At 40.2% G+C, this 116,232-nt stretch overlaps 3 protein-coding genes across 5 annotated transcripts; 1 reads left to right on the forward strand and 2 right to left on the reverse strand.

The window, feature by feature from the left end:
• Positions 1-11,472: 11,472 nt before the first annotated feature.
• On the reverse strand, positions 11,473-26,628 carry DYRK3 (dual specificity tyrosine phosphorylation regulated kinase 3). The gene is made up of 3 exons (XM_053454420.1): positions 26,413-26,628; positions 21,073-21,188; positions 11,473-13,053 (listed from the first exon to the last, which is right to left on the reverse strand). The coding sequence occupies exons 1-3, from the start codon at positions 26,453-26,455 to the stop codon at positions 11,506-11,508; spliced, it is 1,707 nt and encodes a 568-aa protein (XP_053310395.1). The 5' UTR covers positions 26,456-26,628; the 3' UTR covers positions 11,473-11,505.
• Positions 26,629-38,340: 11,712 nt separating this feature from the next.
• Positions 38,341-58,921, forward strand: EIF2D (eukaryotic translation initiation factor 2D). The gene is made up of 15 exons (XM_053454421.1): positions 38,341-38,603; positions 47,273-47,463; positions 48,955-49,038; positions 50,259-50,349; positions 50,644-50,751; positions 50,897-51,141; positions 51,722-51,839; positions 52,446-52,491; positions 53,738-53,841; positions 54,519-54,677; positions 55,392-55,481; positions 56,213-56,308; positions 56,639-56,759; positions 57,024-57,198; positions 57,649-58,921. Exons 1-15 carry the CDS (start codon positions 38,548-38,550, stop codon positions 57,717-57,719), a joined length of 1,755 nt encoding a protein of 584 aa, XP_053310396.1. The 5' UTR covers positions 38,341-38,547; the 3' UTR covers positions 57,720-58,921.
• Positions 58,922-62,944: 4,023 nt separating this feature from the next.
• On the reverse strand, positions 62,945-110,859 carry RASSF5 (Ras association domain family member 5). Of its 3 annotated transcripts, XM_053454423.1 has the most exons (7): positions 110,349-110,859; positions 109,957-110,124; positions 106,840-106,961; positions 75,412-75,510; positions 73,037-73,334; positions 65,786-65,901; positions 62,945-63,622 (listed from the first exon to the last, which is right to left on the reverse strand). In XM_053454423.1, the coding sequence occupies exons 2-7, from the start codon at positions 110,108-110,110 to the stop codon at positions 63,470-63,472; spliced, it is 942 nt and encodes a 313-aa protein (XP_053310398.1). In that variant the 5' UTR covers positions 110,111-110,124; positions 110,349-110,859; the 3' UTR covers positions 62,945-63,469. The 3 variants fall into 3 exon arrangements, with proteins under 3 accessions (XP_053310398.1, XP_053310399.1, XP_053310400.1); XM_053454425.1 differs by having other exon boundaries at positions 63,491-63,622; positions 65,786-65,890; positions 109,957-110,859; XM_053454424.1 differs by lacking the exons at positions 106,840-106,961; positions 109,957-110,124; positions 110,349-110,859 and adding an exon at positions 90,955-91,326.
• Between the last annotated feature and the right edge of the window lie 5,373 nt (positions 110,860-116,232).

Below are 116,232 nucleotides of genomic sequence, written 5' to 3' on the forward strand. Positions count from 1 at the left end.
TGTACGGCTAGGTGCTGGAACAAGACTTTTTAATGTGATTTCAGGACCAATTAATAGTTACTTGTAGATTAACTCGATAGAGGAAGAATGAAGCATTTTATTTATTCAACTAAATTTGAATTTGTGGCCGTAGATGTGATTTATCTGGACTTTGCTAAGGCGTTTGATACGGTTCCACATAAAAGGCTACTCTACAAATTAACAGAAATAGGCTTAGGGGCAAATGTCTGTATGTGGATCAGAAATTGGCTAAAAGATAGAATGCAGAGGATTGTTGTGAATGGATGTTTCTCAGCTTGTACGCAGGTATTAAGTGGAGTGCCTCAGGGGTCTCTTCTTTTTACTTTATTTATAAATGATCTCCCAAGCTGCATTGAGAGCCATGTCACAGTTTTTGCTGATGACACAAAATTAGGCCGGATAATTCAGACCAATCTTGATGTTTCTTCTTTACCGGAGGATCTAGACAGAGCTGAGGGCTGGGTGTGCAAGTGGCAGATGAGGTTGAACATAGATAAATGCAAAGTTATGCATTATGGTAAAAATAATAAAAATGCAACCTATACTATGAATGGAATATCCTTGGGGGAAAGGAAGGGAAGGATTTAGGAATAATGGTAGACAACAGACTTGACAACAGTGTGCAATGCCAGCAAGCAGCTGCAAGGGCCAATAAGGTTTTGGCATGCATAAAAAGAGGTATTGATTCATGGGAGGAGCATATCATCTTGCCTCTTTACAGGTCAATGGTAAGATATCACCTTGAATATGCAGTACAATTCTGGGTACCAGTCCTTAAAAAGGACATTATGGAACTAGAAACAGTGCAAAGGAGGGCTTTTTTTGGCTTTTTTGGATCAAGAGTCGGAAGGTTATCTAGAAGGGTTGAACTTGATGGACTTAGGTCTTTTTTCATTTAGGGATGTGCAACACTGTCAAGTGCTAATAGCCAGCAAACACTTCTAGCTCTTTAAATAAAGGGACATCAGGGGAAGAAAGATGAAAAGAAAGTCCAAGACTAAATAGCCCACTTTAAGGGGAACATATATAGTTACATAGGCTAAAAAAAAGACATGCGTCCATCAAGTTCAGCCTTTCCTATATCTGTTAATTTATTGCTGTTGATCCAAAAGATGGCAAAAAAACCTGCCAGTTTGGCTCTTTCCAATTTTGCACTAACCAGTCAGATTTCTCCTTGGATCAATAAGCTCTTTCCCCATAATTAAAGATTATATCCCTGAATATTATGTTTTTCCAAGTATCCATCCAGTTGACTCCGATAAAACTACCTCTTCAGGCAGAGAATTCCAATCCTTATTGTCCTTACTGTAAAAAACTCTTTACTCTGCCTTAGACTAAATCTCCTTTCTTCCAGTCTAAACGCGTGACCATGTGTCCTATGCATAGTCCTGTTTATGAACAGGTTTCCACACAATGGTTTGTATTGGCCCCGAATATATTTATATATTGCTATCATATCCCCTCTGAGGTGTCGTTTTTCTAAACTAAACAGATTTAAATTGTTAACCTTTTTTCATAACTAAAGTGCTCCATTCCTTTTGTTAATTTTGTAGCCCGCCTCTGTACCCTTTCTAGTGCTCTGATATCCTTCTTTAGAATAGGTGCCCAAAATTGCACAGCATATTCAAGGTGTGGCCTGTTGATTTATACAGAGGCAAAATTATATTTTTATCCCATAAATTGATGCCCCTTTTTATACACGAGAATACCTTACTGGCCTTAGCAACTGCTGACTGATATTGCACATTGTTGCCTAGTTTGTGGTCTATAACAATTTCCAAATCTTTCTCATTTGTTGTTATCCTTAATTCACTACTGTTTAGGGTGTAGATTGCTTGTGCATTCCCTACCCCGAAGTGCATAACTTTACATTTATCTACATTAAATTTCATCTGTATGTATACTAGATATATTCATTATTGTCTTAAATAATATATTAGTTTTTATAAAAGAATATTAGTTGTGAACTAAGTTATATACCTCCCAATAGTGCTTATTTCCAAGCACTATATCATTGTCTCAGGAAGGTGTCCAACTTTCCTGTTTTTCATGGGTTGGTTGGGTCATCTGACCAACCATGACCAGGCCAGGGAGCTGTAAACTCAGACCTCCATCGCAGTTTCTATGCGGCCACTTAGTCAAGTAAAGTGGGTGGGTTAATATGCCTCTAAGCCCACCCACAGCCACACCCCACCAAGCATCCCGATTTGGACACCATAAATTACTATTAATGCGGACATTCTTAAAAAAAAACTATTGCATGTTTATAAGGGCAGTGTTCTTAAGACGTTTCCCCGCCACTTCGTTATGTTACATACATTAATTTGTCTACAAGGGAAGGCTGGCAACCTTTGACCAACGCAGTAAACCCAGCCATGTGACACAGTAATAAATTTGTCACCCTGTCCATAGTTTGATTTCATCAATACTGTCAGAAATGTATTAAGACTCCATTTTCTCCCTGGACAAAAATTGCTATATCCATATACCTTTTTCAGAAAAACAATCTGATCATATTTATTCTCTTTTAATACTGAAGCTTGGTTTAATTAGAATTGATATACACTAAGGGGCTTTTTTTTTTTAACCATAATACTGGAAACCACAGAGCCCCAGGTAACTTCAGAAGTGGCGTGTAAAATATGGTTACACACATTTGAATTAACACTTTGTTACCTGCTGAAGTGTGAGATGACCAGAAATGTGTATCACCGTTGAGACATTAATACTCAATGTTTCAAATAGATACAAAGACATATTTTATACACAGACCAAGGAGGAGCGGCCGGGAACGCTCAGTTTCCAGATTCATGACACATTAATGACCTGTCTGTAAATGTTACCATAATATAACATAATAACAATGTTTTGGTATGCTTATAAAAAGATTAAAACCAAAAGAAAGTGTCCTTTCCATGACAGCAGAGTAGGTCAGTCTCAAACCCAGGTCCAGCTCAGCTTTACATTTTTTCCTTTAACAAATTTAAGCAGCTTGGTTTTTCTCACTCTTTTGAATATTGATGGCTAAAGTGAAATCATTATCCTATTTGTAGCACATTTAAAGGCAACAGTCATTGATAATTTACAGCTTGTTGTTTGTCAATAAGTTTTGGACATATTAAACGTAACAGAAGTCCACTGTTTGGTCATCTGAACAATAATGGAAAACTCAAAACAGATAACGAATAGGGATAATTTTATTTTAAGCCGTGAATAGCACTTTATAGGTTTAGTTGTTGTAATGAAGCGCAAAATGGGACATATTTGCTCATGAGTCATAACAACTATTATAGATGAGAGGGTAAAAGAAGTTTGAAATTGAAGCCTCTCCCGTTTCTGTTAAATCATCCTGATAATGAATTCCTCATACCTTCATTCTTTATGGATCATCTCATTACATATTAGTTAGTTTCCAATGAATTAGTTTATATCCAATGTTGGGTTGGCTGGGTGCAGGGCGACTTAATCTACAATCAAATGTCAAGCAATTAGGTACGATATAGATCATTATTAAACTTTTCACAAACCTAGCATTCCTTCCCAGAATTGCACAGCACTTGTAGCCAGGATTGCAAAGTCTCCCCCTGACTAGGTATTTTACCCTATGACTTTTTAAAAAAGTAGAAAAAAACTACTAACAATCTCTTCAAAGGACATTAGAACCCATTAATACTTGAATGACCAAACCTTTCGTCAAATTTTGTCATGTTGAGATTTACATAGAGAATACCTAATTGTCACATGACACAACAAGAAGCCATCGGTGGGTTGAAGACAGAAAACATGGAAAAGCTCAACAATGAAAGACAAATTAACAGCTTGGAAGATTTAAATGTAAGATGCTGTTCTGAAACCGGAGTACACTAGTTATACATTGTTTTTACTTAAAAGAGGTGGCTGTCACATGTACACTACAAATTGAAAACCTACAGCTTGATTTCTACACAGGGCTAGTCCCTTTGTAGGCAAAAGGTGTATTTGTAACATTGTCCATTATATGCCAGCCACTATCGAGTTAGTATAGATTTTTGGAGTCATGTAAATAGCTGATGTTCACATGCAGAAAGCAGAAGCCAGACACAAAGAGAGCACACTGACATGACCTTAGCACAGCTTCCTGCGGCGTTACACAGGCAGACTGCCCATGTGCGTTTCCCAGCCAGTGCCTTCTTTGCAGCATCAGCTGTTCTATAGTAAGAGTGGATTAGAAGACCTCTGCTGACCTAATCGGAATTCTGAGGTCTGGCCAAACGCTGGCTTATCAAATACAGTAACATACAGTAATAAAAATAAACCAAAGTAATGGCTCAGATCAAATATTTTATATTGTTATTAGAAATATTAACTGTATTTCTTTTATGTCTACAGGTCAGAAATATATAAAAGTACATCTATATCCCTATCGCCTTTGACGTAGACATAGTTTGTCACATTTGCAAGGTAGAGAGGTCATTGGATTCTTTTTTTTTTTTTTTTTAACTATTTAAGAATTTAGTATTATCCAGAACCAGCTTTTATGTTAATGCTTACATGTTATCAAATTCCATAGCGCTGTACAATGGGTGGACAGGATATAACAAGTAGTATGTAACAATTTGATTTACAGAGACAACAGGTGAGGAGGGCCTTGCACAACGAGTTTACAATCTAGAGGGATTTAGGGTGTATTATACAATAGGTAAAAGCGCCGTTGTTAGGGATGGACCAGCCACACTAGTAAAAGTATTGCAGGAGAGGGACTAGGAAAGGTGAGCTAAAGGAATACGGGAGGGCAATGTTTTAGGCGTCATTAAAGAAGTGGGCCTTGAGGGATTAAGGCACAGAGAAAGACGGATAGACCGGGGGAGGGCATTCAAGAGGATAGGGGCAGCCCTGGCGAAATCTTGTAAGCGAGCATGAGAGCTAAAAATCAGAGGAGAGGATAGAAGGAGATCATTGGATGAGCAGAGAGACTGGTTAGGAGTGAGGAGATGTAGGTAGGGGAACCACTGTGGAGGGTTTTGAAAGTAAGAGTCAGGATCTTGAAATGAATACTGAAGCGCACAGACAGCCAGTGAAGAGACTGACAGAGGGGAGAGGTGTTAGTGAAGCGATGGGAGAGGAAGAGAAGTCTGGCAGCAGCATTCATGGTGGATTTTAGAGAAGCGAGACGGTTAAGAGGGAGACCAGCTAAGAGAGTTACATTAATCAAGGCGGGAGATAATAAGGGCATGGACGAGAGCCTTAGTGGCATTCTGTGTTAGGAAGGGACGGATGCGGGCACTGTTTTTAAGATGGAGACGGCAGTTTTTAGAGACAGACTGAATGTGGGGGGTGAACGAAAAGGTCAGAGTCAAGGGTGACACCAAGGCAGTGGGCATGAGGATGAAACACAGTGGTTCTTTAGCTTCTGTTGCATCAAGCCCCTGCAAATGTTATTTCTTACTTTACATTAAAAAAAAAATACAAGTTAGGCACATTTTATGGTTCAACAGCCATTCATTGCTAAATTGATGTAATAAATAAACTCAGTGTTATCAAGACATTCATTAAACCTGAATGTAGAAGGTTTGTCAACATACAAATGCACCCAGCAAGGCTGATGAGACGTTCTAAATTTTTATTAGGATAAATTAAATGTTTTCCTAATGATGGCTGGTTTCCTAACACCTTATTATTAAAGAGCAGTAATGTATTTAGACTGTTTAATTAGGAAGATTTAAATGTACATTTTTTTCATAATTACAGATGCTATAGTTTACCAGATAAAATATCTTCTCTCTCCTTCCTGTATCACAGACAAATGTTTTGTATAATAGCTCAAACCATGGATAAATCATAAAGATACACTGTAAGATAAAGTAAGGCTATAATGAACTCTGATTTGCTGTGGCAAGACATCCAGCTGGCCTTTGTTGGAAGATATCAAGTAGTGCAGAACAGAATTCCGGTTTGATAGAACAAAGACTCATGTACTGCGAGAGAGTACACATTTTATTTAAAAGAAGAACAATACACCCACTTGTCCTTTAATTGTAATTGGACAGGAGGAAGTCTTCTTTGGGTGCCCATCCCTATACATGAATATCCAAAAAAAGACTCCTCTTTCTCTCCCATGTTCACAGGTGGAAATGATCAAACAGCCCTTGAGTAAACAAAGGGAGCCAGGGCTGACCTTAGGGCATCTAGGAACCAAGCAGTAGGGATCATCACCACTAGGTCAATTAGGGAGATCATAGAGCCAACACCTAGCAGTGCCCCTCCCTCCCCCCCAATGTTATATTATAGCCTTACCAGATGCCTGGTTTCCCTGATTCAGATTCAAAATAAACAACCAACAATTACTTTGCAAAAGAACCTTGTTTTATTTCAACATGGACAGATAATACAATTGGACCCTACTTTACAAATGTTGTAACAAATATTTGCATATGTCATTGTACATCTTATTTGGTAGAAAATACAATGCTGGATCCAAAAACAATTGCAAATCCCAAAATGACACATTTTAAAAGAAGAAATTAGTAAAATTCAAGATCGAAAACCACACTTAATTCAAAATGCCACATCTGTACAACACAAACAACTCACAGTAGGTATAAGGAAATTACATTTACAAGTTGGGCATTTGAAAAAGCTCAGTCAGCCAGATTAAAATAAATGTGACAATGTTATGGGCTTGTTCTTTGGAGACACAAGAACATTTATGTTTACAGTGTCTACAGGTAAAGTATTTTAGTATCAGGTAATACAAACCATTACATATTGAGGGCAAATAGTATAATTTACTGGAGTTCAGTCATGTAATAGAAAACCTCTAGCAAAAGTGTCCAACTTCAGAGAAGTTAAACAATCATTTTTCCAATAGTCCTCAGACATGCCACTTCCTGGAAGACAATTGGAGTTATAATCCAACAGGCAAGTTTACCACTAGTCTACTGTATGTCATCAGTTAACCAGAAAGGTAAATCGTGAGATTTATAATGTTCAATGACACCTTTCAACAGGAGTGGAACATCCATAGACAATGCAAGCATCTATATAAAAACTTTGTCTAAGGCATAGGTTCTTAACCTAAAAAAGTTAAACGTCATTAGGACCTGCAACAGTGGAAGGAGTTTTGTTATCTCCTCGCACCAGTGACTATGGTTGATCTGGACTATTGAGTGGTGGTCCAAATCATCTGTAGCGATCAAGACAGCCAACGTGCAGAGCCTGTTCGAGTCTTAGTGGGCGTATTCACTAAAGGGTCAGTTAACGGACGAGCTGCAGTTCCAGCTCACTGAGTTCAGTATGCATTATGGAGGGGGCAAATCGGTTTGCATTTAACCTGCAAAAAAGGCTGCACTGGCCCTGCCCAATTCATAGTGCAATGCCTGATGAAGACTTACAGATTTCATTATGCATTATACTAGCCATCCTGCCTATTCTTGCAGGATATACCTTGCAGGGGTTGGCCCTTCATAAAACACCAGGGGATTCAAATATTTACTTCTCCTGCAAACCCCTTAGAGACAGGCAGAGTCACTGCTGCATGATGTAGACAGAGAAAAACACATTGTCAGTACTGAGGTAGTGGACAGATTTAGAACTATAGAACTTCCTTCTAAAACAACGAAAGATTTACATGCGGCGGGATAGTGAATAAAATCCTGTGGAACATATTCATGTATAATTTAATAATAATAATAATAAAAACCACGCACTTAATTTGGCCAATAACCCTCAATATGTAAAATGTATTTTATACATTACACTTTAGGCCATTGTGACTCTGGTTACTATGGGCAAAACTCAGTAAAAGAGCATTATTTTAACATTAAAAATGCTCTCATTCATAAAGATAGGAAAACATTTGAAACAGTAGTGCGGTTTAGAAGAAAGCTGGGGAATAAATTATCCAATGCGCCTAAAACTTCCTGTTGTGTTTTATAACACAATGTTTCAAACGTGCATAATATGGGTAAGGGTGAAAGAAAATGCCTTCTCTCGAATGGAAAACATTGTGTATTTTTAACCCCTTAAGGACAATGGGCGGTCCCTAAACCCATTGAAAACAATGCATTTTGAGCACGTACATGTACAGGCTTTGTCATCAAGGGGTTAAAAATACCTTAAACTAAAACATAAAAACCCTTCAATATGTTCTTTGCCAATTTTGTATAAACCCATTTTTTCTTTTTAAAAAGATTTGTTTCCCTCTGGCTTGACTTCCACCAAAAATTGTCTCTTTATGAATCCCTGATTAAAGACACACTTTCAATAAAACTACAAGCTATGTTTCTATTAAAATTCTTCTCATTCATTGACTATAACTTCCTGGGGTAGAAACAATATACTATTTGACCCAGATACTTAAAATTGTAGAAGTCAACAACCATTTAATTTCACAACTTTCTTTTCCTTGTTTATCCATTTATGTTCCTATTGCAATTTCTGATATTAACTGGATTGAAGCTCCAAAGAACAAGAATCTGTTCAGAACGCATTCTCTGTGAAACTGTGACTCACAATACAATAGACACATACCGGAGGAACTACGAGTGCTGAATACTAGGTCTAGCAGAAAGGCTTATAGGGCATTAGAACACTTCTAGCCCAAGAGAGGGGAAATGTCCCTAACTTCTTAAAGAAACACAGGATATGAGCCTTCCTAAAAGCATCAATACTGTAGTCCTTAAATCATCATCATCAAAAAGGACATGTTGATGTTGTGCTTCTTTGATGTCCCCGTCATTGTGGGTTTCAGGAGCACACACCCTTGCACAGTGGCCCTCAGTATCTGTTCAGAAGAAGAGGGTAAGGTGTGGCTCTTTCATTGTTGTTTACCCTGCTCTCTGTCACTGTTCTCTATGATCTGGGATGATCTCACTTGCATTCTTCCCAGGGACACCTGTGAGCTTTAAACATGTGACAAAAACCAATTCATCCTAGACAAAAAGAAAACCTTACACACTGCAGATCTCAAGACTGTACAGCTCTACCTACCATTACAAAACTAATATTTGTTAATTAACCCTAGTGCTTTTAGAGTTTCCCTATATTATATAGTAGACCCTCTCACAGTGGAAGGGTTAATTCCCTCTATCTACAACCAATACAGATCAAGCCAACATTCCACTTCCTTCTAACACTTTCACCGGCAGCCATGTATAACAACAAGAACCACAACATGAACCCCCATTCCTAAATCTCTGCTTCCTGCAATGCAAGCATTGTTCCCAGTAACGGAAGAGACTGTGCAAACGGATCATCCTAAAAAGAGACAGAGTGACTGTGGCACGTAAAGGGGAATTATTCAGAGTGAATGACCATGAAAGGTCTGCCTTTACCCTATTTTTTTTAATTTTTACCAAAGACAATTTGCATTAAACACTTCTCATTTGCCATTAAAATTGTGCTTCAACAATAAAATACTTAGGCCTCAAATTATCCACCATTAAATCACCTTTTGTGCTAAAAGACAAATCCCATTACAAAGAACCAACCAGTCGCCATTTTAAATAAAATTCATTTTGAAGCATAAAAAAGCAATGACACACTCTTAATGAGATGTACAGCAAACAGTGCAACACGACACATTTAACATTAGGCCGCAAGCACAATGGGTTAAAAGGCAGAGTAGAGTGCTGCAAACCGAATGAGAAACTGCAGGGTTAATTGTTCATTACAAATGCATCTAAGTCACGTTCAAGTGCTTCACATTCAACAAAATTACTGATCTGACAGAAGAGAGAACTTTCAACTTTCTAAGGTTGGTTTTATCTGGCAATAGGGACTGTATATTAAAAAAGGGGACTATAATTATCATATTAATCAAAAATGTCAATTGGCCTCAGTTGGTCAATTAGGCGTGGTGACATCATTGGCTATGAGTCAGTCTAAAAAACGCATCTATCATAAGCCCACTTGATAATCCAAGGGAAATCACGGTGCCACGAGAAGAAATTTTAAAACCATGAGATAAAAAAACCTAAATTAGAAACAAATCACCCATGTGCATTACCAGCGCACTAACATTATCCAGGACGAAAAAAAAATACTAAAAAGTTTAAAATTGCATATTCTCTCTAAATAAAAGACCTGGCACATTCTAACAGGCCAATCAATTCATACATTAGGCCAATCATTACATCAAATTCAACAGGGGTACCCAATAAACACAAACATGCATATAGCTGGTAGCTCGTTTGATCCCTAAACAGAAAATCCCCATTGGCAACTAAACCACTCATTAATCTTGACACAGCACCAAAGTATGCACACTTCACTAACACTCTTAGTAAATAGAACTAGGCTTATATAATTGATTGACACACACACACACACACACACAAGAAGAGAACTGTGCTGCAAGCAGACAAGGACTTCATCATAACTACAAAAACAGGAATGAAGGTTTTTGGCCAAAATGTCAGCTTTTTCTACATTAACCCTTTCAGGTGTAGGAAGACTCTAAAAGTGAAAGGGTTAATTATTGTATTTTCCCACTAAAAACATACTCATCTTATGTCTATTAAAAGATTTTGTACTCTTTAAAACTTCAGGTTTTTTTTTTGTTTTGTTTTTTAAACAAAAGGGATTTTGAAGGTAATCTTAAACACGCAGGACCTTTTCAACCTAAGTGGCATCAGGATTGGTTTAACATAATTCTTAATTGTTGAAGAAGCTATTGTCTAATTATACAAAAAAAAAAAAAAAGTAAAAGCACAAAAGCAAAGATCTGTTTAGGTGGGAGGAACGAAATGTAAGCTGAAAAAACAATATCTTGGCCAGGAGAGATCTGTCCCTGTGAGAACTGCCTTCTGCATCATCTAGCTTCTGTTCCAGCCTCAAGAGCGACAAACACACCTACAGTTCTGTTGACTTTGAAGATGCACTTGGAGTTCCCAGGAACAATGCGTCCTGGGGCGGATTTCAGGTCATCTGGTTAAAACAGACATCTACGATAAGACATCGGCTGCCAAGATGACAAGCAGTGTCTCGAAGCCGTGAGAAATAATATAATAGATGTTATTTGGTGGAAAGGTGCTTTAGTCTCTGCAAATAACGAGAGCAGTATCCAGCCTTTTATTCTTCTAACTCCTCTATGAAATTGACAGCTGGATCCAATCTTCAGAGGTCGGTCACATTTGGCAAAGACACATTGGTGGGACTGGTACCTTATGTACTCCAAATATTGTAGTAATGCAATTAAACAAAAGGTTAGCACTTAGCGAACATGTACACCTTCATTAGACCTCTATATTATTGCTTTACTTCATTAGAAGACAAAGAACATACTGACCGATAACATAATCAAGTTTGTACCAGATGACAAATGAAATGCTTAGCCCTTGAAACAGAATTATGCTCACTGGGTCACACACACAGCCAAATTCTGTTAGTATTTTCCCTTCTCTTTTACTTAATAAAACAATTAAAATGATAAAACTTAGATGGGTTGTTGTAGTTTAATTACAGGTATCAAAATTTTTCTTGACTGTGCTCGGTACAAGCCTGGGATTAGCTGACCAGCTTGGGCAAGACTGTCCGTAGTGGTATGCTCCCATTTGAATCGTTCATTAAATTGGTTCGCAACTTGTTTGCTACACCTGTAACAGGTGGCAGCTTGGAGCCGATTCCTGGGAAGGAGCTGGTATGGCTGGCAACTCTTTTTCCTGAAGCCCTATCTGTTACTGGGGGTTTAGGTATCCGCTTGCAGATCCACTGATGTCGCAAGGCCTGGCTGGGTGTCATTCGTGCAGTCGGGTCCCAGTTTAGGCAACCCTTTAAGAAGTCAATGAAAAGAGCATCTTCACAGCCCTTCAAGGCTGTCACCCAGTCTTTGCTGCCAGGAGCACCACGCATCTTGCCCCTGCGTGACCTGCTCCCATTAAGCACTGTTGTTCCGTTGGGAAGCGTGGTAACTGTACAATAACGGGGATAGCCCTTGGAATTAACAAAGTTCTTGGCTCGCTTGGCTTGCTCTAGAAGCTTTGGTGGAGGAGCTCCAAGGAGTTCCATCATGCATGCCAACTGGTCTCCCTCATCCTCTCCTGGGAACAGTGGGTAGCCAGTTAAAAGCTCAGCTAGAATGCAGCCAAAACTCCACATGTCTATAGGCATCCCATAACGACTTCCGAGAATTACTTCAGGTGCCCGATAGAAGCGAGACTGTATATATGTGTAGACTCTCTGGTGTTCAAAGCAACTAGACCCAAAGTCTATAACCTTAATTCCACTCCGGCCTTGTTGTTTGAGAAGAATATTTTCAGGCTTAAGGTCACAGTGGATGATCCTGTTTCTGTGCAATGAGTCTAAGCACTGTAAGATGGAATGGGCAAACTTTCGAACCAATTGGAGACTGAAGCCTTGGAATTTGTTCCTCTTAATTAGCTCATACAAATTCATGCTCAGCAGCTCAAAAGTCATACAGATGTGGTTACGGAAGGTAAAACTTTCCAGCATGTGTATCACATTCATGCTCCCTGTTTTGTCCTGCTTCTTCAGGTGATCCAAGATGCGGATCTCTTCTGCTGCCTGCCGATGGAACCTCTTTTCGTTGCGGACCATCTTAAGAGCCACATGTTGGTGGAGTTTATGGTCATAAACTTTTGCCACTTGCCCAAAGCTGCCCTTCCCAATGACTTTAAGCACCTCATATCTGTAAGCTAGCTGGTCATGGGGCACCAGGATATATCCCCCTTGGTCATCATCATATCCTCCATTATTAGGGCCCCCAACAACTCCTTGTCTCTTTTTTGCATTTGGACCCACAAAATAGATCTCAGGGAAACTGGTGATTTCCTGCAGCTCATATCCTGACAGCTGGTGCTTGTATTGCTTCACTGCTTGTTCAGGACCCAGATAAGTGGACTTTGATGACTTTGTGGAACTGTCGCTGGATTTCGAGGTCCCTGAGCTGTCCGAGCTCTTCTCTTTTGTCAGTACAGGAAATGTACTGTCTGATCCTGGGATTCCTACACCCAACCTGCGGTTGCCAGTATCCTCAAACAACTGTTGGACTTTGACTTGCTGGGGATCTTTCATTGCAAATTTAGTTCCACTTATCTGACAGGAAGAAAAAGAAAAAGAAATCAATTTCAACTGCACTAGGCAGAAAATACTGCTTTGATAATTCATCACATATCCACACAGAAAATATAGTTTATGCTTCTTGAAAATGAGGAAAATGATTAACACACTAGCATGTGTACTTCTGAAAATGTACTTGTCTGATAATATAGGAATATGCTTACCTAACGCACACAAAGTATGCCTTGCATTGCACTTTACACTTTGTTTGGGTGGTGTGTTTCCTTGTGTGGGTTGAGGACACAAGAGTTGGTCCTCAATGTGACCTTGATATTGGATTAAAATAGGGAGAGAAAACTGCATGTCACATAATTCTAATTGCTTCTTAGATGGATCTATGCTTATCCATTGTTTGCAGGGTAATGGAGGAGAAATGAGTATTAAGTGGTACATTGAACAGATAATCCACTTTAAAGGGTAACTAATTCTAAAATATCGCAGTCCTAGTATTAAAACTATACATTGTATTTGTTATTTAAGCAATCTGCGGCAAAAGGCAGCAAGACTAGCATATTAATTGGTTTTACGTCTTAAAAACAGCCTGTTTCAACTCATTTAACAAAATGACTGCAGCAACAAAAAGGGGAGTTATAATTTTGCAACTCTGAAACAAGTTAGGATAACCGTTCGCATGATACACATATAACATGGGTTTGTAACAAGTTTTAAACTTAGCGACAGGTCTACTTTAGAAGAATACAAAAATTCACGTGCACATTGATCACCAATGTGCTGAGTGAAGGATATTTCAGGCAGCAAATGCCTTACATGTTGACAAGTAGATCGTGTGTGTGTGTGTGTGTGGGGGTAACGGGGCAATGCATCTGCTATATGTTGCGCTTTTCCCTATAATACCTTACAGGATGTCTCACACGTTTGTTCTGCCTACCTACTGGTAAAACATGATTTTACCTATGCATCAGCTGGATTGCTGAAACCTGCTTTGTGATCGGGGTCATCAGAGTTCTATGACCACTAAAAGCTATGGCTACCTCCAGTGTGGGCTTTCTCCAAACATGATATTGAGTTTCATGACGTGACTCCCCATTAAGAGTGCACCTATCACACAAATATTTTTGTTTCAATCAGCTCTGCAAAAACCTATCTAGCATATGTATAGAAACCATTTCTAACTCCTTAAATATTTAGCTAAAAAGTATAAATATGGCTTGACGGCAGGCACTGGGTGACTACAATGGTCTGGGTAGCGTTAAACAAGTTACTGTGGCATTGTGTCACACAATTAACTATTCATCAGAAAAACACTGTGGGTGTGTGCGCGCATGTAAACAATCTCGCCAACAAAATTTATAGGTCATTTATACACAACTTGAGGTGGACCTAGTTGACCATGTACAAAAGGCTGTTGAACAAAATGTCCTTCACAGAAAGCAGACTGCCCTATGCATAAGTCTTGTTATTGGAATATAGATCATACACAAATGGTGAAACAGGTTTCCAAACCATACATAGCTTAACAATGGCATGCAAAGGATTAATAATATGTGCTCATTTGAGGAAGCCATGAATATGCTATGCTTCATGCTCTCTCCTAGAATACCTTCCAGGATGGCTCACACATTCACGCTGCCTACCCACTGGTGAAATAAAATGTTATCTATGCATCGGCTGGCTAGCAGAAATCTGATTTGCGATCATGATCATCAAAGCTCTATGAACTCTAAAAGTTGAAAAGCAATGGCTACCTGCAGCCTGGGTTTTCTCCAAACATGACGTTTAGTTACGACATAAGAAAGGCTGTAAAACAAAATGGCCTCCTTTACAAAAAGCAGGCTACCCTCTGCTTAAAAAGGCGATGCACAAGTCTAGTTATCGGAATATAGATTATACAAAAGGTGAAACAGATTTCCAAATCATACATAGCCTAACGATGGCATGCAAATGATTACGAATATGTTATTTTAACAGAAGATAGCACTACTGATGTGTTCTATACAAAAGCTATAAGATAAAAAGCAATTCTACAATATATGTGGGCTTTTCGAAAACATCATAGATTGCGGTCATCCAACGCTTTATGTATGGCGAGAGCTCTCTCTTATATTTATCTTGAGCGGCTGAACGCAATGTTGACCGGAGACATACAGGGTTATAAATGCAAGCTTGCAAATACAGCCATGGTTATATTTATACTGATAGACAGTAATAAAAATCCCATCATAAAAAACGGCTATATTTAACTCGATCTAAGATTGCATGCTATAAGCTCATAGAGCTATACACTTTCAAGGGAGAATCTGTTCAGTTAAGTTCTAGATGTAAACACGTGCACTGAAAATACTTAAGCTATGACATCTGCTTCCCATTATAGTCACTGGTGGCAAAAGTTTAAATGCTGACTATGTAGGAAATATCAACAGGAAGAAGAAATAGCAGCTTGCTAAAGGAGCCCGTGTATAAATAAACCAGGCTGGGGTGGAACATGACAGGACATTGCTAATTTATCAACGTTCCCTGCCTGGATACAGTGCTCTGCTGTGCATGAACAGACGGCATGTGGGGAGGGGATGATTCACGAATGGATGTGTGCCAGATTTTGACTCTGTGTAAGCCGCATGCATCATCCCTTTTAAGTCAATGTGAGGGTGAGATCTGAAAGAATCTCAAAGACGGGAAAATGTGGCTCCAGCAACGTGCCTTGTTAAGAGAGACATCAGGAACGTTTGCTGGCAATTGACCAAGCAACCTCTTCATGCAATTAAAGATGTCAGATTAGCGTCTGTTCGTATTATAACGGCAATGTCACTCCGGATAAACCCATGTTTAATTCAAGGTGGCAACCTATTGAATCAAATGCAAAAAAACTTGTTGACTGGCCTTGTGTAATACAAGTTTTTATTTTGTGAAAGTGCCAGTTTTTTCTATTCACTTTTATTTTTATTATTATTTAAGTTTAGACGAAGGGCCTCCTTTGCTTGAACATAATTTTTAAGTTCGAAGGGGCCTTAAGCTAATAATTTTGGAAGTCAATGTGATGAATTTAAAGGGACACTCCAGCCATCATATGCACCCTAATGCACAAAACAGCCAAAACATCCATTGAAAGGCAGTGACCCCCCCTCCATGCAAATGAATGGGGGGAATTCTGCAGAATACCCTCATATGAATTTGCCCCTTTGTCCACCTCAGTTTTTTGCCAAACACATCTCCTTGCATGTGATATACTTAGCGTTTGCCAAGCCGAAGCCGACTCCAAGCCCTCCGTGCGCATGCACGGAAAGAGTTCCCATTGATTTCCTGCCGCTGATCCGCTGCTTCCAGCAGAGTTGTAAAGCAGCTTCTACTTAAGTTGGTTCTACGTAAGTGATTTTATTTTATTTATTTTTAAAGAACACATATTAATATGCAATTGTGGGTCCCTTTAAAAGGGGGGTTAATGCAAGCACCCTTGTTATTGGATTAAAGAAAAAAAATTGCCTTCATTAAAGTATCTACCCATCATTGTGCCGTTTCGTTTGGGCAATATAATGACATTCTCGAAAAATAAACTGACCAACCAATCAGAGGTTAGATGCATGTTGGGAAAGTTTACATTTTAAGCAAGTAAAAAACCATAGAAAAATAGCATGTAGATACTCTTTTCCCCCTTTCCAACAGACAACTTTAAATTCAATTTAAAAAAAAACGTACAATTAGAATCCCTGAAAAAGGCAATTGCAAAAAAGGGGTTTCAATATCACCATAGCAACATTCTAAATAGCTTTTAGTATAGGAGACTCAAACCTCACGTCATATGGGAGAAGGATCAATTCACGCCTGTTCACCATGGCTGAATTTCCGGCAATGAAAGCATGCTTTGCAATGTACTATTTTACAACCCTCGAGGGGAGAACAAATCCTGTTGCATCACTGCTCTGGGAAAAGGGACTATGTAGGCTGCAACAACTGGCTTTAAGGAGAGAAGTTGTTTAGGGTCATGGCAGGGACTACTTTCCAGAACGGTACGCCTGCAAAAAGACTGTGCAGTTCACTTTGACTGGGAAGGTCCTTTTCTCGGCCAACACTTACGATTGACAGGCCGAGTGCGGTGATGAAAAAGGTTTCCTGGAAGGGTAAGACGGTTATAGCTGGCTGTCAAGACAAGTAACTCAAGCCCAGCGTGAGAAAATAGGTTCTAAAGCCATGGGGCTATACAGGGGTCACAAAACAAGATATAATATGTGCAAGCATGCAGTCTGCCTGTGCTTATTTTATCTTTCTTCCACAACAACACAGCCAGTTCTTACAGTAACATTATAAAGAATACATTTATATTAGGAGATGTTTTACTTCTGTATGTGAGGCGTCACCGACACATATGGTGTAACTTGCCTTTTTTATAGAACATAAAAAAAATAAGCTTTTCAATAGAGCAATACAAAATGAGCCCTGTGTTGACGATTAACATTTTTAATACACCATACAGCAGCTTTAAGATATTGAAGTCCAATTTTCTTTGAGAAGACTTGGTCATTCTACATTCTACCCTTCTGGACATGTATGTTCTTCTTCTTAAACACCAAAAATGCTAAGCCCTCTTCACCTGACACAGTGTACTTTCTTGGATAATACATGTAACGTTATTGTTGATTGCCTCTGGTGTAGAACACTTGTGTTTCAGCCTTGGAATTGTCTTATATAAGCGTTACACATAGGTTTAACCCAAACAAAGCTCAAGGGCTAAAAAGTCAATGAAAACAGGTGAACAACCAACGCCGGAGGCATTTTTTTAAATATATGAATACATGTATTCATAATAAGCGAGACACAATAGGCGTTTAGAACCACTTTGGTACAATCCGTTGAGGCTTTAGATAAACTCAAGACAGTATACCAAAGAGACTACAGGGACGTAATGTATACAAACATGTCAAATAACACTCAGAAGGGCGGAGGAAAAAAGGGGAAAAAAATAAAGTTTTATGGCCAATGTAGCAAGTACAATGAGGAAATTTCCTTGTGAATGGGGTATTTCCACAAACTGTCAAAGCAGATATATTCCAACTGAGCTCAATGCTTAAAATGTGTGGCCTACCAGCTATAATTTGAGTGGTCTTGGGCTTTCATAAAAGACCCAGAAGCATTAGAGCCACAAAATAACCAGTGAGTATAAAACTTTAATCAACACTGACGAGAGGAGGCAGTTCCAGTCAAATCTGCCAGTTCACGTAAAGACTACAGATCAGCAAAAAAACATTGCATACATACTTGATCAACCATAAAGCACTCAGAAAATACTTGAGCAGGTGCCATCCAACTAGGTCCAGAGCATCTAACAAATCCCTGCTGCTAAGCACACGGCCAGTTAAAGGCCTCGGGTACACACGGCCTCTCTTTGCCTTCCTACTGTGGTACTGAAGAAGTCTATAAGTAGAGAATCAGAGTTCCAATATCACTTATATTTAAGAATGCAAAATCCTTCCTGGAAACCCACAAGTGAGGATTTTTATTCCTCGAGTACAATTTCAGAAATCTGGAGAACTTATGATTCAAATCAGATTTTCAAAAGCTGTGCATGAGGAGGTACAGTTATGCACCAACAATGCATTTTAATAACTGCTTTACTTGTTAAACTTCCCTATTCATCATACAGTAGCCAATTGGGTCAGGGTAGTAATACAGCACATGCCGCATTAAAATACATTTTAAAAAGGCTATTATTAAAATGCTTATGCGGAAACATTCACATTCCAACTATGTTTTTTTGAGGCATCCAAGGGGGAACTTGGACATTCCAAAATCCTTCATGAGCCTAAGAATCGTGAAACAACTCGTCCACGGGACCCAATTAACTGTAATAAACTGTGCTTTTACTTAGGTCATACGAGCAGAGTTTCCATTCTTAGCATAGCTTCAAAAATAAAGTGAAAAGTTAATGGAATTGATGGCCTGCCGAAGATATATATCTTGTGTGTTCAACGCAACTGGTCTGTTCCTTGGGGGTCACTTAAGGACATTTTGCCAAAGGCAAAAACCAATCTGTAGAACAGAATGATTTTCAGGTGATTAATACACTCCAAAGGCTTACGAGGAAGTGAGACCAGGCAAGAGTCAGGACAGTGCTGAATTATGCTTATTATTTAGGGGTCTCGTGAGAATGATTCTTTGCAGAAAACAGGAAAATAAAGACTTCACATTACTGCTACACATTATTATAAAGAAAAGAAGAAGAAAAAAAGTCTTAGAAAGTCTTATTTTTTTTTTATTAAAGTAAGTTTGTTGCCTCAAAGAAGGGTAGACAGATATTGTTTAAGCAATCATTTCTTCATAGGTCTATGAATAAAGAAGTGTGCAACTAGGGTCCTTAAAAATTATCTTGTAAACACCCTTTGTCAAACCCTTAGCACTAAGAAGAACGCTGTCATTTGACCCACCCTCAAGACAGGAAGATCTTGAAATCCTTGTAAAGATTGAAGACAAGGAATTACCCTGCCTAGATCTCCCTCTACAACAAAAACAAATGAAGGTGAATAAATAAATGCACACCTATGTTCATAGTGGACAGGAGCAGCACTCAAACACAGTCCCTCTGGCATCAGGGGAATTAAAAACACTTTCGCATGGATTTGCACCAATGCTGGTGCCAAGAGATGCCAGTCAGCATGAAAGCTGGGAAAGTGATGGATTATGACAACAGAGATTCCGCTGGACTTGTTTTAAGATCTGAAAAGCTTGATTCTAAATGTCAGTAATGCTTAGTAGCTATCACCACTGTCCCATTTGTTTGCTGAAGATGGACATCCAGCAACGTACAATTTGTTATTATGTTATGAAAAAGAATTAAACAAAATCCCCACACACACACTCACTGACTTGTGACTTCCAGAAACAAATGTTTAGGCTAGCGGGCATACAGCACAGTGATATTTATGTTTTTTCCAACAATATTGTTAAAAATCTTACAAAAATTTATGTCTTAAACACAGCTTTTAAAACAGACATTAAGAGTGTTTGTGTGAAACCGAACAATTTTGGTGGACAAACTGCTTACGGTGAAAGATATTTGTCTATTCGCGGGCCGGCGAGGTAATAAACAGTTTGCGACCTTTTGCATAACAAGGGCCTGCACCTACACACTGATTGTGTTTTGTAATTTAACAATTTGGCTGAAGGGCAAAAAACCAGAAAATGTTGCCTTGGCACGTGCAATGAACACAATAGAGCAGCCTCTGGCACAAGCTACACAGCTAGGACAAAGTCTCCATGGCAACAGAAACACACATTGTGGTATCTGTCACGGCCTCGTAGCGTGCCTGTTGCTAATGACCTATGAAATAGCCCACAATGTTGTTTTTTTCATTAGTGACAAACGTAAAAGGGAATAAAACCCATAGTGCACATATTGTGATATATATATATATATATATATATATATATACACACACACACACACACACACACACACACATACGCACACACACGTGCTAGAAATCATACACATTCAGTCATGCATACCCCTCGAAAGAGTCTGCTTGTATTATGTAGCATTTCAAGCAATGTGTTGGAAACAAATTTCTTACTTAAAAAAAAAAAACAAAAAAAAACCAGATGGCCTAGTTTGGTTATGAATATAAAACCAGAGGAAGTAACTAAACCTACTTACAAAAAGGGGAAAAGGAAAGACAAGTGTGAGAATATTTTGCGCTCCAAGTTTATGTTGTCATGGCAATAACAAAATTAGTTAGAAACCTATAAAGAGAGGAGACGGTGGAGCGAAGCAAAGCTGCCTGGAATTTGAAATGGCGACCATCCAACAAAGCTAAAACTCACTCCATCTGCGTGAATGAGGACTGAAGAAGAAAAAAAAAATAAACAGCATTTGCTTTTAGGCAATTTCCAGTTAAGTTTAAAAGGTTTTAGAGCATTATGATTGCCAGCCTTAAAACTGGAGTCCTGTCACTTTAAACTGTGTAGTGTTACGCCCATTGCTATCAAGGGAGCAAGAAGAGATAAAAACAGGACAGCAGGGGTATATCTAACTGGCACATTACTTACAGTAAGTCTCCCGATGGATGGCAGTGAGGAGGGACTCTCTTTTTCCACTGCAGCATCCTGTGCTGCCGCCTGATCGAGCCTCATGTAGGAATCATACAAGCCATCACCGTATCGCACTGAAACAGACACAAACAGAGAAGTTAGAAGAGCACAGGCAGCCGCGCTGGATTTCAACTTTGTACGGACCAAATGCTAGAACAAGATGATTTGAGGTCCCCGCTAGTTACAGAGGTTTCACCGTCACAAATATTCATATAGAGTACTTTTAACAGTGAGGCTGGAACCAGGCATGCAACTTGTCACCGATACATTTTCTACCAAAACAAACAAAAAAAAAAACATAAAAATTAAAGTGATAAGGGTCTGAGAAATAAGTGTACAAACCAACATGTGATTCACTACTGTCTGAAAGCTATCAGGGATGGACAATGGAATGTGAGCTACGGCCATTTCGCTAGATGCGTCAAGTGATAAAGGGACTCTATCAAGTTGTTCTGGTCATTGTAAGAGAACTGGAAAATCCTGCAATACATAACTGGATATTGGGACGCAACAGAGAAACAATGTGTCGTTAAATTACAAAAAGAACTCAATTATATATTTCAGAAACAAAAGAGTAAAATAAAGATGTGTTTGCAGGTTGTACTTAGTGTAAGTACACTGTCCATAGCAGTTATGCAACGAGATCCTGCTGTTCAGAACATGGTGACCTCTATTCTAAGAGTAAAAAAAACAGGGAGGGAACCTCTTTTGGGGATTTCGCATATTTTCTTTCAAAACAAAAACTCACAGAACATTTACATGCCAATCCACTACAAGGACATTAATATGTTGGGCTGTAGCGAGAGCATCAATGGCGCAAGCTGTAGAATAGTCAAAGCACTGCCAGTCAGAAAGCAACTAAAAATAAATCTACTCCAAAATGAAGGTAGAACATACTTAAAAGCCGGAAGAAGAAACTTCCAAAAAGAAGTAGAAAAAAAACTGAATACAAAAAGGCAGTAATATTCTAAAACGCTATGGACTACCTGGATCTTGGGTATTGACCATTCTTGACCTAGATAATATTGTCCTTTACTGCCAACCTATTATCATTGTACCATTCACGGTTAATTTCTGGATACCTCCCACTGTGGTTCTTTGTGTACAGTAGACCTTCCTGTACTTTGACAATGACGCCAATCATTTCTTAATCAATAGACTGACAACTACTTATGAAATACACTGATTAAACACTAAGGTTACTTAACAACAGTGGTTCACCGCATGTGTCCTCATCAATCCTCACAGGTTTTAAAAATATCCCAAGATCTCAAGTAGGTCAGTCAAAAGACCCAAGCCCTCTATTTGACCCACTTATGGAGATACATGTAAAAGGACCACTTGCTTATAGCACAAATGTGCGGACGCATGTTCAGTTATTTTAAATCTTCATCTGCCAGTTAATGTCCCTACATAAAGATTTGGTTGTCACTGACCTAGACATACCAGCACTTTTATTGACTTAATGACCTTGGACCGATGAAGGTCAGAGTTGGCTATAACCATGTTTACTGCAAAATGTCTACAATACAATGTACTCATACTTCATGTACAATTGGGCAGATTCTTACTGCTGCACAAATGCACAAGCGTTTCATGCCCCAGAGCATAGCATAGCATAGGAGTACTCATGATGTGAGAAAGATGCTCAAGGTAGGTCCTGGAATGGATGAGGTCAGGGCTAGGGCAGCAACCACATAAATACCACCTGTCAAAGGGACACAGGCATGTTTGTCACCAATGGAAGCAGCCTGAATTCACAAATATCTCCAAGCTTCGTAATGTTGCACCACACTGACCCTCGGTTAAGAAACATTTTTACACTGTTTTAACCTACGACACTTGCTGTAATCCGGAAACCTCCTGCTAAAATTAACCCTGGAAGAATGTCTAAGCGGTCTTCTAAAAAAAAATTAAAATAAATGGTTTTACTCCAAGGCAGAATTGGGTACAAAATCAAATAAAATGTTCTGCTAAAGCTATAGCCATATGCCTAACCACACATTGAAACAAAATCTCTCCTCCCAGTCTGTTGGAACGTATATAATCAGCAAGAATTTGTGTTGCCTTGTGAACAATTGATTACTGTGAAACCTGCCTGTTTTGAACTACATGGAGAATACACGTGACCAAGCCAAGGAAGCCAGGCAATAGATTGCTTTATCGATTCAAATACCTGCTAACTTTAGACATACTCTCAGATGACCCTTCAGTATATGCGTTCGTGTGTGGGGGTGTGTGGGGGTGTTAATATTTGTATGCTGTAGATTTTCTGATCTACCCTAAAGATGAACAAACACACACATACACACTCCCACTATATATAAGTGAGAACAGATCTGGAAGCTATTATACTAACCGATGACAACTTCTGGGTCTGTGAAAGATTCTCAGAACATATTTACATTGGAGACCACAAACCATGACTGACTGAAACTTAGTAAGATTCCTGCCAGCAGAGTCACAACACATTAAGGCACTAGTGAGACACAAGCAGAACAGAGGGAAGGCCAAAATGAAGACATGTTTACACTACATTGATACACAAAATAAATAGAAAACCTATATAATGAGTCCGAACTGTATTTTCCTTCAAACTGACATTACAAACTGCAAAACCCTAGCATACAAGTTACTACAGACCTTGTGGCGGGACATTAAAAATAAATAATGTAGTACTGACCAGCCTTGAAAGCCGACCGTTGCGGATGTTCCGTTTCTTATTTTTATAAGAAAGCATGTACTTAAAATAGGGAAGTGTCACTATTAACAGTAAGTATGCAAACCTTATATTGCACAGCAATAAAACAATAAGGAACCAAAAACAATATAGAACAGCCTATATAAACAATAAGGAAACTAATTTAACTTGAGAAACTTTGCCTCCTGGGATAATATGTACATGAAAACCCTTATTCAGGAACATTTCATAGATCTATTCTGGGGGTTGAAATAAAATATACCAGGGCTTGACAAATCCCAGCAGCCAGGTAGCCGTGGCTCCCAGCTTTTTGTATCATCTTTCCGGCTCCTAAAAATATCAAGCCGTGCATCTGGTTCTAACTTCTACACAAGTTTGGCCTGCCCTGATCTATACTGACAAGCTAATACGGACAATAGTTGAACTGGGAGAATTTGGGACATGCTGGAAATGGCATGTAAAACAGAACTTATACAAATGCCTTTTATACATGGCCTCCATTCTCACACATACACAAACATGCACGAGAGAATTGTACGCGCGCAGAATTGTAGAAAAGGCGGTGGAATGAAAGATCCCTAAAAAAGGAGAAGCATTTTAACAATTCTTACGTACAAGACGAAAGTATTTTCCGTACTAAGAAATGTCAACAGAGAGAGACTATGGAATAGAAGAGGTACGGGGAATAGAAGAGGTACGGGGAATAGAAGAGGTACGGGGAATAGAAGAGGTACGGGGAATAGAAGAGGTACGGGGAATAAAGGAGATTTTTATAAAATTAAAATCAGAGAATGGTTAGGATAGATGAACAGAGGCAAACAACAAAGGGAAAATGTTGGAAGCACTGGATCTCTCTACATACACTGTTGGTTTGTTTAAAGCCGTTTCCAGCAGTGCTTATTTAATTAGAAAATAACAAAAAGATATGTCTAGATCCACAACCTGAAAGAAAAAACAACTCTCAGCAAATCATTCAAATAGGCAACAATATGTAACCGCAACCACTTAGGTGTTGGCTTTTCATGGATGAATAAGGGGGAGAGGGGTTGGATCGCCATGTACACAATTAAAACTGAACTACATACACACATATATATATATATAATGCATGGTCGTAACAGATCCTTGTCCACTGGTGATGAAATGTTATCAAACAAGTGTTAGCTCACATACCTCTCCAAGTAATATATATATATATATATATATATATATATATATATATATATATATATATATATATATATATGAGTAGAAATAATGTTTTCATCCGTCCCCGTATCTCGAACGTATTGGGTGCCGTAAGTGCATTCATTTAGAAGCAATCAATTGTAATTAACATGTTCCCTGTCCCCATTATAAATCAACATATTAACCCTTTTAGCGCCATGGATTTTGTAGATTAAGCAACAAAAAGAAACATACTAGCTATCACTTGCCACATACCATTAGCTAAACTGTAAATATTTGCGTTTCTAACTGTAACACTCCGCTGTGCTCTCTAATTAAACCCCAGTAATCTAAAAGACCAAATAACTCTTAAATGACTGTAAAGTGGCCAAGCTAATACAAGCCACTTTGTGTATGTGTCTGTGTCATTTATATATATATATATATATATATATATATATATACACACACATATACACACATATACACACATATACACACATATACACACATATACACACACACACACACACAGGCTGGTGTTACATTGTCATGACTAACACTCAAGTTACTTGTTGAAAGGCAGTAATACCAGTGTTATAAAGACTGATGACACTCAGGTTTAGCCTCAAGTGTTGTGCTACATGTATGACACAAAATGTACTGTAATCTTCTAGATTGTAAGCATGGCCCTCTACCTAATGTATGGGTTAGTCAGCCTGTCAATACACATTTTGTTATGTACCGGAAGAGGGGCTGCATACATTGTTCACACTATAAAAATGAAACATTATAATTTATATATTAATCAGAATGTTTCATATATATATACATACACACACACACACACACACACTTGTATTCAATTTAGACAATAGTATTTCACTATACTAGCTAATCCCTTAATAAATAATTCCATAACCATGGCTTAAAAATAATTTCTGTTTTATATTTAGCGCTATGGGAACCACCCTTTCTGGCTGCAGAATGAAAGACACTGGCTCCCAAATCTGTTGAAATTCGGGGTATGAAATTACATATTTTTATGATCAAATCTGTATGTAAATCCAAAATCACCTGATGATAAACATTATATCCTCACCTCTTGTTGGTATAGGTTATGTTATGTGCTACTTGTTCTTTCCGGTTAACCCGTTGTACAGCGCTGCGGAATATGACGGCGCTATAACAAACAATAATTTGCCGCAATATATTATTACACGTTAAAGTGGGCTAATGGGGGGCACATAAGGCTGTGCATCGTGTATATCAGCATGGTACAGAGTAAGATCGGATAGGCAAAGGAGGATCCCCTAACGTGAATAATCATCCATACTGCTGCACGTAGACACACATACATACATACATACTTACATCCATACATACACAAGGCCACCAAGCCACAGCGAGCTCCACACAATGTACCATACCTGCTGTTATGGGGCCCTCAGGCTTCCTGGTCAGGAGCATCATAACTGCTCGCGGGAGAAAGCGGTTGACAAGGGTCCGGCATAATCCATACCTGGGCGACGCTCGGATTCATGTAAACGGGGCTCAACGGGACCCCACCCGGCCTCGTCTGTATCCGGACACACTAGAGACACAGGGAATTGCCAGGGACTGAGGCCAGTGCGGAGGTGGAGCTACGGAAGTGCCCTGGCAACTGTATAGGTGGGGCCAGTGTGCATACGATAGCGAAGGGAACGAGTCAGCAAGCTAGGAAAGAGGTGATTGGCTAAACTATCAATTTGAAGGCGGAGTTAGGCTGGTTTCCGTGCCGGGGAACCATGACAACAGAGGGCGGGGCTAAATCGATTGGGTGGATTAGGGTATCGTAGGCGTGGTTTTAGAGGAGGCGGAACCATACGAGTTGTTTTGTCGCAGGGAGGAGGTTATTTACGGTAGAGGAGGCGGAGTCTGTGATTTCAGAGACACACGGGAATAAAATGGCAAACACGCGGAAGTGGGCGGCAGAGGAGTGGCTATATGGGAACGGATGTGTGGGGGCTGCGAAATGGGGGTGTAATGAAATGGAAATCCCAGCACAGCGCCCCCTAAGTGACGAAAGGTAGTTTTAGTCACATGTAAGAGCAGGTGTCTCGCGTGGCATAAATAACGAGACTCTTCGCGAGTTCAGGCCTTTTTTACGTATGTTGTGGTTGCTAGGCAACGTGATGCTTGTCGGTTTATGCATAAGCTTCGGAGGGAGGGGGAAAGCCTGTTATTAGGTGGGGTAGTCCACATACATCGTGCTCATGGGAAGCCTGACATAATTATATAGCATCATGTTATGTGTCTTGTAACCTATGCCATTTATATATATGCCGACGCGCCTTAAATATAATTATACACTGATTAAAAATGCGCACTTAATATATTTATGTACACATGTAATTATGCGTAAACTGTTTGCAGATTAAATACATGTTTGCTATAGATCTGCGCTAATCGTTTTTTTTTCTTTCTTGTGTACTGTATATATACATATACGCACACACACACACACACACACATATATTTATATATTTATATATATATATATATATATATATATATATATATATATATATATATACACACACGCACCGACCTCCTGACTGGAGGGTCAGTGTCCAATCGACCTATGGGTAAGTGATGCGTACATGCGGCTCCTAGGGTGATCACATTCAGTCATTTTTCCAGGATACTATACATTTCACATTACCGACTAGGGCATATAGAGGGCTTCCTAGCAGTATGTTGAATGTATTATAGTAATTGATGCTGCTCCTGACTTTATACATACATACCACACACTGCCAGGCAGCACTTTATATGTGCAATGTATGGGTCTAAGAAAAATGGCTGCATGTATGCGGATTATTAGTCATACCTCCCAACTTTTATCCCTGGCTAACTTGAGCCCAATGTTTAGGCCAGCCAAGAGATTATATGTGCAGCCGCAACCGTAAAAAAATGCACTGCACGTCTGCCAGTCAGCACCGCACCTCATATGAAATCACGTCTGCCGCAGCGCGGATGGGCAGACGCTCAGAGCAAGATCACACTGCAGGCAGCCTGAGGTCCATGTGGTTCTCATTTGATCTATACCTACAATGCAGGGTTTGCATGTGATATTCAGTTGATCTACATGTTTCCATGTGGTCGGCTGGGGACCGGGAGGTGAGGTGATTAACGCACATACACAAAAATAAGAATCAGGTCATGCTGAGGAAGGGTATGAAGGGGAAATAATGGGTACAGAGATGGAGGGGGATGATCTTGGTGCAATAAGAAGTGATGATATGAGACAACAATGATGGTGAGGAGGAAAGTGGTGATGGTGAGAGGTGTGAATATGCTGGTTGGGGGGGATATGACTTATATGAATTGTGATGTGGGTGGGTGTGATGGTCAGGGGCAGCTCTAAACTTACACATACTTAAACACACACACACATAGAACTTACATACACACACACACATATATATATATATATATATATATATATATATATTACACACACAGCCACTCCAACACCATACACTTTTACACAAGTTTGGTGTCGTAAACTTGGATTAGCTAACATAATGTGTCATTGGAACACAGGAGTGATGGTTGCTGATAAAGGGCCTCTGTACGCCTATGAAGCTATTCCATTAAAAAAGTCAATCGTTTCCAGCTACAATAGTCATTTACAACAATGCCTACACTTTTCTCCTGATCAATTTCATGTTATTTTCCTTTTCTTTCAAACACAAAGACATTTCTCTCCAAACACTATAAAATGACACATACTGTACATACAATTTGTTTATTATTAAAATTGTAGATCAAGTTAGGATATTTATTAATAATATAGACTTAGCATTTCTCAGTTGATCTGCAATGCGAGGTTTGTGATATTCAGTTAACCTATGTTTCCATGTGGTTCTCATTTTGTCTATACACACAATGCAGGGTTTGCATGTGCAACTCAGTTGACCTCTGTTTCCATGTGGTTCTCATTTGATCTATACCCACGATGCAGGGTTTGCATGTTATATTCAGTTGATCTCTATGTTTCTATGTGGTTCTCATTTGATCTATACCTACAATACAGGGGTTGCATGTGATATTCAGTTGATCTCTATCTTTCCATATGGTTCTCATTTGATCTATAGAGTGGCAAAATCGGTACTTGTCCCACGCAAAAGCGGGACAGTTGAGAGGCATGCCAGTACCATCCCCTTGGCAGGGTTTAGGATTGAAATGTCTGATGCACCATGAAATTAAAGTTTAACAGTACTGTCCTGGAACAATATTGAGTAGTAAGATAATGCATAGTGATGCTGGTGAGGTGAAATGTACACCTCACTTAACATACTTAACATGCTTAGCAACTGAAAGAGCTAAACTAGGGGTATGAGTTATCTACATAAAGCTATTCTAGTGCATTTTGTATACATTTCCATTGGTTGCTATAGTGACAACACCACATTTCCAATTTCACACCACAAGATTGTTTTGTAAATAACCTCCATTGTGTATAAATTATTGTCATAGAACACAGTTATTTTGTATTAAGCATTCATCTCTTCTTCTACACTTTTATTTCTCTGAAAAGCTGGTGGTTGCTAAAATACCAAGCTAGAAATACCACTAAAATTGATTGTAGCCCAGCATTCCCAAACATCGTGTTCAAGGTCACTGAAGACCCAGTCACATGACTTTCCAGTTTTGTAACTAGGAAGTTTATGCTTGCTCTTTGCCAATTATGTTTCAACTTGTCTTTTATTTTCAGCAACTATGAAGGTGACAGATACATCAGACACATACTCTTAAAGGGACACTTAAGCCATTATATGCACTTTAATGCACATAAAACCCTCTTATTGATTTAAGTGGGCGTGCTTTCCTGCCACTGATTGCCTGCTTCACACAACCAGTCAGTTGAGCAAAATGTGAAACCATGGACAAGTTCGGCTGCAGATTTTTTGGCAGGTTTAATGAAAGTACTTTACTGTGCGTTCATTGTCCAGGAGGATGTCAGGGATGCTGAAATGATTTTTGGAGCAACACCAAGATGTGTTAGTCCAGATATATTGTAAAATAATAATTTTAGATACAGGTGATATAGTAATATCTAAACTTCGTTATTATGAGGTTATGGGGAACATCGGAGTCATGGTTTCCTGCATCGAATACAATAAAAATGACATTACTGCCTGCAGTATTTAAATAGCTTTCGTCGACATCTTTTCCAACCTCAAAAGAGCTATATAAAAATACTCAATTATATTTCCATAATTTGATTCTTCTAAGAGTACAATTTTCATTATATGCTTCCTCTCTTCTGTTTTTCTTATAAGACTTGTTCAAAGTATCTAATCACTTCCTATGATAGGAGTTTACTTCTAAATAACTTAGACACCCAAAACTTAAGGTGACTAACAGGGTGGCTGTTTACTGAAAATAAAGTAGGCGTAGCTAGACTTGATTATAGTATATTAAATGAGACGTGTGCCTTTATTATCATGGGATCAGGGAGTAAATACTTATATATATATATATATATATATATATATATATATACACACACACACAGTTGTATTAAAACAGAAAGAACACTCTTTGGTTTTATATATCAGGCCATAATAACAATAAGCTGTTCCTTAGCAGGTCTAAGAAGGAAATACAACCTCAGATGAACAACACATGACATATTATACTGTGTCATTATTTATTCAACAAAAATAAAGCCAAAATGGGGAAGCCATGTGTGAAAAACTAAGTACACCCTTACTGCTTCCATAGAAGTTAAGATGATAAGTAGCAGACAGGTGCTGCTATCAGGAAGTGTGACCACCTCTATAAAAGCCAAAGTTTTAGCAGTTTGCTGGCCCAGAGCATTCAATTGTTTGTTAACCCCTTAAGGACAATGGGCGGTCCCTAAACCCATTGAAAACAATGCATTTTGAGCCCGTACATGTACGGGCTTTGTCATTAAGGGGTTAACACAATGCCAAGGAGGAAAGAAATCAGCAATGATCATAGAGATGCAATTGAGCTGTAAATCTGGGAATGGTTAGAAGGCCATTTCCAAACAATTTAAAGTCTAAAGTCCATCATTCTACAGCGAAGAAGATTATTCAAAAGTCGAAAACATCGAGACAGTTGCAGATTATTGTTATTATGTCCTGATATGTAAAACCATAGAATTCAAAGAGGATGTACTTTTTTTCACACAACTGTGTTAGATCTGTGGCAGAGTCAGTTTTATCTTAATTTCTTTACTGGAATTCTCTAATTTTTCCTTTCACCCCCTTACAAAGACTGGATGGATAGCCATAAAAAAAAGTTAAGCTGTTCCTTTATTAATTAATATGTAAACACCATTATGTTTTCTTTTTAGATTTGAGAAAAATGACAAATCCACAGTAAAAGAACAGCGTTTTGATATAAAGTTAAGTCGATTTGTTAACAGTGGTATAACTGGGCTTATCGAAGTGCCCCTGAAAGCTCTTGACAAGTAGAATGCATAATTTAAACAGCTGTGTGATACACATCTCCTGCACAAAAAATGGAGGCACTTCAAATAATACTTAGTCTTGGGGCCATATAAACAAAATATAATAATGTGATGGTTGGATGGTTCTTATAAAGACAGTTTGAGATTTGCAATATCTATAGGGATGAAAGATCTGGAAATACACATATTAGACTTTTCTGGTAGACAACTAGGCCTGTAGTAACAAAATTCTGGAGGAATCTAATGCTATTATAACAATGTAATATTTTGAAATAACAGTAACAAAATAGGCTACTTATTAATGTTACTACTCATATACCACTTTACTCCTTGATTGTAACAGAGCAGGGCCCTCTGGAACCTTTGTTATGTAATACAATACTTGTTCTATCATGTTTGCCCACTATACAGTATATAAACCAATAAATAATATAATCATTGAGGTACTATTGGAACACAAATGTTCAGCTACCCTAAGCTCTGTGACAGTTGGCGTCCACACAGGCTGATATCAACGACAAAGGCAACAAATATTTTTAATGTTATATTAAAGCTGCCTAATTGGACACTAGAGATAAAGTGTTTTGAAACCTAAGTGAAAAATAGAATATGAAGTCACCTTAAGGATGGAACAAAATTGTGTGAAAAAACATAACTATTTTCCTAAACCAATATGAATTCTATTATAATAAGATATAATGTACAGTATATCCTCCTCTTCTACCATAAAAAGGTATACATTCACCTGAATGATTATTGTTTAGGCTTATATGATTGCTGTTGCCCCTTGAGCCCTAAGGTTTGCTGCTATGGAACACATCTCTTTAGCTAGTGGAGAAAGTAGCTGATGTCATTTAACTGCAACGTTTGCCAGGCTGTCCCAAAAGGGAACTGTGTTATTTAGATACCATGAACCATACACAAGGTCAGATTAACAAGCTTTGGACCCAGGAAGGGCACCATCTCTGGATTTCCTGCCTTTAGCAAGCTCTTTTTTCCCCTTATTCTCTCTTCTTTCTGCCTCTTGCAGTCTTTTTCCTTCTCTTCTATTCTTTCCTCCTTTTCTATGCCTTATTTTGACCTGTGTCTTTTTTTGCACCTCAATTCATGCTAACATATTTTCCACACCTTTTCTATATTCTTTCTCTTTTTTTGTTCTTTTATCTTGCTTTTCTGCACACACATACATATACAGGTACACAGACAGGTTTATATACACATAGATCAATACATACATATATACATGAAAAAGTATTTGCCCTCTTCCCAACTTCTTTCTGTGCATATTTGTCACAATTAAATGTTTCAGATCATCCTTTTATTATTAGAGAAAGATAACCAGAGCAAATGCTAAATGCAGTTTTTAAGTGATTTTATGCATGGAAGGAAAAAACTATCCACTCCTACCTGGCCCTATGTAATTGCCCCCTTACTTACTAAATAAACCAATTAACCAAACGTAATTGACAATTGGGTTCAATTTCACTAGACACACCCAGGCATGATTACTGCTAGCACTGTTGAATCTAAACATCAATTAAATAGAACCTGTCTTTCAAAGTAAGGTAGGCTAAAAAGCAGCACAAGAGCAGATGACAAAAAAAGTCATTAACCTCTATCAGTCTGGAAAGGGTTACAAAGCCATTTGTATGGTTCTGGGACTCCATCGAACTACTAGGAGTGGCCGGTCTACCAAAATTGGGTGGCACAACCAGTTGTTAGGGGGTAATAACACGTAGATTTTTATTAACTCTTTACCTTCAATAAATTAAATGATCAATTAAAAGCTGCATTTTATGTTTACTCAAGTTATCTTTGTCTAATTTTTAAAAGGGGCAAATACATTAGCATACATATCGGGGAGGGCGCTCATCAGGGGGGTGCCACCACAAGAGCACCCCTCCAGAGACAGAAAGTAATGTCCGCCGCTAGAGGAGCAGGCTCGGTTGAGGAGATCAAGGATCTCCCTCCAACAGACTTAAAATTAATCAAGGGAGCAGGAGGTCTGTTAATGCAGACCTCCAATCCTGCTCCCTTGCGATGTGTGGCTTTTTTGTTTTAAAGGTGGGGGGTCATGCTGCATTATTGTCAATGTCTGACTCAATGTATAGTGATAGGGATTAAGCTGTACCACCATCAATGTGTGCCTCAGTATACAGTGATAGGTGTAATGCTTGACCATCGTCAATGTTTGCCTCAGTATATAATAACAGTTATGCTGTACCACCGTCAATGTCTGCACCAGTATATAATGATAGAAGCAGTATGCAGTTTTAAAGTGGGGGGCACATACAGGATCTGCCCCAGGTGCCAAATACTCTAGGTACGCCCCTGGGCAAATACTTTTTCACAACACTGTTTAGGTGTTGCATACTTATTGCTTCCCCCACTTCCCTCCTGTAAGCACCTTGTGGCCTGTAGGGAAGATGTGGTGGGACCCAATCGCCCCATTTTGTGGGACAGATAGCAGTATGGATCCATCAGAACACCGGGCCCTGGGACAATTGCTTTGTGTACTCTGCCATTAATCCAGCCCTGACAATACCTGGGAGCATCCCAGGGTAGGAGGTCTCCCTTCTATGCTTTACAAGGGTTGGGGATAGCCAAACACGAGGGTAAGGCTAGCTGCAGATAGCATTAAAATGGTTGGAGGGGAATAAGGCATCCAGAGGGCATTGCTTAACAATACTCCCCTGCCCCAGAAAAAGACTAGAGTGACCTGGGGAGGCAGTCCAACTGTGAGCGTCCCCAGATATGAGCATGATCCTGATCCTGATCCTTATTTTTGTAAGCAGTCATATATGTGGTTATATCATGGGATAAATAAAGCCAATGTACATAAGATGGTAGCATGTCATTGGTGATACAAAAGAACTTGCCTCCCTTGCACCATATAGGTATAGATTTTGGGAATTTCATGATTGTGAATAAATCACAATTCTACAGCTTGCAAAGCAAAAACCTAGTGTGAAAAGCAGGACTTGCAGGTTATCTGACCTGCTGTTTTCCAACACATCCTCTGGAATATAGCTCTTGTTGTAGAATTGTATGCAGGGAATCTTATAGAAAAAACAAATATCTATCATATGTATAGCAAGGGACTAGAGGTTGCAGTCAACTTATCAACATATGGTGAATAAGATGAAGGGTATACATAACTGTCTTTAGTTTTTCTAGCAATATCACTAGACCAATGGGATAGTTACACTCAATCAGAAGTCATGTGATTTATATCTCATCATCCACAAGTTCTTTAAACTTGGTATATTGCATGATGTAAAAAAAGGTGTGGGGACACAATAATGTAATAGCACTGCCGGGAGATCTAGGTGGGGCATGATGGCACAATAGCACCTACGTGCTCTGACATCACACACCACAAGTGTGCATACACATTATGCTCTCCAAGCCAGTAACCCATATACTGTATATTGAGTCAGATATAATATTATCTAAATTTTTCTTCCAATCCAGAAGGAAAATGAGAAAAAAACATTTCATCAATACACTATATGCTATTTGGCTGTACTGTGTAACCATTTAATGGTTCAGGACTTATGATTCAATGAAAGTTTGAGACACCTTCATTTAATCAGTAATAAACTAAACTGAGCTATTTTGCTCTCACCGGAGTCCATGATGAGCTACCAATTTGCGATTTCTCCTCCTAATCCAGCTGTAGGCCAACATTAAATAGGTCTCAGGGTCTTGGGTGATCTTGTGCAGAAGATAGGTTGGTTCTTGTCTGATGACACCCTGAACAGTGAAAGATTTCATGTTGGTTGAAATGATGTACAAGATCTCCCTCATCTTGTGTAATAAGTCACCAGATTCTAAGCAATAGTAAGAAATACTTTTAAAGTTTTAATAATACTTATATAAAAAAATACTGTCACCACAATGATCCCCACCAGCTAATTTGTTTTATAATAGACATCCATTTTCTATGAGACATGCCAAAACTATTTCGATATTATATTACTTAAGGTATGTTTTTTATATTAAAAAATATGATCAGGTTATATTAAAACTCATATTGACTTTGTGTTTAAACTGGGCCTGCTATCAGAAAACATGTAGACATATACCGGTATATGAATTACAAGAGCACAAAACAATATCTGTATTTAGTATCAACAACTTTTAAAACAGTCCCATAGTTTCTGAGCTATTTTAAAGCAGATTTTTCCCAAATTTTACATTGTTTCGGAGATATTACTGTATATGTATTAGAAACCATATGCAGGAGCAGTTACTTTAACATCCTGTTCTCTTGGATTGCATAATTATTATACCCCATTAAATTATTCCTCCACCTTTGGTAAATTACTGTCCCCTTTTTTGGCAGAGGGTGATTTGTTCGGGCTGACTGTAAAAGGCAGGGGCGTAACTAGAAACCTCAGGGCCCCGGTGCGAGAATCTGTTAAGGGCCCCCCACCCCCAACCCATCTATCCCTTTCTCACGATCTACCCTCTCCCTCCCTACCCCCCCTTCTCACGATCTACCCTCTCCCTCCCTACCCCACCTTCTCACGATCTACCCACTCCCTCCCTACCTCCCCTTCTCACGATCTACCCACTCCCTCCCTACCCCCCCTTTGTAGGTCAGTTACCGTCAACTCCTGTGTTGGGAGCGTGAGGCGTTTGTCTCGGGTGCCGGCGCTTCACTGCTGAGCGCCGGCATATGACGTCATATGCCGGCGCTCAGCGTGACGCGCCGGCACCCGAGACAAACGCCTCACGCTCCCAACACTGCACTCTGGGCAGCGCCGAGGGCGGCAGCAGCGGCAGCGGCGACGGCGGCAGCAGTGGCAGCGGCGACGGCGGCAGCAGCGGCGGGGAGCGGAGGCATCCTGGATTTCTGTCAGTCAGGGGGGCCCAAGAGTTGCCGAGCGGTCGTTTTCAGCAACCGCTCGGCACCCCTTGGGCCCCCCTGACTGGCAGAACTCCAGGGCCCGGTCGCAGTGGCGACCCCTGCGACCCCGGTAGTTCCGCCACTGGTAAAAGGAAAACCAGCACAATGGAACATTAACATGCAACTTTGGTGCCACAGATCACAGCTTATGGAAAGTAATATGGTCAAACAAGTCAGCATTCTTCAAACTTTTTTCCTGTGGCCCAGTGTAGCAACATCATGTATGCTCATGACCCCATCTGTGTCCTTACAGAGGACAGCTGTTCATTTTTGGCCCACAACAATTAGTGTTAAATCCTATTGTACGGTTATTGGTAATGCTCATTACAGTGAGTGAGAGGCCTGGCATGACCCAATACCGGCTCCTGACCTCAGGTTAGAAGAACAAATTATACTGACTGAAGTACAAAAAAAGTATGGTCTCTAGTTAGCTTGAGTGATCCATTTTACAGCGCGGAGGAATACGATGGAGCTATATAATTCAAGTTGGCGAGAGGTGGTGAAGACGTCTGAGGTGACTGCATTACCAGTCACCTCAGACTTCTTCACAACCTCTCGCCAACTGTCTCTATATTTTTTTTTATTAATATTTGTACATTTTGTTTTTACCTGATACAGAAGTCATGAGGTGCAGGTGAAATACCTGTTGGGCAGTCCCACCGTCTCCATATCTTGCTGCTTGGACATCCCTTCGGTTGCCAAGATGTTCCACCTTGCTGCTAAAAACAAGTTCTCATCAGGGTAACTGATAGGTACTATTACAGCAAATATTACCTATGTATATGGAAACATACTTTATTGTTGATATAACCCTTGTCACTCTAGCTACCATTCTATATATAATTTTATTTATCATCACAGTATTCCCGTCTGACTTAATTTCGCTTGTCTAACACTCTAATGAACCTATTCCATCTGGTTTCTACTGATAACATTCCACCAAGGGAACTCCCACATACCTAATTACTTGTTTGTAGCAATCGACTGCATTTTTATTCCAACTAGTACTGCAGGATTTTACTGCGTTTAATACAAATGAATACCTACATTTCTTAAAGAACATCTTTTTTTTAGGAAAACACAGTACAGCATTTTCAGGGGTTAATTTATAAACATATAAAATAAAAAGAGATAATGTAACATCTGAGAATCAAAGGAGGTATGTGTTGCAACAGCACAGACCTTCGTCATTATGTAGCCTCCTTGTGGCACTCTTTGAGGGCTCTTTGGCCGTGGTGGACAGATGGCCATACATCTGGCTATACCTACTACTCCCTCTGGCCACATTTTCAAAACCTGAAGTGTTGGGGGTGCGTTAAAGGGTTAGGGTGGAGTGGGCAGAAGGTGATGGTGCTAAAATCATAGTACTCTGGGCATCCACCTAACCTGCCACACCTTGTCTATAATACATATTTCCAACGCATGATGACATAAGTGCAGCTGATGGCTAGATGTGCACGCGCCATGTTGTTTGCTTAGTCGAGGCCTGCTAGTTGTTGCATCCGTAGACATAAAACATTAAAAAAAAGCTGTGGATTTCATTTTTTTAAAAAAAATGGCCAGTTTAGCAATGATATTTTGATTGACGTGACACACATCACTGTCCCTTTCAGCAAATTCTGTTTATTTACTCTGCAGGCCAAACAGCAAAGTTCAATTTTTTTCACTTCCTGTTCAGTGAATGAAGATAAGATTTACCCAGGAAGGAAAGTGAAGCTTCTACACTGATTTAACCTTATAAAATATACTATATGAGTGGCTTTTATTTATGTGAACGTACACGAGTCCTCATCCACAGCATCACAGCCTTTAATAGTCCCCCCCTTTAAAAGTTCTAAGAGGAACTGTCTGTATGTGAAATCCATTCAGTGTGAGAAAAGCTCTAGTATATTAATCATTTTCAGATACTATTCTTTTTATTATTGTTATTATTGTAATTATTATTGCTATTTTACATTACAGCAGTTTAAAATACACAGGAGAGCGTATGCAGCTCAACACGCCCGCATCAGCCGAATGTGCTTTTGCTTCCAGGGGGACGCTATTGGAGAACGGACAAAAAACATGGCGGCCTCCAGGGAGTGATTCGTGCTGTGTGCCGATACCGGTCTCCTTTCTCTTTTGTAGATCGCTGCCGCATCCTTAGCGCTGGTTTCAGCCATGTTTGCCAAGGTCTTCAGAGTCAAATCCAACACTGTCATCAAAGGCTCGGACAGGTGATGAAAACGATACTCGGCACCAGTATATAAACAGATTTCCTGATGATCATGGGTTATCTGTTTGATTTGCTGTGCTTGCTTATATTTTTTATTATAGGATCCTAGTTACAGTACAAGAGAATTTCATAAGAACCGTAGAAGAGATATTTAACGTTACACACGTATATATATATATATATATATATATATATATATATATATATATATATATATATATATATATATATATACACACACACACACACACACACACGCCTATATCTTTTTTTCTGCTATTGTATTTGTATTTTCTTGTGGTGGGATCTCATATTCTATCCATATTTTTGTGACTTTATAGAAACGCTATTGAGTATACATGGGGGTTGTTTTATTTTCTGTTATTAACAATATTATGAGTCTATAATGATTGGAATTGGCATTTCTTTATAAAACTGCAGAGGACTGATAAAGCAAAGGAGTCCCAACGCTTGCCAGCAGCTTATGGTTGTCATCAAGTGCATTGGCATGTAAAAATAAAAGTTAAATTAAAGGTAACGCTCAACTACAATATGCATATGACAGGGTATTGAACTGCCTATCTCTCACTCTCATCAAATGATGTGCGTGCTGCGTACTGCTTCTGTTTACTCACTATGCAGATGTTTTTATTTTGTATAAAGATTAAGATGATAAAAAAATGACGTTCCAAACTTCATTGGCGTGACACTCCATCCACCATATGCACTTTAATGTGAGTGTCCCCTTTAAGTTATCGGTTTTTTTTCTTTTTGTAAATGCATGGTGGGGTTCCACATAATTCCGTGCTCTCCATTCCCTTGGCTTTCAGGAGATATGTTCGGCTGAACACATGTCCTGGTTGCCACTGCGCACGCACAACACACTCGCCTCCAGACAGCTCCAGCACTGGCTCACATGATAGTTCCAGGGAGATCGAACGAGACCCTACATCAGGGGCATCCAACCTGTGGCCCTCCAGCTGCTGCAGGACTACATCTCCCATCCTCCTCAGCCAGCCCCTTAGCTGAAAGAGCATTATGGGAGATGTAGTCCTGCAGCAGCTGGACAGCTGTCCTCTGTAAGGACACAGATGGGGTCATGAGCATACATGATGTTGCTGCACTGGGCCACAGGAGAAAAGTTTGAAGAATGCTGACTTGTTTGACCGTATTACTTTACATGAGCTGTGATCTGTGGCACAAGGTGGTAGAAGTTGCATGTTAATGTTCCATTATGCTGGTTTTCCTTCAGCTTTCACAGTCAGGACAGTAATTTACCAAAGGTGGAGGAATAATTTAATGGGTATAATAATTATGCAATCCAAGAGAACAGGATGTTAAAGTAACTGCTCCTGCAGCATGCATTTGGTTTCTCATTCATATACAGTAATATCTGCCACATTGGCTGAAAGCATGCTTCAAGCAGCCGAAAGTAGAGCGGAAAAACCAGACCAGTTAGGGGGTGGTGCAATCCAAACGTAAATGCTTTTAATCCTTTTTTTTTTATTTTCTCCATACAGGTTAAACAATGCATATAGCAGTACTTACCATGTTCTTTGATATACATTCTTCATTGGCAAGGCTACATGGGACATACTGTCCCTTTGGTCATTTACAAACAGGAGTTGCCTCAACCTCTGCCTGCAGAGTCTTAATTCATGGCTGCTAAGCCCCTTACCGGCGATCACACCGGAACTCAACCAGATTTCCATCCTGTTCACATAGATGAGGCTTGGCTTATTGAAAAACGACTAGATTTGTCAGGGCCATTTTTTCACCCATACATTGTGCTACCTGATTGGCTAGGAAATGCAGCACAACACTACTTCAGCTGTCTGCGCTCCATGCTATTTTTGGAAGCTTTAAGCTGACAATCGTGAGCATGAAGGGGCTTTCGTGGAGGTCAGCATCCCATCCCAATGCTGAGCAGAGAGAATGGTGGCTGCCTAGATAGGGGCAACGTTTAGACAAAGTACACCACTGAGCGCTCCAGTAACTTTTGTAATGTGACCTACCCTATTCTGTGACCATGACTGTGTTCCTTATGCCTAACCGGCAATCTGTTAATTCATATGGATATCTATGACAATTACTGAAGTCACTAGAGTATTACAACACTGCATTAGAAAACATGATGAATTGTATGAACCAACAGGAAAGTGACACAGGTACAAAAAAGTAAAAATGATAATTGCACCTGCTGTTGCTGCCTGAAGCAGATCGCTCAGTGTGCCTCAGTGTCAGGTCACTCCTAAATCAAACAATGGATGAAGTGTGAAACGCACACATTAGCTAATACTGATGTATCCATGACATGTAGTGACATATCAAACATTGACGTTTCATCTACTTGACTTGTATAAACTCTGTGAACAGATCTCAGGTTGGCTAACAATTGTACTGAATCACACGCTGGCTTTAAAACTTGTTTTTTTTCCCTTCCCAAAAACAAGGTATCAAAGCTCGAGGAGTGACTAATGCAAAGCTTTACTCGTTTCTTGTAGGAGCCAGCCACAAAAGACAGGAACTAGCAGCTGCTGTGCTACTACAGGATGGTCACGTGATGTCGATTCATTTGACCCTGTTGAGCACCAGATGGCACATCAGATGGGAAAACTGGCTCTTTGTAGACCACTGGACACACAAACTAATTATGGTTTCCCTTGCCATTCCAGGTGGCACATGAGAAGAGAAGGCTCCGCCTACCAGGTAGGGCAGGAAATACTATAAAAAAAGGAGACCTCCCCCTTCCTCCCCAGTGTTGTTTCCTGCCCTACTCAGGTAGCGGTTAGGCTGAAGCTTACCTTTCCTTCCTTTTTTTGTTTTCTCGGAGCCCCGGGGGGGCGTCCTTTTCTGATACCCGGCAGCGGTCCCGTGTGGATCCAGGGTTCGTGCGGCAGCCTCGGAGGCTGCAACTCCGCGTGTATCGCGGCAACGCACACGAGGCTCAGTCCTCGTTTTGCTCTGCCCACAGCCCAGGGGGCTCACTGGGATGTATATCCCCGGGCTCCGGTTCACTCCGTCCCGGGGAATCCTCAGAGTGTGGCACGGCAGGAGGAGATCTCTAACCGGCTGTGCCGGTTTTCTCGGCACATGTTCAGATCCCCAATCGGCTTCACTTCCGGTGCAGCGACCCGGGGTCACGAGAGGTCAATTGGCTGGGAATTTCCGGATGTGAGGTTTCCGGCCCTGGGCACCTAAATGCCTCTGTATACAACGCCAGAATGGGTAAGATCTTTCCTTGCTGTTGGTTTCTGCACTGTAGTTTTGCATATACCTCTCTGCTATTGTGCCTGCCCGTGCCTGAGGATTGTCTACTGCCATTTCAAGTAGGTGTTGCCCTCTTTGCTTGGAAGAAGTTTTACGTTGCCTATGCCATTGTTTTCTACAGTTACAGCTTGTGTTTCTTCTCCTCAGTCATGTCTGATAAAAATCAGGATATCCCTCCTGAAGCCTCCCCACATAGGAAATCTGTGGGATAGTCAAAACACAAGCCTGTTCATCCTGCAAAAAGACCCTGCATGACCCTTCGGTCAAAACGTGCAACCCCTGCTCTCGGCCTAAAGAAGTTTCCACAACGGAATTTACCTCCTGGTTGAAGGGGGAACTTCAGTCTACCTTTAACTGTTTTCGAGCCATGGCAAGCCCCTCTCAGGCACCCCTGCAACAACCTTACCAGCAGGGTCCACCAAATTACCTCCCGGTTAACCCGGAAGATTATTCGGCTCCCTTTTGAATATGACTACAGAAACAGGGAAACTCTACTCTGAATCTACAGGAGGACATACCAGTTGCAAAACCAGATCCTTTTCAGGGTCACTCTAGGAAACCGCAGACCTTTCCAGTCCAGGATTCTCTTTCTGCCATTATCACAGAGCAGTGGAAATTTCCTGACAGGAGATTCTTCACATCCTTGAGAACCAAGAAGCTTTTTCCTTTCGATAATTAGAATTCTGAGGCCTGGGAAGTCCCGAAACTCGACACCGCAGTAACCAAGGCCACAAAAAAAAAAAAAAAAAAAAAAAAAAATAGCCATTCCGTTGGTAGACGCGGCCCATTTCAAAGACCCCATGGACCAGAGGGCTGAGGTCTGCCAAAAGGTCTTCTGAAGCAGCAGCGGCGAATTTCGTCCAGCGATTGCTATGGCGTCAACTTCTAGAGCCATTAAAATCTGGCTCCAACAGGCGGTGGAAGACTTTGCAGCTATTCGAGAGACTGAGCAGGTCGCTAGCAACCTGTCCGACACCTGCTTAGCAGTTGATTTAATCTCCGATGCCTCCATTGAATCAATCCGTACGTCTGCTAAAGCCACTGCGCTTTCAGCGGTTTCTAGGCGAGCACTCTGGCTTAAGTCATGGTCTGCTGATAATGCCTCTAAACACAAGCTGTGCAGCATTCCGTCCCAGGGGAGCCTCTTCGGCAGCGATCTCGACACGATCCTAGAATCCACCACGGGGGACAAGCACTGTTTACCTCAGATGAAAGGACCACCTCGTTTCAGATCGAGTTATTACAGAGCTCCAAGAGAGAGAGAGTCCTACAGGCCCTGAACCTCCAATCAGGACTACCAGTCCTTTTCGGGGTAAACCCTATGCAAGAGGGAGATTCCAGAGAGGAAGAGGAAGAGGCAGGGACAGTAAAGCAGGAAGGTCCTGACGCCAGCAGGCTTCAGGTAGAGGGCAGGTTGACCGGTTTCATTCATGCCTGGGAAGAGATCACCTCAGACCCCTGGGTCCTTCGCATCATAGAACAAGGCTATGCTCTGGAGCTTACTCACCTACCTGCCCGGAAATTCCTGCTGTCCATGCCCCCTGCAGATCCTTGGAAAAGATCGGGTTTCTTCTCCACGCTCAACAACTTAATTCTCGAAAGAGCTCTGGTCCCGGTTCCTCATCAAGAGATAGGAGAGGGAACCTACTCCCAAGTCTTTGTCCAAAGCCATCCGGGAAATTCAGGCTAATAATCAACCTACAGGTGGTGAACACCTGTATCAGTTACCACAGGTTCCGGATGGAATCCCTGAAGTCCGCCACAGAGATCAATTCTTCAGGGGACTTCATGGTCACCATAGATCTGCGGGATGCCTATTTACATGTTCCCATCAGAAGAGACCACCAAGATTCCTCCGTCTGGCGGTTCCATTACCTCAAGCGATTCGACATTTTCAGTTTCGGGCTCTTCCGTTTGGAATTGCTTCAGCACCTCGGATCTTCACGAAGCTCATGTCGGTGGTCGTGGCCTTCCTGAGGCAAAAAGGCGTAAAGGTGGTCCCATATCTGGACGATTGGCTCCTCGTAGCGGTCTCAGCAACTTTGCTCCAGTCGCATCTGGAGTTTTTTCCCAGGACCCTCCACGACCTAGGATGGCTAGTACACAGACTCAAGTCACAGTTACTTCCAAACAGACGTCGTACCTTTCTGGGAATTATCCTCGATTCACACGTACAGGGGACGTTTCTCCCTCGGGACAAGATCCCAAGATTGAGGGAATTCACACAAGCGGTTCTCACGAACAAGTCAGTGTCCATTAGAGCCATCATGTCTTGGCTCGGCCTGATGACCTCCTCCATCTCAGCGGTTCCCTGGGCACTTGCTCATGCAAGACCTCCTCAACAGTTCCTGCTGGATCACTGGGATCGCTCCAGGATGTCCTTTCGCAAGAACGTCCAACTTTCCCCCTTCGTTCGGGAGTCACTCGGATGGTGGCTGACAGCCAGAATCTCTCACAGGGGCTCTCTTGGCAGACGAGAGTCTGGGTGGTAATTTCCACCGACGCCAGTTTGAGAGGCTGGGGTGCTGTTATGGGAAGCAATATTACCCAGGGAACTTGGTCTCCTCGGGAATCAGACCTGCACATCAAATTTCTGTTAGCGGTCTGGAGGGCTCTAAGGTTCTGGTCTACAATCCTGCGACACAGGTCCATCAGGATCCTTTCAGACAACGTCACCGTTGTAGCCTATCTGTCCAAACAAGATGGCACCAGAAACAGGCGCCTGCAGACCCTGACCGCTCAGATCTGCCGATGGGCGGAGTTCAGTCTCTGCATTCTCTCCGCGGTTCATCTCAAGGGTTCACTGAATCAGGAGGCGGATTACCTCAGCAGGAACTCAGTACTTCCGGGAGATTGGTCCTTACACAAAAGGGTCTTCACTTTCATCACGGAGAAATGGGGTACTCCTCAGATAGACCTGATGGCCACGCACCTAACCGAACAGGTACAGGAGTTTTTTTTCTCTCTCTCCAGTCGGCCGTCCCCGAGCCCTGGAAGCACTCTCGCAGACCTGGGATTTCGATCTCGCGTATGTTTTTCCTCGGCTTCCCCTTATTTCCAGAGTGCTCCGGATGATTCGAGAAAACCCTCAGTGTCATCCTGGTTGTTCCTTTCTGGCCTCGAAGAATCTGGTTTTCGGACCTTATCAACCTGGCCATAGACGAGCACATGCTTCTTCCTCAGGTGAGGGATATTCTCGTTCAAGGCCCTGTTCTCCACCCAGATCCCTCCCGGCTCAACCTCGCAGCATGGCTTCTGAAGGGAGATCCTGACCTCAAGGGGATTAACTTCATCGGTAGTGGAAACGATTCTCTCCAGCCGCAAGAAAACTACGGCTGCTAAATACCAGAAGGTTTGGGAAACGTTTCATCACCTGGTGCTATGGGCACGAAGTATCCTCTCCACCCATCCATGAGGTGCTACGCTTTTTACAAGACGGCTTTGATAACGGGTTACAACCTGCTACTATCAAGGTCCAGATCTCAGCTCTCAGCAACTGCTTGGACTCCAATCTGGCTTCCCATCCCTGGATCTCCAGATTTTCTAAGGGGATGTGCAGACTTCGCCCTAGGCTCCGTCCGTCGGTTCCACCTTGGGACCTTAACCTCGTGTTGCACCAACTCACCACATCTCCTTTTGAGCCTCTAGAGGATACCTCTCTAAAGCTGCTCACCTACAAGGTTGTCCTTCTAGTAGCACTCGCTTCTGCTAGGAGGGTGAGTGAGCTCCAGGTTCTCTCCAGAGTGGAACCTTTTCTCAAGGTTCTGCCGGACTGCGTTATCCTCCGTTTACCACCGGAGTTTTCTCCCTAAAGTTGTCTCACCTTTCCTTTCGGATCAGGAGATCGTCTTACCTACGTTATGTCCGGATCCCAAGAATCCCATGGATTGGAGTGGAGTCCATGGAACTCCACTCGCTAAACCTGCGGAGATGTATCCTGTCTTATCTCTTGCGTACATCCGCCTGGAAGAAATCCAACGCACTCTTCCTGTCCTTTGCGGGGACCCGCACGGGCAGAGCAGTGTCCAGGGCTTCCATAAGCCGCTGGCTTAAGGACGCAATCACCTTATGTTGCATCTCCGCGGGAAGAGTGCCTCCCTCCGGCCTGAAGGCACACTCGACCAGATCCGTCTCGACATCCTGGGCTGAACTCTCCGGGGTGAATCCGTCTCTCATTTGCAAGGCAGCGACCTGGAGGTCGATTCATACGTTCGTAAGGCACTACAGGCTGAACCTTCATCTCTCTGACGAGTCTCAATTTGGTCGTCGTGTCCTGCAGACTGGAATCCTTCCCTCCCTATCTCGCTAAATCTTCTCATGTGCCACCTGGAATGGCAAGGGAAAGAAAGAATTCTTACCTGGGAATTCCTTTTCCTTGTCCATTTCCAGGTGGCACACTTTTACTCCCACCCATTAAATTTACTTTTGCTTGTCTATTATTTGCCTGAGTCTTTCTTTTTAACCACACTGGGGAGGAAGGGGGAGGTCTCCTTTTTTTATAGTATTTCCTGCCCTACCTGGTAGGCGGAGCCTTCTCTTCTCATGTGCCACCTGGAAATGGACAAGGAAAAGGAATTCCCAGGTAAGAATTCTTTCTTTCTATATGCAGCTAGTTCGTGTGTCCAGCAGGTGGCGATAGCTTCATGGCACATGGGTTTTTTTCTAGTCTAATATCTTGCACAGGAAGCAATTAGTCCTCCACCCTGCCCCCCAGTGCTAGGGCGTCAAAGATGCCGGAATTGGCCATTATTCCCAAGCACCTCTGGCAGTATAGTCTTTTGGCTCTGTAGTATGAAACAACACACTGCTATAGGTGTAGAATCTGCTAAGCAGATATATTGTGAAATTGTGGACCTTTTGTACTGCCAACTTGTGTTGGATTCAAGGAATTTACTTGAACTCAAAGGGTCTTTTAATCTCAGAAAGGAACATGATATTTAATTAATGTGTAAAGTGTTTGTGTCCTGCCACCACTCTTGATATGCTGGTTTTTGAAAAGCATGTATAAAGCCAGTTTGAAAAGGATCCTATGGCAGCAATCTTGCCTTCTGTGGCAAACTACGTAAGATTACAGTATGGCCTTATTCATGAATGTTATAAATCAAGCCAACCATTCTTGTGTTTGATAACATTGCCAAGGTTATTACTTAAATCTAAGTTTTAAAAAACACAATCATCTAGAACCAATAGAATATATATATATATATATATATCTATATATATATATCTATATATATATATCTATATATATATAAATACATTATGGAAGCACCGTCATGCTTGCTAAAAGTGTTTTTTTTTTGTATTTTTTTTGTTTTTTTATTTTGGTAACAAGCTTGTGCATAAGTACTGTAAGAAATAAAAGACAATATTTCAGCATTATTTTTATATTTTATACAGGCGGAAGCTACGCAGCGATGCCAGCTCAGCCTTTCCTACACTTACTCCTCAAAACCTTGCTGAGCTGATGCCTCCGAAAGAAGAGCTAAATATTGTCAAAGTCTATGCTCACAAAGGAGATGCTGTAACCGTATATGTCCACAACCGCAACCCCATCATGTTTGAGCTGGAGAAGAACCTGTATCCATCAGGTCAGATAAGTGTCGGAGATGACAGTAACGTTGGCAATTTTATATTGTACTTTTGTCTGCAATTCTCACAGTGAAAAAATGCGTATCTGGTTGTCTGTGTGGTCCTGCAGTGTGTTGCAACTCTACACAGTTTAGAACTTCAGCGTATTACAGAACATATTACATATAGCAGACCTTCCTGCTTACTTATTGGATGATTTGTGAAACTGTATGTGTAAATAAAAAATGCCATATCAGGACTTAACATTCATCTGTTGCTGCAGGTCTTAAAATCAGATAAATACAACCTCAGACGGGCATTTGTTTATGCAGAGCTCTGTTAAGATCCCGCCACAGCATTTCAATCGGATTGAGGTCTGGACATTGACTGTGTCATTGCAACACCTTGATTCTTTTCTTTTTCAGCCATTCTGTTGTAGAATCATACTTGTTCAGTCTTTTTCTAATTGTACTGTCATGAACTTTAACATTTAACATGCTAACTGAGGCCTGTAGAGTCTGAGGTAAAACTTTTGGATTTTTGGCATTTTCTTAAGGCATTGTGTGGTCTGATCTTGGGGTGAATTTGCTGCGACGTCCACTCCTGGGAAGATTGGCAACTGTCTTGAACGTTTCCACTTTTGAATAATCTTTCTCACTGTAGAATAGTGGACTTTAAATTGTTTGGCAATTATAACCCTTTCGCAGATTGATGGGCAGCAACAATTACTATCAATGCTGATATATTTCTTCCTTGGCATTGTGTTAACACACACCTAAACGCTCCAGACCAGCTAACTGCTAAAACTTTGATCATTAGGAAGTGTGACCACCTCTATGAAAGCCAATTAATCAAGAGCATTTGATTAGCAGCGCCTGTCTTTAATTCCTATGGAAGCAGTGAGGTTGTACTTTGTTTTTTCACACATGGCTTCTCCTTTTTGGCTTTATTTTTGTTGAATAAATCATGACACGGTGTAATATGTCATGTGTTATTTATCTGAGGTTGTATTTACCTAGTTTTTAGACCTGCTGAGAAACAGATGATTGTTGTTATGTCCTGATATGTAAAACCACATTCAAAGAGGTTCTTTCTTTTTCGCACAACTGTATGTATCTAAAACATCCTGAATGTTTATTTAAATATGTCTGCTAATTTAATTATACTATAAGCTCTGTCATTATAAACAGGAAGGAATCAGACAAAAAAGCAAGCTCGTAACTACGTTGTACTCCTCAATGCTACAGAACATTTGCATGTTTCCGTGATGTTCTGTGCAGACTTTCCAGTACATAGTAATTATATTTCTTGACGCACTGTGCATTTGTATAGATCTCTACATGTTGAAAATGGGAAAGGCAGTTGTGAAGCAAAAGCATGGTAGTTGGTAAAAATGCAGAAATCTTGTTAGAAGCTTTGATGTGATTGTCCAACTGCTGTCTTGGTTAATGGTATTTAAGGTTTATGTTATATAGAAACGTGTCTGTAACAACCTCTTACTGTCCACACAGTATACACTTTATGGCGGTATCCAGATCTTCTCCCAGCATTCACCACCTGGCTGCCTGTTCTGGAAAAGTTGATTGGAGGAGCAGGTAAGAAGACACCTTGCAGCCCTTAGGTTCAGTAGGCGAAAAAGAAACCACCATGAATCCGATTATATACTAACTATTAAAAAACAAGACTTCCAGACGACTCAAATCAAGTCGCAAGGTTATTTCATTTATATTCTCGTACTGCAAATAGAATATCGAAGAGGAGATTTCTTGAAAGTCAGCTATTTGAAGGGCTTGGCCTTTCGTAACATATGTATGTTTTTATTTAATTAGCACAAACATGCGTACTTAACATTTTACTTTTTACAGTATAACAAGAGGAGGAGGTACAATAAAGACTCTTTAAGCTCTATGGGACAGGGACCTCCTTCCCTAGTGTATTCATACCTGTTATACCCAGATCAAAATGTAGGTAGACTTACATCATAATGCAATAATTAAACATTGCATTAAACAAGAGAGGGCACCTTTGAATTCTAGATACTGTATGATGGTCTTTGGTAAGTACTGACTAATAAAGTGTTTCTCTATGGAAACAATAACTAATACAAACCGTAAGCAGCCATTGCATCTTAAGTCAACTGGTGTTTGAAGAACACCGTAGGTTCACTTACAAACCAGAGTGTAATACTTCCGTGTAGGGAGACTTAGGTGTAGAGGTAAAGCTTATTTATCAGGTTTTCGTAGATGCTTTCTTACTAGCAGTGCCGGCAATATCGTTTTTTTTTATTATTGGTTATTGAGTATATCAACAGCTATCGCTAGCGCTGATTTATTTTGGAAGCTAGGGCTTCCTTCTTTGAACCATTTTTATTTTTAATTGGTTTATTAGTTTTTCAAAATATAGCAATAAACAGTGCTCAATCTCTTTAACGTTTCCGTACCCCTGTAAATGTGCTTGACGATGCAGCTGATTGTTTTGGTGACTCAGATGGATAATACCAGTCAGTGAAAAATGGTATTGGCTCAACAACTGGCTGGCATTATGTGACGTATCTACTTGTCCAGTTAATATGACATAAGGTGGGGCTTGCATCTCTTTCTCAAATATACTGATCTGTTAACAAAAGAGTGCCTGGCACAAAAGTTGCATGTTGGCATTTTTTGGGCATTTAAAAGGGAGTACTCCTATATTGGAGTATTAAACAAGTGATGAACAATCATGTTATCACACTTCCTTACACTTCTATGGGAGGAGAATATTCCTTAAGAATAGAAACCCAGTCATTTCCTGCCATGCGACATTTTGTCTTTTTCAGATCTGATGCTCCCCGGAGTTGTTGTGCCCTCTTCTGGTCTGCCTGAGGTACAACGGGGCACTCTGTGTGCAATTACAGTAGTGGGAAACAGGTAGTTCATTTTACAATGTATTAATAGTGAATCACACGTCAGTTACCAAAACCTTATCTCTCCCTCAATTCACTTTATAATAGAACAAAAAAAGTAGTTCAAATTTCAGAGGGATAGGAGGCCTGTAGTTTCAAATCAGTGGAATTTAAAGGGAAAAACATAGGTTGTAAGATTACACTGGCCAGGAACGGATTTATTTTGTATGCGTTTTTCACGCCAGATATTTTTACTAATGCCTATACCAAATATAGCAGGCAGAAATAGTGTATTAATGTACATTTTTTTTATGTTAAGGGCACCCGTTGCAGTAGGTATTGCTACTATGTCTACAAAGGAAATGCTAGCATCAGGAATGAAAGGCAAAGGAATCAACGTACTGCACACTTACAGAGATCAGCTATGGTGAGTGGCACCATCTGTGGCACCAATTGTTATCGTCAGACTTTTGTGGTTCTTTTTGAGGTTCAAACTGTGTGCGTGTATATACCTAAGATGGGAAGTGTACTTACTTATTAAATCCTTTAACACGCAAATGTCATCGTAACAGGGCATTTGGTGACAAGTCTAATATTCCGACAATTGGTCCATTGGAGACACCTCTTGCTCTAACGAAAGATGAGCAGAACTATGACACTTCCCAGGTGTCCTTGTCTGAAACCCAGGTTCCAGAAACAGTTTTAGAGAATCTTAACTTGAGGGAGGAAGAGACTGATGTTCCTCAGATGACCCCTGAGGAGATAGAAGATGAACAAGACTTACAGGAATCGGCACCAATTCAGCTATCACCACAAGGTTTGTTCTTCAGAGAATTTAGAAAGACTGTTTCAAATGCATCTGAGCCAGAAGTAAAAAGTGTCAAAAAAGGCTTAAACTTAATTTTGCTAAAATTCAGCCTTATTTGGGAAGTTCAGTGACCTACAGGTTTCCCTGATTTCCTCTCAGGGAAGAACGCAATGAACAGCACAAGGGTTGGAAGATTGTAGGGGAATACCAAATATTTGGCATTCGTTCGCTAAGGTGGGACTTATTAAAGCAAGCTCGGCCCTTGTAGGACAAACCTACACGGGCTGGAAAATTTATTGTGCGTTTTCAAGTCAGTTATTTAAAATATATTATCCTACCTGCTAATCTAAGCCTTTGTGATTGCTTTTATTAACGGCAACTAGGATTCCCCACATGGCTGGAGATTATCTATCTGTCAGGTCTATATACCTACAATAAAACCATTGCTTATATATGCTTAGCTACATATAATGTGTGTGTCTATCTAAATATAGATGTGCCTAGTTCAAGAAATTATTTTGCCACCCTGCTTGACTCCTTCAGACTTAGGCTTTTAACTCATTAAGAGCTCCCTCTGTTTATACTACAGAGACCATGGACAATTTGCTGAACCAGTGCTTCTTTCACGCTTTAAAATACAAGGTGAAGAAATCCGATCTTCCTCTTCTCACAAGCACATTTCTCCGGAATTATCTGTTCTCCTGCTGGTGAGTCCTAACATTTTGCGAGGTTTCCACCTACCACCAGAGCAGTGGTATTTTTAATTTTTTTTCTTACCTGGTTTTGTGTAATAATTTGACATTGTGACAGGTCACATCACTGTTGCACATGGTAGAAGCAAAACTACAAACAATTGAATAGTACATTAGCTGTTAAAATGAACTAATTTCTTATGTTAACAGCAATAGTCCTAAATCTTATGAATCCTATCATTTTTAAGGGGACTTTTGTCATATCATTATGACGTAATCAGTGGTTACAAGATATATTTTTAGGGTCTACAAAGACTCCAAGTAATCTCTAGTCATGATGGACTGCTGTCTAATAGAGGTAAAACTGAAAAATGCATACATGCATACATAATTTCAGAAGAAAGACCTGCTTACCTTAAAAACAACCATTTATGTGGGTAACCTAAATGGAAAGGCAAGGCTAAAAATGCCTCTGTGCTTAACAAAAATATATAGCACAGCCTGCTTGCTTAAAGGATCCATGTGCATATATTTTGGTAATTTGGATATTCCTATACAGCAGCACAAAGATCGGTTACAATGAATTGTGAATTAATGATTTATTATGTTCAATTACTTTAGCCCCGAAGGACAGCAAGTCGATATTAAGAAGTCCAGTTATAAAAAGGTAAACTATCCTCAATCCTCAATCCGCAAGTGTTCTTTTAATAGATGTGTGTAGATACAGTAGATGTTTTTCTTTTTTTAATTGTGTGAAGTTAAACATCACTTCCATAGAAGAATGCACATGAAATATTTTTTTAATATGTAACCTTCTAAAACTGAAAAAAATTAAAAACTTACCATTCTACAAAGTCTTCTTTCACCATCTAAAATGTCATGCCACTGATTGGCTGCTTAAGCAGTCAGTCAATGGCAGAACTATACTTTCAATTAAAACGGTGTGAGTATTTATAATGTAATAATAAATAATGTAACAGCAAAACACACTCTTTAAAGAACAGGAAAGGTTTATTGCATCAAAGACAAAAGAGCTGTGAATTAATAGCTGCACAACAGGTCTTTTTATTACTCCCCGGACAGGGCAGTGACTTCCAGTGCTTATTTGAATGGACAGTGGTCCAGGATCCAGCAAGTGCTGCTTGTAGACACTATATAAATACTATGCCCGTCACACTATGACCATGTGCCAAGAAACCAGTAAAGCAAGCAGAAAGAACGGCTGCATGAGCCATAGAAAAACAGCTCCCCTCACAGTTTATATAAACTCACAAAAGTATCTGGACACCTGACCATCATATGTATATGAGCTTGTTGGACATCCCGTTCCAAAAGTATGGGCATTAATATGGAGTTGCCCCCACTTTGCTCTATAACAACCTCCACTCTCCTGGAAGAAGACTTTCCACAAGATTTTGGACTGTGTACATGTTTAACTAATGTGAGGTTGGGCACTGATGTTGAATGAGAAGGCCCGGTTTACATTCCAAAAGGGGATCAGGTCAGGGCTATGTGCAGGCCACTTGAGTTCCTCCACAACTAACCCATCAAACAAGGACTTTATGGATCTTTCTTTGTGCACAGGGACACAGTCCTGTTAGATCAGGAAAGGGCCTTACCTACAATGTTGCCAGTTCCAGAATGTTTAATGCTACAACATACTGTATATAGACATTTTAGATGTATTTTGTATGCTTCCAACTTTGGCAAATGCCCTTTCCAGTTCAAACATAACTGCGCAGACCTCTCTAGTATTTTCTCTATGCTAGGGTGGAACAGCATTAATAAGCAGTGCAGGTAAAGGGGAAAGACCTCATTAGCTTTCCAGGACTGGGTCGGTGCGCCCATTAGAACACATGTATGTATTCTAATTGTATGTGTAAACCTCACTAAAATTAACTGTCCTCTTCTAGCTTTCAAAATTTTTGCTGACAATGCAGCAGCGCAAGATCCTACAAGTGAAGGAACTCAGTAAAGGTGTGGAGAGCATTGTGGAAGTAGACTGGAAACATCCAGAGTAAGCGCTAAAAGGAATGTAATGTTCAGTCATTGAATTCTATGAATGTGGAAATGGTAGACAAAAGGCATGATGATGATAAACATTCAGCTACATTCCAACAGTATAGTACTGTAAAGAATGAAAGTTGTTCTGTCCCTTTTCAAGATACAGGAACTGAAAACACAAGGGTTCACTTCCTGTATCACCGTTGGATTACCTATTAAACACTTCAGGATTTGGTTGCCACTTTTGATTTAGCTATTTGATTATATATTTTATTGATCTTAGGGATTGTATGAGTGACATCTCACCCGAGAGGATGCAGTCATGTTAAAACAGTTAGAGAATCTTGTGAATCAATACAATATAAAATGAGCAGATGGACATCTTTTCTTCCTGTTACATCAAACATGGTAATTTATGAAGATACCATGAGCGTATCATACACGCAATAAGAGAAACATAGGAAAAGTTACTAACCTTTTATACATTTCTGGTGTGTATTACCATCATTATCTGTCACAGTCCTACTTTCACCCCCCATAGTGCCCAACACAGTGCACATTTTTGTCAGATTGTTTTTTGCTTTACCTACACTAGCACTTAATGCCGGTGAAATTCCATTGATTTGTATGATTAAGTAGCATAAAGGGTTATTAAAATCATTTGTACTCCAAAACTGTTGTTTTTGACAGCATCCGAGCATTTGTTCCACCAGCTTCTGCTCCAGAAGCTCAGATTGCAACGGAAGGCATGGCTGAGGCTGGGGAGAAACAATATCAGCCTCCTGAAATTACTTCCTTGTATGGAATCTCTGCAAAGATGATGCCTCTGTTTCAGGATACAGGGCACAGGTGAGAAGCATATTTTGTAATCTGGACTAGAGCCCTGCGCGGGACTGCTTTTTTAATCCCGCTCCCGCAATGTGAGTGTACCGCTCCCGCCACATTTGTGGCCAATCCCGCCCGTTCCCGCCACATTTGTGGCCAATCACGCCCGCCTCCTTACCTGATTTCCTGCGCAGTCCCGCAAGTTGTTCCCTCACAGCGTCTCTTCTCTTGCTCCGCCCAGGAACAAGGCAGAGTCACAGGAAGTGACGTCACATCACGTGACTCCGCCTTGTTCCTGGGCGGAGCAAGATAGGAGACACTGTTATGGAGCAGCGAGAAGATAGCCTTGCGGGACTGCGCGGGATTACCGGGACCCGCAGGTACAGTGCCTGACCGCCCGCTCCCGCCCGCAGCCCCAGCAAGACCGCCCGCAAGTTTTTTGGCGGGTCCCGCGGGACCCGCCTCCCAATGCAGTCCTCTAATCTGGACCCTTGTTCTAAGTCGAAGTAGGATACCTTTCAGTATAATCTATTGTGAGAAATGAATTATAACATGAATGCTGGTTATTTGAGCGCTAACTAGCTGATCTCAGTAGTCCTCTTCTAATTGTAAGTCCTCTTCATCATTAGCAAAGCGCAAACTCAGGAAAAATTGGATAGGTTGCAGCAGCCAACTCACTTGGAAGTTTAAAGCCTATATTAATGAATATATTTTCTTATAATATACTTTACTTCACAGAAAGGGAGACCTCCTCACGCAGAGTGATGTCAGAAGCATAATCATTACATATGTCAAAACCAATGAGCTGGTGGACCCTGATAATAAGAAGTAAGTGATGTTTTCAGTGTTGCCTCTAGACCTAAGCCTTGAAGCTACAAAATAAAGAAAAAAAGGACAGGAAACATTTTCTTTTGGGGTCTCCCTTGACCTTCTCACACAGTTATGTGAGGGACAGTGAGGTCTGTAATATAGCTTCATCACAGGCCTGATGTCATACCTTGGTTCTCAGAGTCACAAATTATTTTGGCTCTCGCTCTTGTCCATATTCACCTGTTGGCTCATCCAAAGGCAAGGAAACAGTGTGGGAGGAAGCATAAAGTAAAAGGGGGGAATTGTAAGGACAAGAGAAACAGAGTTCTACAGGGGACTGTGTATGATTGATTATTTGTATGTGCACGAGAGTCTGTGCCCCAGAATGTATGAAAAGTCTGAATGTATGAAGTAATCATACAATGTGTTGGATCAATGATGTTTAATCATGTCTTTAAGGAGGTGTAGATGTATTTGAAAAATTGAAAAGTATTATAACCTTGTAGTATAACCTTGTTACAATATAACCTTGTATGCTTGCACACAGAAATAGAGATGCTATTAAGAGAGAGCACTGAAGGATGGCTTGAATGTACTTTTTCAAAGAAAGGTAGTCGAGTGTCGGCAGAATTTCAGTACATTGACTCAGAATCAAAACGGCATGTGAAAAGAATGTTGGCGTAAATTACTGTGTTGTGTAATTGCTGTACCCGATACCCATAGTAAATTTGTTTTTTATTTTCCTTCAGTTTTGTTAAGATTAACCCTGTGCTGTGTGACTGCCTTCTGGACAAATCTGAGTATAATGACATTTCATTTCTCAAATGGGATGACCTTCTCACAAGGTAGAGTGCATAGCGAGCTAGCTGAATCGTCAGATGCTTTTAAAGGGTGCTACTCATTGTAATTACTAGACCTTTTAAACACAATTTATTTTCAGGCCTTTTGATATCATACATATTCCTTGATTATGTATTCATTACAGAAATCCTAGAGGGTTGCAGCTCCTGAGATCAGTCGTTCTCGCTTTTATAGAGTAGTTTGCAACCTTTTGAATTACATTTGTTATAATTATAAAAAGACTTGGCCTTTTTCATTGTGGTAAGCAGTTGCCATGCAGACCTGATTATATCTACATTTCTATGATCCTTTTTTTTAACCCCTTCTGACTAAAGGTGCTTAGACAGGATGCAACATTCACAACAGATCACCTTCCCTGGGCGCTCTCCTATTGTTCGGAAGGGAAACATTGAACCCATTGACATCAGCGTGGCACAGAGGGGGTCAAACAAAAAGGTTAGTTTCACAAGATATATCACAACATAAGGAGCAATAATAATAGACTTTGCTAATGCCATCTTTTTGTGACCTGCTATGTACACTCTTCTTATGATTAACCTATAAGAACAAATTACAATGATGTAAAATATTGCTGTAATTCTGAATGCATGGCTATTTATGCAGAGGTAAACTCACAGCAATGCTCAGTATTTTTCCCCCAGCTTATTGTGTTTGTTAGCAGAATGACTTCACATTTGTAATGTCCCTCACCCCATACAGGTCACAATATTAAAGAATCTGGAGCTGTATGAAATTGACCCTTCTTCAGTTGCCAACATTCTGCAGCAGCGAGTCCAGGCCAGTGCCACTTGCTCCCTTCTTCCAGGGTCAAAGGACAGGCTCCAAGTGCAAATCCAGGGTAGCCAAGTGTCTCATGTCGGCAAGCTTCTCATAGGTGAGTGCAGGCGTTGTGTGAATGGACGGAGGGCCTATTTAAATTTCTACATCAGCAATGAAAGAGGCAGTTGGTGTGACAAATAGTCAGTGTTTTTTTTCACATAATAGGCCTCCAGTATGATATATCTTATTCCAGTTACCCCCTGTTCCAACACTACAGTACCCGTAAGAAAGGCCCATCTCTCAAGGGTCTGCAATGCATATCATTGGTTGAGGTAGCCTTTGTAAGATTAGGTAAGGAAATAATTTTACAACCGGAAGTGGAATCGAAAATGCAGCCCCTCGACTTTCCTGAAGTCAATTTTCAAACTATAAGGTTGTTTTAATTATGTCCAATTTAGACATATGATTATTTATAATGTGTGTGTATATAATATGTGTGTGTGTATAATATATATATATTATAGGTATATATGTATGTCATCATCCGTTTGTTATGTGTTTGCAGAAGAATTTAAGATCCCACGGAAGTATGTGACCGGCCTCGACTTGGCAACCAAACCTGGCAAGAAGAAGTGACACAAAACCAAAAATTATTTTACCAGTTATCCAGTGCTTGAATTGGGTTAATTCAGCCCAGCACTGGATCCATCAGCAACCACTAGTAGCTGGTTTAACTGCCTTTTGTGAATCAAACATCACTTACCCTTAGGTTTTAGTAGTTTCTGTGACCCAAGAAGGTTCTTATTGGTACAATTCATTAAGCATTTAAAACAGTAGATTGAGGACTGCGTTCTTGTTGTTATGTTTACTGGCAAAACATATTGAAATTGACTATTATGACCACTTGTCATGCTACATGTAATTAAACTTGAATCAGGAGAAACAAGGGTTTACTAGACCGACATTTTCCCAAGATAAATCCATTTAAAGGTGCTGTTCCACCTCCTCTGCCGAATTTATGATTACATTTTTTAAATGCAGCAATGTAAACATCATTCCTAGAACGGTTACAAGTCCAAATCCTTTCCAGAAAGAAATATTTAATGATGTAAAAATGTGCCTAATTCATTATTTTCACGAGGGAATGCTTGTAATGACACGAAAAAGCCGGTACCAATACGGTTTATGCAAGTTTTTTATGTGACAAACCTTGAGAGGAAATAATAACATGCCTGATCTAAGGTTTGTTTGCTTAACATGCTAGAGAGTCATGTTTTGTCTAAGTGGAACACCACCTTTAACAGGAACAGAAAGAGTCTACGTACTTGGGTTCAAGAAATAATTATTGAGAATTTGAGATGCACCCTAGCTATGGCGTTTGTGTCTAGACAACTAGGTCTGTGGCTTATGTTGAGCTCTACGGTTTTTAATGATTACAACCTTATTTTATAAGGCTAAGCAGAAAATGTAAATAGACATATATTAAAATATCATTAGTTTTTTCTAGCTTCAGAAGGTAGAGCCATCCACAGATCAGAACCTGAACCATGCTGTGGAAATTGTAATAAGATGGTACTTTCCTTGATGGAACATACCATTTTAATTTATTTTTTGATACATAGGTTTTTATGGCCGATAAGAATCATTTGGTTTATCTAGTCTGCCCGTTTTTTTCTGATGTAAGGACTGAGACCTTAATCAGTACTCGGTCTTGTCTTAGATTCAGGATTGCTTAATTCCATGCAGGTTTAAATCCCATCACTGTATTGGCCTCTACCGCTTCTGCTATGATGCTTGTTCCTATTATCTACCGAGCTGTCAGTAAAGTTATTTTTTTTTCTTTCATGAGTCAGTTTTGAAAACATTTAAAGCTCCATAAGAAGAAAGAAATCACCCAAAGTGAGTTTCATTTTTAACATTTTTGGTGTACATTTTTATATAATTGATTAAAAAAACCCAGCTCAAAGGCACATTTGCGGCACCCTCTCCCTCAGGTATCTCCCCAGAAGGTACCCCAATAAACCCAAAAACATAAATAATCATGAAAGGGATGTACTACATTAGTCAAGATTTATTTTTAATATTTGAAGTCATTTTAAAACTCTCTTACTATCCTTAACGGTATAGGGAGAGGTGTTAAACAAATAGGCTATCATTTATAGTTTATATGAATTTTATTATATACATTTGTTTTTTCCAATACATTTTAATTTTCTACAGTCATTTTACATGCTCACTTTCAAACACTCTGTTTAAGACAAGTTGAAAATAAATTAAAATAAAAGCAGCAGCACATGCTGTGTTCTCCTGCCAGCAGATGGCATATTTCTTTCTTATATCAATAGAGCCAAAGCGGCTTTTTTTTTTTTTTTTTTTTTGAGGTGCAGGCGGACATACAACTGCAATAAGCAAGGCGCTGCCAGCAGTGGCACACATTACATAAAGGGTTTTGGTCGCGCTAAGCCATGATCACTGTCACAACTGGTTCACAAAGTCTTATACTGGTACCATATCTGGTTTTCAAAAGCATTTCAGTACTCCCTACCTTGCCTTCAATATACACGCTATAGTAGGTGCTACTTTAGCATGTGTTCTACCTGAGCTTTTCTACTTTAGCGTACAGGCTTCCCAAACTGTAGCATACAAAAAAACAGTGAACAGTATTGATTTATATTTAAGTTTTATCAATTATATTTAATTTTATGACATATGAATAAAACGTATTTTCTTTTCAATCCTTTAAACAATATGTATGTCCTTCGGAAATGCCCAAAACAAATCTGCATCCTTTCTAAGCACTTTCCCAACAGCTCATTGGGAACGCCTCTCATTTTCTTCAAAATGCATATTTTGGCATCCAACTACGATTGTTCAATTGCTTGTGTTTTTACTCCTGTCACAAGATCCACATGATTTTCTTGATGGTTCACTGTAAAATGGCTGTAAACAGTGGCATTTAGATTTCCATATGCAGGCCAGGCATCAGAATGAATTACGGAACCTGTTTCTCATTCACATTATAGCAGGTTTATACTGTTATACTGAACAGTTTAACAGTAGACCACAGATTACCGGCAGACTGCATGGTAAAGTAGCACCCTATAATGTTCTGTAACTATTTCCTCAGGCCCAGCCTATTAGTAAATGCATTTTAAAAATCATTCACACACCTCATCCAAAGGTAGGTGATTGGAAAGAATGACCTGGAATAAAGGTGTCACAAGTGTGAAAAGAAACTGGAGGATTGCATCATTGTATAAAAGTTTTTGAAGTTTTTCGTTATGTGAAAATTCACACCAAAGTATATTTGTGTTTTTGTGGCAATTATCCAGAGTTACTATGAGTTACATACACCTGATGTATTTGAAAAGTCTGGTTATAACATTTATGCATATCTTTATGCCTATTGTGCTCCTGTGGTACTCTTTATAAAGCAAATACTGTAGAGCAGCACTTCACCATGACTTCTCAGCAACATGTGAAATGTGACCTGGAAAAAAAAGTCAGATCTTACAAACTGAGCCTTTCTCTGCCTTTCTGGTATGTGCCTAGCTTGAAGTACCATGGGCAACATCCTCAACAGCTTCTTGGTGCTACCTGTTTACTGGATTAATATTGGTGCTCTCTGATTTGCCCCTTATGGATGGATACAGTGAATGCAGGAAGACCCTATATGTGATGTTAGCATGGAAGCCATTCAGATGTCCCATAACTGTGGTGTCAGCGTTGGGAATTAGTGGCCAGAAACCCTGGGGGGGATCAAATTAAGTAAAAAAAAATTTTTTGGCAGTTATCTATGTGTAGATGCAGTAACACCTCTGTTAAAATCAGTTCTTTCCTATATGCAAGAAGATGGCCTGCAAAGCCAAAGGCTTTGTTGTTGTAACACCTATTCCTGAATGATGCTTTGTTCACAGCACTTAAAGGGTAAAATAGATGTCCATTATTACACAAGAGCCAGATGATGCACAGCTCATTGCGTATCGAAGTGCCAGTGCTAAAGTGATGATAGAAGAATAATATATAAGACATTAGAGATTGCTTGGCCTGCCGTTGTTTTACGTGTGCTACAGCTCTGGAACATGCACAAGCAATTTTTGTGTTGTACAGACAGCAAAAAAAATCTGTTTCAATTCCTGCTTTGATCAACAAATAAAATGGAATGTACCTAAATTTCCTGTTTTGTTAGTGAATATGGCATTGGTTCACTTCTGTAAGTTGTAGCATTGATAAAGCACATGTGTCAATGCCAGTGACCTCAAAAACATAAGTGTTTCATGGAGCATCCTACTATGTTCCTTACTCAACTCACCTCAGCTTACCTTGTTAAGTCCTGGATGGGCAGGCTTGTGGTGGATATTTATAATGCAAGCTCCCTTCTGTTCATCTTGCTTGGCTACAGTATTCCATACTGAAGTGGTTTTAAGGCTTCCAAGCAACACTAGGAGTGATCTATTTAGTGATAGGGACTCTGACCTGTACACAACATTTTGCCTGTCAATGGCCAGCTGAGTGTGGGGACTCTGGTCTGCTTGCCTACTGAATAACTGGAGCTGCTGGCAATAAATCTCTGATCAGATATGTTATAAATATTGGGATCTGAGGACGCCAACCCTGCATGCAGGTCCCTCTTACATGACGTAGGTGAAAGGAAGGATAGTTCTCGGATTGCCAGCTATGAGCAATGTAATTCTTATTGTCAGTCCTGGCTTGTGCCCCGTTCCCCATGAGTCAGTCAGTCCTCTGGCTAGTGCCCACACCAGGTCCTAAGTGGAATTGGCATTAGGAAAAGAGCCAGTGACATTCTTCCACATGGTGACAGCAGCCACCTTGCTACATTACTGGGGGCAGATCCCTGACCCCCTAGTGTGCCACTACTCCAAGGGCCAGTTGGGATCATCAAAGTTTTTACTTGAAACCAGACCATTTACATTACGAAGGTCTGTACCTATCCAACAACGCTTCAATAGCTCTTTCTCCTGCACCGCATGTCTAAGAAGAAGAGTCTAGGGCAGTGACCACCCCTGCAAAAAGCAGAATCTAGAATGTTTTATTACATGTACTACATTTAAAATGAGCTTTGTATTTTTTCTGTTTTAAAATGTTTCCAGTTTTAAGATAATACAGTATTTTCAGACGACTGCATATTTGTCATGTGTATGTGCGTTGACTTGTGTTAGCTCAATCTACTAAAAATCCTGACTCCCTGTCATTCTGCCTAGTGATAAATGATAGAATTGCTCAGTCTCAATCATCCAATTGTACATTCTGACTAATGAAAGTCCATAGAGGAAATAAGTAGGATGGCATTAACAATGCTGTAAAGAATGAGTTTTGTGTGGTTTATGCAGGTAAAGTCACTCAAAATATCACATGGCTGACGACAATGGCAGCCTGCAGAGAAAGGAAGTTTATTGGAACTAAATGGGGAAAAAAACAAATGTTCTTCAATTCTAAACTGTTACTGTATACAGCAATGTATTTAAGGCATAAAGACAAGTATTTATTCTTCCCTTTTAAGTACTCAGCTGGCCTACACCATGACCACTATAACGTAATCATTTTGGGACTTAATTGTTTTTGATGTAACTAAAGTTTTTAGTTCAAACTGTATTGCATCCAAACTTATTGTACCTGGTCCTTGTAAATGTTACAATTTAGAGACTTAACAAGCAATATGGTCTTGTTTTTAAATGAGTCATCCACTTGAAATCAATAGTTTCATTTAACTGCACTTAGGCAACATACTGCAGGCAACACAAAGTGCACAAGAATGTATTATCAGTAAGCTGCCAATGTGTGCATGTACAATTTATGCTTTTACTATATTTTTACTAAAATTGCCATTTTACTAAATAGTCTAATGTAGTCCATAAACTGCAGTAATGTAGATGGTACCAAGTTTGGTGGTCCATTCAAGTTGAGAAAACGCCCAACTACCACTGTATCAGTAGCAGGCCCTCACTGTGCAATATATACAGTAACGTGACCAAATAAAAGATGACCTAAGTATAAAAGCCTTGGTGGACCAAATTCACAGATGCATATGGCTTTTTGTACTTGTTACCTGTAAGAACTTGAGTACCTCATTCCAAGGTGAACCTCAGGGAAAAATTAATGATTTTGGGGAACCATCTAAATACTGTCCCTGAGAGTATTGTATGATCCAAAAATCAGGTGTCTTGGGGGCAAAAAAAGTGCAAATAACTCCTGGTTCCATCTTAAACAAAAAAGGCACCAATTCTAGAAGCAGCTAGGGGAGATTTCAGCCCAGCATTACTTCATATGATGCTTTAGAGGTATAATCCCAGCCTCCTCCTCGTTTTTCCAGTGTGCAAGATAGACCCTAGTATCCTCTTCTTCTTTCCAAAGGCTTTCTTTGAACGTTATACTGGTTTCCTTGTAGCCTCCATCAGAACTCGCTGCAGATGCTGACGGAAAGTGGCATACTTTTTTTGTACCTGCTCTACTTTATCCCGCTCCTCTTTCTCCAATATTAGAAGGAAATTCTGAAGCTCTGGAACAGTGAAGGCTTCCCACTGTCAAGGCAGAGATTAACAGATAAATTAGACTATCGGTAGTATCTTACAGACTTTTCACTACAGGTATAACTCTTTATGGGTTACAGGGTGTGGAACTACAAACTACCCAGGTACTCACACTAACACGCATCCACACACTCTCCCTACCTCCTGCAACACAATTACCCTTCTTAAAGCCTCAGCCGGTCTCCTGGGCAGTTTGCAGACAGGGTGAACTGGTGCACTACTACCACGAGGTCATGTTATGCAACATTATGTGACCCTGCTGACCTGCCTCTGTTTGGAATCTGCCTCTAGCCCAGTGGTTTTGGGGACTTATCTCTCTATTCTGGGTATGTAGCGGCCAAACTGGGATGGGTGGCAGACTGTCTGTTGTTTTCACACCCATTGCTAATAGGTGTATAAAATCAGACATATAGGCAGTCATCTCCATAGACAAACATTGACAGAAGAATGAGTCGTACTGAAGAGCTCAAGGACTTTTAAATTGTTCTCCATCTAGATCTGTCCTCGTCCATTGCAAGGGCTACTGTTGCAAGGTGGGAGGGTGTGGGAGTAACGACAGCTCAGCCACAAACTGGTAGACCGAGTCACAGGCACAACCTAATCCAAGCGTGTGCGTGATTTGGTTCTGGTGCTTAAAGGGTTAAAATTCATCTGTTTTTCCTAGACTGGAAATAATGTTAAATTTTCTCGTAATACCACCCACACCTAATTATAATGATATAACTGATATCATAATGCTGCTGCCACCAAGACAATTTACAAATGGGGTGCCTTGGTCCCCCAAGCAAATTAGACTAACAACCCACAAAATATGTTTTCATACACTATCAACAGGATTTTAAATTATCAATAAATGGGTCTAATCAGGTAACATGAGTCTTTCCAGACAAAGGCTGAACTTAATAAAGGGATATTATGAACAAAACAGTCACAGTGCATACAAAAACAGATGATGAACAGATTATTTACAAACAGATAAAAATTAAAAAAGAAATTAACAGAAAACCCAAAGTGTAAAGTAACAGCTTTTTCTCAAAATTAGATCGGGACCCCTAGTAAGCACACTAGATATTTTTCCCGTCATTAGATTTATAGTTTTTTTTAGTTTTTAGTTCATCTCAAGGTTCCAAGCCTATAGAACGTGACCTCCCCCCTTGTGTTGTAACAATACCAGTCCAAGTAGATAATTTTTATTTTCTCTCCTTTGCTCACCACAGAGATAATTCTCACATCTATAATTTTTTTTGCAAATTATGAAGATGTGTCACACTTGCTACTTATGACTCAATACCACAATTCCTTCCAAACGGCTTAAGTTGTGCTAGCCATGTTGGTACGTTTTTAGTAGGTTGTGCTTTCCCCGTTCTAAATATGCACAAAAGGAGGCATGATGATTAATCGGTGGGTTATTATTAATATATGGTTTGGATATGACCCCCAGAAGAAATGGTCTCCTGACTGCTAATGGTCACTTAGCATATCAGAAGAATCCACAATCTATGAGGGGATACAGGCATATGGTAGATTAGTCAGCCAGTTTACATTGAAGATTCCTCAAAAGAGGAATTCATGTTGTAAAACCTGATATCACATTCATATACAATCAAATTAAACCCTCTCATTCTAAAATTGGCCATACCATCTCTACCAGGTAGCAAATTTATATATGCACTACACAAATTGGCATGACAGACCATGCATCCTAACAGAGCTCTTTTGGGTGAATGGGCCAAAATCCTGTGGAACGCCTTCACAGAAGGAGGCTGTTATAAGGGGCTAACTCCATATTAATTGGAATATGGAATATGATGGCCAACAAGCTCATATAGTATATATGGACAGGCTACTACCCATTCACAGTCTAACCAATGTGTTGAAGCAGAACACACATCATATCCTAATGCTTCAAAACATAGCAAGGGGGCTATATGTGTGCCGTGATTCAGGTCTGTGCTGCAAAAGCTTTCACAGCTCGCTGGGGCGGTCAATGGAGATCCCTACTTGGTGGAACAGCATACTACTTGAAAGGTAAGCTGAATATTTTACATGATACAGTAATTGTACATTTCTAAATATCAACCCATCAAATAATATATCTATAGGCCCATAAATATATTAATCTCTCCCCAAATCTCAAAAACAAAAACAACGAACCTGTACATCTCCTGTTTCATTCTCCTTCATTACAAAGTTCAGGAGGTCCGTATCTGGTCCGGCCAAAAGGCGTAAGTATAGGGGATGTTCTGCCAGTGCAAGTTTCTGAAAAATAACTGGGAAGTTTACAAGGTTAATAACTAAAGCAGTTCTGGTGATGTGGATTCTGGTTTGCTAAACCATATCGTGTATATATAATCAAAAAGCTTCAGGCTCTGAGAGTGTGCCTTCCTATCTGCATTAATGCATATTTATATGGATTTATAATTTACAGGGGGAAAAAACATATGAAAAGAATGTCATGGGTGTTGTTTTACAGCAATCCATCTCACTATGTGTGTAACAGTACCTATTTATCAGTCAGTTTTAGTCGCATGGTGCCACTGATAACATGGCCACCAAGGTCATAAACTGACACTGTGGCAACTACCTAGGCCAAAGCCCCAAAAAAACAGGACCGTTGGAAGATTATATAGAAAATGTCCAGCAGTGCCATCAGCTCTGCATTGGCAGAAAACTGTGGGACCCTGGTACACTCATCAACTCTCTGGAGAAGGCTGGTCACAAATGGTCTTCATGGAAGATTTTCTGCAAAAAAGCCATTCCTCTGATGACTCAACTATTCACGGAAACATAGGAACTGGGCAACATAAAAAAAAGCTGTGTGCAAGTGTACCTAGAAGAATTTATGCTGTTTTGAAGGTAAAGGGTGGTCATGCCAAATATCGATTAGATTTTTTCTTATGTTCGCTCGGTTTACATTTAATCTATTTTTGAAAGCATTCTTACCCGCCTAAAACCTTTACACAGTACTATAAACAAAATCTATATAGAGAAATATATGTACAATATGATCTAAAAGATCTGAATATCCCCGAATAATAAGTAACAATGGCACATATCATTTAGAAGCTCTTTATTAAATATTGAAATGAAATAGTCATTAGTATCAATATCCTCTTCACATCTAATTAAAGAATTGTGTTTGGCCTGGTTGGGTTCTGGGTTTCCTTCTTTTCTATTTCAACAGAACTACAAGGTGAATCTTGAGTGTAAACCTCCAAGTGATAAACTGGTAAGGCGTTAATTGCCTAGCAGGGGTTTTATTCAATTTCATTGCTGTACCTCTCTGATAAGCTGCGTTTGCTTTTGTGGTGGTGACGGTAAATTTGTGGGAATATAAAAAAGAAAAGGGGATGATTCTCAGATTGTTTGCCTATTTAATTAATTGTGTTTGGTCTGGTTGAATTGTGGGAGTTTGCCTTCTTTTCTATTTCAACAGAACTGAAGGTGAATATTGAACGTTGGCAAAAACTAGTAACATTACATTCCATTTATTTATATAGCACAGGCAAATTCTGTGGTGCTGTTACAATTAGAGGAATAATTTAACTGGTACACAAAGAGAAGAGGGATTTGCTTTTGCGAGTTTTCAATCAATGGTTGATGGAGAAGTGAAACAATAGAAGAGGACTGCTTGGATGGGGATGAGTTGATCTGTAGATGTTGTTGGTCGTTCAGATGGCTTGGTTAGTATGAGGGCTGAGAGTGTTAGATGGAAAGGTGGTATGCTTCTCGAAAAAGGTGGGTTTTTAGAGAGTCTTTGAAAGTCGTGTACAAAGGAGAAAGTCTGACGGACGGGGAAAGGAATTACACAGAAGGGGTACAGCATAGGTGAAATCCTGAATACGGGAGTGAGAACAGATAACTGTAGAAGAGAGACACAAGTCATGAGAGAAACGAAGAGAGCGCTTAGGGGCGCATTTGGTTAAGAGGGTGGAGATATAGAGTGGTTCAGAGTTGTTAAGGCCTCTGTAGGTCAGAAGTTTGAATTTGATTCTGAAGGGTATGTGGAGCCAATGGTGTGATTGGCATAGTGAAGCAGCAGATGAAGAACAGTGACAGAGAAAGATTAATCTAATTGCAGCGTTAAGGAGGATGGATTGGAGTGGTGAAAGGCAGTAGAGGTGGAGACCAGTTACTAGGGAGTCCAGATGGGATATCACAAGGGAGTAGAGTCATATTTTTGTTGTTTGTTGTGCAGGATTTAGTGAGGGACTGGATATGAGGGATGAAGGAGAGAACAGAATCAAGTGTGTCACCAAGGGAGTGAACTTGGTCTGCCGGTTGGACAGTGGAGTCGTCCACAGCAAGCTATATGTCAGGAATTGTGGACAGAGCAGATGGCAGGATTACCATAAACTCAGTCTTGGAGATGTTGGGCTTTAGGTAATGGAACGCCATCCATGATGCAAATCCTGAAAAGAGGGTGAAAAATCAGGAGAGGAAATATAGATTAGAGTGTTACCTGCATATAGATTGTACTGGAAGCCCGAGGAAGATACTAGATGCCTGATGGAAAAGGTGTAGATGGAGAATAGTAGATGCCCAAAAACTAAGCCCTGAGAAACACCGACAGATAGCAGTAGGGGAGAGGAGAAAGTGAATGAGACAGTAAAAGTACAGTCATAGAGGTAAGATTTGAGCCAGAAAAGAGCTGTGTCGCGGATGCCATGAGCAATGGAGGGTTTGTAGGAGGAAGGGTTGTTCAACTGTGTCAAAGGCTGTGGAGAGGTCCTAGAGTACAAGTAGCGAAAAGTGTAATTTTGTTTAAGCTGCAAGGTGATCATTGGTTTCTGTCCACAGCATTTAACAGAGACCGCACTCACTAAAACTACTAGAGTTCGAAGAGTGGAAATTAGTTAATTGATAATAAATTAGTGTTCCACCAATTTGGATGCTAAGAGGAGAAGGGGAACTGGATGGTAGTTTTATGGGGATGTAGGCTCAAGTGAACTTTTGACTAAATTTGTCTCACAACTCATGTAGTACCATCTTAGGAAATGCCACTCTTCCTACTTGGAATCTAAAATGAAGGATCTAACAGGGCAACTGGCAATACTGAGGGACACTGATAACATGAAGAGCAGTCTCCTCCTTACTGAGCAGGCAATGCTAGGTTTAGTGTTGCTTAGGGTGGAGAGTAGGGAGTAGGATAGATGTAGGGCACAAAGCTTGCTCAGCCGCAAGAGGATAAGTTGGGGTAAAAGGTTTAGGGAGGCTAGTCCTAGGTTTGCTCAACCCAACATGTTTGCCAGTTTGTGTGAAGATGTGGCCAGTGAAATGTTGTCCCGGTTGCTTGGATTTGGTAAGTTAGGGACCTACTGGACAGATTGTTGACCAGGGCTTTAGATGATTCAGTGGTCATAGTATACATTGGTACCAAATAGACTTATGCATTTGTATTCGGGCGAACATAAAAATGAACACGAAGGGTGCGTTTTCGTTGTTGAGCCGAATACCGAAGGTACGAACATGACGGCGGCAAAACGTAGACGAAGACACACAACACGTCTTCGTTTACTAATCTCCCTGGTCCCTTCCCCATCTAGCCTACCTTATCTATGTCCGTGCGAACGACTGTATTGGTCGCCTGCAGGGGCCTCCTCTGGCATCAACCAATTGGGTAACAGTGACCAATTGTAGAATCCTGGTGCCAAAGCTGCTGCGTAGTGCGTACTGCGTAATAACCCCTTCTACAAAAAATAGAGTTGCTCGTACGGACATTTAAAATCCTGGTGCCAAAGCTGCTGCGTAGTGCGTACTGCGTAATAACCCCTTCTACAAAAAATGAAGAAGAAAACTGAACACGAAGAATTCACAAACTGAACGTAGGAACGGGCGAATATTCGTGGAATATGAAGATTTTTTCCCCCACAAAGACGAACACGAAGAGTTGGCCGGCGCCCAAGTCTAGTACTAATGATAAAGTCAGTGGCAGGTGGGGATCCATAAAAAAAAAGATTTCAGGGAACTAGATTACAAAGCCATGACCTCCAATGTAATATTTTCTAAAATATTACCTGTACCCAATGCTACACAAGAGCATGTAGGTAGTGTAGGTCCATAGAAGGGCATTGCTTTGGGAAGGAAATAGTGAAGAAAATGGTAAGATAAGCGTAGATAATGAAGGTTAAACCACGACATGTTAAAAATTGCTTAATCCTGTGAAAATGGGGAAACTAGAGTTGCTGGCAAGTGAAGAACAGCCAGGCCCGGACTGGCCATCGGGCACACCGGGCATTTGCCCGGTGGGCCGGGCCGGGACAGGGCCACGGCTGGGCCGGATTGACTTAGGGGCTAATAGAGCTGCAGCTCCAGGCCCTTACCTTAAAATAGGCCCAGTCAGGACCGGACTGACTGGGCCTATGCGGCCGTCCTTAACGCAAGGCAAAAGGGGCACCTGCCCCTTAAGCCCGCAGCAACCGCGACTAGGCCCGTTACTTACCTGGCAGACGCGTGCGAGCAGCGTCCCTTCCACGGCCAGGGGGACGCAGGAATCCAACGGAACGGAGCCATGTGACGTACGTCACGTACGCCACATGACCCTGCTGTGCGTCTGCTTCCCCTGTACAGATCCGCGGAAGTCTGCGAGCGGCGCGTACATCATGAGTCCAGGTAAGGGGGTGAGGGAGGCTGTATGGAGTATGTGAGATTGAATGAAAGAGAGAATTAATGAGTATCTGTGAAGGAGTGAGTGAATGAATGTTTGTGAATGAGTATATGTAAATGAGTATCTGAATGAGTGAATGAATGAGTATCAATGTATGAATGAATATCTGAATGAGTGAATGATTATCTGTGAATTAGTGAATAAATATTTGTGAACGAGTGAATGAATGTGTGTGTGATAGCATGGATGTGTAGGGGGGGGAAGATGCCACAGGCAGGCTGTTTTGGTGGCAAAGATGCCACAGGCAGGCTGTTTTGGTGGCAAAGATGCCATAGGCAGGCTGTTTGGGTGGCAATGTTGCTACAGGCAGGCTGTTTTGGTGGCAAAGTTGCCACAGGCAGGCTGTTTTGGAGGCAAAGATGCCACAGGCAGGCTGTTTTAATGGCAAAGTTGCCACAGGCAGGCTGTTTTGGTGGCAAAGTTGCCACAGGCAGGCTGTTTTGGTGGCAAAGTTGCCACAGGCAGGCTGTTTTGGTGGCAAAGATGCCACAGGCAGGCTGTTTTGGTGGCAAAGTTGCCACAGGCAGGCTGTTATGGGGGCAAAGATGCCACAGGCAGGCTGAGTCAAACCGTCTGTGGAAACCCTCCGGATGCGGGTGTCAGTGTGGCATAGCCTGTCCTGGTGTTTGTGATTGGGTGTCGGTGTGGCAGAGCCTGTCTTGGTGTGTGTGTGGGTGTGTGTGTGGCAGAGCCTGTCCTGGTGTGTGTTTGTGTATGGGTGTTGGTGTGACAGAACCTGTCCTGGTGTGTGTGTTTGGGTGTCGGTGCGACAGAGCCTGTCCTGGTGTGTGTGTCTGGGTGTCAGTGTAGCAGAGCCTGTCCTGATGTGTGTGTCAGTGTGGCAGAGCCTGTCCTGATGTGTGTGTTAGGGTGTCAGTGTGGCAGTGCCTGTCCTAGTGTGTGTGTGTGTGTTTGGGTGGCAAAGCCTGTCCTGGTGTGTGTACGAACACAGAAAAGAACCCCAGCACTCCAATCAGCTTCCAATCCTTAGGTTACTTTATTCAAAGAAAGCAAAACAAAAAAGCAACGTTTCGGCTTGACAAAGGCCAAACAGGGCCTTTGTCAAGCTCAAAAGGCCCTGTTTGGCCGAAACGTTGCTATTTTTGTTATGCTTCCTGTTTTTGTTTTGCCCTTTTTCCTGCTAGCTCCCAGCTTCCTGGGAGTTGAGTGCTGAACCATTTCTTCTTTCTTTAACTGTCCTGGTGTGTGTGTTTGGATGTCGGTGTGGCAGAGCCTGTCTTGGTGTGTGTGTTTGGATGTCAGTGTGGCAGAGCCTGTCCTGGTGTGTGTTTGGGTGTCGGTGTGGCAGAGCCTGTCCTGGTGTGTCTTGGTGTCGGTGTGGAAAAGCCTGTCCTGGTGTGTGTGTTTGCTTATCTGTGTCCTTAATTTACATAGGAACTATTTCATTTTTACTTATCCAGAGATAAAACACCCTCCTGAATTTGAAGTGACTTCAGGGAACAAAACATTCAAGGCCCTGAAATCATTTAGTGGAAAAGATAAGGTATTGTGTTATTTACTCTATAATATTTATTTCAAGGATTAGTCGCACTAAATTGTGGCTTCAGGCTTCCCATGTTGAATGATCAAGTATTATGTATGTGTATGTACATATATGTTTTTTCATAAAAAATGGGCTGCTCAGTCTGAAATGCCCGGGCCTATTTTTTGTCCCAGTCCGGGCCTGAGAACAGCATAAACTAACTGGTATCTCAGAAATGTGGTTCTTGTGACTGGGCAGTACATTTAAATAGTTATACACTATTAAGGCAGGACAGAGTAAATAGGAAAAGGGGAGGGTATGTATTTGTTAGACCTGCCTTAAAGCATAGTATTAACAAAATAATATATGCGGATACAGGTGATAATGTTGAAGCTTTATGGGTCAAAATTTGTGCTGATACGATGGGGTGCTGTTCATTAATTGTAAGTATATGCTACAAATCGAAAAAGCTGCACACCTGGGTCATGTTTCTACTAATAGTTCAGGAGAAGATAAATGGGATATCTAACATTAGTGAAATACACTTTTAAGCATGTCCCCGTGAGAGATGGAGAGGCAATGACGTGTTAGGGAAATCATTGAATGAAAGGGATTTGGGAATAATTGTAGACAATAATACCTTGCTACAGTGTTTAATGTGAGTCATCTTTTATAAGGGCCAGTAAGACATGTCGTATAAAAAGAGGTATTGGCTAACTGTATGTCAATGGTAAGGTCCCACCTTGAATATGCAGCACAGATCTAGGCACCAGTTCTTTAAAATCAACAGGTGTCCAGATTCTAGCAGATATGCTAGACTACATGTATATGGTTTGTCAGATGTAATGGACAAAACATATATTTGTTGTACATGATAAGTTCCAGACACTGGTTTATTTGGGAATTGCACAAGCTTATCATAAGACCTTTCAAAATAGAGATTCTTTAATAAAGTATTCTTAAGACTCTGAAGTGACATGTCAATTTTGTTTCTAATACTGGTACTCAGTTTCCACTTATCGGTATCCTGAAATGAGTCACCTGTGTTCAAGAAGTAATTTAAAATATTACATGCTAATGAGAAAAGTGGGCCACACAATGCATGACTCTGAGCATCAGGGCACCACCCCTAAGGACTTCCCAGCTAAACTTTCCAACCCTTCTCTTGATAACTGGGATACAGTGGCTAGATCAGATCAAAATTCTAAAGCAAACATCTCACCATAAATGCAATAAAAACCTATAAAAGTCTTACCTTGTCCATCTCTCTGCATTTGCTTGTATAGGGCAAATTTCTGTGGGTCATCCAACACCTGGAATTTCTGTAGTAGTCCCCTAATGACTTCACTTGCTGTTGTTAAGTTGCTGATGTGTAACTGCTTCACTGCATCCACAGGCAGGTAGAAAGATGTCTGTTTATTCACTGATGTACTAGGGGGCATCTCCTTCACCGTGTCAAAGATTGACAGTGGCTGTGAACCAGCAACCACCGTCACTGGACGTCTGAGTTTTAGGTGCACTTTAACGAATCCTGTGTAAGTGCCGTCATCTGCCTTAAAATAGAAAGATTTATTGTAATATTTAAACTATTCAACCCCTCCACTTCCAGATCACCTGGATGCTTTCAAAATAGGCATGTCAGTAGTTTATTTTTTAACCTTTAACATATTTAAAAGTGAGTGAAGAAAAATACAAATCAAATTCATATTTGGTGTGACCACTTTTTGCTTCGAAACAGCATTAATTGTTCTAGATACACTTGCTCAGCAGGTAGGTTGTTTCAAACATCTTGGAGAACTAACCACAGTTCCTCTGTGGATTTAAGCAGCTTTAGGTGTTCCTCTCTCCATGTAATCCCAGACAGACCCGATTATGTGGAGATCAGAGCTCTGTGAGGGCCATACCATCACACACAGTACTCGTTCTTCTTTATGCTGAGTATAATTCTTTGATGACTGTATATTTGAGATTGTTGTCATGCTGCAGAATAAATGTGTGGCCAATCAGATGCCTCCATGATGGATAAGTATCTGCCTGTACTTCCCAGCATCGAGGAGACCATTCATTCTAACCAAATCCCCAACTCTATCTGCAGAAATGCAGCCCCAAACTTGAAAGGAACCTCCACTAAGCTTCACTGTTGCCTGCAAACACTCATTCTTGTACCACTCTCCAGCCCTTCCTTGAACAAACTGCCGTCTGCTACAGCCAAATACTTCAAATTTTGACTCATCAGTCCAGAGCATCTGATGCCATCTTTCTGCATCCCAGTTCCTGTGTTTTCATGAACAGTTTAATCACGTGGCCTTGTTTCCATGTCGGAGATATGGCTTTTTTGTCTACAAGTCTTCCATGAAGACCACTTCTTAGTAGACTTCACCAGACATTAGATGGATGCACCAAGGTCCCACTATTTTTTGCCAATGTACCGTTTCCTTTTGACAATCGATGCATCTATAGTACTGCATGTTTCTTTGTGCTTATTCAAAAGAGCTTGGACAGAACAGCTAACAAATTCTTGCCTGGAAGAATCCTTGCTGATGCAGTATAACTACCTTGAGACTTGTTGCTGTGTTCAGTCTTGCCATGGTGTATGACTTGACATTGACACTTGTCTTTAGCAACCTCACATTGTTAGTGAGTTTGACTGTTCCTCCTACACAGCTGTTTCTGTCTAGCTAATGATGATCATAGGAACCTGTTTGGTATACTTGTTTAATCATAAACTTAACTATATGCCTACAAAATCCATGACTTTGTACAGTATTGATTTGATTTATATTTTCTTCTGCTTGCTCACTTTGCATTTTGTTAAATGATAAAAAATACACGGTTATCATGTCTTCTTTTTAAATCATTCTTATTTTATAGCATTTTTTCGCACCTGCCTAAACATTTGCACAGTTATATATACAGTATATACATACATACACACACACAGATGCAATTTATTTTAAATAATCAGGCTAATTTATACTTTATCACCTTTGTGCATGCTAAAGACATTTAGAATGTATATATTACACCAGGCTATAGCAAGTGCAAAACATGCGCAGAAGTAATAGTTCCATTTTTTTTTTCTAAGATTTTTTTCTAAGATGGCATTACTCATACACCCCCAACATTTCAGGACACTTGTGTTGGAGAGGCATGGCAAGAGTTATAGAAGGGTAAAGCCAGCCCCAGAAGTGGGTAGGACCAACCTCGGAAATGTGTGCAGCCACCTGCCTTGCCTGAATAGGTGGTTACCTGAGAACTACAACAGTTTAGACATCCATTGATTTCACAGCTCCCAGGGCCGATCAGGGGAGATCAGTGGATCACCTCAACTGGCCCTTAATTCATAGTGCCTATAGAAGTGGGATAATGTGGCAACTACCCTGGTCAGCCGGACAGTACCTGAAAATTGGGCCTGTCCTATGAAATCCAGGGCTGACGGAGGGAGTGCTAATGCATGGCTAAATTACCAAAGATCACAATAAGTAGTTAACCCTTTTGCATCATAGTTTTCTTTTTGCCTTTGTAATACATGCCCCCAACATCTTTAACACACACAAACAAGCTGTGAATTTATTGTCACTACTTATGTTTTTGTCAACATAAATAAAAAATGGAAAATCTACAACCTACCATTTTCATGATCATGCCATTTTGGACCTTCTTGTTAAAACATTCTATTTTCTTTTTCAGTTCCTGAGTAGTGGGTTTTCTTTCTTCCTTTGGTACCTCCTGCAAAAAAATAAAAAATAGCGGTCTAATCATTAATTAGAGCTATCAGTTGACTTTAAGGAATACAGCATTCCACAGCATCCTTCCGCTCAACCAACAGCTCATGTGTCAGTTTACATTCTGGTAATTTTGAAGAGTGCTATTTAACATCCAACTTGCACAAACTGAACTGCCAAACACAAAAGTTAAACTGGACTGGAATAAATAAATACAAATGAACAGGGTCTCCAGAAACACCCAAAAACAAAGGAGGAGGGGTATTAATATTCAGTCAGAGCTAACCTTTGCATCTATAAACTGCCTGGAAGGGCAGTGGCTTGTCAATAAGTTGGGATATGGCCCAATAAACACCTTTTCAATAGCCTTGTATGTGTGGGCAATCCCATAATATGTGGATGTTGGACCCGCTTGAAACAAAGCATCTCTAGCACCTCCTGGCTGCCCCTGGATAGATGCTATGAAGCAGCTGTCCAGTACCAGTGCATCAGCAGTTTGTAGTGTGCCTCCTAGGTTTTAGTGGCTATTGTCCTCTTTTCTGTTAGGATAGCAATTCTTTCAATTATCATTAGTAAATGACATATCTAGGGATGGTTTTCATTTTGCTAAGTAGCCCGGATGGGGTGTGTATTTGAGATGACCCTTGAGATTCCCCTTTTGGGTGAGCTGTGTTCTGAACAAACAATTTCAAACTCCATCAGATCTCACCAAACATTATTTTGTTGCGGGATTGAGGAGATGTTGTTAAGCAAACCTTTCCAACTCTGTGGGTGTTCTGGGAGAGGTGAACGTTTCCAACATTCTGACTTGACCATTATGTAGAATTTTGTGAATGTGTATGGGATAGAGGGGCCAGAGGAATGCAAACAACTCATGGGACAGACCCAGTGGGAAGTCAAGGTTGTTTAAGAGTGGTAGATTGAGGGAAGCACCAACCTCATTCTCCCGCCAGCCAGTGTCTAGGAGACTAAAGGGGTGCATGCGGTCCCCAGCCATGTGCGGGTCGTCAACAGATTAAGGAGTATATTGCCATGCAATCCCTCCATCCTCAATGCCACCCACGGTTTACTTCCATTGTTTACTGATCATTCCACAATTGGCAGGAGCTGTGTTGTCTGATAATATTTTAGAACGTCAGGGAGTGCCAGGCCCTCCTTCGTTTTTTGTAATGAAAGCTGGGCGTATCTCTGACGTGGGCTCTTATTGTTCCCGACATATCTAATAATTGCAGTTCTCAGGGTGTCAAAGAACCTTTGTCTATATGGATCAGAAAAGTCTGGAATAAGTAAAGAACCTTCGGGACTAATTCATTTTAATCATGTTTATCCACCCAAAACATGATGTATGTGCAAGTCAGGTGTGCAATACGCACCTTTATGATGTGGGGGTAGTTAATAATGTTAAATGGAACAAGAGTAGCAGATTTTCTAGCTACAGACTAAGTAGGTAGAGCCAGTTGATAGTAGGAAAACCTACCTACAAAAGTGTGTGTGAGGACTGAAGCAAGTAATTGTGCTGTTCCACTAACACAAAACATTAATTGAATTCTCTAGCATGTTAACCAAATAAATCTTAAAAGGCCTGTCATTTTAATATTTCCTCTGAAAGGGAAATCAGGTGAACACAACACAAACATTTCAGAAGCCTTTTTCTTGCAAAAATGTTGGAAAGGGCAAATTTTTACTTGATTAAATGAATGTGTCTTGGAAGGGTTTGGGCATTCAACAGTATTAGGAATGGTTTTAATGATGCAAATTGTTATAACAGTGTTACATTTAGCACGGTATGGGAAACCCTTTGTGGAAGGTGAGCTTTAGCCCAGCTGTACAAAGTTGTCTGTCTATGTTTCTTTTCAAAGTTAACTATTTCTTGCATAAGTGCTATAGCATTGAAAACTACTATGCCTTTAAAAGTAAACAGAATGCCAAGCATATGTTGGAACATATAAATAAATTATGAGAACTTAGTGAAATATAGAAAGTGCATAATTAACAACATATTGGTCCCAAACAATATATTGCAAAAGAAAGGGCCATAGGTTGTGGAAAAAAGGACAGGTTGGGTAAATCCCTCATCTGAACCGTTAAATGGGAAAATTAGGACACATGTTTTTTAAGAGGTGGTTGTTTGGGGTATGACTAGGAAGATTTTCCTTATTTTTTACCCAAGTTTGTGACCTATTGTGATTTTTCTCTGATTAAGTAATGCTGTTAGAAGGATACCTTTTATTTATGTAATTTAAGTTTAACCCCTTAAGGACCAGGCTTTTGTACCCTTTGGGACCAATACTTTTGCGGTGGTCGTGTTTAGATGTAGTTTTCCCCGCACTCATTTAGTGTACCCACACAAGTTATGTATTGTTTTTAAATTTATAAGTACACGTTAGTGTTTTGCTATTTTGAAACCATTTTTTCCAAAGCTGGTCATTCTGCCCTATGTGCTTTTTCTGGTATCTTTGAAGCTGGTCAATGCAATTTACCCCATCAAACCATTTATTTTTGAAAACTAGACACCTCAAGGTATTTCAAATGCTGGTATTTTAACACTTTCCATGCCCTAGTTCTACTACCACCCTTTGTCATGCTTTGTGGTATTAATTTATTTAATGTTTTTTTTTTTATATCATTAAAATTGCGCTTCAGGTATCGATTTACAGCTCCTGGTATACGTCACTATCAAACAAGACCCCAATATGTGTTCAGCAATATCTCCCGAGTACAGTGATGCCCCCCCATGCATGGGTTTGTTGTGTTGTTTGGGAAGTAAATGCCAGGAAGTGCGCATTTTTTTACTTGGAACTTTTACATCTGGTCCTACTGCCCCCATGTCTATCTTTGAAGCCGGCTAATTCAATTTTCCCCATCAAACCATATATTTTTGAAAACTAGACACCCCAAGGTATTTCCAATGCTAGTATTTTAAACCTTTCCATGCATGAGATTCTACCACCAGCCTTTGCCAAAGTTTGCGGTAGTCATTTTGTTGTATTTTTTTTTCACACAAATTGTACTAAGGGGAAAAATTTATAGCTCCAGGTATACGTCACTATCAAACAACACCCCAATGTGTGTTCAGCAACATCTCCCAAATACAGTGATACCACCCACTCATGGGTTTGCCTGGTGCTGCAGGCGATCTGGATCCTTACCCTGCTGTTTGCCCCCAGCAGGGCTAAATGAAAAAGAAAGATAAACACCCGCCCGGCGCCCGGAACTGCCGTGCAGCCCAGTTGCTTATAGGCCATGGACCTGTACCGGTGTAGATTTATGATCTAGTAATGGTCATTAAAAGTCATATGTTTTAACCACCATAACCATCAAAGACACTTAAAGCATACCCGGGGACTTTCAGACTAGGTTACCCTAACTTTCCCTCCCCTAGGAATGACTTTAGTTCAACCATGTGTAGGGTGGGGCTATCCCCCTAGAGCCTTTTTTGGGAAGGAACTTGGGGTGGAGAAGGGAAAACATGGGTGGTGAGTAGGCTTAATGTGGGTAGGCAGAAAATATAGCTATATAGTACTTCCCTAAACATAAAAAGGAAAAACTGGCTCATAGTCCTGGAGTGGACTCAGGGAGTTTACTGGTAAGGTTTAGGGCTCTTTTCAGCTTTTATTATTATTATTATAAAAGAACACATTTTATTTCTTGCAAGCTGGTCAGGGACCAAGTGCAAATGCCCACAATCACCACTCAAAAAGGTAAAACGCCAAGAACTACGCATTCCCTATAGGCACAAATACTTATGTGCAATATGACACCAGATAGATAAACTTGCATTCTGTATGGAGCTAGATCAAAAATAAGTGTTCACAAGCAGAATTGTAGATTTCTGTTCTAGTTATATAAATAAGATAGAAGACTCTGCCTTGACAATAGGCTGCTTAGATTTTTTTTTCTTGCTGTATTAGATTTCATACCATGCACCACAGCCCGTTCAACATAAAATGTTACTTTACTGTACTGTGTTGTGGATCCGCTATTCTAGGAAAGCATCACACAAACTCTGTTTCGCCCAAGATTTTTTTATTGACAAATTACATAATAATTTGTCAATGTGGCCCTTGCCGCCCTATAAGAATGCTCACCAGCTTCACTATTGGCTGAGTAATCCTCCTAAATTGTGACTTTGTTCATTAGCTGAAACACAAGAAAACACTTTAAATCATCCCTTTATCAGTAAGTGACAAGAATTGCATGCTTATTCACTGACTTCCAGTTGTTTCTCCTATAAAAGCAACATGGCTTGATCCTGCCAACAGGGCCATACATCAGCCTAGGCTGAGTCAGCCTAAGTTTATGGTGGCCAGCAGCCTACCAAGCAGCCAGCAAACCAGCACCCTCTGCTTAATGGGCTGGTTTGAGCGATAAGAGATCTCCCTTGTCTATAATTAAAGTGAGATCTAATTATAGACCTATTTCCCTAATGAATTTAGATATCAAAATCTATTCTAAAATTTTAGCACAGAGATTAAAACAAGTGATTCCATATATCATTAATAAGGACCAGACAGGATTCGTGGAAGGTAGAAGCCCTACGGACAACACCCGTAAGATTTTAAATCTTATACATAAGGCTAACTCCCTTCAAATTAAATCAGCTTTTTTGGCGCTTGACGCCGAAAAAGCTTTCGATCGGGTGAACTGGAGATACTTAGAAGCGGTGCTCACAAATTATGGTATTGTAGGAACCTTTAAGTACTATGTCATGAATCTCTACACTAATCCAACAGCCAAAGTGGTTGGTCACCTACTAGATTCAGACTGGTTCCCGTTAAAAAATGGAACCCGCCAAGGATGTCCACTAGCCCCTTTACTATACATTCTCAGTATAGAGCCTCTCGCCGAAATATTGAGACAATCACCCGATATAATTTACGACACACTTAAAACACTATATAAACTTAAACGCACTATGGGGATAAAAAGATCTCTTATGCCTTCAACCCCAATTGAAGCTATTCGTCACTTTATTAGAGACATAGACCTGACCTCTTGGCAAAGATGCGGTATCTCTTGCATCGGAAACTTGTTAAGTCAAGATACCATTGCGCCTTTTCCCCAGTTATGTAAATCTTTTTGTTTACCATTTTCTGAAATATTTACTTTTTTAAGGATTAAGAATCTTATTAACCAGGTAGGAATCGAAAGAAACCCGGATTTAGAACATTGGCTCTCATCACATAAAAAAAAGAAACAGACCTCAGGTTCATCTAAACTTTTATTATCTATGCAAATAGATGAAAAAGACTCACCTATCGTGAAGTGGGAAAGTGACCTAAGATTTGAATTCTCTTTGGAGCAGTGGCGACAAGCCTTAGTCTTCGTTAGAAAGTACGTCCATTCAATAAACTTAATAGAGACATATATTAAGATAACTTATAGATGGTACCTGGTTCCAACTAGACTTAATAAAATTAGTAGCACACATTCAAATAGATGCTGGCGCTGCCTTTCCCACATGGGTTCTTTTGCCCATATTTGGTGGGAGTGCCCGCAACTACAAAATTTAAGACTTAATCTATCTCAACTACTTCGTTCACTTTTTCACTTCCAGGATCAACTAGATCCACAGAGGTTTCTTTTTCACCTGGGACTTGAAAAATTACACTTAAGACATAGAATCTTAACCATCCATATATTCATGGCTGCAAAAATATGTATAGCTAGGAACTGGAGACAGGAGGGTCCACTAGAATGGAGATTAGTTATTAACCAAATTAATCATCAGCACCTTATGGAAAGAGGTTTTTATTTTAAAACTAAGAAACTTGATAATTTTCCTCTAACGATATCCCCGGGCGGACGTTATCCTATATTAAACTATGATTTAACCTATGAGTAATTATATAACAATTAGTAGTATGAAGTACAGAAATGAATAAGAATTGGATGTTTTGTTTGTCCTGAGTAAGAGTTCATCCAACTCCATTCATGAACTCCTCTCCTACTTTTTTCTTTCTTTGGATATTGTAATGCTCTACTGATGTAATTCAACTCTGTGAATAATTTGTTAAGAAAAAAAAAAAGGAATTCTTAAATAAAATAAAGAGAAAAAAAAAAGAGATCTCCCTTGTCACTAATCCACTAACACTAGTTAGTTTATTAGTTAGCCTAATATTTTGTACCTTACACCACATATTCTTTTGAGATAGAATGCCAGGAGATGGTGTCACGGTCAGGACTACTTGCCAAGCCGTGACTGAGTGGAGGGCGTGGGCATGAAGGGGTTAATAGCACCAGGCCTCTGGATTTACTAACTTGACCCCTTAACAAGGCATAAATTACACCAAATTAACCCCCAAATCCTGCCTGTATCCCCCCAGGTAGTCTGCCACCACTCACGATTTTGATACCGGATTTGTGAGAAATCCGAATTAGAACATCTATCGCTATATATATATATCAACCCACCCCGGGCAAACAACATATATATATATCCTGTAGAACTCAATAACAATACGGTAACGTGTTATCCTCTCTTCGGGTTTGTGGATATCGATACTAGAGCCCAAAGACAGACTTAGATTATGAATATTTTAATAACAAAAATACAAAGATTACACAGTGCCAGAATTACAAAAAACAAGACGTACAAAGGAAAAATAAATGATTGCGTGAATGAATTATGTGAATGAAAGTGTAAATTGGTGAGTGACTGTAAAAGTGTTTGTGTGAAAGAACTACATTGTTGGGCCAGACACATCCCCTTCCTGAGAGTTGCAGTCTCGTGGACACTTGCCCACATTCAGACTGGGCATTTGGGCCATAGTTTCTCTTGTGGGGGTAAAAAATGCAGGTTGAAATATACTATCTGCTCACACCATAGGAGGCCCCTTTCATAGTCATTGTTTCCATGTACCTTAAGTTAGTTAATTATATAATTGTTCTGTTAAGTCTTAATCTTGTTTGATGTAATTCAATTACCGTATTTGCTCGATTATAAGACGACCCTGATTATAAGACGACCCCCCCAAATCTTTATATTAATTTAGGAAAAAAAGAAAAAGCCTGAATATAAGACGACCCTATAGGAAAAAAGTTTTACCAGTAAATGTTAATTCATTTAAACAATTTTTTTAATAAAAGCTATGATTGAGAAAAATATTTTGGTTTTATTTCCTTCTATTTTCCAACCTGCCCCCCAGTTATGCACATCTGCCCCGGAAATGCCTTATACCCCCTATATGCCACTGTGCCCCATGATATGCCTTTTAACCCTCTAAATGCCACTGTGCCCCATGATATGCCTTTTAACCCTATATGCCACTGTGCCCCATGATATGCCTTTTAACCTTATATGCCACTCTGGCACTTAGAGGGTTAAAAGGCATATTATGGGGAAGAGTGGCATATAGGGAGGTTTAAGGCATTTCAGGAGGCAGAGTGGCGTATAGAGGGTTAAAAAGGCATTTCTGGAGGCAGAGTGGCATTAAGGGGGTTAAAAGGCATTTCACTCTGAAGTACCGGTAAGTGGGGCGGGGGGTTGAGACAGGAGGATCCAGATCCCCTGCAGCTGCGGGGGATCTGGATCTTAGTCGTCTCATAGTCAGACTTTGAGGTCTGATTATAAGACGACCACGATTATAAGACGAGGGGTATTTTTCAGAGCATTTGCTCTGAAAAAAACCTAGTCTTATAATCGAGCAAATACGGTATTTACTGATGTGATTGAGCCCTTTTGTTCTGTTTAAAACCTGGCTGTTGTCTTGATGGTTCTGTGGATAAAATGCTATATTCTGTTCGATAAAATGTTCATTCTTACTGTATGTATGCATACTTACTGGTGCTGGAAGTGATTTCAGGGACAAAAGGAGGATTGAATAAATGCAAAAGTCAGCTCACCTCCCTATATATTCATCTGCACGGATCCGCACGGACTTGATGCGTGGAATGAACACAAAAAAAAAACCAAAAGGATCGATCCAGCACTTGAAAAAAACTTCCAGCTTTATTTAATTTACTAAATGATTAAAAAGCATAATTCACACCTAAGTGCATAGGAAACCCCAAATCTGACGCGTTTCAAGCGGCACCCCGCTCTTTATCATTGTGGATATCACACAAAAGGAGGATACATTTGGGTGATCTCCGGGAGTGACTACAGCGCTCTTGGCGAACCCGTTACATATATCATACATGTATAATTAATTTGTGGAAAGGCAAAGATGGCACAAGCAGGGTGTTTGAGCATTGGGGACCAAGATGGCACAGGCAGGGTGTTTCATGCTGGGCTGTGTGGGGACAAAGATGGCAAGCCCTATGTGTGCTGGTCAGGTTCTATGTGGGGAATGTGGATGCCAGGGCTGGCTTTGGGGTGTGCAACCTGTGATCTATGCCTGTAATTTAGGGGGTTTTATCTATACCTTTAATGCTGAGTTTTTATGTGATTTCCAAATTGATCTATACCTGCAAAGCTGGGTTTGTGTGTTATTCTGTTGATCCATATCTGCTATGCTATGTTTCCATACATTATTTATGTATACCTGCAAATTCAGGGTTTGTATGTCTTATTCAGTTGATCAATAGCTGCAGTGTTCTTTCCATGTGTTAATCTATACCCCCAGTGTTGAGTTTAAATGTGATTTCCAGTTGATCTGTACCTGCATTGCTGGGTTTGTGTGTTCTGTTGATCTATACCTGCAATGGTATGTTTCCATACATTATGTATATATATATACCTGCAAATACAGGATTTGTATCTGATTCTGGTTCAGTGTGGCAAATATTTTTTTTTGGTGCTGGAGCGAAGGGAGTGATTGCATGCTAGGGAGGGCATGTAGCGGGGCCCAAGGAAATGCTTGCCTAGGGTAAAATGTTTTCAATATAAAATGTATTGGCAGCAGGGCCTAATATTTATATATATTTATCTCATGCGCTTCACAGTGTGTCCCTGAATGGCAGAAATAAAATGTGGTCACCATACTCCGCACCCAAATACACAAATCCCTGTCAGCAAACTGAAGGGGGCATATCCAAGCAGCTTTACAGTGTTTTACGGTTGAACATGGGGAGGCAATGGGGGCTCTTGGAGTATTCACAAAGCAACAACCCTGTCAGATAGACAGCTCCAAATGTATTGGTCAGAGACAGTGAATTTCTTTTGAGCAGCCTCAGAACAAGATTCTTAATTAATTGTGAATTCACATTTTTTTGTCTTATGTGTTCTAGCACCATAGTGTGCATACTATAAATGTGCTTGGTTGTTTTGGGGCTAATTATGGAGTATTTTCCTTGTGTGTATCAATTTTTCATAATTGCTTCAAATTACTTTACTACAGCAGAGAACAGATAGTTTGCTTTCAGAATACATTATATATTATTTTAAATGCTTTTTAAGTTCTCCTTCCACATCCATCAGTTAACCCTATGACCCTACTCTGGAGTCATGGAGTCTTTAATTGTAATTTCTCTGCACCGACCATTCCATTACTGGGCACTGTCTGGGGACAGAGCTGCTTAGAAGAATGAATGTGTAAAATCACAGAGCTGCATCCAGTATACAATAGATATGTAACAGAGTTTCCATTTATAATGGCAATCAGTGTATGTAGTGCCCTGCGGTGGTGTGTTTAGGCAGAGACCAGCAACACCGGAGGGGCACCTACCTACACAAGGTCAAATAAGCATGCCTCGGAACATCCAGGCTCCAGCTACACAGACCCCCTCCCTCCTCTGGTATGTGGATAGATGTGTCCATTTACATCAATGGGTGGGCTCATTGACAGAATTCGGACCTAATAAGTAGCCAGTGCGTGTATGTTATCATGGTGTTAAAGTGTGTAAGGGTTAGCATGAGTGTATGCTTCAGCCATGTTTTTATGGACCTTGCTTTGTGCACTGGGGCACAGTCATACTGGAATAGAAAAGGGTCTTCCCACAAAATTGGAAGCATAGAATTGTCCAAAATGTCTGACGCATTAAGATTTTCCTTAGCCCAAACCATGATTTCAATAAATAAGAGGTGTGTGCCACTACCTTTGTTCATATAGTGGTGCACAAAGCAAGGTCCATAAAAACATAGTTGGATGAGTTTGGTGGGGAAGAACTTGACTGGCCCGCACAGAGCCTTGACCTCAACCCCATCAAACACCTTTGGGATAAACTGAAATGGAGATTGCCTGACCTCACAAATGCTATACTGGATGAATGGGCTAAGATTCCAACAGAAACACTCCAAAAATCTTGTGGAAAGATTTCCCAAAAGAGTGGAAGCTGTTATAGCTGCAAAGGGGAACCAAATACATATTAATGTCTATGTATTTAGAATGTAATCTCATCAAAGTCCCTGTTGGTGTAATGACCAGGTGTCCCAATAATTTTGTCAATATAGTATATATTGTGACTTTTAGGGCTGTAGCAGACTGATACAGCCATACCTTGCAAACATTCTGAGGTAAGGTATTTGGGTTGAAAATACAGACTGTCCCTTCTAAACAAAGTTTAGGATAGCGAGATGGAATAGAACAGTCATAAGAACCTTCAGAGCTGTATTATGTTCACATATGGAGAGAGATGACGAGACAGGATATTAAGAAACTGATTTTTTTTTCTCCGGCATCAAAACTCATTGTTACAGATTAAATGTTACCGTTGTAATACAACAATAATACAATAAACAATATTATTTTTGCATTTTATAGTTATTTTCCTTTTTAAATGTATTTATTTTTAGCACTGTTTCCAGTGCAGTATCGATCGAGATTCCTTTGGGGATGTCTTGGCACAGCTTTTAAGGAAATACCAGTAAGGAGCTCAAACAGGTTAATGTATATGATAGCTGAGAGGCCCCTGTTACATTTATGTGGTTGTGCATGTAAAATATTTTATGTGCTGGATATTTTTGAAAAATTTAAACAGCAATATTTGATGAAATCCCTACAGAAAACTGCATCTTTTCTTTACATGTATAATACATGATAAAGTATACCAGAACACAACATTAAATTATTTAGAATATACAAGAAATGATTTAATTTCCTTTAACAGATGAATATAATGACAAAATCCCATTGAAAAGGGGGATACATTCAACATACAAGGGTATTCACAGTACACATTTTCACCGCATGGTTTTATTTCTTGATCGTGTTCATGGTGTTTCAAGTTGCAGTTTCCACTGAAAAGCGGAAGCTATGTTGCTGCATTTCCTCTGCTAATTAAAACACCATAACCCCCTCCATAGCTCAAACAAGCAAAATTAGGCCATGGGAAAACCAAACACATTATAGCAAACCACACAGCAAAGTTCTGGATAAAAGGCTGCTTGTGATGTAACCTGAAATTGAATTTAAGGGGCTACAGGAAGCATCTGTTTTATGTTTTTATTATTTGTATAGGCTTTCAATAGGGTATCTTTAGTGACAATAATACTCATCTGAATGCTTTTTGGAAGTACATATGCCAACATGTTTCTAAGGTAATACAACTATTAGAGTTCTTTCAACCTGGGCAATGTAGAAGCACATTGCTACAAGCATTGAAATAGTGGAATGGTTACATAATTATTTATGTATTTAAAACACTAAGGATGGATAACAACTAAGATTGTCACCTTTTCCTCAAAAAAAAAAAATAATAAAAATAACGGCCATAGTTGTTAGTCGCTGAGGGCAGGGCTACAAAAGGGCAGGGTCACAAAGAGTGGGGCCATAAAAGGCCACAGATGTGGGTCGGTGAGGGCAGAGCTAACTGTGGAGAAATAATATCAGTAACAGGCCCTGCCTCGGTCACATATCACAGCTTCAATGCACAGGCTGTCTGCAGTCAACATTTTGGATTGTTAGGATTGGATTCTGCCCACATAACAGCCTGTCTGTGTCACCACTGCCCACAGAACAGCCTGCATGTGTCACCTCTGCCCACATAACAGTCTGCCTGTGTCACCTCTGCCCCTCCTAAATAGCCTGCCTGTCCAATTTCTGCCCCTAAACACTCACTCACTTATTCACTCGCCCATTCAGCCTCCTGCACCGCCTTACCGCATCTGGCGGCCGGCAGAGCAGCACTGGGGCCTCGCAGATGTCTCTCTTTTACTGCTCAGGGGAAGCAGGAACCTGGGCGACAGAGTTCTCTTGGGCACTGTTGAAGCTCCACAGTGGTAAGCTGCTCAGCCGGCCCACAGGGCACACCCTGATGAGGGGCACCTGGGCCGGACCGCCCCCCCCCCGTAGGCTACTGGCTACAATGAAACAATGTCAGCTAATTAAAATAATGTTTAGATAACTCTTTAGTTGTAATATGATTTCAAATTAAAAGTAACTCTAGTGATATTTGGTTTAATTACCCCATGGAAGATGAAATCTGTCAAAAGGTTGCTACCACGTGGGGATACATTTCTCTTCCTCACCCTTACAACTTCTACCAAAGGGGTGCAGCTTAGGGTGACTATATGTCCCGGATTGACCGGGACAGTCTCGCAATGAGACTTTAAGTCCCAGATCCTGGGCAGCCTCAATTTGGGACAGTGCATGTCCCAGAATGATAATTCTGTGACTATGTGTATATGTGTTTGCTTGTTTGTGTCACTGTGTGTAATGTCTGGTAATAGAGGGGTGTGTGCACATGTGAATCAGTGTGTATGTGAGAGATATGTGTTTGTGATCTAATCCGCTTTATAGTATGTCCCTGAATGGTAGGCATAACACTGATAACCTAATGGTGAATACTACTCATGCAGACATGATGGAAGTCAAGATGGATGCTACTATGGTTACACGTAAGGTTGGTTTCTAATGCCTATAAACTGCTTAATCTATTTTTGTTAAGATTAAAGTGTATAGTTGTAAAAGTGTATACAGATCAGTTTTAAGTTAGAGAAAAATCTGTTCTTTAAATGACTAAATATATGAAAAGTAAATAACAAAAATAATGAATATATAAAGTTCTATGTACCAGTTCAGCTAGTTGAATATCAAAACATCAAAGAATTAAAAACAGAATAGGTGCATCCAAAAAAGTATCTAAGGCTCAGTACATAAGAGGGGAAGAAATAACAGAAGTTGATTTAAGTAGAGGCACATAAAAAAAGATGCAAAGGCCTGCGTGTGTATGTGACTCAAAAGATACCAAAGAGAGGTCAAGGCATTCTTTTAGAGAAATCAAACTAGGGGGAAACCTAAATCAGTCATGAAATAGGCCAACAGGACAAGATGAAATACCAAAGAATTAAACACAGAATAGGTGCACTTAAAAAAGCACCATCAAGGAGGGATGACGCGTTTTTGACCCACAAACTACCAAAAAAGTGGTCAAGGTCATTGGGGAGCACCCCAGGATGCTGTCCAAAGGACCAAGAACCAATGGTAAGACGTAGGTCCTGAAAGGCAAAATCATAGGTAGTTTTATTTCCTTTTTCCTTCAAAAATGAAAAGTGAGCCATTGACATATAACAAGTATAGGGTGAATGACTAAACGCATTATTTTACAAATTTCAGCAAACAACCAAGACAATGGCATTCATTTTGTAAAATGACCTATTTATGCATTAGATTGGAAAGTATTAATGCTTTACAGAGAAATGCCACAAAGGTACTAGAAAGAAAATGTGAGCGGGCCCTAAAAGCTCTGTTGGGTTTCACATTGAAATAATCGGCAGGGCTTGGGGAGATTGGGAGATTAATATTGTTATATGAAAGAAACACGTATGTCACAAAACATGAAATGACTGTTTTGTTAGCCACTTTATTAATTATTTGAATATTCCTCTCCAGCAAGCTGTTTTATCCCTTGATGAAAATGTATCCTTTCTGGCAGCCTAGGGGGGCATTTTGGGCAATTCAGGACAGGCAGTAATTGGTTATGCAGGTGTCAGGTTTTTTGAAGTACTGTATTTATGATTTAAACCAAATCTCCTTGATACTTTGTTCGAAAAACAAGACACAGAAGCTATTACTTGCTTGTAGATGACAGGTCTACATTTAAAGGGGAACTCCAACAATTTCTTTTTAAATAATGCATACTTAATATTGTAATTGAAACCCTTCATAATTACGTACCTAAATGTTTCACGTGCGTACTCACCTAGCCATGATCCTCTTGTGATCGTTAAGCTTGTCCTCACTACCTGGGAGCTTCCTTGAGAATTGAACACTGCACTGATTATGTCACATGCAGAGTAACGTGCAACATATTTGTGTAAATCCGGAAAATGAAATTGGTGTCCGACATCCTGTGTACAAGAAGCGTATTGCCAAAAAAGCCACAAAATGTGGCTTTACCTTCGGCAGTACAAAGCTTCGCATATGGTACGTCTAACGTCAACGCAGGATCGTACTGTCCTGTTAGGTCTGGCTGGGAAAGGAAACACTGAAGAGCTGTGAAGACTTGATTTACTGCTGGCTATGCATTGGCTCTGCACATGAAGAGAATTAGGAACTAAGGACACCCATGCAAAACTTTGTTAGTTTTCCAGAGCACTGCTTCACCTCATCGTACTTATAAGGCACACGTTCTTAGGTACCCTGCTGACTAACCCCCCCACAAATACGCATGGCAGAGGTTCCCCATTAATGTTCAGCAATTTATGGTTGCTTAATTCACTGTTCTCTAAACAAATGGCAGTATCGCAGGCAAAGCATAATAAAAATGTGTACTATGAATGGGTTTCTTAAGGTTGAGCTCTGATGGTCTCTTCATTGACAACATACAGTCTATGCAAACATGTACATAGTATTGTAGATTAACACGACAATAATCCTTTGTTCTGGCTCATATGACACATCACATTGCAATAATTCAATGATTTATATGATTTCTTTAAATTAGTAAAAAATAAATCTGAGCATACACAGATCGATGATTTTTTTTTAGAAGGTAGGCAGGTATCAGTGTATGACCTTTACTAAGGCCCAGCATGAAAACCTGTGCTTTTGTCCCCCACATAAAATTAGAACACATTAAAACATCTCCCACATACAAAGTGAATCATGCCCGAAGCCTCTGTAGAAAGTTTTTCACACAGTTAAACCCATCCCCCGTCCTAAGGTTGATATCTATCTGCACTACATATTGAACCAGAAAGACTTTCAGGTCCATTTAATTTAACTCTTTAGGTTAAGCATTAACAATTTTTGTTCTCAAGGATTTATTGGCCAAACAGTGAGTTGTTGGTAAGTTAAAGCAACATAAAAATGACTATATATCGAAGATTAACCATGCATGCCCCCCTCATAATGCATAATAAATAAGGCAAGGTGAGATATTTTGTGTAACTGCAACGCCTTTGTTTAAATCAACTCAGTTACGAACATCTTTGTTGCTGACCAGCGACTTGTTCCCTTTAACCTTATTACAATACTCTTACATTTTACATTTCAGTATATGTCTCATGCACATCAATGACTTTTCCAAGCCTTGTTACAGACACTGGTGTACATTTTGCCTACACCTGTCCAACCGTTACCCATTATCAACTTTCTACACCCACAGCTATCACAGTATACTATACCTTAGCGCTCTTCCTGGAGAGATTTTCTCTAGCAGTGAAGAAGTAATCTTCAATGTCTTCCTCCAGGCTGCAGTACCCACTGCTCATACTTCCGCTCACTGTCATTGGCACCCGTAACGTTGGAACCTGCACAGTTTCAATGGGTTGACCAATCTGTAGATATTCAGCAAGGCATTCCCAACTAGAAGACCTGTCTGGGGGTCCTTTGTCTTTCTTTAGGGTTTAATATCCAAGGGATCAAGCACCAAGGTCTCTATTCACTTTGGTTTAAATGAGCACAGTCCTCCTTTTACTAGTGTGGCTGCCTACCTAGTCTCTTTCACACCTCCTCTCGCACAGCATCTGTGGTCTGTCTATAGCAGTGAGATGCAGTATTGCTCTCACCCTTCTTCTCTTTTAGCTCCCCCTCCTTCCTCCTTTCCTGCCTGATGCATTTTGTATTTCAGTTAAACCACTTCCCCTGGCTTGATTTTCTTTATGCAGCGATTTGCTGGGTGCTGCAATAGGAAACTAGCTGGAAGATCCTAAGGTGGAAGTCTTGAGAAAGGTCACTGTCCCCCAGAAAAAATATGTATGCAAATATGGTTTCTATAGCACTGAAAAAAGGGTGTTGTGTGTTTGATTATGCAGTGTTTATGTTCACTTGGTTTACAAAGATAAGGGTAAAAATTCCCTTTTGCATATTTAAAAACAGGGATTTTTATATGTATGAAAACAATGTTTCCAACCTTGCGTCAGGGTCTCACATGGTCACCATGGTATCTTTCATTCTTCGTCAGCATCTGGTTTAGTAGCAGAAAAGTATTTGCATGGGGGAAGAAGAGTTTTACCTGTATTATTAATATTACCTGCATGTTGACTGCCCAGGGCCCATACACTGCACTTACACACAACTGCCCATAAAACACACAGATACACATACACTGCCCTTACACACGACTGCCTTTACACACACATATACACACACACCAGCTTACAAACATACAAATACCTGCACTGCCCTTACACACACACACTGTCCATACACACACCAGCTTAAACACTCACACATACACTGCCCTCACACACACCTGCCCATTAACACGTATATACACATACACTGCCCTTACATAAGCCTGTCCATACAAACGTGTATATACTTACACTGCCCTCACACTCCCCTGCCTTTACACACACACACACATATATACACACACACCAGCTTACGAACACACAAATACCTACACTGCCCAAACACACACACTGCCCATACACACACATGCTGCCCATTTTTTGAGAAAATGATTAGGTTTCTTGTTACCGTACTTTTTACGATTGTGTGGTACAGTTATGGGAGATACTGGGGTTATGTTTTTTAATATCACATGATTAGATACATGATTATTTGGATATAATATATACACACACATTTCTCTTAGTTAAAGAGTAAGATTGTTATACTCTAGAATTATCAGCTAACTATAACAAAACTACAAACACTGGCCTGGCCTCAAAGGAATAAAGTTTATAATCATCAGTTTTTAGTGATATCCAACGGAAGAAGCAAGGTCCTTGACCACTGGTCTTCATCCCACACCAGAAATGCCCTTAGCATTTGAAGTGAGATGATTTGGTGGCTGAAAAAGGAGATACTTTTAAGAAATTAAGGTTGCTGAATTGAAAGAACTTAACATAGGGAGAAATAAGAGCAGCAAATGGACATGAAGACTGACTTTCCCAAAAGTGTAATAATTAACATTGCTTTTTAATACCCATGACAGCATCCTCAGTTTTTAAAGTGTTTCTATACTATAATAACTGAACCAATACATTTTAAAACAATTTATCTCTATACACAAACACATCAAAGACCTCCTTCTTATTTCAGAACTCGACTTTCTGTACCTTACTTAACTTCCTCTTGCAAAAAAAAAAAAAAAAAACCAGCAGAAGTACTGTTTTACAACACCCGGACACAGCTAGTGATAAAAAAAATAAATAAATAATGTTTTGTTAAGACGTCAGCAGCAAAGCTTGTTTTGTATCAGGCTAATTTTACATGGCCCTATTTTGGTGGCTTAACAAATGCAGTTTTATATTTAAGAACGATAGCATACTGCCTAGCAGTTCCAATTTTTGGACACTGCCCCGACAACACTGGGGGTCTTTTGAAACGGTAACTAGGGGGTCAGGTGAGCCGGCCTGGGGTAGGAGTAACCTAGATCAGATGTGGAGTTGTGCGCTAGTGGATATTATGGGAGGGATCCGTATTTACCTATAAAACTTAAGGACCACTGTGTTGGTGTCTGATTGTGGCCGGTCATATTTGGTGTAACATTACTAAAGCTATTGGGGAAGACAGATGTTATTTCAGTTTTAGTTTAACTACACTTATGAAGTACGATTTAAATGTCTACTTAAATAGTCTTAAATGTTTATGTACTTATAGAGTTGTAAAGTATAACGCTATTCTTTCAAAACAGTGAACATGTAGTAGTCTTTTGTAAAACACTCTAGTGTTTAAAATCCTCTTTTGGCATTGTGTGCTTTTGGTTCATTCTCTTTTTTCACTGATAGGATCAGAACTGCCGCCTAGGACATAAGCCCATTTGTCACCACTGTCCCAGTAAAGTCAGAACAATTGGCAACTGTGTAAAACGGATCATTATACTGCACTTTACAGTTATACAGCATAAGCTCCAAAATAAAATAAATTGCTGGTCTACAAAACAAAAGTTATACGTTTTAGTGGACTAGATATTGACCCTTTTCGCACAAGATGCCAGTTGTCCTCTCACAACATTTTTGAATAATACAATAAATGAAGCAAATAAAGATTTCATAATCCACTAAGCCAAGCTCTCTATATTGTGTTCTTCTAAAAAACACTATATTGAACATGTGTATTGTAGTTTACAATAATTTTATCTGTAGGTTGAAGTGCCAGGTCTTATTTTTTTTTTGGTACTCAATTGAATATTAATACAAAAGGCTTGGTGCATCCTCCCAGACTTTATTAAATGTGTCGCCTTTCAGATAAGGGACCACAAAGCTTACTCTTCCTTAGAGCCTCTCATTTGCATTTTGGGTGTGATGTTCTAGAAGGGCTTCTGTAGCCCTGATTGCACAACGAAAGTGACCGTGATGGATGACAGCAAAGCAGGGACTGAGCGTTTTTGGTATTAGTGTCATTAATTATGCACTCAAATTGTGTCACTTTCAAGATAAAAGCAGCTGCTTTCATTTACTGTTTAACAGACCCTGAAAGTATGTATATTACCCCCTTTCCCCCCCCCCTTCTATTCATTAGCATTTTGCTCTAGGATTCTTTGAACATGTCATATATGTCCATTGTTGTGTTTTTTTCTGTTATATATTTTGAACAGTGCTTGTTTGATAACATTTTTAATATATTTAATTATATTTAATATATTCACAGTATAAATATTAATAAAACAGGGATCTTAGTACAGGCTTTTATCAATGTTACCATTATTGTCCAACAATTATATTGGCAGTTCTAATATGTTTTTTTGTGGTGAAATTACAATAGTGCACATTAAAATAATCAGTTAAATTTACAATAGGATAAACATATGACAATATGTAATGTTACAGGAGGAGAAGAGGTCCCTCTGCTCTTGTGAGTTTACAATCTATTACACATGTACAACCTATAACCACCTGGGGCACCATATATAATCTGTGCCAGGATGGAGAAGACAGTGGAAGGATTTAGTAATTTAGTGGAGTTGTCATTTTATGGACAAATTAGTCCAAAAAAAAATCAGCAATGTATTTGTGTATACCTTGATCTGGAGACTGCCTGATTTCAGCCAACTGGTTTCCAATGGAAGCATGGAAACCATGATGTACTATGTAGATTATTGGGTTGACTTATTTTCAAACCAAAACCATAAAGCTAAGGCAGGCTTGGGGAGGGCAGAAACCTCCTGAGGAGCAAAATGGCAAACTGGCATTATAGTGCAAGGACTGGGGAGGGAGGTCAAATCCAGAGAAATATGCAATGCAAACAAACAGGATCCACAGTGTTGTGCCAGGAATTATAGCTCCAGCAAGCTGGGACAACATTGGTCATAAAGGTGGATGAGCAGCAGGTGTGTCAGGAACCCAAGATAAGCATCATAGGAGACCTTGGGGGAGACATGAATACTAGTGAGCACAGAGATCACACAAGCAAGTGACTGGTATACCCTGCCCCAGGGTTACTGGTTTGTATCCGGAGGTCACTGATGTTTATGTCAGCAGACATAAATAATACTTAATGAAATATACAACCCAATACATATGTCAAAGTACGCCATTGCAAGTTAAATGGTAGAGTTCTAAAGAGCGACTAAGCTTCTTTTATAGAGGCCTGTGTTAATTTTAAATAGATCTGTTAGAATTTAAGCACTACTTCTACTACTACTACTACTACTACAGTGTTTTCTACCCCTGCATCATAAGTGTACGTCTCAGTTGAGGTCATCTGACGGATCCAGCGTGTAAGCAGTCTGATATGCTGCTGTGGAAATGAGGAAATGAGTTTGCTCTAAAATTGATAAAGAAAATATTGTGTAATTTTAAATACATGTAAGTTAAAAGAGGAACTGTTTCTTATAAGAGGTTTGGGTTTATATTATTTAGTACAGTGTGGAAACATCTACATTATATATATCTATACACTCACTGACCACTTTACTAGGTACACCTGTTCAATTGCTTGTTAACACAAATAGCTAATCAGCCAATCACATGGCAGCAACTCAATGCATTTAGGTATGTAGACAACTTTCTGAAGTTCAAACTGAGCATCAGAATGGGGAGTGAAAAGGGATTTAAGTGACTTTGTACATGGCATGGTTGCTGGTGCCAGACAGGCTGGTATTTCAGAAACTCCAGTGAGTGGCAGTTCTGTGGACAAAAATCTATGTCAGAGGTCAGAGGAGAATGGGCAGACTGGTTTGAGATGACAGAAAGGCAACAGTAACTCAAATAACCATAAGACTGGAAGAACGTTGCCTGGTCTGAAGAGCCTCGATTCCAGCTGCGACATTCAGATGGCATAAACATGGCATAAACAACATGAAAGCACGGATCCATCCTGGTGGTGGTGTAATGGTGTGGGGGACATTTTCTTGGCACACTTTGGGCCCCTTACAACCAATTGAGGATTGTTTAAATGTGACAGCCTACATGAGTATGGTTGCTGACCATGTCCATCCCTTTATGACCACAGTGTACCCATCTTCTGATGGCTACTTCCAGCAGGATGATGCACCATGTTACAAAGCTCATATGATCTCAAGCTGGTTTCTTGAACATGAGAATGAGTTCACTGTACTCCAATGGCCTCCACGGTCACCAGATCTCATTCCAATAGAGCACCTTTGGGAGGTAGTGGAAGATTTGCAACTTTGCAACTCTTTTTCTGATAGTAGAATACGTTTTATTTACAGAATAGAATATCTAGAAATATCCACTGCTGTTCCTCTACAGGTTATTGTAATATTTAGGGCTGTAGAACACTGTGATGCACACCTACCCAACATACATTTAGAGATAATAGAAAAGAAGGACATCAGGAGAGGAAAGATGCATGGGGCATGGGGAATTTGGGGCCAAAAGTGGGACTGTATGTAGTAAAGAATAACACTTGGGAAGTATGAAACATATCGTTTCTTATGAGCTTAGAACATAATATATCCCTGCATATTCCAGTTTTTATATAATTTTCATATTTTAAAAAGTCTTTTCAAAAATCTCTGTTTTCTGTGAATTAAGTCTTATGAGGCCCACAGGGATTCTCAAACCAAAGAGTCTAAAAATTATTACACAACACATATAACTTTATAATCAGGCTTGGACTGGGACAAAAAATAGGCCCGGGCATTTAAGCCTGAGCAGCCCATTTTTTATTATTTATTTATTTATTGTTAAAGCCCACCCTTCATGTACCATCTTTGCATTTACTCACTCATTCACACAAATCATTAACACATTCATTAATGCAGTCTCACAGATCATTCAAGCAATTCATCCACACATGAATTCATTCATTCTCATACGCATTCACACTACCCCCTCTCCCCATCTTATCTGCCCCTTCTCACTATGTTCCCCCTTTTCACTATGTACCCCCTTCCCCACTTCTCAATATGTACCCCCTCTCACTATCTATCCCCTCTCCACATTTCTCACTATCTAACCCCCCTCTGCCCCTTCTCACTGCACCCCCTCCCTCACTCTACTTACCTTGTTGCCGGAGCAAGCAGCAACTGCGACCGGGCCCGTGGCAGGGCCGGATTGACTTAGGGGCTGATGGAGCTGCAGCTCCAGGCCCCTACCTTAAAATAGGCCCAGTCAGGACCGGACTGACTGGGCCTATGCGGCCCCCACGGCCGCATTAACGCAGGGCCCCTTAAGCCCGCAAGCAAAAGCGACCGGGTCCGCCACTCTAAGGGGCCGAGAAGCCCCCACCAGGGCCAGCCTTAGGGGTCTGCGGCCGCACAGGGCTTAAATTAAAACATCGTTTTTTTAAAAAAAACTTTATTTAACATCCTCCATGTTAAATAAAGTCAACAAAAACTTTATTTAACATGGACGATGTTAAATAAAGGGAAAAAAAACAACAACAAAAAACCCCCCCGATGTTTTAATTTAAACCCTGTGCGGCCGCACACCCGTAAGGCCGGCCCTGGTGGGGAGATCCGGTCCTGACTGGGCCTATTTTAAGGTAGGGGCCTGGAGCTGCAGCTCCATCAGCCCCTAAGTCAATCCAGCCCTGCCGCGACCCGGCCCACCGGGCAAATGCCCGGTGTGTCCGATGGCCAGTCCGGGCCTGTTTATAATATATAATAAAATACAGTCACAGTGCACAGTGCTTTAACACATTGTTTTCCTTTATCCCCAACTAAAGCACTTTTGATTACAGACCTCTGAAAGTTGCAGTGCCTTTGTTTCTGATTATGACAGATGAGGGGTGACACTAAAGCGGTCGGAAATTAGCCAAGCAACACCACATTAATCATAATTTTGTCCTCACTAATAATCCTCGCCCATTATCTCCTCATCCTGTAAGCATTGAAATTATAAAGTAAATAAATATTGTAGAACAAACACTGACATTCAATTACCTAATCTGTAAAAAGGTGACAAAAGTGAGCACACATGCGCCGACTCGTGTAAGTTTATGAGAGCTGCCAATGGTCCCAAATTTGTAAGGCTAGTCCTGACAAACAGCCACTGTGTATCTTAAAAATGGGTGCAAAATGTATGTTTAGATTATATTCTTTACTGACGTTACTTATATTACTGCATAAAAATGTTTGGATGGCTCAATGTATCGGTATATACACATTAGTTTTTGAATATGTGTAATTAAATTAGGAATACTGCATGTGTTTTCAAAATTAAAGACTACTATACCTCCAGTGGTTCAGTGGCAAATTGTGGCCAATTAACTGAATTCTCCTGTCCTGAATTCTCCTTCCTTATGCTTACTCTACATGTCAATAACAGTCAGCTAATACAATAATAATGTGTGTTTCTTATACATATTTTTTTCCTCTCCACTGTCGGTGAGTTGTAAGAAGCTGTCCTGAAAGACGCCTGATTAGTTCAAACTCCAGATAAGTGCATTACTGTGTTTTTGTGGCATACCATATATTTGTAAATTATTCATTTGGACATTTTGTATCAGCATGTAGTATTTGTTGTTCTTTTTATGTATTTTTGGTTACATCTGTTGCGACTGAGTGTTCAAGCAATATTTATTTACAGTTTATTGTGATTATAATTTCGGTTATTTAAAAAAACCACATTATTTATTATTATTATTATTATTATTATTATTATTATTTTCTTAATCACAATAATCATTTCATTAACACTTTATACAATTAGTTTGTCAAATACTTTGTGTTCCTCTTATTATTTGCATGCTTTTCTCAGTTGTGAATAGGAATATTGTCACGTCTTGCATGAGCAGCAGTAATTATTTATAAGACTTAGTAGTAGCGCCTACCACCTTTTCTTCTATTAATTTGTATTTAAGGTTCTTCCCATTGGGTCTCAAACCTACCCCAACTAAAAGCAAGTCTTTTAGAGTGAGAAGAGTGATAGCAGACAACAGTGATGTTCTGAAGCGGTAAGATTTATATAATTTTTTTTTACAGAAATAAAATCTGTTCTGTTAGTAAGAGCATCTGGAGCCCATGCCTTTTTGAGGCTCTTTCACGCGTCCCTGTCTTTTGGTACTGGCAAGGTAATACTTGGTTTAGTGCTGAAGCCAGCTGCCAATGGAAACACTTGAATGGTCTGAGTGATGTTTGAGTGTGTCAGTGGGTAAAAAATAAGTTAAAAAAGTAGTTCTCATTGCCCAGATCTTAGATTCCAAAAGAAAACCCAATACAATCCATTTAACATGGTTTGAAAAAGTCATCCTAAAATTACAACTTAGCTTATTTATCTCACACTGTTAATTATCTTAAATTTGGTTAATGAATATATCCTCACTCCATTATCACTTTTGCTTGTTAATTCCCAACACCAATTAACAGCACAACCGTAATTATAAATATTAGTCTACAATGTTTAAGTATGTGCATTTGGAAAGACTCATCGTGCTCAGTTCTAACACATACAACTAGACCTAGAAAAATTCTAGTAGATTTATAATATTACCATAATGGTATTCAAGTAGGGTTTAGAAAGAAAAAATTACCTGTTAATAAGTTAAATGAAGTGGCATAACTACAACACTGAGAGCAGGGTTCAACTGAACTGCAAGGACTAGGCTGTCTGCCTCTGCACTACACTTCTTGGTGTTATACCAGAAATGTGTCTGGTACCCAATTTTGCAGCTCCCACTTTTGAGGACAGAGATGGCGCTTAAAGGGACAGCGGTATTAGGGACTGCAGTCCTGACTTCATTTTCCACTGTCTGGGACAGTGACATAGGGAACAATGGTATTTTTTCATATCCTGGCACATTCAGTGGGGCAGAGATCTCTGGCATATAAGGCACACTTTTAATGTGTTCCAAAGACAACTGGTGGTTCATATCTGTGAGGCACCCAGAGCCACCCGTCTCTAAAAATGGAGGCTGGGTTAGGAAGGTGTGAATACCTGCAGATGAGTTTGTGGCTGCCCCATAGTGGGAGGGAAAACATAGCCCTAAGCAGGAAGTTGGTAGAGCCAAGTGCTCTGTGAGTACTTTAAGACTCCTTCAGTCCTGACTGCTACATGGAAGATCAAGTCGTCTTTTTGGCAGTGCTTGATCAGTAATTCCCTTCTGGTTTATGTGACTGCTGATTTCAATCGGAAGGTCAGCAAAGGAAAGGATATCCCCTGGGATCTCCCCTGGGATCTCCTCTTGCTCCTCCTACTGGCTGATTGCACGTATTGAAATCTCCAATGCTTGGTATGTCACATATTCAAAGTAACAATGCTCCTGGATATAGTATCTGATGCCGTTACAATGTATTTACACAAGACATGAATGAGATCTGTCCAGGGGAGGGCTGGCAGCCTAAGGCCTGGGGGGAAAGTCTAGTCAACTGGCCCATTGCACCATCAAAGCGGCTGCGAGCGACATTGAAAGCGGCCGTCGTGCGGCAGTCACTCCACCAGCGCCTAATGAAATTAAAGTGGCCGGCGTGCACGCACCGCATGCCTCAGCTCTTCATCACACCCCTTTTAAGACGAGGGAAGAGGAGCTGAGGCATGGCCATTGGGTCTGACAGCCGCATGATGCAGGGGCGTACCTAGAGTATTTGGCACCTGTGGCAGATCCTGTATGTGGCACCCCCCCCCACACACACACACACACTTTAAAACTGCATAGTTTCTATGGTTAGGCAAACATTGACAGGGGTACAGCATAATTGTTATCATTATATACTTAGGGATTATGCGGTACCACCGTCAATGTGTGCCTATACATTGAGCCAGACACTGACAACCCCTATCACTATATACTAAGCCAAAAATTGATGTGGTGTAGGCTTACCACTTCAGTGACTGGCATAGTATATAGTAGGGATGCACCGAAATGAAAATTCTGGACTGAAACTAAAAATTCAGCATTCACTTGGCCAAAATTGAAAAAAAAACCAAAAAAAACCTTATATATATATATAACAACAATCACAATCCTATCATGTCCAGGTTCTAGCATGTGCTGGCTGACTTAGCATGATAGGAGTGTGATTGCTGTTTTCAATTATATATATATATATATATATATATATATATATATATATATATATATATATATATATATATATATATATATTAATACTGTCATTGAATTATTCTGTCCAATAAAAGTGTTAACACACCGAAGTTGGACCAAAAAATAATTTATAACAGCAATCACACTCCTATCATGCCTAGGCAGCCACTACATGCTGGAATCTGGGCATGAAAGGAATGTGATTACGGACTCCCTATGCCAAGCTATCCCCCAACACTTACACATCCATGCTATCTGAAACCCTCATTCACAAACATTCAGCATAACACCCATCACTCTCACACACTTACATTCAGCATAACACCCATCACTCTCACACACTTACATTCAGCATAACACACATCACTCTCATACACTTACATTCAGCATAACACCCATTACTCTCACACACTTACATTCAGCATAACACCCATCACTTTCACACACTTACATTCAGCGTAACACCCATCACTCTCACACACGTACATTTAGCATAACACCCATCACTCTCACACACTTACATTTAGCATAACACCCATCACTCTCACACACTTACATTTAGCATAACACCCATCACTCTCACACACTTACATTCAGCATAACACCCATCACTCTCACACACTTACATTCAGCATAACACCCATCACTCTCACACACTTACATTCAGCATAACACCCATCACTCTCACACACTTACTAATCCACTCTCTCCTACCTTTTCTTGTTTCACTCTCACTTTTCCTCTTCCTCCTCTTCTTCTTCTACTTCTTCTTCCTGTCCTGTGCACTGAGCGCGGAAGACGGTGGGCGTGGCTTCAGTGTTGTGCGCCGGGATCAAGTCCCGGCGCACAGCCACAGTTGCCGCGCGCACCGTTTCCGGAGGCGTGCCGGCATGGTGGCAGCCCTCAGATGAGCGGCAGCCGGGGCGGACCGCCCCCCTCCCTCCCCCGCCAGGTACGCGTGACGGCCGCATTCAATCCTGCTCGCGGCCGCTTAGTTTTTAACTTCGCGGCCGCAGCCGCATTGAATGCCTGTCTGCCGGTCGTCCGTCCGGCCCACCGGCCCGGATTTAGGGCGGCCTGGGGGGCAATTGCCCCCCGGCCCAGCCCGCCCCTGGATCTGTCCTTCTGTGCTAAGCAGCTTTGTTGGAACACACTATGAGGCGCTAAGGCTTGCACCCCAGTCGACCCCCCCCTGGAATATTGTTATACATAAAATGATTTATTGTGTGTTTTATGCTGCTTGCTAGGCCTAGCCCTGGGCTAATTTTTTTTGTTCTGTTAAGTTTAAGTTCAGTCACATTAACACGTAGCACAACATCCGACACCAGTGACAGCAAAAATATTAACAAGAGACATTGATCACATGTTCATAATTTCTTTAGTGTTGCATCAGGTTAATTAAGCAATATATACAAGCAAGATCCATTCATGGCTCTCATCCAACGGAATGAGAATGTGTGGGAGGGCATATGAGTGAATGTGGGCCCATGTATTTTGGACGAAAATTCAGAACTTTTTTGCTTCATTTTTGTCTGATTCATGAGGCCTTGTTTTCATGGCCTTGTACGAATTGCCTAAATTACAAAAATTCTATAAATTTGACATTTGTACATATCCAAATGCACAAGTCCAACAAATATACTTTTTTTGTTTGCATATGAGAAGATTCAGTTGAATTTTCTCCATGTTTCTGGCACTGTTCCTTCTCCCCTCCCCAGCTGGCAGAAGATGCTTTCAGTTGAATGCATCACCTTCCTACCAGTACACATTTGTAGTATCGTCATTCAAGCTGTTTTGGGGCATGGAACTGCCTCTTTAAAAGAAAAATAAATATTCAACATCATAAGATATAGTCCATTAAAAAAAATTGCCCAACATGCCTAACATGAACCTAGTTAACACTATACCATATAATTTATTCCGTAGGGTCTGTTTACACAATAGAAGTTGCAGTTAATACTCTGATTCATGTATACACTGAATGCTCCAAACCCCTTGTAATAATCTAGACTGAGTTCTTTACACAATGCTGCTGCCCACGTACAACCTCCTACACATGAGAAATCTCATTTGTGTGTATTAATACAGCAACAACCATGGTAACTGTTAGAATACATTAAAATGTACCTTTCCTGAACAGAACTTCAACCCAGAATCAAATCCATCTGCGGCGTGTGTTTTATGATTGGTGTGTATGTTTTATCATTCAGTGTTCCAAATGGAAGTATGTTAAGAAGTATAATGCAGGTAGGCAGGATAGGATTGGGTAGACTTGAGCCTCCTCCCTTGCAGTGCATGGTACTTGTGGCATTCTTATTGTTGCCCAGACTCGGGAACTGAGTGTTATGGGCTAGGGTCAGAATGATTTTCCCTTAAACCCCTAATATTTAAATCTATTATCTACTTTTACCAAGAAGCAAAGTGCAACAGTGGATATAAAAAGTCTACACACCCCTGTTAAAATGCCAGGTTTTTGTGATGTTAAAGAATGAGACAAAGATAAATCATGTCAGATTTCCACCTGTAATGTGACCTATAAGGTGAACAATTCAATTGCAAAACAAACTGAAATATTTGAGGGGGGAAAAACTCACAATAACCTGGTTGCAAAAGTGTGCACACCCTTAAACTAATACTTTGTTGAAGCACCTATTGATTTTATTACAGCAATCAGTCTTTTGGGTAGTAATCTATTAGCATGGCACATCTTGATGTGGCAATATTTGCCCACTCTTTGCAAAAGCGCTCTGTCAGATTGCAAGGACATCTCCTGTGCACAGCCCTCTTCAGATCACCCCACAGATGTTCACTTGGATTCAGGTCTGGGCTCTGGCTGAGCCATTCCAAAACGTTGATCTTCTTCTGGTGAAGCCATGCTTTTGTGGATTTGGATGTGTGCTTTGGGTCGTTGTCATCCTGAAAACTTCCAAAGCTCTCTGCGGACCATGGCTTTTGCTCTGAGATGCAACTAAGCAAATGTCAGGTAAATCCTACTAGAACAGCTGAACTTTATTTGTGATTCATCAAAGTCACTTTAAATGATGGCAGGTGTGTAATGCACCCTGTCATCATTTATTAAAAAAATAAAAATAAAGCCAAAATGGAGAAGCCATGTGTGAAAAACTATGTGCATTCTCACTGCTTCCATATGAATTAGATGCTACGTAGCAGACAGTTGCTGCTGATCAAATGCCTTTGGTTAACCCCTTAATGACAAGACCTTGCGGTGTTGCTGTTTAGCTCTAATTTTCTTCTTTCGCATTTAGCCAACACACATTATATATTGGGGGTTTTTTGTTCAGGAAATGTCGGGCTTTCTTTAGATACTATTATTTAGATACTACATATTTTTATCATATCTAATTTACTATAAAAAAAAATCTACTAAATAGATTCTAATAGATTCTATGTTCCCTGAATTTAGAAATACCAAATGTTTTTATGGTTTTCTTTACAAGTTATAGGGCTGTAAGTACAATTAGTATATTGCTATATCAAAAAACATATTTTTTAAAAAAATCTGGTCATCCTGGGCTCATGTCCTGTTTGGGACATATTTGAAGTCTGCCAAATAAATTTACCCCACCAAACCATATATTTTTGGAAACTAGACACCCCAGAGTATTTTTTAAATGGTGGTACTTTAACTATTTTCATACCCTAACTCTACCACAGGCTTTGTCAAAGTTTGTGGTAGTATTTTTTGTGGTATTTACAGCTCCTGGTTTCTGTCACTTCCAAACAACACCCTATTTGTTCAACAACATCTCCCGAGTGCAGTAATACCACCCATGCATAAGTTTGTCTGGTTGTTTAGGGTCTAAAAGGCCATATTTGGAACATGTGTATTTAAGTTTTTCAACTTGGAATTTTGATATCTGGTCATTCTACATCCATGTTTGGGTCATCTTTGAATCAATTTACCCCTATCAAACCATATATTTTGGCAACTAGACACCCCAAGGTATTTCAAATGCTGATATTTTAACTACACTACATACACTAACTCTACCCCCCAGGGAAAAGAAAAAATGTTGGTGCGCTAAGCAAGTCTCAGGCTCAAATAATACAAATGTATAATACGAGGCGTACCAAACAGTGTGAGCATGCTGCAAATACAGCCTAGGGGGACTAAAAGGCCACATTTGGGAGGTATGCATTTTTCTAATTGGAATTTTGACATGTTGAAAATTATGCCCCATGTGGAGAATTATTTTTACATGCTACCTAATTTTTATTTTTTTCTGATTTTTTTTATTTATTTTTCTAATCACATTGATTAGTAAGCTGGACTCCATTGACTTGTATAGTGGAATGCAGTACCTGAGCTCAAGAGTTCTCAGAAGGGTCTGGACAGACTGGACAGACTGGACAGAATTGTTGGCAGGAATATTTATTTCACAAATTTTTAACTATATATCAATGGAAAATATAGAAATCTGGACAAATTAATTAATTATTAATTTAAATAAATAACATTTACTGAACAGCTATGGTACAGCGTAATTCCCACCACTATACACTGAGCCGGACATTGACGGTAGTGCAGCATAACCCTTATTCCTATATACTAAGCCAGACATTGACGTGATAGGCCTCTGCCCCTAAAACAACCAGCCTGTGCCACCGCTGCCCCTTAAGCAGCCTGCCTGTGCCAAGTCTGCCCCTCTAGCAGCCTGCCTGTGCCACTTCTGCCCCCTAATCAACCTGCCTGTGCCACTTCTGCCCCTAAAAAAGAAAAAATGGTTCAGCACTCAACTCCCTGGAAGCTGGGTGCTAGAAGGAAAAAAGGGACAGCGCAAACCCTCTTGAAGTATACAAACACAGAAAACAGCTTCCAATCCTTAAGTTACTTTATTCAGAGAAAGCAAAACAAAAAAAGCAACGTTTCGGCCAAACAGGGCCTTTGTCAAGCTAGTGCAAAAAAACTCAACCCCTTACATCTCAGACTCTACAGGCCTCAGAAAGCATTTTAAATGTTCGTTACAGTACAATTAGAAAAAGACTGAACAAGCACAGCTTAGATTTGCAAAGTTGCATCTATACAAACCAGAAGACTTCTGAAACAACGTCTTATGGACAGGCAAAGTGGAGATGTTTGGCCATAATGCACAGCACCATGTTTGGCGAAAAGCGACTGCTAAAGCTTGGCCGAAACAAAATCTACAACATCGAATCTACAACAGAATTGCTGAAAAAGAAAAGAATCAAGGTGTTGCAATGGCTCAGTGAAAGTCGAGACCTCAACCCAACTGAAAGACTAATTATGTCATCAAGGAGATTTTCCATAAGCCTTATGATGGAAGCTATGAAAGTTGACTGTTCAATGGGCAATATTCATAGAGAGCAAGTTGGCACAATCCTATGTTAATTATGATGACATATTAGTACTTTAAATTCATTAGAAACATAGCCAATTTTTTTCTATTTCTGAAGATTAGACTAATTTATCTTATTTTTCTATTTAAATCCCTTGGTCTTGTATGCACCTCGTACTTTCTCTATCATTCTTGTTTTTGAGGTAACTGATCTTTATGGTTTTGGTTGTATATTGAGATTGAGAAAACATCAGTAATGATAAAGACTTTCACAAGGATCAACATGACCAATAAGCACACAGAGAATTTAGGAAGACGGCAATTTCTAAAGGAACATATCCGAGATACCTGCTGATTGTGAAGATTTATAGTTTTCACACAAGATGGAGTCTCTTTTATAGATCCAGTCCCATCGCTTTGCTCCAACTGGATGAGGCTTTGACATTCCAAGAGATGCGAGAATGTGTAATCTGTGCACAAGAGAATGACAGTTCATTAGATACATATCCTTTGCAGATTAGCTTCTTATTTCCCTAGGGACACTATGGCTGAATCTGTGTTACTCTAACAATGATTTTCATCTTGAACTAACACACAGTGCATGCAGGAGATGCAGTGGTACTGGAGAAGTTCAGATACTTCTGTTAGGGTGCAGAAGGCCTTAGGGCCAGCAGTGGAATGATGTGATGTGCTGTGCTAATACCTGCCATACTCATGATAGGAAGGGAAACACTCAGGGATGTGGCTTCAGTAGGGAGTATGTCATTTAGCTGCACATATAAAGATCTGGTATACAAAATGCACTCCAGTTTTGAGATTGTATCCAAACACATGCACAACTCATTGGTTAATACAGTTGTCCATTAGTGTACAAGTGTGTTTTCTGCTGTATTTTCTAGCGTTTCCAAATAGGACAACAAATCAGCCCATTCTTGCTAAACACTTGCGAAAGTCTGTTTCTGCCTGCTCTAGGTAATTGACAAACCACGATATGATTAGCTGAAAACACAATTAGATTTACCTATATCTTGGGGCCTTAAAAGATGGGTGAGTTTTGGCTTGTCATGGCCTCTCAAGAAAAATGCCTCTACATTATTCCTAAATTCCATAATGCATATTTTTGTGTACCACAGGCTCCTTTCACACTGGCAACCCATTCACAACCCTTTGTCCCTCATGTTTTTCCTATTACATTGTTTACTATTATTAATCATTACTTTTATTAAGCTAAACATTACTAAAGCACCCAATGGTCTCCAGAACATCCAACTACAACAGGCCAAGAATCACTGATAGCATACCTACTATCCTTTTTTTCTTCACGTTCCTGGTGAAAAGCTGGTTCTCCAGGTCTCTTTTCTATTTCTCTAGGGCAGAGGGGTGGCATGAAGCAATGCCCTCTCCCAACCCATTGAATGCTATTTGTTGTTAACTCTGTCCTGCCTTTTCATAAAGTCACCCCTAAAAGGTGAGCTGGAGAGTTTCAGTTACCCTGCCCTGGGAATGATGATGTTTTCCATTACTGGTTGAGGATTGTTATGTTTTATCATGTTCACCTCATATAAACATGGCAGTTGCATAATAATATTTAAATAATAAATATCATGTACATTGTGTATGGTGTTATGACTACATCCACATAATGATCTGTTGTTCCAAGCTTGCTGTATGTACAATTTTGATTTTCAGTGACTTCTTGAGGCAGTGATGCAGAATGTCAGCCAGCAGAATGCCAGCTTGCTCTTGGGATTATTCTGACCAAATTGGGATAGTTGGCAGCAATGGAGTATGTTGCATGGGGTTGTGACATTACCATTGCTGCATGACAACATATAGTTACAATATTCATGTAGATAGGGGTTAGCTGACACTGATCTTGTCTGTACATCTGTTGGCTGTTTTATAAAGCGTGATAATGAGCTTGAGAGGGTGAGGCTGGTTCCCCTTCTTTCCTGATAAAGATAACTTGTTTGTGACAGTTAATTGCTGGTGTGCGGGGAACACATTGCCTTGTCCAATCAACCCTCATAAATGTTTTCCATCTATATAACTGGCATGTTTCCATGGTGACAGTGGGCATGAAAGCTTTTTGCACAAGTGCCCACATTTCTTCTCTGCAGTGATTGCAGGGTGTTACAAAGTTACTATGACAACCATATGCATGGCAAAATTCAGATTTCAGAAGACTGAAATATCCCAATACAACTTGACACACCACTGAAAGCAGAAAGTGTTTATCTATTAACATAGCAACATGCAAGATAAAATCCCTATTAAAATAGGGATTTACATAGAGCATTGTGTTGGGTAGAGTTGGGGATCCCGAAGTTATATATCATTATGATGTAGGGGTTAGAAGAAGGTAAAGCATTATAATGAATTGAGGGCCATATCAGAGGGGAAGGGGTTACAGGGCCATAGTATTAATCAATAGAATACTATATGTCCCATGGTTTTCTGTCTATGCAAGTAAGCCTTGCAAAGCCTGTGACCTTTCTTCTGGTGTTACACAAGCCATTGATTATCCCAACTACTTGAAGGACCTTTAGAAAATACACTACAATGTCAATGGGTGTTAACCCTTTGAACATTTTCATGTTTTCAATACTATTATAACTTAAAACCAAAACAGTTTTAAAATATAGTGCTGTTTTCTGTATGGAGAATGATCTTCATTAGCATTGCCATAAAGAATGAGCTCAGGTTGGTGCTTGACTTTGAAATTTAAACCAGAATATCAGATGACTACTAACAAAGTCGGTTTTTAGATCTGCAGATAAACAAGCTTTATTAAGCCAAATCTCAACTGTCTCCAGTGCTCCACTACATTACTGTCTATATAACACCGTCTTTAAAATGTAAAGAAAAATATTTATTATTTCATGAGAATAAAAAAAACTTGTCTCAATTAAAACACTAGAAGAACAATGTCTTATGCTAGGTTTGGAAGACGAAACCATTAACTAGTAACGGTTGTTATTTGAAAGAAGTTTGGGGTTACATGTCATCTCAGTGACATTCACATGGGGCAACCACAAGTCCATTCTGATGAGAAACAATCCAATTAGGTCACCATTTACACAAATTAGGCTATGCTCCTTATATTCTAAACCATTGATTGCTGGAGGATGATGGGAAATGTAGTTTAACGTTGCCTGCTCTGAGTAAGAATGAAAAAACTAAGACAGTTTATACTTTAGTGCAAAGACTGAGGAAGACTGACATTTCCCAAATCTTTTCTGGTACGCACTCTGCCTTGGGTAATTCTGCCAACACAGGTGTCCCAATTTGGACACCTGAAATGTTGGGGCGTATGCGTTAAGAAATATAGACAGTAATTGTAAAAAGGAAACAGTTTTTCAGGTTGTTGGGATATTGAGAAGCTTTGACTGTAAGCTCTTTGGTATATATAACATACACAAAGTTTGATCATACAACATACATCAAAACTTTATTACCACATACCTTTCCTCATCATCAGCGCCCGTTTGGGAGTTTGGAGAAGCTGTAGACCTTCAGACCATGATTTAGATTTTGGAAAGTGCCTAAAAATATTCCGGATTTTTTTCGTCACCACCCCAAAGCACGCAGTTGTTGCCTCTGTCCTCTTGTGCGACATTGTTAACTTTAATCCTACACATTGAATTTAAATTCTGTTGAAATTCACCATAGAGAACGTAATATGTGGGAATTTTAGTCTTCTTAATCCCTAGGAGGGGAATTGTGGGAAAAATTCACAGTCCATGTACAAAGCAAGAAAAAACAGCAGCACAGAATTGCGAAGGAAGATGCAAGGTGATAATTACTGTGGAGCTCATCAAATGATTTAGCCTTCCAAAAATGAAAATAATACTTACAAACATAAAATTCAATTAATGGGACTGAGCTTTAGAAATCAAGACTAAGGAGTTTTGCTTCCTCTCTGTCGCCACTGTTAATGGATAAATAGAATGGAATACAGCTTAAAGCAGCTTCTGGGCTTCACTGGCTTACAGACAGATTTCTCAGCCAAGATTCATAACCGGCTGTCTTCTCTGTACCAGCTCTCTGAAAAAAAAACCTTTCTATTTCTGGGCTCTTTGTAAGATAAGATAAAAAAGCTGAAGTGGTTCAGACTGTAACCTAAAACCTTGCAGCATTATACCGGGACCAGTGCACACACACACACACACACTGTCTTCCTTTTCCGCACTGTCAAAATCTCTTCTGCTCTTTAGACATTGAAATCCTTGCCTCCTTGGCAGCAAGGAGCCAGTCATGCATTGATCTATAGTGTAGAGTTATTCAGCAGTTTATAAACCAAAGATCACACAGGCAGTCATATTTGTCAGACCCCCACCCCCTAGAGAACACCATTAGAAATCAATATTTCTTCAAAAGTAGAAGGCATTGATTTTATGTGAGATCTCAAAGCTATGGAAATGTGGTCTCTACCCACAGTTTAAGGTAGCTAATGTCCTTCCTTACATAGTGTCTGCACATGTATACTACTATAATATTACATGGAATAATTTACCTTCTTTACTGTATAATGGATTTATAATACCGTATTTGCTCGATTATAAGACGACCCTGATTATAAGACGACCCCCCAAAATCAAAATATTAATTTAGGAAAAAAACAAAAAGCCTGAATATAAGACTACCCTATAGGAAAAAGTTTTACTAGTAAATATTAATTCATGTAAACTAATTTTCATATGTAATAAAAGCTATGATTGAGAAAAATATATTTTTTATTTCATTTTATTTGCCAACCTGCCCCCCCAGGCTTGCCACTTTGCCCCCAGAAATGCCTTATACCCCCTATTTGCCACTCTGCCCCATGATGTGCCTTTTAACCCTCTATATGCCACTCTGCCTCCAGAAATGTCTTATACCCTCCTATATGCCACTGTGCCCCATGATATGCCTTTTAACCCCCTATATGCCCCTCTGCCCCATGATATGCCTTATACACTCTGGCATATAGGGAGTTAAAAGGCATATCATGGGGCTGAGTGGCATATAGGGGGTTAAAATGCATTTCTGGATATATATATATATATATATATATATATATATATACTGCTAACAGCAATCACACTCCTATCAAGCCAAGGCAGCCAGTACATGCTGGAACCTGGGGATGTTAGAAGTGTGATTACAGCCTCCCTATGCCATGCTACCACCCCCACCCCCCTTACACATCCATGCTATCACACAGACACACTCATTCACAAACATTTGAATACTCATTCATTCCATTAATCACACATACACACACACACACACACACACACACGCTCAAACCCCCCACCCCCTTACCTGAACTGCAGATCTCCCACTCGCAGACTTCTGCAGGGGCCCGGCTGTGAGAGCAACTTCTCTGGCCCCGCCCCCAGAGGAAGGAGGGGGGAGGTAGAGTTATGTGAGGACTGTGCTAGCTTCCTGTTTCCTGCTGCTAATAGCAGAGACGCTGCTCGCGATCAAAGCCCGGTAAGCAGCACGGCCGAAGCAGAATGAGGTCTGATTAGAAGATGACCTCGATTATAAGACGAGGGGTATTTTTCAGAGCATTTGCTCTGGAAAAAACCTCGTCTTATAATCGAGCAAATACGGTAATAATAATGATGAATTACCGGTATATTTATCATCTGCATCTTGTTTTCCAAGCTGTACACATTTTTGATATTGTTTACTGATTTTCTTTTGTGTGAAAATAATTTAACTTGATACCAACCACTGTCAAATGAACTGAGATTGGGTATTAAGAGCCATTACGAACCACTAACAATGTATTTGTTTCAGTTAAAAGTCCATGTAACTGTCTAATTAAATATATTTACAGAAAAATATAATTTTGACATCATGTAGCATATCAGAAAGAATTACCGTGTTTGCTCGATTATAAGACGACCCCCCAAAATCTAAATATTACCGTATTTGCTCGATTATAAGACAAGGTTTTTTTCCAGAGCAAATGCTCTGAAAAATACCCCTCGTCTTATAATCGAGGTCGTCTTCTAATCAGACCTCATTCTGCTTCGGCCGTGCTGCTTACCGGGCTTTGATCGCGAGCAGCGTCTCTGCTATTAGCAGCAGGAAACTGGAAGCTAGCACAGTCCTCACATAACTCTACCTCCCCCCTCCTTCCTCTGGGGGCGGGGCCAGAGAAGTTGCTCGCACAGCCGGGCCCCTGCAGAAGTCTGCGAGTGGGAGATCTGCAGTTCAGGTAAGGGGGTGGGGGGTTTGAGCGTGTGTGTGTGTATGTGTGATTAATGGAATGAATGAGTATTTAAATGTTTGTGAATGAGTGTGTGTGTGATAGCATGAATGTGTAAGGGGGGTGGGGGTGGTAGCATGGCATAGGGAGGCTGTAATCACACTTCTAACATCCCCAGGTTCCAGCATGTACTGGCTGCCTTGGCTTGATAGGAGTGTGATTGCTGTTAGCAGTATATATATATATATATATATATATATATATATATATATATATATAATCTCCAGAACTGCATTTTAACCCCCTATATGCCACTCAGCCACATGATATGCCTTTTAACCCCCTATATGCCAGAGTGGCATATAGGGGTATAAGGCATATCATGGGGCAGAGGGGCATATAGGGGGTTAAAAGGCATATCATGGGGCACAGTGGCATATAGGAGGGTATAAGACATTTCTGGAGGCAGAGTGGCATATAGAGGGTTAAAAGGCACATCATGGGGCAGAGTGGCAAATAGGGGGGTATAAGGCATTTCTGGGGGCAGAGTGGCATGCCTGGGGGCAGATGTGCATAACTGGGGGGGCAGGTTGGCAAATAAAAGGAAATAAAAAATATATTTTTCTCAATCATAGCTTTTATTAAATATGAAAATTAGTTTACATGAATTAATATTTACTAGTAAAACTTTTTTCCTATAGGGTAGTCTTATATTCAGGCTTTTTGTTTTTTTCCTAAATTAATATTTTTATTTTGGGGGGTCGTCTTATAATCGAGCAAATACGGTAATTTAGGAAAAAAACATGAATATAAGACTATAGGAAAAAAAGTTTTACTAGTAAATATAAATGTAAACTATTTTTTCATATTTAATAAAAGCTATGATTGAGAAAAATATATATATTTTTTTATTTCCTTTTATTTGCCAACCTGCCCCCCCAGTTATGCACATCTGCCCCCAGAAATGCCTTATACCCCCTATTTGCCACTCTGCCCCATGATGTGCCTTTTAACCCTCTATATGCCAGAGAGGGGTTAAAAGGCATATCATGGGACAGAGTGGCATATAGGGGGTTAAAAGGCATTTCTGGAGGTGCGTATATATATATATATATATATATATATATAACTGCTAACAACACTCCTATCAAGTCAAGGCAGCCAGTACATGCTGGAACCTGGGGATGGTAGGAGTGTGAGTACAGCCTCCCTATGCCATGCTACCACCACCACCCACCTTACACATCCATGCTATCACACACACACACACATTCATTCACAAACATTTAAATACTCATTCATGCCATTAATCACACATACTTGCTCAAAAACCCTCCCCCACCCCCTTACCTGAAACGCAGATCTCTCACTCGAAGACTTCTGCAGGGGCCCGGCTGTGCGAGCAACTTCTCTGGCCCTGCCCCCAGAGGAAAGAGGGGGGAGGCAGAGTTATGTGACACTCTACTAGCTTCCTGTTCTCCTGCTGCTAGAAGAAAAGACGCTGCTCGCGACCAAAGCACCGGTAAGCAGCCTGGCAACCTAATCGAGGTCTGATTACCTCGTCTTATAATCTGAAAACTTCATCTTATAATCGAGCAAATACGGTAATTAAGATGGTGGCTAGAAAACAAAAACACCTCTGGCATTCTAGAATAGAAGCCCCAAGAGGATTCCTGTTAGGCCCTCTGAAGAAGATAGTGGCACATGTACATACAGTGGATATAAAAAGTCTACACACCCATGTAAAAAAATGCCAGGTTCTTGTGATGTTAAAGAACAAGACAAAGATAAACCTTTGAGGGGGGAGGGGGGACAAAAAACTCACCTGGTTGCATACGTGTGCACACCCTTAAACTAATACTTTATTGAAGCACCTTTTGATTTTATTACAGCAATCAGTCTTTTTGGGTAGGAGAATATTTGCCCATCCTTCTTTGCCAAAGCGCTCCAAATCTGTCAGATTGCAAGGACATCTCCTGTGCACAGCCCTCTTCAGATCACCCCACGGATGTTCAATTGGATTCAGGTCTGGGCTCTGGCTGGGCCATTCCAAAACGTTAATCTCCTTCTGGTGAAGCCATGCTTTTGTGGATTTGGATGTATGCTTTGGGTCGTTGTCGAGATGAAAGGTGAACTTCATCTTCAGCTTCCTAATGGATGCCTGAATGTTTTGTGCCAAAATTGCCTGGTATTTGAAACATAATTCCCTCCACCCAGACTAAGACCCCAGGTCCAGCTGAAGAAAACCAGCCCCAAAGCATGATGCTGCCACCACCATGCTTCACTGTGGGTATGGTGTTCTTTGGGTGATGTGCAGTGTTGTTTTTGCATCAAACATATCTTTTGGAATTATGGTTTCATCAGACCAGAACACATTTTCCCACATGCTTTTGGGAGACTTGATGTTTGTTTTTGCAAACTTCAGCCGGGCTTGGATGTTTTTCTTTGTAAGAAAAGGCTTTTGCTCTGAGATGCAACTAAGCAAATGTCAGGTAAATCGTACTAGAACAGCTGAACTTTGTGATTAATCAGAGTCACTTTAAATGATGGCAGGTGTGTAATGACTTCTATTTAACATGAGTTTGAATTTGATTGGTTAATTCTGAACACAGCCCCAGCCCCAGTTATAAGAGGGTGTGCACACTTATGCAACCAGGTTATCATGAGTCCCCCCCCCCTTCAAAGATGTCAGTTTGTTTTGCAATTGAATTGTTCACATTATAGGTCACATTAAAGGTGGAAATAGTTCTGACATGATTTATCTTTGTCTCATCCTTTAACATCACAAGGACCTGACATTTTAACAGGGGTATGTAGACTTTTTATATCCACTGTTCATACATACATAAATACATACAATACAATACAATACATACATGCATTGCACAAATCAGATTTCAGAAATATCCCAATATAGCTTGGTTGACCGCTAAAAGCATGAAGTGCCAACAGCTAACAAAAGACATATATGTGGATGCAACTTCTATTTTTATAGCAGCATACTCCGGACATATTTAACCGGTCCTATTGGCTAGTCTGAAGCCAATATATATATATATATATATATATATATATATATATATATATATATATATATATATATATATATATATATACACACACACATATACACACACACACAAAGTTTTGTTCACATAAGGCATTAGGGAATGAAAACAATAACTATAAGATATTCAACTGACACCACATTGTTACCAAAATGTCCATTTAAACCCACAATGAAAACCAGATCCCCCAGCTTTCATCTTTGAGGGTTGCACTCACCAAAAGCATAAGTGACCCCCTCCCTCCCTGGCCCGAAGAAAGGCTGGATCTACTTGGTCCCTCTCTGAATGTAGGGGCCACTGGAGTTGTTTAAGGGAAGGAGCTCCCCATGGGAAGGGTACCATGCCTCCCCTCTTGCACACACAAGTAACTTGGGACTTTATTTGAGATATGCACAGTTTAACTTCCTGAAATAACTGCTTTCCAAACAGCAGGCAATCTGTGAATTAGTGTGAATGAATATGTGTGAA

The sequence above is a fragment of the Spea bombifrons genome, chromosome 2 (genome assembly GCF_027358695.1).
Source record: "Spea bombifrons isolate aSpeBom1 chromosome 2, aSpeBom1.2.pri, whole genome shotgun sequence".
NCBI lineage: Eukaryota > Metazoa > Chordata > Amphibia > Anura > Pelobatidae > Spea > Spea bombifrons.

Coding starts and splice junctions, on each gene's coding strand:
- DYRK3 (XM_053454420.1), bottom strand. CDS start 26,455: ATGATGCTCCTGACCAGGAAGCCTGAGGGCCCCATAACAGCAG. Junction 21,189..26,412: donor TGAGGGCCCCATAACAGCAG/GTATGGTACATT, acceptor TGTCTGTTTCAG/TGCGATACGGTGATGGCTTG. Junction 13,054..21,072: donor CATCCATCGGGAGACTTACT/GTAAGTAATGTG, acceptor TCTTCCTGTCAG/ATAAGTGGAACTAAATTTGC.
- EIF2D (XM_053454421.1), top strand. CDS start 38,548: ATGTTTGCCAAGGTCTTCAGAGTCAAATCCAACACTGTCATCAAAGGC. Junction 47,464..48,954: donor GAAGAACCTGTATCCATCAG/GTCAGATAAGTG, acceptor CTGTCCACACAG/TATACACTTTATGGCGGTAT. Junction 55,482..56,212: donor GTGGACCCTGATAATAAGAA/GTAAGTGATGTT, acceptor ATTTTCCTTCAG/TTTTGTTAAGATTAACCCTG.
- RASSF5 (XM_053454423.1), bottom strand. CDS start 110,110: ATGTCGCACAAGAGGACAGAGGCAACAACTGCGTGCTTTGGGGTGGTG. Junction 75,511..106,839: donor TAAATCTTCACAATCAGCAG/GTATCTCGGATA, acceptor ATTTTTTTGCAG/GAGGTACCAAAGGAAGAAAG. Junction 73,335..75,411: donor ATGGCATGATCATGAAAATG/GTAGGTTGTAGA, acceptor TTCTATTTTAAG/GCAGATGACGGCACTTACAC.